The following is a 126,253-nucleotide window of genomic DNA, read 5'->3' as shown; positions in this document are numbered from 1 at the left end:
CGCTTCCGGCCCAACCACGGCGCGGGGCGAGCTGGAGAGCCTGCGGAGACCCGCGGGGCTTGGGACTGCGGCGGGCGTGGGGGACGGAACGTTGGCGGTTTTTAAAGGCGGTCGGAGCCCGACCCTTTTTTCCGTGAGAGGCGGCTACCGTGAAAAGCAGAGCCCCGCCCAGTTTCCCGAAATAGTCTCGTAAAATACGGACTTGATCTTTTTAAGCGTCCCCTTTTTAAAAGTCAACTCGTTTGTAAGCTGCCGAAGCACCGAGACCCAGTCCGGCTTGTTTTCAGACTCAGAATGTCGAACACAGTACTTGAGTGGAGTTGAATGATACTTGACAGAAACGTTCTCAAAAAAGAAATGAGGCATCTCAACTGCTTCCAAAGATCAGTGAGGAAGTTGACATCCTTAATTTAAGGGTTATGACTAACGACACAAAGGCAATGTAGAAAATTGAAATACCTATGTTACTAATACTGGAGAGTATAGGCTTCTTCAGTAGGTCTTTGCCCAATTACACGTTTTACTACCAACTCATGCTACTTGCAGACATATCCCCACACCAGATTTAACTATCAAAATGCACCATCTAGTAATGCTTTTTCTATACTAACATGACAGATGTTTTTTTTTCCTACTTCTAGCTCAGTTATTTGGGGAGAAGAGGCATTTGACTTTTCCCCCTAATGTTGATTTCATGTATTTCATTTCATTTTTAAATTATCTTCCTATTGATTCCCATCTTACATTGTAATGAAACTATATGACTGGGAAGTAACGGGTTCTAAGGTATTTGTTAAGATTTGTCCATTTTTATAAATATGCTGTGTGTCCTGAAACAGAATTTGTATTCTATAATAGCAGATAGGAGGTGCCATATAGGCTCATTGGCCACAACTTAATGTTCAAATATTTATATCTCACTTTGTTGTATTCTATTCATGAATGTATAAAAATCTTCATTTATGATTGTGGATTTGTACGTTTACTTTAAAAAAAAATTTTTTATGTTTTATTTATTTTTGAGACAGTGAGACAGAGCACGAGCAGGGGAGGGGCAGAGAGAGAGGGAGACAGAATCCGAAGCAGGCTCCAGGCTCTGAGCTGTTAGCACAGAGCCTGATGCAGGGCTCGAACTCACAAACCGCAACATCATGACCTGAGCTGAAGTCGGACACTTAACCCACTGAGCCAGCCAGACATCCCTGTACATTTACTTTAATAACTGTGATTTTTGTTTTTCCCCCAAAGAATCAGTTTGTCTTTACTGCGGTAAAACACACACAATATTGTCAAATGACAAAACTAGAACAATTTAGTAACGAGCTTGCTATCCTTTATCCTAGAGAAAATAATCCACCGATGGGGGGACTAGACTGCCTTACAAGCAGTGGAGCACAGATCCCCAGGGATCTGGGACAAGCGCGAGATTTACAGAGCATTGAAGAGGCGAAGAGGGAACACGTCCCGATTGACTAAGAGGTACGAGATTTCCTTATAAACATAACAGGTCCTGTTTTCCAGGCTAATGTAGGCTAGCTAAAGCTGAGTTGGAAGATTGTGATTGGTGTAGGCTAGGTTTCCTTGACAGGTGTTTCCATGAAGGGCACGCTGACCTTGATTTGTGACTTAGGCAGGGGCGGCCCACATTTTGTGTCTCCCTATATACAAATGACTTCACCAACATAAAATGTACCGTTTTAACTAATTTAAAATGTGCAATTCAGTACCATTTAGTGCAATCACGACGTTGTACAGCCATCACCACTAGTTCCAAAAAGGTTTCCGAAAATGTCATCAGCTCAAAAAGAAACCCTGTACCCTTCAAACAGTCATTCCTGATTTCCCTGCCCCAACTCTTGGCAATCACTAACCTGTTTTCTATCTCAATGGACTTGAATATTCTGATCCTTTCATATAAATGAAATTATACAGTATGGGACTTCTTGTGACTGGCCTCTATCACTTAGCATAATGTTTTCAAGGTTTATTTATGGTGCAGCTATTTCATTCCATTGTATGGCTGAATAATATCACATTATATGGCTAAACCACATTTTATTTCCTTCATTCATTGATGTACATGTGCATCGTTTCCACTTACCTTGCACTATTCCACATTTTGATTCTTGTGATAGCACTGCTATGAATATTCATATACAAAATTTTGAATTCTTTTCAATATGTACCTGGGAGTGGGTTGCTAGGTCTTAGGGTAATTATTTAATTTTAAGAAATTGCCATCTGTTTGCCACAGCAGCTGCACCATTTTGCATTCCCATCAGAAATGTACTAGGGTTCCAGTCTCTCCACATCCGCTTGTTTTTGTACATATTTTTTATTCTAACCATCCTAGTGGGTGCCAAGTGGATTTTAACTTGCACTTCCCTGATGACTAACTGTGCTAAGCATATTTTACTGTGCTTGTTGGTCATTTGTACATCTGGAGAAATGTCTAACTCAAATCCTTTACTCAATGTTTAATCAGGTTGTCTTTTATTGAGTTTTAAGAGTTTTTTGTATTTTTCCGACACTAGACATCAGATATGATTTGCAAATATTGTTTCCCATTCTGAGGGTTGTATTGACAGTGATCTTTGATGCACAAATCTATTCAGTTTTATCGAAGTCCAATTTATCTGTTTTATTTTGTTGTTTGTACTTTTATTGTCATATCTAAGAAACCATTGGCAAATCCAAGGCCATGAAGATTGCCATTGCCATTTAAACCAGATTAAGTCTTCCGATTCATAAAAATGGAATGTCTTGGGAGTTGGTTGGTTCAGTTGGTGGACCATGTGACTCTTGATCTCAGGGTTGTGAGTTCTGGCCCCATGTTGGGTGTAAAGATTACTTAAAAAACAAAAAATCTTTCAAAGAAATGGAATGTCTTTCCATATATTTAGATCTACTTTAATTTCTTTTCACCATATTTCGTGGGTTTTAGTGTACAAATCTTTTACTTCAGTTAAATTTATTCCTAGGTATTTTATTCTTTTGAATGCTATTGAAAATGGAATTGTTTTCTTTTAACTTTTTTAATATTTATTTATTTTTGAGAGACAGAGCATGAGTGGGGGGAGGGGCAGAAAGGGAGGGAGACACAGAATACCAAGCAGACTGTAGGCTCTGAACTGTCAGCACAGAGCAAGACTCAGAGCTCAAACCTACCAACCCTGAGATCATGACCTGAGCCAAAGTCAGACGCTTAACTGACTGAGCCACCCAGGCGCCCCTGGAATTGTTTTCTTAATTTCCTTTTCAAATTGTTCATTGCTAGTGTTTACAAATACAACTTATTTTTATGTGTTGATTTTGTATCCCGCAAATTTGCTGAGTATATTTAGCTCTATTTTTTTTGGGGGGGGGGGGATTCTTTAGGATTTTCTACATAGTAAAATTATTTCATCTGGGAAAGACTTTTACTTCTTCCTTTCCAATTTTCATGCCTTTTGTTTCTTTTTCTTTTCTTTATTTTAAGTAGGCTCCACCCCCAGCCTGAGGCTTAAACTCGTGACCCTGAGATCAAGAGACCATCCAGGTGCCCCTAATGCTTTTTCTTGCTTAACTGATCTGACAGAACTTCCAATACAACGTTGAATGGAACAGTGAAAGCAGAAATCCTTCTCCTATTCCTGATCTTAGAAGGAAAGCTTTCACCATTAAGTGTGATGTTAGTTGTGGGGTTTTCACAGATGCTCTTTATCATGCTAAGGGAGTTTCCTTATTCCTAGTTTGTTGAGCATTTCTCTCTTGAATAGTTGTTAAATTTAGTCTAGTGCTTTTTCTGTGTCAGTTGAGATGATTATGTCAAAATCTTCCTTCATTGTACTAATATAGTGGATTATACTGAGTGATTTTCTTTTTTTTTTTTAATTTTTTTTTAACATTTATTTATTTTTGAGACAGAGAGAAACAGAGCATGAACAGGGGAGGGGCAGAGAGAGAGGGAGACACAGAATCTGAAACAGGCTCCAGGCTCTGAGCTGTCAGCCCAGAGCCCGACGCGGGGCTCGAACTCACGGACCGTGAGATCATGACCTGAGCCAAAGTCGGACGCTTAACCGACCAAGCCACCCAGGCGCCCCTGAGTGATTTTCATATGTTGAATCATTCTCGGATTCCTGACATATATCTCACTTGATCATTGTGTGTAATCCTTTTAATATGTTCCAGGATTGGGGGCGCCTGGCTGGCTCATTTGGAAGAGCGTGGGACTCTTGATCTTGGGGTCATGAGTTTGAGCCCCATGTTAGGTATAGAGATAACTTAAACAAATAAATATTTTTAAATATACATATATATGCACACACATATATAAGCTCCAGGATTGTGTTTGCTATTATTCTGTCAAGGATGTTTGTATCTATACTAATAAAGAAAATTGGTCTGTAGTTGTCTTTAAATGGCTTTGATATCTGGATAATATTAGCCTCATAGATGCATCAGGAAGTGTTCCATCCTCTTTTGTTTTGAAAGAGTTGAAAAAAATTAGTGTTAAATCTTTAAATGTTTGGTAGAATTCACCAGTGAAGCCACCTGGTCCTGGGCTTTTCTTTGTTGGGACGTTTGGTTACTCCTTCAATCACTTATAAGTTTGTCCAGACTCTCTATTTCTTCTTGAGTCACCTTTGTATGTTTGTACACCTTCTTGAGTCACCTTTGTAAGGTGTATGTCACCTTAGTGTGTATGTTTCTAAGAAATTTGTTCATTTCACCAGACTATCTAAATTTTTTACGTACAGTTGTTCATAATATTCTCTTATGCAACTTGCATGCAACATTCCATTCATTTCCTACCTTTCCAAGAATCGTGGAAGCTTTCCAAGCTTTTATTCCCCAGGACATCTCATTCATTCCCTAGCTTTTTCTTCCCAGGCTTTTCAGTGTATCTATTTTTTGCCCCAACTTATATCCTTTTCCCCAGGTGTTAGCGGCTGGTTCATTTGCATTTAAATATTTTTTGAGCAACATTCTCCACATAGCTATTTCCCCAATCTGAGAGAGTTCTGACTTAGGGAAGGAAGGAAGGAAGGAAGGAAGGAAGGAAGGAAGGAAGGAAGGAAAAAAAAAAGGCCTTTAGGTTAGTCCTTCAAGGAGCCACCTAAGAGTCAATCACAATTTTTTTTTTTGGAAACAAAATCTGGTTTGCTTTCTCCGAAATCTGGAATTCACATTGGGAGTGTGGACTTCCATCTTCAAGACCTGGGAGTGGGGGATTAAGCAAGGGTAAGTTAAAATGATGCAAAACTTTCTTACTGGTTTCAGCCAACTTTTTTTTCTTTTCTAATTTTTTTCATGTTTATTTATTTTTGAGAGAGAGAGAGAGAGAGAGAGAGAGAGAAAGAGCACATGTGGGGGAGAGGCCCAGAGAGAGGGAGACAGAGAATCCGAAGCAGGCTCCAGGCTCCGAGCTGTCGGCACAGAGCCCGATACAGGGCTCAAACCCACAAACTGCTAAATCATGACCTGAGCTGAAACGAAGAGTCGGTTGTTTAACCGACTTAGCCACTCAGGCACCCCAACTTTTTCTTAAGTATTCACTTGGTTGGGGGAGCCTAGGTGGCTCAGTCAGTTAAGCTTCCAACTTTGACTCAGGTCATGATCTCACGCTTCATGTGTTCGAGCTGCACGTCAGGCTCTGCGCTGACGGCTCAGAATCTGGAGCCTGCTTCAGATTTTGTGTCTCCCCTCTCTCTGCCCCTCCCCCATTTGTGCTTTGTTTCTCTCTGTCTCTCAAAAATAAATAAACGTTGGGGCACCTAGGTGGCTCAGTTTGTTAAGTGTCCAACTCTTGATTTCAGCTCGGGTCATGATATCACTGTTGTGAGTTCAAGCCCCACATATGGCTTTGTACTGACAGTGTGGAGCCTGCCTGGGATCCTTTCTCTCTCCCTCTCTCTCTGCCCTTCCCCTGCTCTCTCTCTCTCTCTCTCTCCAAAATAAGTAAACTTTAAATAAATAAACAAATAAACATTAAAAAAAGTATTCACTTGGTTATTATAAACCTTTGACTATTTTCCAGAGTTCCATAAAGCTTATTCTGACAATTTTTGCCACGTTTTTTTGGTATTTCTGTGAAGGCACAGGACTTAGGAATTCTCTGCCCACCTCTTTCACTGATGTCACCATCATTTTTGTTTTGCCTACTTTAAGACCATATTGGGTACATACGTGCTAAAGATTAGCATATTTCCTGGAGAATTACCGCTCTTATCCTGACGTAGTAATCATTTTTATCCCCAATAATGCCCTTTGCGTTAATGTCTATTTTTAAAAACAGCTTGGTCAAGCAAATAAACAAAAATAAAAACAGCTTTGTTTATTCTGGTCTTTCACATAAAAGAAATCAAATAAGATGAAGTCATTTGTAACGGGTGCCTGTCACTCAGCATTGTGGTTTCAGGGTTCGTCCATGTCATAACATTCCTCTTTATTGCTGAATACTATTCTATTGTAAGGATGCCCCATTTTCTTTATCCATTTATCAGTTATGGACATTTAGGTTCTTTCCACATTTTGGCTATTATGAATAATAATGCTATGAATATCCATGTACAAGTCTTCGTGGAACATGTGTTCGTTGCCTTAAAATGTATTTTCCATCACACTAATTTAGGATAAGCCAACCTAGTTTTTGGTAATATTTGCTTCTTACATTTTCCCATCCCTTTACTTTCAATCTTTCTGTAATTAAATAGAATAGTTTGTAATTAAAATATAGCTTCATCTCATTCTTTTGCCCAATCTCATAACTTCTGTCATTTTACTGGAAAATTTAGTCTATTCACAATCGTAGTTACTATTATTTTTGGATTTGTATCTATCATATCATGAAACTTCCTGTTCTACATTTTGTCTTTCCTCCTTTCTTATCTTTTACATCGAGCTTTATTTCCTCCTAATCCCCACTAGTTTGGAACTTACATACATTTGTTTGTTTGTTTGTTTGTTTGCTTTAGTTGCTTTACGTTGTGAATAATCTAAAGGGAATGAATATTTCTTATCTATTCTCAGAAAATAAAAGAACCATAGAATATTTCAACTTCTGTCATCCCTCCCATTATACATTAAAAAAACAAACTTACTTTGGGCACCTGGGTGACTCAGTCAGTTGAGCATCCGACTCTTGATTTTGGCTCAGGTCATGATCCCAGGGTTGTGGGATAGAGTCTCATGTCTGCTCCACACTGAGTGTGGAGCCTGCTTGAGATTCTCTCTCTCTCTCTCTCTCTCTCTCTCTCTCTCAATGTCTCTGTCTCTTTCTCTCTCTCCTTCTGCCCCTCTCCCTCACTCTCTAAAATAAAATAAAATTAGGGGTGCCTAGTTGGCTCAGTCGGTTAAGCGATTGTATTGTTCATGAGTTCCAGGCCTGTATCCGGCTCTGCACGAACAGTGTGGAGGTTGCTTGGGATTCTCTCTCTCTTTCTCTCTCTCTCTCTCTCTCTCTGTGCCCTTCCCCTGCTTGCTCTGTCTCTCTCTCAAAATAAACATTAACATTTTTTTTAATTAAAAAAAAACTTTCGAAACATTCACAGATTGAAAAGAAATTGTAAAGATAGTACAGAGAGGTCCTATGTATGCTTCACCAAATTTCCCCAATGGTTAATCTTTCATAATTATAATACAGTATCAAAACCCAGAAATTGACACTTATGTGCACAGTCGTTTATCACATGTATTAATTCGTGTAACTACCACCACAATCAAGATACAGAGTATTCCATCACCACCAAGATCTCATTCATATCCCTTTTTAGTCATACGCATTACTTTCCCCCAACCATCTCTAACCCCCAGCAGCCACTAATCTGTTTTCCATTTCTACACTTTTGTCATTTTGACAAAGTTATGTAAAATCCTACCAGATATGACCTTTGGAGATTAGCTGTTTTTTGCCATTCAGATCAATCAGAGTTGTTGTGTACATCAGTAGTTCATTCCTTTTTATTGGCAAGCAGTATTCAATGGTATGGATGTACCATAATTTTGTTTGTTTCTACTTTTTGACTTGAATAAAATTTCTATAAATAATCATGTACAGATTTTTGTGTGGACATAAGCTTTCCTTTCTCTGGCATAAATGCCCAAGATTATAATTGCTCGGTCTGTTTTATTTGGATTTTAAAGAAACTACCTAACTTTCAAAGTGGCTATGATATTTTATATTCCAACCAGCCACATATGAGAGATCTGAGTTCTCTGCATCCTCTTTGGCACTTGGCATTGTCATTATTACTTTTAAGTTTATTTGTTTATTTATTTTGATAGAGAGTGCAGGAGTGGCAGAGAGAGAGAGAGAGAGAGAGAGAGAGAGAATCCTAAGCAGGCTCCGCACTGTCAGTGCAGAGCCCAATGTGGGTCTTGAACTCACAAACTGAGTTTATTACCTGAGCTGAAACCAAGAGTTGGATGCTTAACCGACAGACACACCCAGGCACCCTGGGCATTGTCATTTTTTATTTTAGCAGTTCTAATAGGTATATGGCAATAATCTTATTGTGGTTTTAATTTTCCATTTCCTTAATGGTTTAGTAAAATGTTGAATATATTTTCATGAGCCTATTTGACATCCATGCAGCCCCTTCAATAAAATATGTCTTTGTGAATTTTGCTTATTTTCTTCTTCTTCTTCTTCTTCTTCTTCTTCTTCTTCTTCTTCTTCTTCTTTTTTACTGTTGTGTTTTGAGAATTCTTTATATATTCTAGAAACTGGGCATGTGGATATGTGGTTTGGAGATATTTTCTCCCAGTCTTAGCTCATCTTTTTATCTTCTTAACAGGAGCTTCGAAAGAGCAAAAACGTTTTAAATTTTGATGAAGTCCAATTAAATTTTTTTCTTTTAAGGATTTTACTTTGGTGTCTTATTTAGAAACGCTTCAAGCCCTACGTCCCAAGATTTTCTCCTGTGTTTTTTTCTATAATTTTTAGTTTCAGATTTGACATTTTTTAAAATGTTTATTTATTTTTGAGACAGAGCATGAGTTGGGGAGGGGCAGAGAGAGAAGGAGACACAGAATCGGAAACAGGCTCCAGGCTCTGAGCTGTCAGCACAGAGCCTGACGCGGGGCTCGAACTCACGGACCGCGAGATCATGACCTGAGCCCACTGAGGCACTCAGGCGCCCCCATATTTGACATTTAAATCCATGATTCATTATACAGAGTTCACTTCTGTATAAGGTTCACTTTTCTGGCTAGTTGATATCCAACTGCTCCCGCACCATTTGTTAAAAGACCACCATCCCTCTATTGCATTACTTTTGTACCTTTGTCAAAATTCACTTGGCTGCTCTTGCGGGGGCTATTTCCGCTTTATTTTGTTCAGTTCATCTTGTGTCTATCTCTCTGCCAATACCACCTCGTTTCGATTTGTTACTATATAATAAGTCTCAAAATCTGGTAGATTTCTCCCAGTTTTTCAATATTGTTTAAGCTATTCTAGTTCCTTTGCCTTTCCATCCCCATTAAAAAAATTTTTTTAGTGTTTTATTTATTTTTGAGACAGAGAGAGACAGAGTGTGAGGATGGGGAGGGGCAGAGAGAGAGCAAGACACAGAATCCGAAGCAGGCTCCAGGCTCTGAGCTGTCAGCACAGAGCCCGTCGGGGGGCTGGAACTCACAGACCGCGAGATCATGACCTGAGCGGAAGTCAGCCGCTCAACCGACTGAGCCACCCAGGAGCCCCTCCGTATACATCTTAGAATAATCTTGTGTATAGCAACAACAATCTTGCTGAGTTTCTGATAGAAATTGCATTGAACTTTATCAATTTGGAGAGAATTAACATCGTCACTATGTTGAATCCCCTGATCCGTAACGTGATATAGATTCCCATTTATTTAGATCTGCTTTGAGGTCTTTCATCAGCCTACTGTAGTTTTCAGCCTCCAAATCCTGTACATGATTTGTTAAATTGACGCTGAAGTATTCCTTTTTTCTTCTGAGGAATTGGAAACATTGCTGGTGTATAAAGTACCATTTTATGATACTTTTGCATATACTTAATTTTTATCTCGTGTTTCAGCCCCCAAATTAGGATTGGTTTTCTGCAATCAGTTCAAAAGTTTATACTTTGTTCCCCATTGCTTGTAGCTCTCCTTTCCTCTTCATCCGTTTTCCTTCCTCTGAAAGAACATCTTTTAAAGGTTCTGTCACTAAGCTCTTCCTTCTAAACTTTCTACATATTTTAAGATGGTTTTCTTTTGCCCTTGCTCTTAAATGAGTTTACTTATGTAGAAAGTTCCAAACCGCCATTTTCTCTCCAACTTTGATACTATTCCATTATTCTGACCTCTAGCATTGTTTTTCTTAAGTGTACTGTATGTGGACAGTCTGAATAGGCTCTTCCTAATTGCCACGATGATCTTTCTCTATGGTGTTCAGTTGTGTTTCCACCATGAAATGCCTCATTAGGGATTTAGTTTAAACCTGTTGGTAACTCATTTTGCTTTCTAAAATTTTTCTTTAATGTTTATTTTTGAAAGAGAGGGACAGAGCGTTAGTGAGGGAGGAGCAGAGAGAGAGGGAGAATCTGAAGCAGGCTCCAGGCTCCGAGCTGTCAGTGCAAAGCCTGACACGGGGCTCGAACTCACTAACCGTGAGATCATGAGGTGAGCCAAAGGCAGAGGTGTAATCGACTGAGCCAACCAGGCGCCCCTAGCTGGGCTTTTTAATTCCACATTGGGTTGTTTCAAATATTTTATTGTCATAAATGCTTCTCACTTGATATATTTTTCACTCAAGTGGCTGTTTTTTGTTTCTATAAATTTTCTGGTACTGTCTTTACACTTGTTTATTCTGATTAACACTCTCAACACTCTCTATTCTATTTCTTAAAGTTCCTGAAGAGTCTAATGATCTTTTTCTCTTTTGTGCCACTTGTATTCATTTGTGGCAGGTAGACTGTTCCCTCCTATGGTTTGTACTTTGGGGAAGAAAGTTGAGCTCACTTTTGGCAGACAATTTATGCAGCCTACATTGAGGATGTCACTCTCCGTAAAGAATTTGTTTCTTCCAGGGGCGCCTGGGTGGCTCAGTCGGTTGAGCGTCTGACTTCAGCTCGGGTGATGATCTCACGGTTGGTGGGTTCGAACCCTGCGTCTGGCTCTGTGCTGACAGCTCAAAGCCTGGAGCCTGCTTCGGAGTCTGTGTGTCTCCCTCTCTCTCTGCTCCTCCCCCACTCACACTCTGTCTCTCTCTCTGCCTCTTGAAAATAAATGTTAAAAGAAAAAATTAAAAAAAAAATGTTTCTTCCAGGTGCTTGAGGGGCAGTCAATCCAAGGAGATGCTTGACGCATTAACTTATGAGCTTATGTTTCCAGGCCACATAAATAGTATTAATTCAAGATCCAAATATATATGAATACAAGCTTCCAGCTAAACAATTTCAGGGGAAGAGCTCCCTCCTCTCCCAGCCCAGAGCCCAGGCCAAAATAAGACAAGCTTCCCCCGTCCCTTCCTGAGGGGTCAGATTGTTTTTCCAGTCTACTTTGTGGTGAAGATTGTAGCTCTTAAAAGGGTCCTGGCTGTGTAATGGTGAGTTATTTTCTGAGCCCCAAAGTCAGGTGTACCTTGTGGGTTTTCCGTTTCCTTTTCAGTTCTCCCTGGGCACTGGAGATTGTAATTTCTTTATGGTAGGCTGGGGTTTACCATCATTTTGTTTTTTGTGTTCTTTGGCAATTCTAGGTGTTCTGAATTGTATGGAAGAAGTTGTTTTGTTTACAGCATTTTTTGAGGTAGGCTTTACACCCAGCGTAGAGCCTAACATGGGGCTTGAACTCACGACCGAGATCAAGACCTGAGCTGAGATCAAGAGTTGGACACTTAATCGAGCAAGACACCCAGGTGCCCGTTTACAGCGTTTAAATGAAATCATGGGGGCATACAGCAACGTAGCAGACCATGGAGTCAGGCACAGCATTCTGAATCCTGCTTGTTACACATAATAGCTCTGTAACTATAGGCAAACAGTTCATCTTTCTAGCTATCAGTTTCTCCTATAAAGATAAGGTTGATGTGAGGATTATATTAATAAAGGCTATAAAACACTATTATAGTGCCTAGACTATCTCAAGTACTTAACAAATTACATTTTCACCTAAAAAAATTTTTTTAATGTTTTTGAGAGAGAGAGAGCAAGCAGGGGAAGGACACAGAGAGGGAGACACAGAAACCGAAGCAGGCTCCAAGCTGTCAGCAGAGCCTGATACGGGGCTCGAACCCACGAACTGTGAAATCATGACCTGAGCTGAAGTAGGACACTTAACCAACTGAGCCACCCAGGCGCCCCTACATCTTCACTTTTTAATAATTTTTACAAAATAAAATGGTATGTTGTTAGGAGTGCAGATGTAGGTCATGTTTCTACTTTTACCTTTTTTTAAACTTGGGGCACCTGGGTGGCAGAGTGGGTTAAGCATTGGACTTCAGCTCAGTTCATGATCTCATGGTTTCGTGAGTTCGAGCCCTGCATCAGGCTCTGTGCTGATGGCTCAGAGCCTGGAGCTTGCTTCAGATTCTGTCTCTCCCTCTCTCTCTCAAAAAAAATTTTTTTTTAATTAAAAAAATAAAAGTAGCAATAAGACTGATTCCAACAGTAGACACATTTTCCAATTATTTATATATACATAAGGCACTGCTATTACCTGTCAATAGAGTAATAATACCACACTCTGACCACATCTGTGAACACAATAGTTTAAAAAGGATGACGAAATAAAGATTATCACATGAAATAAGGCACAGCTGTGAAGTCTCAAAGAGTTGAGGTTGCACACCATGTTTTGGTCCAGAACCCACTTACCCATCAGGGTTGTCCAAAAATAGAACAAGCTGCTTCACAAAAAGGGTACTGGTCGTTTTAAGTATTCAAAAGCAGAAAATGAAGGACCACTTAAGAGCCACAACAGAAAGGATTCCTTTATTGGGACATGCTAGAAGTTAATGGTGAAATAAAAGGAGAAAAAACTATTTGGATAACCGTCTCATGACACTAATTTAAAAATACCATGCATACTGCAAATAAGGAAGAGACTGGCAAACCCCAAACCGAACTTCTTAAGTAGGTTAAAAACACTGAAAACCAAACTTCAGAATTTTTTTTAGGTCATTAAAATTGAGAGATGCCTGGATGGTTTGGTCGATTAAAAACATTTGACTCTTAATTTCGGCTCAGCTCACAATCTCAGGTTGTGCGATTGAGCAAGGAACCTGCTTGAGATTTTCTCTCTCCTTTGCTCTCTGCCCCTCCATTTGCTCTCTCGACAAAAAACAAAAATCTTAAAAAAAAACTGAGTAACAAGAGAAGCTTTTCTCATGCCTAATTCCATTCCAGGCTAACCATACCATCATTAAAAATTCTCTTCTGAATATATGTTCTTATGATTACATTGTCATTTTCCCCCTTCAGTACAGACGGCCCCTTGAAGGTAAATCCAAATATTAAACACAGTATTTGAAAAAGGAGTCACAGAAAAGTCAGAATTAAATTTTATTTCACATTGGTAGAAACCATGAAAAAGATTTACATCGTCCCACATAACAGCACATTTCAACAGAATATTTCTTGCCATAAATTAGATCTTGTTGATTTATATAACTGAAACAACAATTTATATTCTTCAAGGTAAAGCAAAATGACTTAGTAAATGATTGTTTAAAAATTTTTAATCCAGACATAAACATATGGCTTCATTATTAACATTCTGTACAATCCATTACTAAATTATTTCCATTATCAATTAGCACCCATTTATAAAGATGCATCCCTAACACTGTTTTAGTCAGTTGGAATACAGCAGAAAAATTAACAACAGATCAGAAATATCAAGTGTACATTTTTGCTACATGTTAAACTGTGATAACTACACCATATGTATTGAGTTGTGATTCATTGTTGTCACCCATACATGTTTTCAAATCATTTTTACCAATAATCTGAAAAATTCAACTATGTAAAATCAAATAAAAAAAAAACATCTGACTAAAGTGAAGTCTTCAAATAAGTCCATTGGCAGATAAAAATAAAGCAAATTTTTCTAAAGGATTGTTCATTTCCTACAGTAGTTGGTTTCAAACATATGTACAAAACAAACTAAAACTATGCTACGAAGAGAATCATCTTAGAGCAAATCATCTTAGAAATTACAGTTTTTAAAATCTGTCTTAAATATTCGAGAACATACTAGAATATGACATAATTACCCTTCCATTAATTACAGAAAAATACAACCACAGAATTATTCCAATTATCTAGACTGAAGATTCTAATAACTATATCGGTCTAACTTTGGACTAAGTAAGGTATAGTTTAAGAAGTAAGTAGTGTAGGAAGTTTAAAGTGATGTCAGGTGTCTTTATGTAAGTGTAAATACATTTAAAATACCATCAAATCTGTGATCCAGAATGTCAAATTACAGCATGTATTGGCAGGAGAGGTCTACAGCAAGGAGCCAATATTTGGTCTTTTATGAAGGATAAAAAAGAAAACACCTTTCTGGAGAGGAAAAAAAAAACCTTAAATAGAAATGATATCAGGGAAAGCAAAGCCTGGTCCCCAAAATAAAAGGGCCATTAACTGGAGAGAGCAATATTACTCTTTACTGACACTTAGAAGCATTACTCCCGTTACTGGGAATAATGCAGTAACACCTCACTCTCATTATGTAGTGCAATCATTAAGTATGTAAGGAACACATATATAAAAATACAGATAATGCATGGTGTCTACATTTTGGAGTAAGTCCGCAGACTAAGTCACAAGATGCACAAATAATTCATATCCTAACTGTTCCTTTATACCTGAACAAATTCTCATTAAGCATACTGATAATTTTCAAATGATGTAATAAAAAATCTGGTTACAGTATTTTATTATTTTGCTGAATTACATTTGGGAAAAAGTCAGCTGCTTCACCTATTTTAATACTAGTATATTCTGAATCATACAAATACACGTATAGAAACTTAAAAGACCATTATTTCCCACAAGAAGATATTACGTAGTCTGTGTTATCGGTGCGTATTTGCAAAACATTTTAACACTGCAAACTTCCGAAGTTTCAAGATTGGGCACGGGAAAAGGTTTCTACACTACTACAACGATGCTGGTGTGTACTTCGACACAAGGCCTCTTAGTGACGTCAATCAATTGGAGGTAGAAGTTTATCAATGAATTGCTTGATATCCATCATTTCCTGTTTGGAATAAAGTGATTTAACAAGCTGTTACAAAATCAGAAATTAAATCCCCACTAAAATACCACCAAATAAATCTGCAGTGTGCCTAGGTAAGGCGAAACCACATTTTCACTTCTATTAAATGAAAAGTTGTAACAGAGAAATGAGGCTACGATAGAAAGTTCAGAACATTTCCCGTGACTATGATGATTATTGTACGTTCAAATGATAGTTCCCAACTATTTTGAGGTCCCATGAAAATGGTCTGCACTTTGCTCTACTTGAACAAAACACTGGGGCTGAGTGCGGACAAAGGGCCTTAGGAGTGACAACACCTATCCCGAGAAGTATCAGTAAGGATACAATTACTGTCAACTAAGCTTGGGTGGAAAAACCTAGCTTTTAGCCTTCCCTCATTAGAATGAAATGCTAAATCCATAGCATAAAATATTTTGTGCCTTTTATCTCTTCTCACTTTCTGCTCCTAATCATTCAGTCCAGTGTTCTCCAATGTGATTGCAAAGAATCATCAGCTTTTATTTTACTTTTTTTTTCCTTTGTATGTAAGCTCTATGCCTGACATGAGCCTTGAACTCACAACTCCAAGATCAAGAGTCACATGCTTGGGGCATTTGGCTGGCTAGTCAGTACAGCATGAGACTCTTAATCTTGTGGTTTTGAGTTCAAGCTCCTCACTGGGTGTAGAGATTACTTAAATAAAATCTTAGAAGAGTCACATGCTCTACCAACTGAACCAACCAGGTGCCCCAATAGAGCTTTTTTTTTTTTTAACGTTTATTTATTTTTGAGACAGAGAGAGACAGAGCATGAACGGGAGAGGGTCAGAGAGAGAGGGAGACACAGAATCTGAAACAGGCTCCAGGCTCTGATCTGTCGGCACAGAGCCCGACGCGGGGCTCGAACCCACGGACCACGAGATCATGACCTGAGCCGAAGTCGGACGCCCAACCGACTGAGCCACCCAGGCTCCCCTAGAGCTTTTATTTTAAAAACACATCTATACAAACACAGATACCTGAGTTTACCTGCTAACCCCCAATGTGCTGAATCAGAAATGCAGAGTTTGATTGGTGGCTCAGTCGGTCAGACATCCGACTTCAGCTCAGGTCATGATCTCATGGTCTGTGGGTTGGAGCCCCGTGCTGGGCTCTGTGCTGACAGCTCAGAGCCTGCCTAGAGCCTGCTTGGGATTTGGTGTCTTCCTCTCTCTCTGCCCCTCCCCAGTTTGCGCTCTCTCAAAAATAAATAAAGGTAAAAAAAAAAAAAAAAAAAAGAAATGCGGAGTTTGAAGTTCTGGTGTCTGCATTTCTATTAGGCTCCAGGGTATTTGTAATGTAAAGCCTACTTTGAAAAACACTGCTCTAAATGTGGATGGAACTGGAGAGTGTGATGCTAAGTGAAATAAGTCAGGCAGAGAAAGACAGATACCATGTTTTCACTCTTATGTGGATCCTGAGAAACTTAACAGAAGACCATGGGGGAGGGAAAGGGGAAAAAAGAGAGAGGGAGGGAGGCAAACCATAAGAGACCCTTAAAAACTGAGAATAAACTGAGAGTTGAAGGGGGGTGGAGGGAGGGGAAAGTAGGGGGTGGGCATTGAGGAGGGCACCTGTTGGGATGAGCACTGGGTGTTGTATGGAAACCAATTTGCCAATAAATTTCATATTAAAAAAAAAAAAAGAAAAAAGAAAGAAAACCACTGCTCTAGACCCTCAGTCCCTCCTGGATCCTGAGTGTCAGCCCACCTGCTTTCTGGATTCAAAACTTGCTGACAGTTTCAACTATGTTCTCAATAACACCCTAGAATCCTAGGCCCCCTTGTCTTTCTGGATAAATCATATTAATACCTCTTTTCTCTGCCCCTAAAGCAAATGATTCAGACCCACTCAGTGGTTGCAAAGCTAAGTTAAGTTGGACTACCTTAACGATTGGTAATCAGTTTTTATTCTAGACCTTTTCAAGCCTCCAAACCAATGCAGGCCTCCTTCACTCTTGCCAAGTGACCATATCTCCCACTTCACTGAAAAGACAAAGAAGATCTCAAGTGAGCTCTCAACTATTACCCACCTCAACAATCCTTGTTTATATTCATCCATCCTATTCTAGATTCTTAAGTGATGTTCTCCTCTTTGAAGGCAAGCACTACCCATTTTAGGGCTTTAAACTACATTATTATTTGATCTCCCTAAGATTCTCCCATTAGATTATTACCTTCACTTCATTTTCTCCCTCCTTCTTCCCCACCCATGGGAGTCTTTTTCTCCCATTGACTAAAGAGCCTTCCTACTCTTTCCCCCTTTCACAAAAACCTTTTTAATAAAGGTCCTTATCCCTATCTAGTTCACTCAATCCACTGCAGGCTCCATTTCCAAGCATCCAAGGTCCCAGATGGCTTACTATGGGATAGTTTCTTCCTGGCCTGTTTTTCCTTAATTGTTCTCTGAATCATGGGACACTCTTCCCTTCCACTCTGAAATTCTTTTTTTCCTTAAATAATTTAACCAATTAAAAAAAAAAGTTTGCACATGTATGTACGTATATATGTATGCAATCTCTACACCCAGCTTGGGGCTCAAACTCAAAACCAGTATCAAGAGTCGCAACACACTCTTCTGACTGAGCCAGCCAGGCACCCAACCGCTCTGAAACTCTCTCCTCTCGTACTCTCATTCAACACCTAACTCCTTTCTAATCCTACCCCCCTCAAACAAGTTCTACCCCTCAGCTTTTTTCCTGATATTCCCCCATGGTAATTCTTCAGTGATCAATAATATTGGCCATTATTCTAAATCTCTACTACAGGCCTGAGCTCCAGACAAGTATTTCCAACATCCCATTTTGCTATGATGGGGGTACATCAATCTCAGTACGTTCACTAAACTCAATCATTATTATCGTCTCCTCCGTTACCCTAAAACTCTTCCTTGTAACTACTTTATGAGGACACCCAGCTTTTCATAAGACTATGGCCCAACTGGTCAGCTTGCTTTCCCTACCCCACAGTCCTTTCTCTGTACACCTGCTATCCAAATCCTACCCATTCTTTCAAATCCAGCTCTTCCTTCATGATCTCTGTACTTCCCAAAACAAAAGGAATCTCAGCTTTTCTCAGTTTTCTAGAATGCTTTTAAAAACTTCTAATATAACACGTATCACATTCTGCTTTCTACACATTTGGATATATACCCTTCTCCCCTATTAAATTTTAATTAATTTAGCTTAAATTGCAATAAAAAGGACTGTTTTTTATTTGTCTTTGAATTATGCACAAAACTTGCATGTAATAGGAAAAACAGTGAATATCTGTTGAATCAAATTGAAGAAACTCTAAGTCCTCACCTATGATTCAATGTGAATTCATTAATTAACTCCTTTAAATACCCAAGGAATCAAATGCTACTTAAGTTAAAAACATCACACGGAGGGGCGCCTGGGTGGCGCAGTCGGTTAAGCGTCCGACTTCAGCCAGGTCACGATCTCGCGGTCCGTGAGTTCGAGCCCCGCATCGGGCTCTGGGCTGATGGCTCGGAGCCTGGAGCCTGTTTCCGGTTCTGTGTCTCCCTCTCTCTCTGCCCCTCCCCCGTTCATGCTCTGTCTCTCTCTGTCCCAAAAATAAATTAAAACGTTGAAAAAAAAAAATTAAAAAAAAAAAAAAAAAAAAACATCACACGGAAAAGTGGTAAATATGTCTCTGCTTCCAAACAGTTACCTGCTGACATGAGCTGTGCATCATGCCTTGGTAGGTTTTGAAGGTTACATTGGCTGGGTTTACTAACATTTTTAGCTTTTCAGAAGTAAGAGAAGCAATCATTAGGGGAACTAAAGGGTCGCAATCTCCATGGCACTGAAGAATAGCAATATCTCTATTAACGCCACTGATAGGACCCTGCAAAAAAAAAACAAAAAAACCAGTATCATTTATTCAAATGTATAGAGCATTATGCCAGGCATTTACAACTGCAGATAGATATGCACGTACATATGTTATTACTTACATCACAGGTTCTATTCGGCCATGGGAATAAAATTCCTTCCATCCCTATGCTCCCCACAACTCTTTATTTAAACTTTTACAGGACAGGGCAAGTGGGTGATGGGCACTGAGGAGGGCACCTGTTGGGACGAGCACTGGGTGTTGTATGGAAACCAATTTGACAATAAATTTCATATAAAAAATAAATTAAAAAAAATAAACTTTTACAGGACACATGATTATCCTGTCTTGTATTATTATTTTGCCAACGAACTGGTTCCTTGAAGCAGACTGTATCTTAATTATTCTTTATTATATTCAGTGTCTTGACAGGAGAGGTACACTTTAGCTGGATCTTATTTAATCGATTTAAATAAGACGGTTAATCAGCAGCACTTACTACGTGTAAGACACCAAACAAACGCTATATAATGATAAAGAAAAAAAATCCTAGATTTAAAGATGAATCTGAAAATAAATGTCCACACCTCCCATGTGTGTTATATACTGCTTTACACTATAGAGTACTTAGAAATTATATTCTATGGTAAAATTCTGCTAGCAATCAATAAGAATATTGAATATTTAAAAATGTTATTTCTATGTGTAAAAAATTCCCCTTTTGTAAGTATCTTAAAATGTATCAAACACTTCAAATAGAAGATTTGTGGGGCGCCTGGGTGGCGCAGTCGGTTAAGTGTCCGACTTCAGCCAGGTCACGATCTCGCGGTCCGTGGGTTCGAGCCCCGCGTCAGGCTCTGGGCTGATGGCTCAGAGCCTGGAGCCTGTTTCCAATTCTGTGTCTCCCTCTCTCTCTGCCCCTCCCCCGTTCATGCTCTGTCTCTCTCTGTCCCAAAAATAAAATAAACGTTGACAAATAGAAGATTTGTGACAAAAAGGACTTCTTTTTTACCCCATTCTATGCAATCTACAGTAAAGACAGTATCGTATACAGATCACAAAAGTCTAGGAAAATCCTTTTTAAAAAAGGATGATTGATGTAAACTACGGGCTTTAGGTAATAATATTGTGTGTCAGTGTAGGTTTGCTGATTATCAAAGACGCACCACCACGCTGCGGGGTGTTCACAAGCTGTGCACGTATAGGGACAGGGGACATGTGGGAACTCTGTGTGCTTTCTGCTCAGTTTTGCTGTGAACCTTAGCTGCTCTAAAAATATACAGTTTATTAATTAAAAAAAAAAAAATGACCCTCTCACAACATTATCTGCCTTAACTCAGTAATCTTATGCTGCAAGTTTCAATCAGGCTACCTGTGGAAATGAAGCCCGTAGTGGAAGCCAGCAACTGAGGGCAGTGACTCCTGCCAGTTTCTGCTGTGTGGTAAGAGCAGTGTATAAAGATAAAGCTCCTCCCTGGAAAGACAACAGAGAGAGTCAATGGAACACATGCTCTGCTAACAGCAACTTGATTTCTTGTTATTTATAATGTCCATTAAAGAAAAAATCAACCCGGGTGACTGATGTCAAGTCAGATCAGACAAGCTCCTAGAAACACAAACACCCCACTCCACCATGTCCTAAAGGATAAGATTCTCTACATTGAAGATCACTGTGAGAACACAGGGACCACCCAATCAGTTGAGAAAGAGTTAACAGTATATTTGCACTTACAGATGCCTTAGGAATATTCTAAACTTAGTTACTTATTTTCTCCTCTGAAAAGTCTTAGGTATAAAATCAAATCTAGTTGTAACTTGGTACTCTTTTCTAAAAAATTCAAGACAATAAGGACCCTGTAGCAGATGCCTTTAGAGTATCCACCCCAGCTTAAATACCCTGCACTCTGGGAACTGTATTCCCGTTAGTCACCTGGATGCCATGTCACTCTGACCATCCCCACGGGTCACCGGGGCCCATGAGAACATGAGATTCCAACTCATCCGAGACAGTCAAGTTCTTTTTCTCAAGATTTTGAAACTGGAACTCAGTGACTGTGAGTCTGTCTCTGTGCAGCTGGGATGGTGACACGTAAACTCAAGAACTGGCAAAGTTATAGGCTGCGACGGCAGAAAAAGCCAACTCTAGATGAACAGGCAAAGGAAGCAGATGGGCAGAGAAACAAGGAAGATGGAGAGAAAGTCATGACGGCTCTCCAAGTCTTAGATATTTCCTGAGGCCTTGCTTCATTCTCATCCTTGGTTTCCTTGATGTGACCCCACGGACTCATAACTTGCTCTTTCTGGCTTACGGTACTAGGAGTTGCTTTCTGTAATCAATGAATCCCAACCACATAGCCTCCTATGTTAGCTTCCTACTCAAATCAAGCATTCATTTCTATACCTATATTTATGGCACAATGTGTATTACAATAGACATTATCTTGAACTTCAATAAATACCAAATCAGTAACATCTTTTTTACCATATTGAATCAACAAACTGTCTACTAGATTTTAACTTCTAAATAATTCCGTAATTAATTCCATAATTCTAACATTGCCCAAATTCAGGTATTCAGTCTGCACACTAAGTTGTTGATTTAGAAGATTCACAGATTAGAAGCTACAGCAATGTGGGGATAGGTGAAATAAAGACATAAGGTCAATATGAGGTAACTACGTCTGCAGAAAAAGTATAGAAGGTAGGAGAAAAAGTATAGAAAGAAGAAGATACCAAAAATAAACATCACATACTTAAAGTCTAAAATCTATTTTACAAGATGAAAAGAAGAAAGATGACAGAGTGACGTCACCAAGATGGGACACAGGTCATTCCTAACTTTGCTCCCTCTTACAAGAACTAACATCTAATCATGGACAGGGCACCACTGAGAGAATCCTAGTACACGGAGGGGAGGCGGAGGCACCCCTGTCCCACAGAGACCAAGAAAGACCACACTGGAAGGGAAGAGAAGTGGTTACACGCTGACCAGTGCAGCGCCACCCAGAGAGTCTCCCCGGAGCCTCCAGTTCCTCCAGTGGGAAGAAAGAACGCAACGGGGACAACCAGCAGCCCCCAGCATTGTGGGTCACTTTGTGGGAGCCCCTACTTAGATCTTGTCTCAAGGGGATTGCAGGGGGAGTCTATGGGGCTCAACCACCGGGAATCTGTGACAGAAAGAGAGAAGAAATTCTCCTGTCTTCTAATGTATTGTTCCTATCAGTAGTCTCCTCCTAGGAGAGGGGAGTTATACCTGTGTTTAAATTAGAGTTTTGTTTAAAGGGGTACATAGCATCAACTTAGAAACCTAGCTATGTGTGTATTAGTATTTTAAGAAAATACATTCCAAGTTCCTATCAATTTGCCAAATAAATTTATTTTAAAGATATAATTTAGAAGGGAAAGGCAATAGCTGAAGAGAGAAAACTAGAAAAGCAAAAGAGAACACTCTTGTAATTAACTATATGTAATCCATTTGAACTTAATTCAGCATTAACAATAGTGTAACAGATTCTACAACATCTACTAAAAAAAAAAAAAAGACTCCTCCATAGAAAAGGATGGGAACCACAGATTTTCTAGATAAATATACCAATGACATATCACCCAAACTTTACCTTACCTGAGAAAATCCTCCCAAAATAATTCTGTTAGAAGGAATGCCATTCTTCATCTCTTGCTCTATCAAAGCTTTTACTAAAAACAACATAAAATTAAATCGCCAACACTGTAAAAGTTAAGCCTGATACCATTTTAAACAGGATAAATTAATTACAGAAAAGCACAAGGTATGTTAAAGGTGAATAATACGTGAAAAACTTGAAGCACTCTATTAAAATATAAAAGGAGGATGTATTTTCATTATAAAACTCATATTTGGCAGGTGTTGCTTAAATAGTTCAATTATTTCCTTTTTTTTTTTTTTTTTTTTTTAAGATTTTATTCTTAAGTAATCTCTACACCCAATGTGGGGCTTGAACTCAACCCTGAGATCAAGAGTCGCATACTCCGCTCTTTCAACTGAGCCAGTGAGACACCCCTGTCCAATTACTTATGTCATTTGTAAACAAAAGTTCTTTCTCTTACCAATCAATGGATATTCTTTTACCTGCGTCAATTCTGCCCAAATACATTCTATATTTCTCTCTCTTCAATGAATCATAGGAATTTGTACCTCAAGTTGCCATTTTAAATCCTAAGAAATGTAGATTACATGGTTTGTGATTTACAGTGTTTATAAAGTTCATTCTAGGGGTACCTGGGTTGCTCAGTCAGTTAAGCATCTGACTTCAGCTCAGGTCATGATCTCGTGGTGCATGAGTTTGAGCCCCACATCAGGCGGTCTGCTGTTGGCATGGAGCTTGCTTCAGATCCTCTGTCCCCCTCTCTCTCTGCCCCTCCCCTGCTCGCACTCTCTCTCAAAAATAAACATTTTTGGGGCGCCTGGATGGCTCAGTCGGTTAAGCGTCTGACTTGGGCTCAGGTCACGATCTCACTGTCCGTGAGTTCGAGCCCCGTGTCGGGCTCTGTGCTGACTGCTCAGAACCTGGAGCCTGTTTCAGATTCTGAGTCTCCCTCTCTCTCTGACCCTCCCCCGTTCATGCTCTGTCTCTCCCTGTCTCAAAAATAAATAAAACGTTTAAAAAAACAAACATTTTAAATAAATAAATAAATAAATAAATAAATAAATAAATAAATAAATAAATAAAATAAAATAAAACATTCATTCTACTAGGGGCACCTGGGTGGTTCAGTCAGTTAAGTGTCCTGGAGCCTGTTTCAGATTCTGAGTCTCCCTCTCTCTCTGACCCTCCCCTGCCCCGTTCATGCTCTGTCTCTCCCTGTCTCAAAAATAAATAAAACGTCTAAAAAAACAAACATTTTTAATAAATAAATAAATAAAATAAAATAAAATAAAATAAATAAATAAATAAATAAATAAATAAATAAATAAATAAAACGTTCATTCTACTAGGGGCATCTGGGTGGTTCAGTCAGTTAAGTGTCCACCTTTTGATTTCGGCTCAGGTCACGATCTCACGGTTCTCAGGTTTGAGCCCCGTGTTGGGCTCCGTGCTCTCAGGGGAGCCTGCTGGGGATTCTCTCTCTTTGCCCCTTCCCTGCTCGCTCTCTCTCTCAAAAGAAATAAACATTAAAAAAAAAAAGTTCATTTCTATTATTTTAAAACTCTAATTTTTCTTATAGCCACTAAATGATGTACGAAAAAAATCAAAGGGTTCTTTTGTTTTGCAGAACACTTTGACACAAATCATTAACTATAAAACTGCTGACTCCTCAAATTTTTCTTTATAATCAGTGCTATGTGTTTTTTTTTTAGTGTTTATTTTTGAGAGGTAGAAAGAGCACAAGCAGGAGAGGGGCAGAGAGAGAGAGGGAGGCACAGAATCCGAAGCAGGCTCCAGGCTCTGAGCCGCCAGCACAGAGCCCGACATGGGGCCTGAACTCATGAACCGCAAGATCATGACCTGAGCTGAAGTCAGATGCTTAACCCACTGAGCCACCCAGGTGCCCCGTCCTTTCATTTTTTACATATGTGAAAGAGTTTAATTTTTTTACAACAATGTGACATTTTATTTATTTTTTTAAGTTTATGTATTCATTTTGGGAGAGAGAGTGCGAGCAGGGGAGGGGCAGTGAGAGAGGAAAAGAGAAAATCCTAGGCAGGCTCCACACTGTCAGCACAGAGCCTGACATAGTGCCTGAACCCACGAAACATGAGATTATGACCTGAGCCAAGATCAAGAGTCGGGTGCTCAACTTCCTGAGCCACCCGGGTGCCCCAAGAGTTTCATTTTTTAAGATCAGAATTTCCAATTTCATACTTCCTTTCTATCAAAAAATAAAAATCTGCTTTTTCTAAAACACTGCAAAAAACAAACGCCTGAATGAAAAATTATTTTCTTTTTTATATAAAGTTTAGTTCTTAGACTGAGCATGAAAAGCAAGCAACACCCTGACTATGGCATGGACGAATGGGCTAGAAAATAGGAACAGGGGGTTAAGAAATAAAAGAAGTGCTGGGAAACCTAAGGGATTTATTTACAGTGGCATGGAGGAAGCAGAAGTGGCAGAAAAGGCCCAGTTGGGAGGAGAGAAGGCTTGTGGGGGCCTGGCGACTGGTAGCTGCTTGCCCACCGGCAAGCAGTGCTGGGACCACTTCCCCTGAATTTCGCAAAGCTTTACTCCTCAAGGTCACCCCACCTGCTAAGTCATACAAGAGTTACCTGTCGTTTTAAACAGCTAAGTGTTCAATCAGCGGCATCTATTATTATTACCACACGAAAATTAACCACTAACATAATTTGCATCACACATGATTATATCATTATATCCATCATTAATTCAAGTCTCCTTAATGAAGATAACTGGCCACAACGATTAAGTTGCCATTTTCTCTGTTAGCTGCTGTAAATAAAAGCAAAATTATGTATCCACAGATACTAAGTTTGATAAAGACCATTCTTCCCTATTCACCTCACCTTCGCTGCCTACAGTTAAGGGAGTCCATTTGGCAAACAACTTAGAGTGTGATCAGAAAGAAAGGAAATAGCATCACCTACTAAGTTCAGATAATTGTACACCGGATTTCATCAGTATCAATAAAACTACTGAAGCCACTAAAATAAGAATTCTTTTGTCTTCGTAAAATTTTTCTGTACTTACCATTTTCTGCTGCCTGTTTAATTCCAGGTTCATCCTCCTGTGATTCTGGTGAAAGCCCAATAATATCGAACCTGGAAAACAAGGCAAAATCTTAAAAGAGCTATTTGATTCTAAAAATATGTATTTATGGTAAGTACATTTCACTAAACTCATGGTAGTCTGGATTAAAAGGGCAAACCATGAACATGAAACTCAAATTAAAATGTCTACAGAGGCCAAAACAGAACTTAAATGTGTGAATATGACATTCTACACGTTCCTTTCACCAGCTAGATACAGATTCTAATGTTAAAAAATCACACTGCCACATAATTTTAGAGTAAGAACATCTAAGAAAATACCTAATCCAGTCCTACACCCAAGCAGGAACTGCGATGCACACTCCCCTAAAAAGTCTGCAATGAGTTCCAGCCACTCCCCTCCCCTTCTACTGCACCATAGGTCAGTCCAATGGGACAGAGCTACTTTACGCTGTCACTCTCTCATGCACCATCTCATAGCTATTTTTTTTTTTAATTTTTTTTTTTCAACGTTTATTTATTTTTGGGACAGAGAGAGACAGAGCATGAACGGGGGAGGGGCAGAGAGAGAGGGAGACACAGAATCGGAAACAGGCTCCAGGCTCTGAGCCATCAGCCCAGAGCCCGACGCGGGGCTCGAACTCACGGACCGCGAGATCGTGACCTGGCTGAAGTCGGACGCTTAACCGACTGCGCCACCCAGGCGCCCCCACCATCTCATAGCTATTAAGCAGAGGTATTATACTGATCTCTAGCCACATTCTTCAAAACGTTTTCATCATACATTGTAGGTACCTCAAACCAGAGCCCCAAAGGAAGCTTTCCTCTTCTCTGTCAGGCCCTTTCCATTTCCCTACTGAGTTATATCCTCTCATTGTGGTCTCTAGCTACGTTCGCTAGAAACTGTGGTTCTGGATGGGAGTTTTGCCAGAGAAGGAAGATGAAAGAACCAAAGGGCAAAATAGGCAGGAACCTGTGAAAACTGCCAAGAAATCTAGGGTAGACAGAAAGGAAGTGAAGGGGTGGGTAAGAAATGGGTGGCAACAAGTAGAGAGGACAAGAGGACAATAGACTGGAAGTAGCTTAGAGGAACGAAGAACTGACTCTACTTCCTGACTATAAAACATACAGGGAATGTGAAAATATCTTGAGAGTGCGGAAGAGGAAGTGGTCTCCTTAAAAACTTGTCAACTCTCCACAAAAACAAGAGGTTGGAAGGGTGTAAGGTTGTGGCTTAATCAGAGTTATGCCACATGGGGTCACTCAAACCAACAAAGGTTTATCAGGCAGTAGGAGATATTTTCTACACTATTTCTATCCACCTATTCTCTCCCATTCCTCTACCTCTTGGCACAGCTCCTCAAGTTTACCCCTGAATCTAAAATACAAAACTTAAATAATTAAAGGTTAAACGTAAAGTTAATTATGTAACTTTGCAACTTAAAAATAGCTAATTAAAAATTGCTATATGCAAAAGCACTTCTAATAAAAAACAAAAAAACTAAGTGTAAATAAAAAGGTCTTATTGAATAATTCTTACTTACCAGGAAGGCATAGCCATGTTCATATTCAATGTTACAGGCATAACTGGTCTACATAGGAAAGAAAAAAACCGCAAAGTGAGAGTAATATAACAAGGCATAAAACCTGATACATTCCATCACTGAAGGACAGAGAATTACTTCAGGCTTACACAAAATTGTATGCTACAATTTCAACACTGAGCTGTGTCACCGCATCCACATTGCATCATTTTCTCTACACATCCTCCAAATGTGTTCTGAAGACAGAGCAGCAGGTGTTCAGGACCACGCTTGGCAAATAAAAACATTTTCCTTTCTCAACACTCTTATTTAATACTTTCAAGCCACACATTTTCTTACAAAAATGTGTAACCAAGACAGTTGGAAATGCATAAAATATAAGACTCTGGCTAAGTCTAAGGAAACGAGCAATTTACCACACAGATATGGTACATCAATTCCCATATGCTCAGATTATATTTTTGCTTATTTTCTAAGTTTCAGCTATGTAGTTGCTTAAGAGACCTCTAAATAAATATGGGAAATAGACGTTTTGCCAGTGTCCACTACACTCAGTTCAAGTCTTTGATGAACAATCTGTTGGATAACCTGAATGTAGCTAGATAAAAAGGAAAGAGAAATAAATACACTATAACTACATCTCATCACTATCTTCCTGATTCATAAAACAAGTCTACCTTAGTTAGAGGTTACAAATCTTATCACAATTTCTTTGAGAACATGAATTTCCCTAGGTTGGGAAATGGCCTTAAATCAAATTCAATCTTGGGGCCAATCACAACACATGAGAACATTCTAATTAATCAAGAATTGTCTCTGGGGCGCCTGGGTGGCTCAGTCAGTTAAGCGTCTGACTTCGGCTCAGGTCATGATCTCACAGTTCATGAGTTCAAGCCCCGCATCGGGCTCTGTGCTGACAGCTCAGAGCCTGGAGCCTGTTTCAGATTCTGTGTCTCCCTCTCTCTCTGACCCTCCCCCGTTCATGCTCTTTCTCTGTCTCAAAAATAAACACTAAAAAAAAAAAAAAAAAGAATTGTCTCTTACATGAGTCAGAATAGAGGACACAGTAACCCTGGCCAGAGTATTTGGTAGTCTACAGAGGTAAGATGAACCACCTATTTAAGGATAAAAAGGGGACAGAATGTATTCTTACCTAATCAGATATGTTTCCTCCTTCCATTTCTTCTTTCACATTTATCAGCTCTACTGCTACCACCACTTCTGAGGATGAACTAACCTATTAGCATGAACTCGAATCACAGTTGTCTTCTCCATGGCTACTGTTTCTCGGCAACATTCTGACCTAAAATGTTGCCAATCTCAGCAATTTTCTGTTTCCTGAAAACTTTAGTTTCTTTTTGACATCCACAAGCATCTCCAGAATTTAAAACCAAACCTATGAGACTTCAAAACCTGTGTTTTTTTTCCCCATGGTGTATCACAATGCCTTTACCTGATAAACTTTAGGAGTGTTTCCAACATAGTAAAGACAAACTTGACAAGTAAATAAATCCCCTTGTGGATATCCTTAGATCTCAGATGTTTGTATATCTAAAGGAATTTTTCTGGTTCTCAGTTCAACTGACCTTCAACAGAACATTATTTTAAATTTCCCAACATAACAGGAAAAAAATTCTATGTAGCCAAGTCACCAGTTTAGTTTTAAAGAATTTACTAATCTTTACTTTTAAACCAAATATTTAAAAGGACGAAAACAAATTATATTTAAATGCTTTTCTAGAAAAGTAAAGGTATCACAATGATTCCTCTCCAGATTCTGACTCACAAATGTAAAGATTAAAATACTTACGCATGCGGGCAGATATATTTGATATGTGAACTTCTGATACCCGCGAAGGCTTCTGCCCATCCATGCCTGGAGGGAAATTATGTGAATAAAGCCATTAGATACTGTTTTAAATCCTAATAAATTAGTAACAGAATAGTACTTTAAAAAACTTGCAAGGATAAATGTAGCTCTTTATAATACCATAAAAGTATGGGCCGTCAATGCTATTAAAACGCCACAACAACCCAAAGGCTACTAAGCTTTGTCTACAAATAAAGATGAACTCTCCTGATTTCTGAAGAGCAGTGTGTTTTCTTTCACAGATTTCCACAGGGCTTTACTATTTACAAAATACAGGTATATTTATCTCTCTATAACCTCACAACAAAGTAGACAAGACAGATAATATAAATCATATTTTATATGATGGAAGAAACCTCAGAAGTAAATCAGTTGTCTAATATCTCTACATGCTTCTACTCTAATGAAAATAATAATTAACATTCTTTCCTTGTATTATACGTGTTCAAAATGGAATACGAGAAAAACTAAAAAAAATAAAACAGTAAATCACAATCCTTCTAGCTGCAAATAAGCAGTTATCTTTTGGTGCACTTCCTTCTGATTTTTTTCACGCATAACACCTAAGCAACAGATACAGATTTTACAAAAATGGGATCATACTATACATACATACATACAGTACCTACTTGTTTACACTTGACATCATAACTGATACTTCCTACATGTTACTTCTATTAAAGCATAAAGGAAAAGTAACCTAAGGGGCGCCTATTGGGCTCATTTGGTAGAGCACGGACTCTTGATCCCTAGGTCATGAGTTCAAGCCCCATGCTGGGCACAGAGCTTATTTTAAAAAAAAAAGAAATTAAAAAAAATTTTTAAAAAGTAACTTAGGACATTTTTTGTGTGAAATGGTCCAGATATAAATGTTAAATGCAGGGCACCTAGTTGGCTTAGGTGGTAGAGGATGCGACTCTTGTGTGATGAGTTCAAGCCCCGTGTTGGGTAAGGAGGCTACTTAAAATTAAAAAAACAATTTAAAATTAAATAAACAAATACAAAAATGTTGAATGCTTTTGTATTAACTATTCTTCTATTTTAATACACCTCTCCCAAAAGTGTTAAAGGCATATAGAAAAATCAGTAACAACTGTAGTAATATTTACACTTCTATAACAACACTAAGTCAGGCACTATTCTAGAGTTGCAGGAGTGCTTGCATGTGTAAATGTGTGTTTAATTTTTTTCAAATATTTACTTTTGAGAGAGAGAGTGTGAGCAGAGGAGGCACAGAGAGAAAGGGAGACACAGAATCCAAAGCAGGCTCTAGGCTCTGAGCTGTCAGCACAGAGCCTGATGTGGGGCTTGAACCCACAAACTGCGAGATCATGACCTGAGCCGAAGTTGGACACTTAACTGACTGAGCCACCCAGGCGCCCCTAAATGTGTGTTTATATGTGAGTTCATGTGTGTGTGTACATATATGAGACTTCACTCTGAAAACTACAAAAATGTTGAAAGAAATTAAAGATCTATGTAAATGGACATGTCATGTTCATGGACCAGAAAACTTAATATTCTTAAAGTGACAGTACACACAAACTGATCTACAGAGTCAATGCAATCTCTATCAGAATCATTGCTGGCTTTGCAGAAATTGACAAGCCAATTCCAAAATTCATTTGGACATGCAAGAGACCCAGAAGAGCCAAAACAATCTTAAAAACGAGTAAGGTTGGGGGCACCTGGATGGCTCATTCGGTTAAGTATCTGACTTCATCTCAGGTCATATCTCACGGTTCATGGGTTCATACCCTGCATCAGCCTCTGTGCTGACAGCTCAGAGCCTGGAGCCTGCTTCGAATTCTGTGTCTCCCTCTCTCTCTGCTCCTCCCCGACTCGTGCTCTGTCTCTCTCTCTCAAAAATAAATAAACATTAAAAAAAAATTTAATGAGTGAGGTTGGAGGCCTCACACTTCCCAATTTCAAAAGACTTAAACCTAAGAGATAAAACTATAAAACTCCCAGAAGAAAATACATGGAAATCTTGTAGCCTTAGATTGGGTAATGATTTCTTAGATGCCAAAAGCACAAGCAACAACAAAATTTTCAAAAAAAATCATCAAAATTAAAAACCATTATGCTTCAAAGAACATTACAAAGAAAGTGAAAAGACAACCTACAGAATGGGAGAAATATTTGCAAAACATACATTCAGTAAGGGTCTAGGATCCATAACATATAAAGAACTCTTAAAACCCACAAACAGAAAGACAACCTAAACATAAACAGGTAAAGGACCTGAAAAGACATTTTTCCAAAGATATACAAATGGCCAACATGGATAGGAAAAGATGCTCAGCATTATTAGTCATTAGGTACATGCAAATAAAACCACAATACCACTTCACACCCTCTAGGATGGCTATAATCAAAAGACAAGGGGTGCCTTGCTAGCTCAGTCGGCAGGGCATGCAAACTCTGATCTCAAGGTTGTAGTAAGTTTTGAGTCCCATGTTGGATGTACTTTAAAATCTTAAAAAAAAAAAAAAAAAAAAGACAGAAACAAGTGTTAATGAGGATGGGGAGAAATCAGAATTTTCATGTACTGCTGGTAACATGAAGTTACCATATGAACGAGCAATTCTACTCAAAGAAATATGATCAACAAGAAAAAGGAATGAAGTACTAACATATGCTACAACATGGATGAACCTTATAAACATTAGGTTAAGTAAAGGAAGCCGTTACAAAAGACCATGTTATATGATTCCATTTATACGAAATGTCCAATATAGGTGAATCTATAGGTATAGAAAATAGTGGTTACCTAGGGCTGAGAATATAGGGGGGCGGGTTTCAGGGTGATAACGAGTATAGGGTTTCTTTTTGGAATAAAAATGGCTGCACAGTTTTGTGAATATATTAAAGGGTGAACTGCAGAATTCAAGTGGGTGAATTGTGCGGTATATCTCAAACTGTTGCCAAAAGAAATACATGATGCGAGCCCAGTCATGAGAAAACATTAAAACTAAGTTGAGGGTCATTCTACAGAATATACAAAGGTAAGGCTCTGTATTTTAAAAATATAAAGGCTATGAAAATGAACCTGGACCACTTTCTTACACCATACACAAAAATAAACTCAAAATGGATGAAAGACCTCAGTGTAAGACAGGAAGCCATCAAAATCCTCAAGGAGAGGGGCGCCTGGGTGGCGCAGTCGGTTAAGCGTCCGACTTCAGCCAGGTCACGATCTCGCGGTCCGTGAGTTTGAGCCCCGCGTCGGGCTCTGGGCTGATGGCTCAGAGCCTGGAGCCTGTTTCCGATTCTGTGTCTCCCTCTCTCTCTGCCCCTCCCCCATTCATGCTCTGTCTCTCTCTGTCCCAAAAATAAATAAACGTTGAAAAACAAAAAAAAATTAAAAAAAAAAAAAATCCTCAAGGAGAAAGCAGGCAAAAACCTCTTTGATCTTGGTCGCAGCAACTTCTTACTCAACACATCTCCAGAGGCAAGGGAAACAAAAGCAAAAATGAACTATTGGGACCTTATCAAAATAAAAAGCTTCTGCACAGCGAAGGAAACAATCGGCAAAACTAAAAGGCAACCGATGGGAGAAGATATTTGCAAATGGCATATCAGATAAAGGGTTAGTATCCAAAATCTATAAAGAACTTGTCAAACTCAACACCCAAAAAACAAATAATCCAGTGAAGAAACAGGCAAAAGACATGAACAGACACTTCTCCAAAGAAGACATCCAGATGGCCAACCGACACATGAAAAAATGCTCAACATCACACATCATCAAGGAAATACAAATCGAAACCACAATGAGACACCACCTCACACCTGTCAGAATGGCTAACATTAACAACTCAGGCAACAACAGATGTTGGCGAGGATGCGGAGAAAGAGGATCTCTTTTGCATTGTTGGTGGCAATGCAAGCTAGTGCAGCCACTCTGGAAACCAGTATGGAGGTTCCTCAAACAACTAAACATACAACTACCCCATGACCCAGCAATTGCACTACTGGGTATTTATCCAAGGGATACAGGTATGCTGTTTCGAAGGGGCACATACACCCCCATGTTTATAGCAGCACTATCAACAACAGCTGAAGCATGGAAAGAGCCCAAATGTCCACCGATGAATGAATGGATAAAGAAGATGTGGTATATATGCACAATGGAGTATTACTTGGCAATCAAAAAGAATGAAATCTTGCCATTTGCAACTACGTGGATGGAACTGGAGGATATTATGCTAAGTGAAATTAGAGAAAGACAAAGATCATATGGCTTCACTCATATGAGGACTTTAAGACACAGAACAGATGAACACAAGGGAAAGGAAGCAAAAATAATATAAAAACAGGGAGGGGGGAAACATAAGAGACTCAAACATGGAGAACAAACAGAGGGTTTCTGGAGAGGTTGTGGGAGGGGAGATGGGCTAAATGGGTAAGGAGCATTAAGGAATCTACCCCTGAAATCACTGTTGTACTATATGCTAACTAACTTGGAGGTAAATTAAAAAAATTAAAAATATATATATACATCTATATATAAAGGAAATGAGAGATAGACTAATAAACTGTTTCATAACAGACATGATACCTAAAAGTAACACAAATTACTGGAAAGGATCTTAGACCAGGAAGGAAACACATAGTTGGGAAAGTTGGCAAAACCTGAATGGATTAGGGGATGCCTGGATGGCTTAGTTGGTTGTGCATCGGACTTGGGCTCAGGTCATGATCTCACGGTTCATGAGCTTAAGCCCTGCATCAGGCTCTGTGCTGACAGCTAAGAGCCTGGAGCCTGCTTCAGATTCTCTCTCTGTTTCTCCCCGCCCCTCCTGGGATTCTCTCTCTCTCTGTCCCTCAGTTGGGCCATGTATCTCTCTCTCCCTCAAAAAAGAAAAAAAAAAAAAAAAAGACTTCTGATTACTAGATAATGAGCATATACATATGGAGACAGAGAAAGAGCGTGAATGCATGCACAGTTGCACAATGTAGTAAAAGATTAACAATTGGGGAAGCTTGGCAACAAAGATATGGAATGATTAGCACAAGTGACCAAAGACAGAAAAAGATAAACTAGAATTCATCAGGATTAAAACTGTTGTGCTTTAATGTACACTATCAAGAAAGTGAAAAGATAACCCTTAGATTGGGGGATAATATTTGAAAATCACATATATGAGGTTTCCATTATCTAAAATATATTTTTATTTTTATTTTTTTAAGTTTATTTATTATTTTTAGTAATCTCTACATTCAATGTGTGGCTGGAACTCACGACCCTGAGATCAAGAATCACATGCTCTTCCAACTAAGCCAGCCAGGCTCTCCTAGAATATATTTTTATTTTTTAATTATTATTATTTTTAGTTTTGAGAGAGAGAGAGAGCACGAGTGTGGGGAAGGGGCAGAGAGAAAGGGGGAAAGAGGATTCCAAGCAGGCTCTGAGCTGACAGCAGTGAGCCCAATGGAGGGCTCGAACTCACAAACTGCAAGATCACGCCTGAGCCGAACTTGGACACTTAACTGACTGAGCTGCACAGGAGACCCTAGCATATATTTTTAAAGTCTTAAAAATCAATAAGAAAAAAGACAACTTGGTTTTAAAAATGGGCAGAGGGCTTGCACAGATATTTCTCTAATGAAGATATATAAATGGCCAAATAAGCACATGAAAAGATGATCAACTTCATCAGTCACTAGGAAATGCAATTAAAAACCCAAACACTTCACACTCGATAGGATGGCTATAATCCAAAAGAAAGAGAATAACAAATACTGGTGAGAATGTGGAAAAATCAGAACCTTCTTACACTGTTAGTAGAACAGGAAAATGGTACAGCCACTGTGGACAACAAACGGTCTGGGAGCTCCTCAAAGGGTTAAACAGTTACCACGGACTCAGCAACTGTTCAAGTGAACGGAAAACCTATATTCATGTAAAATCTTGCACATGGATGTTCTGAGTAGCACTAATCATAACAGCCAAGAGGACGAAACAATTCAAATGTTCATCAACTGATAAATTTAAAAACTATGGTATATTCATAAGATCAATACATGGCTATCACTCCATGGAATATTATTTGAGAATAAAAGGAATAAAGTACTGATACATGTCACAACATGAATGAACCTGAAAAACATGCTATGTGAAAGAATGCATACCAAAAAGGTCAAATATTGTCCAATTCCATTTATATGAGAAATCCAGAAGAGGTAAATCCATAGAAACCACAGGGAGATTAGTGGTTGCCAGGGAAGGGAATAAAGAATATCTGCTAAGGGGTGTGCCATTTCTTTGGGGGATGTTGAAAATATCCTGCAATTAACACCTTAGTGATGGTTCCACAACTTTGTAAATATACTAAAAACTATGGAATTGTACACTTTAAAAGAGTTGCTTTTATGATATGCAAATCATATTTCAATAAATAACATTAACAACTGAAAAAGTTTTTAAAAAGGGGCAGGCCAGAACTGAACTGTGGCCCACTGTTTGCCAACCACTCTTCTACACAAGAAATACTAAGAACTCTTATGAGAAAAAGAACAGAAATCTTGAGTTCTAGTCCAACTCTGCCTCTATGTAGAAGCGTGGATACAGACAGCTCAGACTAGTGGCTTTCAAAGTGTTCTCTCCTTGGGGCGCCTGGGTGGCGCAGTCGGTTGAGCGTCCGACTTCAGCCAGGTCACGATCTCGCGGTCCGTGAGTTCGAGCCCCGAGCCAGGCTCTGGGCTGATGGCTCGGAGCCTGGAGCCTGTTTCCGGTTCTGTGTCTCCCTCTCTCTCTCTGCCCCTCCCCCATTCATGCTCTGTCTCTCTGTCCCAAAAATAAATAAACGTTGAAAAAAAAAAATTAAAAAAAAAAAACAAAAAACAAAGTGTTCTCTCCAGATCAGTAATAATATCTGGGAACTTGTCAGAAATGCAAATTGCCAGGCCCCATCCCAGACCCAGTGAATCAGAAACTCTGGTGGTGGGGACCACATTGAGCCTTCCAGGTGATTTTTATGCATATTAAAGTATGAGAATCAATGCTTTTCCAGTCCTTAGTTTTCCCATCCATAATCTCCCCATCGCTTATAAAAAATCTTCTTTGAATGTTTATTTTTTTTTTAATTTTTTTTTTCTTTCCACGTTTTTATTTATTTTTGGGACAGAGAGAGACAGAGCATGAACGGGGGAGGGGCAGAGAGAGAGGGAGACACAGAATCGGAAACAGGCTCCAGGCTCCGAGCCATCAGCCCAGAGCCCGACCCGGGGCTCGAACTCACGGACCGCGAGATCGTGACCTGGCTGAAGTCGGACGCTTAACCGACTGCGCCACCCAGGCGCCCCTTGAATGTTTATTTTTATTATTTTTCTTAAAAAAATTTTTTTTTAATTTACCGTTTATTTATTTTGAGAGAGAGAGAGAGAAAGAGAGAGCACGAGAAGGGGAGGACCAGAGAGAGAGAGAGAGAGAGAGAGAGAGAGAGAGAGAGAGAGAGAGAATCTGAAGCAGGCTCCAGGCTCTGAGCTGTTAGCACAGAGCCAGACACAGGGCTCAAACTCATGAGCTGTGAGATCATGACGTGAGCCGAAGTCAGATGCTCAACCGACTGAGCCACCCAGGTACCCCTAAAGATCTTTGACTGTAACTGAATTATACAAAAGTATGGCCAACTTGTTTCCAGTCCTTTTGTTAATTTTCAAAGTCAGTGGAAACCTCAAGATTCAAGAAGTCGACACAAAGCTTCAGTTAAATGAACAATCTACTGTTCAGAAACCTAGATCAATCAGAATATATTTCACTTATTTGAAACAGAAAAAGAAAACAAAACATGCACACACACATATACATACAAAGGTTTTCTGAGTCCAAAAAAAATTTCCAGGCATATCCCAAGAAATATCACAAATTCACACTATTTTATTTCTCAATTGTGCTTTTAGAAAAGACTACAACAAAGTAACTAAAGTCTATTTCCATTATGCTCACTACTCCATAGTAATATGGTGTGGAACTAAAAACAAAGATTCCAGGTTTGTACAAGAAGCACTACTTATTACCATCCCTGTCCCAGTAGCACATCACAGTTACAGAATCTCTCCTACCTGTCCTAATGAGTCTTACCAACTATCTGGCTAAGAGCAAAATGATCCAAGGTGGGTCAGATTCATTTTTTTTTTTTTATGTCTACTTATTTTTGAGAGATACAGCATGAGTGGGGGATGGGGAGAGAGTAGGGAGACACAGACTCTGAAGCAGGCTCCAGGCTCTGAGCTGTCAGCACAGAGCCTGATGCGGGGCTTGAACCCACAAGATATGAGATCATGACCTGAGCCAAAGTCAGAGGCTCAACCAACTGAGCCACCCAAGTGCCCCAAGATTAGGTCAGATTTTTTTTTTTTTTTTTTTTTTAGTTTTTTTAAAATGTTTGTTTCTATTTGAGAGAGAGAGACAGAGACAGAGAGACAGAGCTCGAGCCAGGGAGGGGCAGAGAGAGAGAGGGAGTCAGAACCTGAAGCAGGCACCAGGCTCCAAGCTGTTAGCACAGAGCCCAACGCAGGGCTCGAACTCATGAGCCATGAGACCATGACCTGAACCAAAGTCAGACGCTTAACTGACTGAGCTACCAGGTGCCCCAAGATGGGGTCAGATTCTTAACTGAACACCAGAATTAGGGTTGATATAAAGTCAGAGCTGGGTGGTCCATTTTGATCAGAAAAATGTGTCAGCTGAGGAAATTGTGCAAATACACAGAAGGAAGCAAAAGTAAGAAACCACAAGGGGATGAAAAGCAGAGAGATGAAAGGCACTTTGGTGCATGCAGTTGACTGAATAGTACCCACCAAAATTCATGTTCACCTGGAACATCAGAACGTGACCTTATTTGGAAATAGGCTCTTTGCAGATGTAATCTGTTAAGGATCAAGATGGGATTTATTAGGATTAGGGTGGGCCCTAAATCTAGTAACTGGTGTCCTTATTAGAAATGAGAAAAAAAAATGAGGAAAGTACACAGATTAACAGCAAAATGGTCATGTGAGGAGGGAGGCAGAGACTGGAAGTAACTATCAAAAGCCAAGGAACTGTCACAACCTGGAAGAGGCACAGGGTTCTCCCCAACAGCTTTTGCAGGGAGCATTTGTAGTCCTTTTGACACCCTGACACTGGACTCCTAACTTCTTTAACTGTCAGAATAAATTTCTGTGGCTTTAAGCCATCTAGTTTGTAGTGTTTTACTATGGCAGCCCTAGGAAACTTAATATACTTGGTGACTAATTCCCATTATAGGTCTTGCCCCTTAATTCCTCATTCATTCATTTATCTATTCAACACTTAGTTCTTCTACATATCCAGTAGCATCCAAGCCCTGAGGATGCAGTATTAAGTTAAATAGAAAATACCTGTGTTCTCAGGTGACTTTTATGGTATGGTACGGTAAGTATTAAGTTAAATAGAAAAAACCTGTGTTCTCAGGTGACTTTTATTTCAATGAAATTAAAAAAATCTTTGCCTTCTTGGAGCTTATATGCTAATGAGCTATCTTGTATCCTTCCATAAATTTTGTATAAACTAGTTGAACAGTTTTCTAGTCCTTGTAACTAAATGATCCCCAAATCCCACTCTATAATTCTCTTAGTTCTTGATTACAAAAAGACCTGCAAATGAACGGTCACAAAATATACCCATGTTGCCAATTCAATATTATTTTTGATCTTACTTGATCTCTCAGTTAAGACTTAATCTACTTAGGGGCGCCTGGGTGGCGCAGTCGGTTAAGTGTCCGACTTCAGCCAGGTCACGATCTCGAGGTCGGTGAGTTCGAGCCCCGCGTCAGGCTCGGGGCTGATGGCTCGGAGCCTGGAGCCTGTTTCCGATTCTGTGTCTCCCTCTCTCTCTGCCCCTCCCCCGTTCATGCTCTGTCTCTCTCTGTCCCAAAAATAAATAAAAACATTGAAAAAAAAATTAAAAAAAAAAAGACAATCTACTTAAACATTTGTCTTTGAAACTTTATTTTTGTCTTTTTAATGTTTATTTATTTTGAGAGAGAGAGAGAGAGAGAGCACGTGCAAGCAGGGGAGGGGCAGAGAGAGGGAGGGAGAGAGAGAGAATCCCAAGTAGGCTCCGCACTACCAGTGCAGAGCCCGATGTAGGGTTTGATCTCCCGAATCATGAGATCCTGACCCGAGCCGAAATCGAGTCAGCTGCTTAATCGACTGAGCTTCTCAGGCGCCCCCGTTTTTTTTTTCTTTTGAAACTTTCTTTTCTAAGCTTTAAAATCTCCACAGCCTAGAAAATTCTCATGTAGATTGGTAATACAGACCAGTAACTCCTGGAACATAGGGAGGGAAATTTACATGAAGAGGGCCAAGTTTTCCACCTGGCCTTTTCTCCTTCCCTGGAACTGAGCTTTCAAGTGTCACATTCAGCTGTGTGGGGGCAAGGGGGCGGTCAGGTGTGGAGGTGGTTCCCATGTATGAAGCAAAGCTGTGGGCTGGGGCACCTGGAGGGGTGATGAGGCAATGCCAAAACGCACTACTGGCCAAAACTGCAGAACAGAAGCCAGGTTTCTTATGGAGTTACAAATACGGAAAGAGGGAAGGCTAGCACAATCCCAGTAGTGCTGACTGGAACTGGAGGAAATCAGTATAAAGCCCCAAATTTTAATATATGTAAATTTCAAAACTGATATAGATGTGTGTCCACACATGTATGTTATGTAGCTACACTTCCGGTTTTGTCTACGGAAAGGATCTAGAAGTAACGATTCCTTCAACAAGCACATCCGGCACTCAGATCTAGGTTCCTAAATAATACTCTACGAAAAGGAACCAGAGCTCTTGAAAAAAATGGCTGAGTCCCAGGACTGAAGTAGGAAAAATATAAGATGATCCTGGAACAGATCTTGCTGTATCAGAAAGCAGGGAAGTGCTCAAGGAATGATCGAGACATGTCCCGTAAGAGCAGCTTGAAGGGGCTCCCGCTAGCCAACTACAAGATGATTTGACGTCAAAAATATGATAGATTTAAGTTTGTAACCCTCAGAGTAAAACAGCAATCCAAGAGTCTGTCCTGATTTGACACTTTAAAATGAATAAATGAATATATGTATACATAATAAGTAAGGGAGAAGGGAGAGTTGCCAATGAATAAATCTAGAATGAAGGATTTTTTGAAAAGATCATCATTTGGAACTTTCACAATAATAGGTATGGACAAGAATCATTAATGGACACTAAATCCACAGGTGAAAATTTGGTGAGAAACATGTTTTCATAATATCGAAGCATCTCCCTGTGGGGAAATAGGTTCTACTTACATAAATGGGTTAGAAAAAAGCTTAGAGTGGAAAGCCGCCACCATGGGGGAGAAAGCACCCGAGGATAGCTAGCAGGACATTATAATGGGGTCGAGTAGCTTATTACATCACCTGCAGGAAACTACTGTCCATCTGACGCCAATATACTACTGTTCTTTGATTACAAACTCCACTTGCCCTCCAGACCCTTTGCTTCTTCCACACAAGTTAGTGATTACTGTCTATTTTCTCCACGTTCACGTGTGTAAGATCTTGTTTTCTTCACGTTCACCACGTGAGTAATATCTTATGAGCTCAATAAATCCGGAGACAAAACCCCTGTTCAGGGCTCTTGTCTCCTCCCGAACACTAGCCTTTCAATTCTGCATCTGCTCTCTTGCCGGACAAGAAAGAACTCCAGACTCATAGTCTGCTACATCTCCCCACAAAATATTTTTAAGTAAACACAGTTATTAATTTTACTGTGGAGAAATGGAGCAAACACTATCTTAACCAGGTGAAAAAATGTAGCATCACCAGTGAACAAAAACCAACACAGTATGTGTCTGATACAATCCATAGAGAGGAACACAGCAACACCTGTGTTATTTTTGTCAAAAAAGGCTTAAGTCAGAAGGAGACATTACATAAACCCAAACTGAGGACAGTCCACAAAGTCATTGGCCCGTATTCTCAAAAAGTGTCAAGTCACGGGGCGCCTGGGTGGCGCAGTCGGTTAAGCGTCCGACTTCAGCCAGGTCACGATCTCGCGGTCCGTGAGTTCGAGCCCCGCGTCGGGCTCTGGGCTGATGGCTCAGAGCCTGGAGCCTGTTTCGGATTCTGTGTCTCCCTCTCTCTCTGCCCCTCCCCCGTTCATGCTCTGTCTCTCTCTGTCCCACAAATAAATAAACGTTGAAAAAAAAAATTTAAAAAAAAAAAAAAAAGTGTCAAGTCACGAAAGACAAGGAAAGACTGCTCTAGACTGAAGGAGACTAAGGGCACATGATAACTAAACATAACATGTGATCCTGAATTGGATCCTGGGCCCGTAAGAGACATGATTGGGTCAAATCAAGAAAAATGTGATGACAAAAGCAAGATATTTGATGATCAATGTTAACTTCTTGATTGATGGTTAACTGTGGTGATGTGGGAATGTTCCTGTACTTACAAGATACACACTGAAATTTTACAGAGTAATGAGGCAATACTTCTTCAGTATGTCCCAATTGTTCCAGAGATGTTAACAACTGGGTAATCTGAGAGGAAGAGCATCAGGAGCTCTAGATACTACTTCTGTTAAACATTTATGTAAATTTACAGTTGTTTTCAAAGAGCTAAAAATTTTAAAACACAGTAACAATGATGAAATGCCGTTCCCTAAATTTATAGTCCGTACAAAAAAATGGGTAGGGGCAAATTAATAAACATAGAGTGACAGACTTAGAAAATCGTATCATATTAACAACTGAGTCAAGCAAGAACCATCAACGGATGCTAAAAACATTGGGTGAAAGCTTAACGTACAATTTGCAAAGTCTCAAGGTATCTCCCTACAAGTTGCTTTTTAAACTACAAAGGGACAATAACTGCAGTAGAGAAATCCGGAAAATGCCATCATGCTCAAGTGATCCAAGTAAACAACAAGGGGACAAATGCTATCATTTGCATGCTGACATGATGCAATGAACAGGACGTATCACCAGGTAAAGTTTGAATAACTCTTGTACTGGACAATGATATTAAGTGTTCAATTTCCCAAACGTGATGAACTGTTCTGGGGTTACATAAAAGACTCTCCTAAAAAAAAAAAAAATAATAATAATAATAAAAAAAAAAAGACTCTCCTTGTTCTTAGGAAATACATGCTAAAGGGTTTGGAAATAAAGAATCAGGATAACTGCAATTTACTCTCAGGGGGTTCAGCAAACATAGTAACCTATTCAATAGACAGAGATTAGTGAATCTGGGTAAAAGGTATTGAGCAATCTCTATTCTTGCAACTCTTCCACAAATTTGAAAATACTTCAAAATGCAACATTTTTTAAATTGCTATCAAAAATAAGTACTTCTGGGTTTTTGGATTTCAACTAATTTTCATTCTCCTCTCATATTTACAGTTTGAATTTGTTTACAATACTAATATAACATTTTCATAATCCTAACAGCTACTCTTATTTTAGAAGGAAATCTGTGATCTCACACCATACAGTATAGTCTAAAACGTATTTCTTTGAATACTAGTTTCACAGTTTATTATACATGTTATTAGCAACATTTTATCATAGGTGTTTCTTTACAGCAGAACTTTTCAGAGTTTTAAACATGCTAGTGCATATGCTAGAAAATTTTTCAAGAGGACAATATGCCACTTCATATTTCCTGGACAGTAAGACATAATCTAAATAAGAGACACCACTGAAAAAAACAGCTTTTTAAGGGGAAAAAAAAAATCACCACCACAATAAACACACGTGTAGTAAAATGAGCACCAATCTCAGAAACAAAAATGTGGGGGAAATTATATATTAGAATTGTCAAAATATAGAATTACATGGGTCTTCCAATCATATTTGGTCACCATTTTTTTCCTGAGGAATCTAAAAGACACAGACCTGGAGACCTATGTTACCAGACAGTATACCTTGGCTGGTTCTACAAAAGTCTTAACCAAAAAGGAAAAAAAAAAAAGAAAAAAAAAGGCAAAACCTGCCCAATTTTATAGCAACGAACAAAATCACTTAATCCCCATCATCCGCCAATTTAACCCATATTTTAAACATTAAATTTCCACTTGTCAGATTGATTGCTTCTCAATTTCACCATGTATTCATGGGACCAATTTAGAGTCAGCTTTTATCTCATGAAATATTTTTAGAATTGGAGACCTTTAATTTTTTACATAAACTTAATTCTTGGTCAAGATGCCTGGATGCTCTTGGTAATTTTAATCTCACATTTCATCATTTTCAGTCTTTAACTTCAGCTCATGGATGGAGTCTGGCTAAATTGGGGTCTACAGAGAATCTTCCTACACTGAAGCTTTCTTCTCTTGGACTGATTCTTTAGGCCTGGATCTCCTTAAAGAGAAAGTTACAGGGTAGCAAGTTCCTCCTTGACTTGTCAGGGATTGGTTGTAAAAGAGCTGGGAGACTCTCTTCAGTTAAATAATAGTTAAAAAAAAAAAAAAGTCTGTCATTTTCAGAAGACAACATGATTGCCAGAAAGAGTCCTGCAACCTGTTCCCCAGCTCCATACAAGGTATGTGTCATGCACCTCTACTTAGTAGACATAAAAGAATATTAGGAGTCACTTTTAACAATTCATCCAGCCCAACACCTCCTTGGAAAGAACATTTAATGGTTTTGGGCTACTTTATCCAAAATTTATCTATCTTCAGTTTTCCTCCAGTTCTGTAATTTTGCCCAAGTTTCAAATTGATAATCACTGGTTGGTTTATTGCTCCATACCCAATGTGGGGCTTGAACTCACCACTCTTGAGACCGAGAGGGAGCCACAGGCTCTACTGACTGAGCCAGACACGTGCCCCTGATAATCACTGCTTTACATTAAAAACAAAAACCTCTCAGGGCACCTCGCTGATGCAGTCGTCCAACTTCAGCTCAGGTCATGATCTCCCGGTTCATGAGCTCGAGCCCTGCGTCGGGCTCTGTGCTGACAGCTCAGAGCCTGGATGGAGCCTGCTTCGGATTCTGTGTCTCCCTCTCTCTCTGCCTCTCCCCCGCTCGCACTCTGTCTCTCTGTCTCAAAAATAAAAAACAGTAAAAAAAAAAAAAAAAAAAAACACCAAAAACCTTTCCAAAACACACACCTCTCAATACAGAAAAAGCCTAAGGGAAAGATAAATCATGTGACTAAAGTTAGCACAACAAAATTTGGCTCATCAGCCTCCAAATAAATCTTTGCGTGTTCTCCCCTGCACTTCAACTGATTTCTTCTTTTAAGGGACTATCTAAGCTCTCAATTAGAACACCGTAGACCTCACGTTGCTATTATGCGTCTTATCAAAACCAACTACTTCTCAGCCCGTCCTGCAATTTTAACTCCTGGAGAAAGTTCTCAATTGCACGCTGTCTCTACAAACATTCCGCCGATCTCTTGCATCCAATACCCCCAGCAACTCAGAGAAGAGTTTGCAATTTTAATATGTTCCAGAAACAGGAGACGAAACATGACAAATTTAAGATGATGAGAGAAAAATTCAAAAATGAAAAGGTTGTATCTTATTCCTGGGCTGTAAGAAGCAGGACTAACAGCAATCTTCTTTTTATACAATCCTCGAGGCCTTAAACAAACCTTTGATGGTGTAAGTAGGGTTGCATAACCCCATTTCATTACTCTTACTACCAGCGGTACCTACCCTGTATCTCCCAAGCCGTGAAGGAAAATCACCTAAAAGAGAAGAGGGAAAATTAATAAGCAATGCCTAAACAAACCCACAGAGAAGCGTTAGACACTGAGGCCTCGGTTACGGTGAATGATGCCGCAATCACAGAGCACTGCCTTCAGCAAGTCCATCAATCCCTACAGACCTCTTAAGTGACGAAAATCTTTAACTTCTCTCCCCGAGTTCCTAAGACAATAGAGGTGGCGTTTTAGCACTTAAAAGAGGTCCCGAGTAGACATTCCTAGATGCGAATGTCCGCCCATTTTGAGAAAAAGACTTTGTCTCTTTCCAGTCAAACCGTGCAAGCTTCGCAGACGGTGCCGAATTTTTCCATCGCAAAAAGGAACTTCCGGGCGGGGATAAAAAGTTTGAGATCCTCATACCCAAGTTTCCTAAAAAAAAAAAAAAAAAAAAAACCCAAAAAACAAAAAACAAAACAAAACCAAAAAACAGCACCTCTGGTTTTGGGAGACACGAAATCTTCAAACTTCTTTAATTTAGAACAAGAGTGCGAGGTAAGAAAATAAAGCATTCCCTCATCACAAATGAGACAGAAGCAGGTTAGAAAGCCACCTCGTGTTAAGGCGCTTGTCCGCTAACGCCACTGTCCCCAAGCTGGGACGGGGGGGGGCGGCGGGGAGGGTTCCGGGGGTCCGGCGGGCCGCACTCGCTCCGCAATGCGGAGGACTCGGGTTCGGGGGCCGTTGAGCGGGAGGGAGGCGAATCCTCCGGGCCGGCCGCGACCCCGGGACGCTCCGCACGCGCCCTCCGCCCGCGCCGAGCCGCTCTTCCCCACCCCCCCGACCCCCACGAGGGGCAGGGCGGAGCGCGCCCACCCACCGGTCGCCCACAGGCCTGCGACGCCGACCCCGCGCGAGAGGCGGCAGCCGGCGGCGGGCCGAGCGGGCCCCTCCGAACCCTGGCCGCCGCCACTCACCGCAGCGGTGGCTTTCCGGGCGGCGGGCACGATGGCGGGAAGCGGGGCGGACATGTTATTGCCGCACATACACCGGCTCGACTGACGGCGCGCGTCGGCGGCGGAACGGAGAGCGGGCGCCCGGCCCCGGCCCAAGGGCGTGCGAGCGGCGAGTCCCGGCCCGCCCCTCCGGGCGCGCGCTCAGGCGCGTGCGCGCCAACGAGGCGCCTGGCCGCCCTGCGCCGGCTCCGCGCGCGCCCGCGCTGCGAGACGCCGGTCGGCCCGCCCCTCCCCCGCCGCCCGCTCGGCCGGCGGGTCACAATGCCCGGCTTCTCCGTCCGCCCGATTGGCTGCGACCGAAGCGGACCTTCTGGTGCCCCGCGGCCCGCGAGCGCTCGGTGCGGGTGGCCACGCGGCGCTCCTTCCCGTGGGGCGTCCCGGGCACCCCGGGGAAGGCTCGGAGGCCCAGGCCAGCAGCGTGGTCCCCGGAGCCCAGCTTTATCCTCCGCTCCTGGGGCCCCGTAATGAAAATAATTATCCCCGAAGCCAGTCGTCGTACCCAGTCCCGGATATTCCTTTGTCTCCTGAAACCAGGGCTGTACTCAGTTCGTAAGAGTCAAGAAGGACTGGACTGCAGAGGCCGGTGGAGCTTTTGCCGTATTTCCATTCGGGGCTCTGCTAGTGTGCAGTTTGGGGGTCGACTCCCCTCCTCCTTTAAACTTCACCTGAAAAAGGAAAACACTCAATTGTGGATCCACAATTTGTGACTGACGAATATTAACACTGTACTGATTTAAGCACAAGATTGGTGGCCCCTTTTCTGCACGGTGGCTCAAATTATATCACTTTGTGTATCCGGGAGGCGACAAGAGGCAGAAACGCTTAAAACCAAAATGCCTTGACCTTCAGAAGTTAGCAATTCAGTGGAGAAACTTAAAGGATCTATACAATCTTTAGAGAGTAGCACCTAAGGTAGGGAAGGAAGCTGGTGAACAAAAGGGTTTCAAAAACCCACTCCACTTTAATTCACATGGTAACCAGAATGCTGAAGGGTTGGGGATCTTACTGGTGCTGTTTTTATGACTCGTATCTTGGATTGGAGTGCTGAGAATTCAAAAATGTTAAGTTGGTGCTCACTTCTTGAAAATGATAATGTGACACATTTCACATAGGAGTATACGTGTTTATGTCAGGCTTTTAAGTATTTGGTTGTGATCTAAATAGAGAAAAACTTTAGTTCTTACTGTGACCACGACATATTCCCTAGTATGTGACTTTTTCTATGATGTAATATGTATAGTTCCCCGGGGCACCAATCCGTTCTAACGATTAACTTCCAACAATGCGGAGTTGAACTGCTCAATTTCGTGTATTTCAGTCACCTGCCCCTCCCTCCCTATCCAAATGCTACTATTCCTGCAAGATTCTCCCGTCATACATCCTCTAAAGAACCTTAATGTTCTAATTAATTGATCTCTCTTTTCCTCCCGTAAGGGAATGAAAGAACTATAGTGGAAAAAAGACAAAATTATAGTTATTTTCAGAATTAACAGAAAATAGGGAAAACAATGAGTAGTTACAAGAAAATTTAGCAATATAGCTAATTACTAAATCAGTATACAAAAATGAGTGGTTTTTCCGTCTACAAACAATACCTGGTTAGAATATCTAATGGAAGACAAAATATTTGCAATAGAAGTTTAAAAAAATGTATTCAAGCAAAATTTAACAAGAATGTATCAGACCTATATCAGAAAAAGCATGAAGGCACCAGGGTACGAGAGCAAATAATTGGATAGGAAGATGCACTGTTATAAGGTTATTAATTTGCTCAGAGTTACTAACACAATGTACTTCCAATTAAAATCCCAATAGTTTATACTTTGATAACAATTATTTTTGAATATCCCAATCAAATTTTCTAATTTCATAAAATAATTCTAAAATTCATGCGCGTGGGAGAATAGACATGCAGGAAAATCCAGGAATATAAAAAAAGAAATATGGCAATTTGAGGTACCAACCCTACCATACATGTGACATTGAAGGGGGTCAGAATTCATGCCCCAAATTCTGCCATTTGGCAATATTGATCATTTTGCCTTAAGGCCACTGAGAAACAATAGATGGAGAAAGAAGCCATCTTGGGGTTTCCTTTAAGAACAGAAACTCTAAGGGGCGCCTGGGTGGCTCAGTCAAGCGTCCAACTGCGGCTGAGGTCATGATCTCACAGTTTGTGGGTTCAAGCCCCGCGTCGGACTCTGTGCTGACAGCTCAGAGCCTGGAGCCTGTTTCAGATCCTTTGTCTCCCTCTCTCTCTGCCCCTACCCTGTTCACACTCTGTCTCTGTCTCAAGAATAAATGAACATTAAGAAAAAAAGAACAGGACGGTCATAAATCTCCTCTCCTGGGGGGAGGTTTATGGCCACAAAGAAGACAGAGAAAGCTGGCACCAAAGTGCTATTTCACAGACAAACTTTGCTAAATAACTTTTATCTTTCATTAGTTCCCTCACAAATTTACCTTCCCATAATTTACAAACCCTAGAAGCTCAAAACCCTTTTTGTCTTATCATTTCTCCATAAATTTATTTCCCTTTCTTCAAATGGTACATAAGCCTCTATGTCTGACTACCTCTTTAGAGTAGTGTGTCATTTTTTTCTCCTTACGTAATCTCAAGGACCAACGTAGGGCTCAAAATCATGACCCCAAGATCAAGATCACGTGTTCCACAGACTGAGCCAGCAAGGTGCTCCAACTCTTTAGAGTTTTTGTGTCATTTCTGTGAGGTCCCCAACACAGGCATATGAAATGACCCTTCTTCTCCTATTAATCCGTTTTTTGTCAATTCAGCTTGCCAGGCTGCAGTTACTGAACCTAAGAGAGTAGAAGAAAAAGTGTTTTCCCTGCCCATCAATATCACCTAGAATTACATTGGCTACAAGAGTAAATTACCAATGTAAGAAAATACAAGTAGATCGGATCCTTTACTGAATTCCCTTAGTTGAGTCAATTTAGTTGTAAAATGGAATGAAAACTGCAAGAAAAAAAGAAACATAAGAGATATAGGGATATGTTAAGGGTGACATTTCAAATCAATAGAAAAATGAGTTTTTCGGTAAATGATAGCAGAATAACTGGCTACCTTTGAGAGAAAATTCAGATGGTTTCTCCATTATTCCTCCCACTAAATTGTAGGCAATATCCAGAAGAGAAAATCCAAATGACTAATACAAGGAAGTGCCCCACTTTTCAAATTATTAAAGAAAGACAAATTAAAACAATTTACTACTTTAGACCTGTGTTACTGGAAAGAACAGAACCATGTTAAATTGCACACACTGCTAAAGAAAAAATGGAATAAAGCTGCAGAACAGTTGGGAAAGATCTAGTGAAGTTGCAGATGTGCAATGTGAGAAAATCAGTAACATGAAACCTCACTAAAACAGAGTGGGGAGGTTTGGGCAGGGGGAGCTCTGCCCTACCATGCCTAGTCAGTTGCAGACCCAACAGGAAGAGATAGACTTGACCTTACTTGGGTTTCATTTTGCCGGTGGCTACTACTCTGCTACTTCAGCTTGAGCAAGAGCCACTTTCCTCCCTCCACCCCTCCACCCCCCAGGCAGCTCAACCAATGAGAAGGCACCAGATGTCAAATTCCCAATGTACTCAAATGGACTTTTAGTTTATAGCAACCTTCCCAACGTACCCCTTTTCTCCTTAAAAGAAAAAAAGAATAATATTACCTCTCCTTTGTTCCCCGGACTTACCTTTGGTTTTGCCACAGTGTCTTTGTCCCAGATTATAATTCGCTTTTATTCCTGAACAAACCCATCTTTTGCTGGTAAAATAACCAGCAGTTTTTACTTTTTAAGGTTACCAGCAACTATGACCTGACAACTCTGCTCTGGGGCATACCTTGGAAACCCTCACATATATGTGCACAGAGAGACTTATAGGAATGTTAAAAGCATTACTTTGTAAGGTGAAAAACCAAGAGTTACCTAAACACTCATTGACAGGAAATGGATGAATTCATGATTATATTCATATGATATTATACAAAGGTGACAATGCATGAATGGTGGATAAATACAGCAACATGAGCAGATTTCAAAAATAATGCTGAATTTTTTTAAATGTTTATTTATTTATTTGGGGGGGGCGGGGAGGGGCAGAGAGAGAGAGAAATCCCAAGCTCTGTCTGCACAGAGCCTGATGCGGGGCTCGATTCCAGGAACCATGAGATCACGACCTGAGCTGAAATCAAGAGTTGGGCGCTTAACCAACTGAGCCACCCAGGTGCCCCAAAAACAACACTGAATTTTTTGAAAACAAACAAAAAAAAAATGAAATTTTGTAAGAAGTTTAAAAGCACATTAAGATACCATATATTGTTTCTTTCAAGAGACCTGATCATTTTCTAGCACTTCTTTCGCTCAGCATCACTATTTAGAGATCCATCCGTATTGTATCAACTGTTCACTTTTTAAATTGCTAAGTAGCATCCCACGACACACCATTGTTTATCTGTTCACCTGCTGAGGAACATTTGAGTTGTTTCAAGTTTGGGGCTATTACAAAGAAGCTGCTATTACCAACCGTGTACAAGTTTTCTTGTGAACATATGCTCCCATTTTTCTAGGAGTGGGACTGCTCAATCATGTAGAAGGTGAAGCCTTAACTCTTTAAAAACCTGGTAAAATATTCTCTAAAATAGTTATTTTATATATCTGATCACATCTTTTGTCCATGTTTTAACTGGGTTGTCTCAATATTATGTTGTAAGAATTACACACTTAGGGACAAATACTGTATCAGAGACACGTTTTAAAAACACTTCTCCCAGGGGCGCCTGGATGGGTCAGTCAGTTAAGCATCTGACACTTGATTTTGGCTCAGGTCATGATTTCACGGTTCATGAAACTGGTTCACTGACAGTGTGGAGCCTCCTTGGGATTCTCTCTTTCCCTCTCTTTCTCTGCCCCTCCCTTGGTCTCTCTCTCTCAAAATAAATAAACATTAAAAAAATACTTTCTACCAATCTGTGGCTGAACTTCTCATTTTCTTATATGCCTTTTAAAGACTAAAATTTTTAGTTTTCATGAAGTCAAATTTATCAATTTTTCTTTTATAGTTTATGCCTTTTAGTTTAGTTTATGCTTTAAGAAATTTTTGCCTAACCCAACATGACTAACATTTTCTTGTATGTTTTCTTCCAGAAGATTTATACTTTTAGCTATTATATTTAGGAGATTTATTATGATCCATCTTGAACTATATTTTCATAAGGTATGAGAGAACGATTGAGATTTTTTTTGCATATGGCTGATTGTCCATTATCATCCATCGAAAAGATTATAATTTCCTCTTTGCTTTATTTTCCCCAGTATCTCCTCCATTTCATTTTAAATGATTTCTATTAAGTCTTTGTTTGTTGCTCTTTTTCTACAGTGTATAACTTGCTGGTAATTTTACCCATACCATTTTCTTCTCTGACATTATATTTTTCACCTCTAGACATTTATTTGTAGTTTTGTTTGTTTGTTGTCTTTTGGATTAGCAAAATTTTTAACTGTGGTGAAACACATAACCTAAAACTTACCATCTTAACCATTTATAAGTGTACAGTTTAGTAGGGTTGAGTATATTTACATTGCTGGGCAATAGATATTTTTTTAACATCTGTGTCTTCTTAAAATGCTCATCGGTCCTCTATCTTGAACATATGAACTATATTTATTCTGTTTAAACACTCTTGCCAATTGTTTCTATCATCTCTGTCATTTCTGGATCTACTTTAAAACATTTTTTTTAATGTTTATTTATTTTTGAGACAGAGAGAGAGCATGAGCGGAGGAGAGGGAGAGAGAGGGAGACCCAGAATCCGAAGCAGGATCCAGGCTCTGAGCTGTTGGCACAGAGCCCGATGCGGGGCTTGAATTCACGAGCTGTGAGATCATGACCTGAGCTGAAGTCAGACTCTCGACAGACTGAGCCACCCAGGCGCCCCTGGATCTACTTTGATTTTTTATTTCATTTCTTTCTTGCCTCTTTACCTATCTGGTAATTTTTTCTTTTACAATATGCTAAATATTGTGGATTTTATTTTCGTATTTTGTTAGTTGTTGGAGTTTCTGAATTTTTTTCTTAAAATATTTTCGGCCTTTGTTTGGGAATGCAGTTAAGTCACTTGTTAAGTTGGTCTATTTGAGGCTCGCATTTTTGCTTTGCGAGGCGGGTCCACTACAGCCTTTACTGAAGGGCTAATTTGGTCCCAGCCCTTATGCAGTAACATTTTGAGAATGTCCTTGTGTTAGGAATTTTTTTTTTTTTTTTTTTTTTTTTTTTTTTTGGCTAGTGGTAAGATAAAGTATTCCTAGCCCTGTGTGAACTCTGGTAAAGCTTCTGCTTGCATCTTTCTCATGGCCGTTCACTGGCCTTGAGTGGTTTCTTCACACACATGTGCTGACTGATACACACATTTGGAGCTTTTCCTGTGCAGCTTTCTCTTCTCTTGTACTTGATCCCATAAATGCTAGTAGGCTCTCCCGGTACAGACTCTGTCTCTTCACCTCTGGGAGACTAGAGGGCTCTGTTTGGGTACTTCCTCCCTGTATGTAGCCTGGAAATTCGCTCCACGCCATCAGTTGGAACAATAATATAACTCAAAATTTTTGTTTCATTTCTCTCAGAGAAGTGCCTGTTGTCTAATATCCACCAGCCATTATGCTGTATATTTTGTCTGGTTGCTTAGTTGTGTGTGGTGGGAGGATAAATCTTGTTCTTTTTAAATATTACTATTCAGTTCTTGCCCCATCATTGCCAGAAGCCAAAAATCTCAAAATATTATATGTTGATAATGGATATATAGAGACAGAGTAAAAGTACAAAGAAATGCATAGGAAGGATAAATTCTAAGTTCAGAATAGTGACTACTTCTGGGGAAGTTGGGAGAAATAGGAATATGGTTAGGTATAAAAAGAGACTTACAACTATAAAAATACTATTTTATTTCACAAGGTAGGTGGTGGGCACATAGGTGTTCAGCTTATTGTTAGTTATATTTAACATTGGTCTTGAAATATCTCGCCATAGAAAGATTTCAAATAGGACAAAGGGTTAAGTGGGGTTTTTTTTTTTTTTTTGACAAAGAAACCATAAAAATGCTAGAAGAAAGAACATATATGTCTTAGTGGCATTTATAACCTTGATTGAACATTTTACTCTTTCTGCAAATGTATGTGTAATATATAAGAAATAGTATTGAAATGAAATAATCTGCCATAAAAAAAAACACCGAGCCAGTCTTGCGCCCATTTATTTGATTTTTGCTCTATAATGCTGATGTGGAGAATATACATATTTCCAGACTGTTCTTGACTTCTAGAATAGTTTAAGGCAGTGAGACTGAAGCTGAGCAAATTGTAATCCTGAGTAGGGAGAATCAGGTAGTATTCTGTGGGCTCATTCTTCCAGCTCTGTATAATAGTAGGAAATCATTTCCTGAGTCTTAGGATTGGATACCAGCAAGACTTGGAAAGGCTCACCAAACCATCTTGTTTCTATTTTACATCTACCAGAGGGACCACACCTAGCAACACTATGGCACTGTATAGTTGTAGGAGAACTCTTGCTACTACGCGTCTATACCTTTCCCTTTTATAAACTTTCCTTTGTGAACATGAAGGACTCTGTAGGTGGTGGGTTTTTTTTTTTTCAAATATTTCTGATTCTCTGTCCTCCAGGACATGGTAGGATTGCACTTCCCAGATTTTGTTTTAAGTGAGGTCATGTCAGTAGGTCCGGTCAATAAATTGTAGGTAGAAGAGACATGTGTCACTTTCAGACTAGAGATTTCCATTCCTGGTGTGAGAGCCCCCCAGAATCCTCTTTCCATCTGTCATAGCAACCTGCAGGTTTCATGATATGGCTGCTTTCTCATCCTGGGTCCTAGGATTAGAAAGATAAGGAATAGAGTTCCCAGCTCATCTTCAGTGGGCTTATAATGTAATCAAGAAATAAACCTTTTCTTAGAAAATGCTAAAAAAATCTTTTGTGTCCTTTGGTTCAAATGTCCCTTCAGAGAGGCAATATTTGACCATTCAGTCTAAAAGACAACACAAATATCAGTTATTCCCTAACAAAATCCCCTGTCTCCATGGTACTCCTTATTCTGAGAAATAGTTTTATTTGTACTTATTTATTGTATTTCACCGCCCCCCCCCCCCGCAAAAGAAATAACCCAGAAAATTCCATAAGAAGACTTGCCTAGAGTGCTTGGGTGGTTCAGTTGGTTAAGCACCCAACTCTCGATTTTGCATCAGGTCATGATCTCATAGTCATGAGATCAAGCCTTGCGTCAGGCTTCACAGAGTGTGGAGCTTGCTCAGGGCTCTCTCTGCCCCTCCCCCACTTAAATACATAAACTTAAAAAAAAAAAAAAGACTTATTTTATTCACTGAATGAAATTGAATCAGATCAGCCTGATTCTCATAGGCCATGGTAAGAAGTTTGCATTTTACTCAGGAGCAATGTGAAGTCACTGAAGGGTAATGACATTCTGACTTTTTGGAAAATGGATTGGAAGGGCACAGGAGTGGAAGTGAAAATAGTCATCAGTAGACTGCAGCATTGTTCTAGGCAAGATGGTGGTGGTTTGAACCAGCATTATGTTTACAGGTAAAAGTGATAGGTGTTGTTGATGGATGAAATAGGGAAAGAGGGGCATTAAGAATGACTCTTAGGTCTTGGCTTTAATAACTAGGGAAACAGAGGTGCCATTTATTGACAAGGAGAATATAAGGGAAGAGGAATTTGGGGAAGATTGTGGTAGAGTGTTGGAAATCTAGAATCCCCTTTTGATGATGTTAAGACATCTTAGTCAAGATATCAATTAAGGAGCTGGATACATACAAGTTGAACTCCAATTTGGGATACAGATATAAATCTGAGAATCTATAAACCATTTAAGATCACCTTGAGAGAATATCTGAATAGAAAAAATAAATTTCAACATTTAGAGAGCAGATAGTTTAAGACAACTCGGTAAAAGTGAGTGAGATCAACCAGGATGGAAGAAGAAAACCAGAAATGTGGGCGGTCCAGAAACTACACAAAGTATTTCAAGGACAAAGTGATCAACTGCCTTGAATGATGCAAAGCACTCCTTTAAAAGAACAGAGAATTTCCATTTTTTTCAGCTTTATTGAGGTATAATATACAAAAATTGTACACATGTAATGTATACACTTTAATGAGTTCGGATGTAAGCTTAGACCTGTGATACTACCACCACGATCATGGTAATAAGAAAATCCATCACCAGGGTGCCTGGCTGGCTCGGTTGGAGGAGCATTGTGACTCTTGATCTTGCGGTTGTGAATTTGAGCCCCATGTTGGGTGTAGAGATTACTTGAATAAATAAGTAAACTTGAAAAGAATATCCATCACATCCAAACAATTTCCTTTGTCCCCTGGCTTTTTGTTTGTGGTAAGAATATTGAACATAAGATTTACCCTCTTAACAAGTGCGTAATACCACACTGTTAACAACAGAGTGTTGAATGTTGTAGATCTCCAGAACATACTCATCCTGCAAAACTGAGACTTTATACCCATCAAACAACTCTCCCATCTCAACTCCTATCAAACTCACTCCAATCTCCTGGCAACCACCAATCTATTTTCTGCTTATTTGACTATTTTAGATACATTATGGAGGAGGAATCATGCAGTATTTGTCCTTCTGTGACTGATTTATTTCACTTAACATAATGTCTTCCGAGTCCATCCATCTTGTCAAAAATGATAGCATTTCCTTAATTTTTAAGTTTGAATAATATCTAATTATATGTATAGCCCACATATTCTAAAAATTTTGAATATAATTGATACACAATGTTACATTAGTTTCAATATCCCACATTTTCTATATCCATTTGTCTTACATTGGATATTTGGGCAGTTTCCAGATCTTGGCTATTGTGAATAGTGCTGCAATAAACATAGGAGATATCTCTTCGAGATCCTGATTCCAATTCTTTTGGGTATATACCCAAAAGTGGAATTGCTGGATCATATGGCGGTTCTGTTTTTAATTCTTTGAAGAATCTGTATACTGTCTTCCAAAGTGCCTGCGCCATTTTACATTCCCATGAACAGCGTACAGGGTTCCAATTTCGTCACATCCCTACCGATACTTATTATCTTTTGTTTTGTTTTGTTTTGGCAGTAGTCATTCTAACATTTGTGAGGCAATACCTCATTGTGGTTTTGATTTGCATTTCTTATCAGAATTGGCAACATGGAGGTTATTCGTAGGAAAACATAGGATTAAAGAAGAGGAAACAGAGATAGCCTACATAGAACTCTTTTGAGGAGTTTTGCTAGGAGAGCAAGCAGAAAGATGGATACAGGTGAAGGCATGTGGAGGGATGATGGGATAAAGAAAAGTGGTATAGTTTTTTTTTAATCAATGCTAGTCATGTGTTTTTATACGCTCATGAGACCACCTGGCATGAGGAGAGATTGATGATGCTGATGTGGGAAAGATAGGGGATATTCAAAACAACAAAATCCTTAAGCAGGTAGGAGGCATGGAAGTCCAGATCACAGTTGGAAAAACTGACCATTAGCAGGAGGAAGCCACTTCCTTGTCTTTAACAGGATATAGAGAATACATGCAATGATGGGAAGGATTGTACATTTAATGGTGGGATGTGGGAAAATGCCTGAGCTCATGAGTTCTTTTTGTAAAGTAGAAAGGAAAATCATTGGCTGAGAAGGAAGATACAAAGTAGTCATTGTGGAGAGTGAAAAAGTAAGTATTCTGGGACACTGGAATAGGATGACCAATTTGGGGTCTGTGATCTTAAATTTAAATTTTTTTGTTTTTTTTTTATTAACGTTTATTTATTTTTGAGACAGAGAGAGACAGAGCATGAACGGGGGAAGGTCAGAGAGAGAGGAAGACACAGAATCCGAAACAGGCTCCAGGCTCTGAGCTGTCAGCACGGAGCCCGATGTGGGGCTCGAACTCACAGACTATGAGATCATGACCTGAGCCGAAGTTGGACGCTCAACCGACTGAGCCTCCCAGGCGCCCCTGTGATCTTGAATTTAAAGAAAGCTTGTTAGCCTGACAGCTAGTTCTTTATGGGCAGGAAAGAGAAACACTGAAAATTGCTCTAGAGAGAGAGAGCAGATACAGTAATTGTTGTAGCTTCTTATTTATATCCATGACAATGTTAAAAAAAAAATATATATATATATATATATATATATATATATATATATATATAAATATATAGCTAAAAGATGTTGTAAGTAGAAGGGGCCAAAAAGTGTGAGAGGTTAGATGAGTCAATGCCGCCTTCTTACACAGAGTGAGGAGTTTCTGTATGCTTTTGACAATTGACAATTCAAGAGATAGATATTTAAAGTACTCACATTATTTGAAAAACAGTTACCATAGAGAAAACTAAAATACTAGGAAATAGTTTAAATTATCTAAATCTTCATCTATCTTAAGACAAGTGAATATACAATGTCAAAAATTAATAAAACAATTAGTGGTAGAGATAGTTTAATTTATAAATATAGAGGTACTCACCTGATGAAATAAAAACGAAAGTTAAAAGTTGATTGCCTATGGAAAACTGTTTCTCATGAGACTCTTCTGTACTATTTGATTTTTCTCCAAACAAATGAATGCATTACTATACTTTAATAAAATTAAAACAAAAACTATTCAAGTATAAATGAAGACCTATAAGTCAGGGCCAACCTTTGATAAAACTAGGTAGGTTTTATCAGGGTGACATTTATTTCCATCCCCTTCCCATGCCCTCTTGGTATTGTTTTTTCCCAGTATCAAAGGGATTTACTGCTCTCCTGCACCTGGGTTCCTCCTCTTTTCACTAAGGAAACTCTCATCTCTAGTTGTTTTCCAATTCCCAACTTTGATAAACACAAAATAAGCCTGTTCTTGGTTGCACTCTAAAAATGACTTGTTCTTGGGTCACAGAAAAAGTCAGTAATAATCTAATAACTGAAATTCTTTTCCTCTTGTTCCCATCCCTGCCGAAATATTCTTTAATGTGTGATCTCATTTAGGAGGAGAGTTTATGTGCATGTTTTTGTTTTGTTGCTTTTTAATCTCAGAAACAGAGGGGTAAGTTGATTAGCCTCTTCCTAGTGTATTTTATTATGGTTCATGTAAACTGCCTTATATGATAAAATTATCCCTTTATTTTCACGTCCCCAACTCTCATTCTCTACCCACTTTGAGAATTTTCATTAAAAAAAAATTTTTTTTTTAATGTTTGTTTTTGAGAGAAAGAGAGAACGAGCAAGGGAGGAGCAGAGAGAGGGAGACACAGAATTTGAAGCAGGCTCCACACTCTGAGCTGTCAGCACAGAGTCTGACACGGGGCTGTAACTCACTAACTGCGAGATCGTGACCTGAGCTAAAGTCAGATGCTTAACCGACTAAGCTACCCCGCACCCTGAGAATTTTCATTTTAAATGAGTTCAAAGGAATTAATCTATGTTGATGGACCGTTAGGGTCCTTGGATAAGTGGCAAAAGATTATTTAGGAGTGTGTGAGAAAGAGGACTTCCCAAGGAATTTCAAATTATACCACCTTTACAGGATTCATTTCATTCTTTTTATATAATGGTGCAGTAGTCATTATTAACTGGGACTGGAATCAGGATGGACCTTAAGCAGTCACTGAAATGTTTTCTTTTTATGAAGACTTTTTTTTTTTAAGTTTATTTATTTATTTTGAGAGAGAGTCCGCAAGCAGGGGAGGAGCAAAGGGAGAGAGAGAGAATCCCAAGCAGGCTCCTCACTGCCAGCACAGGGGCCAACATGGGGCTTGAACTCATGAACCATGAGATCAGGACCTGAGCCAAAATCAAGAGTCGGAGGCTTGACTGACTGAGCCACCCACACCCCCCTGAAATATTTTATTACAAAGTCTTCTCAATGATTTAAACAGGGTATAGTGCAACACCTCAATCTTGTGGGTGTTTAATATATATTACTGCAATACCCCAATCATGTGGGTGCTAAATAAATATTATCATACAATAATGATGATGTAAACCTTACACAGGCTTAATATAAGGATTAATGACCTATTTATTACACAACCTTAATTTACATTTTCACAACACGATGATACTCATCACATTGAGAGTTTTATATGCTTCCTCAACATGTTGGATATGGGATAAACAAACATATAGCCTACAATTTACGACAATTATTTCCACTGTTATTAACTAATGTGCCCCAATAACATTATATCACCTACATGACTAAAAACATCTACTTCCAGGAAGTACAGCACACTGTTTTATATTTCCTGTATCTCATTTATTCAATAAAAATTATCATATGTTTAAAAATGTTATTAGTATTAACACTCACCCAGAAATTCACTACTTAATTCAAGCAACGATTTTCTAGGTAGAGAAAAAAAAAGTTGTGAATCTTTCTGCAGTATATTTTGCAATTTTCTTCCCAGAAGTATGAAATTTCTAACAAAAAGATGATGAAATATATCGAATTGAAACCCTTAAAGTCAGGAACTAGTTTCTATTGTTTTCTGTATTTTCTTTTGTACTTCCCAATAGAGTATTTTATATTGTTTTAGAGAGCTCATATTTGTATTTTTCTTCTATTTGTGCTGTTAGGTCTACAAGAGACCTACTTTTTTTTTTTTTTTTTACTTTTTAAAAAACACTCAATTTTGGGGCTCCTGACTGGCTCAGTTGGTGGAGCAAGCGATTCTTGATCTCCAGGGCGTGGATTTGAGCCCCACTGGGTGTAGGGATTACTTAAAAATAAAGACTTCAGGGGTGCCTGGGGGGCTCAGTCAGCTGACCATCAAACTCTTGATTTCATCTCAGGTCATCTCAGGGTTGAGTTGGAGCCCTGCAGTAGGCTCTATGCTGACAGTGTGCAGCCTGCTTGGGATTCTCTCTCTCCTCTCTCAGCCTCTCCTTCACCGGCTCGTGTGCTTGCTCACTCTCTCTCTCAAAAGAAGTAAATAAACATAAAAAAAAAAAAAAAGATCTTAAAAGGAAATCTTAAAAAAGAAATACAATCTTAAAAAAAAAAAAAAACCTCAATTTTGACAAATTTCCTGTTGTAGATTTCAAAAAAAAAAAAAAAAAAACCTGGGAGCAAGATCCTATTTGATTTCATCTTTGTATATTTCTCAGTAACAAGTTAGTGACGTGCTCATAAATATGCTTAAACAAATGGATGCATCTTCTTTCTTTTATATTTCATTCAAAATAACTTCAGAAAGGTTTTGTCAAACACAGAAGTAGTTCGCCTCCCCAAATTTCTCAACTTCACTATTGTATAATAGCAACCAGGAAGAACAACTCCACAGCAAGACAGTGAAATGTAAAAAGAATAAAACAAAAGGAGGGAACATGGTCTTTGACATTACATCCCTTCAAGGCAAAAATAGGGAAGTTGCTATTTTTTGAATGAAAACAACCTTATGTATTTTGTGCTGCAGATACTCAATTTTATATGATAAAAAATACTACTTTGTAAGGAGGTAGAAGTTTGAATCCCGGCTCTGCTTTTTATCGTGGGACCTTGGTCCAGCTACTCGACCTTGCCAAGCCTTACCTTTTTGGTCTGTAAAAAATAAAAACATCTCTACGACTGGTTGTTTAGATAAACCGAATAAGGCTGACTTAACACGTGCCTGACACATAACCAAGCGCTAACATCATTAAACAATAAGCGAAATTAGTTATCTCAGCAGCTCAGGCACAGCAATGTAGTGTAGATACACCGGGATGAGAACGCATAGTTTGAGTCTTACTCACAGGTCGGTACGAGCCAGGCATTTTAATAGCTGGACCCCGGGTATTATTTTTGTCTCTCACCGCGTGTAGCCAGGCGAAGCTCAAAGCTAAAGGCTTAGCGCTCCCGTTACTTTGGTCTGGGCTCCACGCGGAGCTCGGGGAAGACAATGTCTCCTTCTTAGAGGCCAAGACACAACAAAACGTGCCAGGCCAAACACGGACTCCCTAGATTCCCTAACGCATGGCGTTTTCAATGCGCGCTTTTCTAAAGCCGGGGAAAACGTCGTAGGCTCAGGGACGAGGTCAAGGCACGGTCTCCCAAACTACGCTCACACCCCCAGCGAACTAAAACCCAGAAAACGAGGTAGAGCAGCAGAGACTAAGTTGCAAAACTTCGGACTGTACCAGGGTTCTCTCCCGGACACCGGCGAGCCCAGCGGCCGAGAGCGCAGCAGTTCCTGCGGTACGACAGGGGCGGGACCGCGGCCGTAAAGCAGCGCCCGGAGACCACGTGGGCTCCGAGGCGACCCCGGGCGCCCTTGGAGGGCCTTGGCTGTGAGGGTCATGGCCGGTCACCTGCAGGGCGGTGGGACAGGGGCTCTGGACCTGCTCCGGGCCCTTCCACGTGTGAGCTTGGCAAACCTAAAGCCGAATCCAGGCTCCAGGAAACCGGTAAATGGCTGGTGGCGGTGCGAGGACGCGCAGGGGGAAGGGGCGATGGAAGCGGCCTGTCCCTCGCCATCGTTCTCCCGCACTCTTTGCGGAGGGTGTTGGGATAAACGTAGGGTTGCCGAGCCCTTGTTCTCAACTGCACGGAGAACCCAATTCGTAACACGGTCCCAATTCGTAATAAGGTTCATATGGTAAAGCGTGATTCTGTAATTACGGCGGAGGCGTGAAGTCGCAGGAGAGTTGGATTTAAGATGAGCTACTTTCCCGTTAACTTTATTTTCGTGGGAAAGATTTGAATTGATTACGGTAGTTGTCTTTTCTGCAAATCACTGAATACAGCTAGAAAAGCTGTCAGTTGACATACTGTCATTTATTTAACTTTAAAAGTATTTTGTTTCCACCCAGCGTGGGGTTGGAACTCACAACCCGGGACTGAGCGCCAACACACTATTATTTAAAGAATCGGTTCGTTTTCACGAAGTGACAGGAAGTTAATTTGGGAAAAAAATACTTTCTTTACAAATTAAGGTTTAAATAATACACATGGGTAACGATTATGTGTTTACAATTAATTACAAAATAAGTGTTCTTAAATACCGTGTAAACCTTGTTTGTTGTGGATGTTCGACTCTAGGATTTTTTTCATTTCCAGCCTATCCTAGAGTCCTTACCTCCATTCCGTCCTTGGAACTTTTCCTTTGAAACACAATTTGGACTTTGGTTACAAGAATTCACTACATTTACAGAGGCAAGGATGCTAACTTAAAAGCGGAGGTTAGAGCAGTTAGAACAGAGCTTGGCACATAGTGTTAGCTGTTAGTACTGGTTGATTGGATAAATGAATGGCGTTTCTTTTCCTTGTAGGAAAGACGGCGAAGAGGTCAGAGGAGAGGTCGAAAATGTGGCAGAGGCCATAAGGGAGAGCGGCAGAGAGGAACCCGGCCCAGACTGGGTTTTGAGGGAGGCCAGACTCCATTTTACATTCGAATCCCAAAATATGGGTTTAATGAAGGTCATAGGTAAGGTTGCTTTGCTTTTTAAAGTAAAAATCCCTAATTTTCACTGACAGTCACCAAAAAAAAAAAAAAAAACCAAAAAACAAAAACAATTGCTTGGTAGAAATTTAAATTCACTTTGAGGTAAACTTTTATTGCTGTTTCTCTGAATCATTTTTGGTAATGAAATTTGGCCTGGATTAGGAGGGGAAAAAAGCCCGGACTTGATGCTCAGACCTGGCAAAGGAGATGGTAATACCAGCTCTTGTGGTTGGTTAGAGGCTTAGCAATAATGTATGTAAAAACCTGAACAATTGTAGTCACCCAATAAATGACAACTCCTCTTGTTACTTTGAGCTCCGTTAATGCATAAGTCACATTTGACAAATTTGTTTAAATGAGTGAAGTAAATGCTTAGGCAAATTATTTTTAGTGAAATGAAGTTCTGGTTCTGTTTCATTGCCAAAAAGCAAGCGATATTATGTGATTTTGTTGCACTCAGGATGGTTTTATTTTTGTTAAATCATGTAAATCGAGGGAGGAAAATAGAGGACAAAGCTTTGAGTTGATCGGAAGAACTTACGGGAAGAGCCGTTTGAGTGTTCCAATTGTTACTTTGTTTTGTAGCTTCAGACGCCAGTATCAGCCTTTGAGTCTGAATAGATTGCAATATCTTATTGATTTGGGTCGAGTGGATCCTACTCAACCTATTGACTTAACTCAGCTTGTCAATGGGAGAGGTGTGACCATCCAGCCACTTAAAAGGGATTATGGTGTCCAGCTGGTGGAGGAGGTAAGTCTGGATGAGATTTGTTGGTGTCACATAGAAGGCTATTTCTGATTACCATATAATCAACACTCTGCCTTTTTAATTTTTATTTCTTTAATTAATTTAAAATTTTTTGAGAGAGCAAGTGGGCGAGGGGCAGAGAGAGAGGGAGAGGGAGAGAGACAGAGAGAGTGAGAGTGAGTGAGTGAGTGAGTGTGTGCAGAGCCTGGAGCAGGGCTCAAACTTACCCGGAGTGGGGCTTGAGGTCACCTGAAGCCGGGCTCGGACTCACGAACAGTGAGATCATGACCTGAGCTGAAGTCAGCCCAGGTGCCCCAATTTTTCTTTCTTTCTTTCTTTTTTTTTAAATGGTTATTTATTTTGAGAGAGAGAGGGCAGGAGAGGGGCAGAAAGAGGGGGAGATGGAATCCCAAGCAGGCCCCCCACTGTCAACGAAGAGGCCAATGCTGGGCTCTTGAACCCATGAACCTCGAGATCACGACCTGAGCTGAAATCAAGAGTTGGACACTTAACTGGCTGAGCCACCCAGGCACCCCCCCCCCAATTTTTATTTCTTTTTTTTTTTTTTTTTAATTTTTTTTTTTCAACGTTTATTTATTTTTTTTGGGACAGAGAGAGACAGAGCATGAACGGGGGAAGGGCAGAGAGAGAGGGAGACACAGAATCGGAAAGAGGCTCCAGGCTCTGAGCCATCAGCCCAGAGCCTGACGCGGGGCTCGAACTCACGGACCGCGAGATCGCGACCTGGCTGAAGTCGGACGCTTAACCGACTGCGCCACCCAGGCGCCCCAATTTTTATTTCTTTTGAGTTACCATATAACCATTACACTGTGTTATACTCAGTTGTAGTTTGAGGAAGTTGGCATGGCCTTTGTCCTTGGTTCTGGGGTGCTCTGCTGTGTATCGATACAGCTGGCTCTCTCCCTTTGATTCTCTGCTCAAAATGTCATATCTGGGAGATCTTTTCTGACATCCTTTTATAAAAGAATACTCACAACTCCTCCCTCCCCTCCCCTCATACTCTTGTCTGCTTTACCCTGTGCAAAGTATTTTTCTTTGAATGTATAAACACCTGACCTTTATTACCAAGTAATACATTTATTTTTTCATACTCTTCTTCACACTATAATGTAAATTCTATGTCTAAATGTAATGACAAGTACTTTAGTTCATTGCTATATTTTCAGTATTGGAAATACTGGCTCATAATAATTAGTTTTATGGAGACAAGGAATGAATCAAATCCAATTTTTTTTTTTTTAATTTCTCATTTTTTCAATATGTATTCATTTTTGAGGGGGGTGGTGAGGGGCAGAGAGAGGGAGACAGAGGATCTGAAGCAGGCTCGGTGCTAACAGCAGGGAGCCTGATGTGGGGCTTGAACTCACGAACTGTGAGATCATGACCTGAGCTGAAGTCAGATGCTCAGTCGACTGAGCCACCCAGGCACCCAGAATCAAATCTAATTCTAACTGCAGCAAAACCTTTTTCTATTTATAGAAATTGGCTAAGAGTTTCATAAGCAGTTAAATTTCTTCATTAATACTTCTGTTTCTTGTAGGTCAGTAATACAGCTATGTAAGTGACTCAGTGTCCACTAGAGGGAGGCATGTGTTTATGGAAAAATCTTTTAGGTTCCTTTGAAAAAATGAACCTTGTGGATAAAAGTTTTCCAAATAAAATGATTTGAAAATAAAATACAAAATACTCAGTTAAGCCTCAGTATTCTATTCTGGGTATATAAGGGAATACACATATAAATTAATATGGAAAAATCTGTGACCTTGTCAGCCAATAGACAGCACATTCCAACAGCTTTCAGGCATGTATCTATATTAACTAGGAAAATAATCCTGAAAACTACACCAGGGCAACAGTTGAGTAAGTACAGTTACAGTCATTTGTAGCTGTAAATTGGTTGACCTTTTCTGGATTTTAGATTTGCAATAAATAATGGTAATAATCCAGAGCACAAAATTACCAATTTCAGAATATATGTTTTCAAGGAATAACAAAAAAAGAAATTTAACTGATATAAAGACATTCCTAAAAATAGTACCTATAATACTGAAAACACCAGAATTAACTCTAATGCCCAAGAAAAGGAAATACTTGGGCAATTTGGAATAGTAATTAAAATTCACAAATAATATGGCAAAACCTTATTTATTTATTTATTTATTTATTTATTTACTTAAATTTATTTGTTTTTGAGAGAGAGACAGAATCTGAAGCAGGCTCCAGGCCCTGAGCTGTAAGCACAGAGCCTGACATGGGACTTGAACTCGTGAACTGTGAGATCATGACCTGAGCTGAAGTTGGACGCTTAACTGACTGAGCCACCCAGGTGCCCCAAGACCTTATTTTATTGAGTCAGAGGTGCCATTGATTAATAAAATGCAGACCAGTATCATAGATGGAAAAAACTGTAAGAATATGCATCTTATTTGGTGGAATATTTGTGTCTTACTTGGTGGAATGGGTGGAATCTTTTTTTTTTTAATTTTTTTTTTAAATGTTTATTTATTTTTGAGACAGAGAGAGACAGAGCATGAATGGGGGAGGGGCAGAGAGAGAGAGGGAGACACAGAATCGGAAGCAGGCTCCAGGCTCTGAGCCATCAGCCCAGAGCCCGACGTGGGGCTCGAACTCACGAACCGTGAGATCGTGACCTGAGCTGAAGTCGGACGCTCAACCGACCGAGCCACCCAGGCGCCCTGGAATCTATTTTTTTTAATGTTTATTTATTTTGAGAGAGAGGCAGAGCAAGTGTGATTGGGGAAGGGACACAGAGGGAGAGAGAGAATCCCAAACCGGTTCTTCACTGAGCAGGGCTCAATCCCACGAACGAGCCCTGGGATCCCATGATCCCATGTGAGATCATGACCTGAGCCAAAACCAAGAGTCAGACACTTAACTGACTGAACCACCCAGGCACCCCAAAGGAGTGTTTTTGAAGTACATTAAAGCTTCATAATTAATAAAAGGAACTTGATTGGGAGCCAGCCTGATTCAACCACACCAAAATAACAAAAAAAAAATTCTATTACCACAAAATAGTAATACTACCATCTTTTAATTCAGAATCTGTTTTGAAATTAGAGTAAAATGTAGTACAGCCTAATTAAAATGACCAAAACCAGAACTTTAGGAAGTTCAAGTCTACCTTTTTTAGTGTTGATTATTCTAGGGAAAAGTTCTTACTTTTTTTGTCCTTTTAGAGGCTGTGATAAAATCAGTAGTAAAAGCAGAGTGAATCTTTTGTCTAAGAGGCAGCTGATCCCTCCAAGATCAGATATTGTCAAAATTTTAAAAATTAATTAACTAATTAATTTTTTAGGTTTATTTATTTATTGAGAGAGAGATGGGGGCAGAGGGGCAGAGAGCATGAGAATCCCAAGCAGGCTCTGCGTTGTTAGCACAGAGCCCGATGTGGAGCTCGAACCCATGAACTGGGAGATCATGACCTGAGCCAAAATCAAGAGTCAGACATTTAGGGGCTCCTGGGTGGCTCAGTCGGTTGAGCGTCTGACCTCGGTTCGGGTCATGACCTCGTGGCTCGTGAGTTCGAGCCCCGCATCGGGCTCTGTGCTGACAGCTCAGAGCCTGGAGCCTGTTTCCGATTCTGTGTCTCCCTCTGTCTCTCTGCCCCTAACCCACTTGCATTCTGTCTCTGTCTCTCTCAAAAATAAATAAACATTAAAAAAAAAAAAAAAAAAGTCATTTAACTGACTGAGCCACCCAGGTGCTCCAGATTTTTTTTTTTTTAAGATTTTATTTTTAATCTACACACAACAGGGGGCTCAGATATAGCCCCAAGATGAAGAGTTGCATGCTCTACTGACTGAGCCAGCCAGGCACCTCTGTTGTCAGATTTTTATTTTTCCACTGGTTCCAGCCCACTCATCCCATCATTAAAAATTTCTTGGCCTCTTGCTAACTTAGGGATAAAGAAGAGAAATTTCTATCCATCTCAGTATGGTAGAATGTTGTGTGTAAGAACACAAATACAGGCGTCACCCTGAGCTGTGGCCCGCACTGCGATGCTGGGCACGTTCCTGGGCCTGTGCTACCACGAGCTGGCCACAACCTGGATTCCCACAGCAGGCATGTGGGGCACTGTGGGCACGGTAGGGCTGGTATGGGCCATGGGCTGCCAGCTGATTCTGGACTGGGTGCCCTATACTAATGGCAAGTTTAAGAAGGATGATTAGGTAAACTGACCCTTCTTGGATCCCTCTGATGTCTGCCGGTATTGTCTCCTTCCACGTTAGCTCCTGCTGTACCTGGAACAGCCCCCGCCCTCAGGAAAGGCCCCAGGGATATCTCCAGCATGACTTAGGACTCCATGTTTGTGAAAATGGCTTTCATGTTTGGATACACACAGCATTGAACCTTGCTCTGAAAAAGAACAAAACAAAACACATGCTGTGACTGGACTCCCTGGGTTAGAATCCTAGCTGTGTGATCTTGACAAGTTGCTTAACCTCTGTGTGCTTTGTGTCCCCATCTATGAAGTTGGTGTAGCAATCATTTTGTCATGGGGTTGTCGGGATTAAACAGTCCACTATTAATGAAATACTGGGGATGGATGCTTGTGTTGCTGTCTACTAAATATGTAGGATGAAAGCGTAGTCGTCCTTGCTTACGGAGAATGAAAGTTGGTAAAACAAGATAGCCTAAACAAACGTAAAAGAAATGAATGTTGTTTGGTAGGACCTGGAAGCAGAGGTATTTAGAGTTGGAATTACTGTAACATTGTAGGCATTTTGGAGGAGAAAGCACAGTGTAAAAAACTTGCCATAATTTTATACTCCACCGTTAACCGAGCTGCCTACAAACAGACTTTGCTTTGCCATGTCGCAGGGTGCTGACACCTTTAAGGCGAAAGTTAATATTGAAGTACAGTTGGCTTCAGAACTAGCCATCGCTGCAATCGAAAGAAATGGTGGTGTCGTCACTACGGCCTTCTATGATCCAAGAAGCCTGGGTAAGATGTCCTGCAGTCCCTTTTTTCTCCCTCTTCATCTCCTGCTGGCTGCCATGTGAGGATTTGAAAGGCCTCATGGCCCTCTGACTTGTGGTTCGGACACCTCAGTCTTCTGTTTTAGGGTTTCCTGTTCGTGGTGTGGCTTCTAGTATTCCGCAGTCACTATGTCATGAGCAGGTTTTTTGTTTTTAAACATGGGACTTATATATGATATTATATACCATGTTTAGAAATTCACTCATTTTTGGTAACCCAGAGGTAACTTTGATTTTCAAGATCCAAATTTTGGAAAGTGAAGTATTTCCATTTGCTTACTTAAGACAAGTCTTTTTAATAATAATAATAATAATAATAATAATAATAAAAAGTTCTTGGAAGTTCCCATCTTGGTAGTAGTTAAAAATTAATAATCAAAAGAAGGGCACCTGGGTGGCTCAGTCAGTTGAGTGTCTGGCTTCTGCTTGGGTCATGGTCTCACAGTTCGTGAGTTTGAGCCCCGCATTGGGTTCTCTGCTATCAGCACAAGAGCCTGCTTCGGATCCTCTCTTCCCCTCTCTTTCTGCCCCTCCCCCACTTGCCCTCTTTCTCTGTCTTTCAAAAATAAACATTAAGCACATTGATAATTAAAATCAAAAATAAACATTAAGCACATTAATAATTAAAATCATATACATATAGCCGCTATTTGTATCTTTTTTATTTAAAACCTTTTCAGACATTTTGTGCAAACCTGTTCCATTCTTTCTGCGTGGACAACCCATTCCCAAACGAATGCTTCCACCCGAGGCACTGGTACCGTATTATACAGATGCAAAGAATCGTGGTTACCTGGCGGATCCTGCCAAATTTCCTGAAGCAAGACTTGAACTTGCCAAGAAGTATGGCTATATTTTACCTGATATCACTAAAGATGAACTCTTCAAAATGCTTAGTACTCGAAAGGATCCAAGGCAGATTTTCTTTGGTCTTGCTCCTGGATGGGTGGTGAATATGGCAGATAAGAAAATCCTAAAACCTATAGATGAGAATCTCCTTAAGTATTACAGCTCATGAATTCCTTCCAAGAAAGCAGAGTTGTAAAAGAGTTCTGGAAGAAAAGAGACTGAAACATGTATATTTCTCATCATCTTTTCTCTGGTTGTAAATTTTCCATGTAGTCCCGTTTCCATTTTTATCTAAAATTAAAATAAAAATGCAGTAAGCAAGGCTGTATAGAGGAACTGAATCCGTGCGGGTTCTTTCTCAGTTAAAGAAACAAACCCCCTGGTTTTCTGCCAAAGGAAGATTATAACTCTTAGGGGAGCGTTCTTTTTTTCATGATCTTTTTGTCCAGGTCTGTGTTATCATTGTTGCAAATCAAAATGAAGGTGCAGCTGGAACGGGATTGATGGGTGGGCCTGTCAAGGCTAAGCAGTTGCTACTGGTTGCCCATCTTAATCAGGGGCCTCAGGAAGCTCTATCCAGTGTCAAGATGGAAAGCTTTCAACTCTGGATTATTAAGATTTGGGATAGGAGTTTAAGATTTAAGGCTAGTGAATAAGTAGTACAATATTTGCTAGCAAAATTGAAATAATTCCAAGCGAATTCATTTTCTCTAGTCATCTGAAAAGAGTAGACAATAATGATTAAGCCCTTAGCCTTTTTCTTGAACAAGGTAAGTGTTCTAACTGATATTTTACTTATTTCATGGATAGTGGAGACCTTTGTTTTTCATTCACTTTAAATGATTTTTGAAAAATTGTTCAGTAATTATGTAAGCCATAAAAACAGCTGGTATTGTGAAAATTAAACTCAGTTAATGTAAAAGTTTCAGCAATCTGTAAGCTTATTTAGCTTTCCAAAGTTACGTCGTATCTAAACCATACAGAAACGCGATTTGTCCCGCTGCAATTAAATCTAAATAATTCATGATAATTTTTCCACAGCAAGAATAAAATGATTCCTGGCTGTTCATTTTCTTAAAATAAAAAAATTAAAAACCTAAATGATGCAATATTTTGTTCACTTGTCTACCTTCTGTATTGCTGATCTGAGATTCAGTTTATAAGGTAATTTATGTACCAAGAGTATGTTATTTATTTATTTATTTATTTAAACTTGTTTTATTTTTTATTTTTTTAAATTTGCATCCAAATTAGTTAGCATATAGTGCCACATGATTTCAGGAGTACGTTCCTTAGTCCCCCTTACCCATTTAGCCCATCTCCCTTCCCACAACCCCTCCGGTAACCCTCCGTTTGTTCTCCATATTTATGAGTCTTTTCTGTTTTTGTCCCCCTCCCTGTTTTTATATTATTTTTGTTTCCTTTCCCTTATGTTCATCTGTTTTGTCTCTTAAATTCTTTTTGATTGCTGAGTAATACTCCATTGTGTGTGTGTGTGTATACACACCACATCTTCTTTCTCCATTCATCCATTGATGGACATTTGGGCTCTTTCCATACTTTGGGTATTGTCAGTAGCGCTGCTATAAACATGGGGGTGCGTGTGCCCCTTCGAAACAGCACACCTGTATCCCGTGGATAAATGCCTAGTAGTGCAATTGCTGCATCGTAGGGTAGTTGTATTTTTAGTTTTTTGAGGAACCTCCATACCGGTTTCCAGAATGGCTGCACCAGCTTGCATTCCCACCAACAATGCAAAAGAGATCCTCTTTCTCCGCATCCTCGCCAACATCTGTTGTTGCCCGAGTTGTTAATGTTAGCCATTCTGACAGGTGTGAGGTGGTGTCTCATTGTGGTTTCGATTTGTATTTCCCTGATGATGAGTGATGTTGAGCATTTTTTTCATGTGTCGGTTGGCCATCTGGATGTCTTCTTTGGAGAAGTGTCTTCATGTCTTTTGCCCATTTCTTCATTGGATTATTTGTTTTTTTGGGTGTTGAGTTTGACAAGTTCTTTATAGATTTTGGATACTAACCCTTTATCTGATATATCGTTTGCAAATGTCTCCTCCCATTCTGTCGGTTGCCTTTAGTTTTGCTGATTGTTTCCTTCGCTGTGCAGAAGCTTTTTATTTTGATGAGGTCCCAGTAGTTCATTTTTGCTTTTGTTTCCCTTGCCTCTGGAGACGTGTTGAGTAAGAAGTTGCTGCGGCCAAGATCAAAGAGGTTTTTGCCTGCTTTCTTCTTGAGGATTTTGATGGCTTCCTGTCTTAAATTGAGGTCTTTCATCCATCTTGAGTTTATTTTTGTGTATGGTGTAAGAAAGTGGTCCAGGTTCATTCTTTTGTATGTCGCTGTCCAGTTTTCCCAGCACCGCTTGCTGAAGAGACTGTCTTTATTCCGTTGGATATTCTTTCCTGCTTTGTCAAAGATGAGTTGGCCATACGTTTGTGGGTCCATTTCTGGGTTCTCTATTCTGTTCCATTGATCTGAGTGTCTGTTCTTGTGCCAGTATCATACCGTCTTGATGATTATAGCTTTGTAATACATCTTGAAGTCCGGGATTGTGATGCCTCCAGCTTTGGTTTTCTTTTTCAAGATTGCTTTGGCTATTCGGGGTCTTTTCTGGTTCCATACACATTTTAGGATTATTTGTTCTAGCTCTGTGAAGAAGGCTGGTGTTATTTTGATAGGGATTGCATTGAATATGTAGATTCTTTGGGGTAGTATTGACATTTTAACAATATTTGTTCTTCCAGTCCATGAGCATGGAATGTTTTTCCGTTTTTTTGTGTTTTCTTCAATTTCTTTCATAAGCTTTCTGTAGTTTTCAGTGTATAGATTATTCACCTCTTTGGTTAGATTTATTCCTAGGTATTTTCTGATTTTTTGTGTAACTGTAAATGGGATTGATTCTTGATTTCTCTTTCTGTTGCTTCATTGTTGGTGTATAGGAATGCAACCGATTTCTGTGCATTGATTTTATATCCTGCAACTTTGCTGAATTCATGAATCAATTCTAGCAGTTTTTTTGGTGGAATCTTTTGGGTTTTCCATATAGAGTATCATGTCATCTGAGAAGAGTGAAAGTTTGACCTCCTTCTGGCCAATTTGGATGCCTTTTATTTCTTTGTGTTGTCTGATTGCAGATGCTAAGACTTCCAATACTATGTTGAATAACAGTGGTGAGAGTGGACATCCCTGTCTTGTTCTTGACCTGAGGGGGAAAGCCCTCCATTTTTCCCCATTGAGGATGATATTAGAGTTGGGTCGTTCATATATGGTTTTTATGATCTCGAGGTATGCTCCTTCTATCCCTACTTTCTTGAGGGTTTTTATCAAGAAAGGATGCTGTATATTGTCAAATGCTTTCTCTGCATCTATTGAGAGGATCATATGGTTCTTGTCCTTTCTTTTATTGATGTGATGAATCATGTTAATTGTTTTGCGGATATTGAACCAGCCCTGCATCCCAGGTATAAATCCCGCTTGGTTGTGGTGAATAATTTTTTTAAAATGTATTGTTGGATCGGCTGGCTAATATCATGTTGAGGATTTTTGCATCCATGTTCATCAAGGAAATTGGTCTAAAGTTCTCCTTTTTAGTGGGGCCTCTGTCTGGTTTTGGAATCAAGGTAATGCTGGCTTCCTAGAAAGAGTTTGGCAGTTTTCCTTCCATTTCTATTTTTTGGAACAGTTTCAAGAGAATAGGTGTTAAGTCTTCCTTAAATGTTTGGTAGAATTCCCCTGGAAAGCCATCTGGTCCTGGACTCTTGTTTTTTGGCAGATTTTTGATTACTAATTCGATTTCCTTACTGGTTATGGGTCTGTTCAAATTTTCTATTTCTTCCTGTTTCAGTTTTGGTCTTGTATGTTTCTAGGAATTTGTACATTTCTTCCAGTTTGCCCATTTGATTGGCATATAATTGCTCATAATATTCTTTTATTGTTTTTAGTTCTGCTGTGTTGGTTGTGATCTCTCCTCTTTCATTCTTGATTTTATTTATTTGGGTCCTTTTTCTTTTTGATCAAATTGGCTAGTGGTTAATCAATTTTGTTAATTCTTTCAAAGAACCAGCTTCTGGTTTCATTAATCTGTTCCGGGTTTTTTTTTTTTTTTGGTTTCGATAGCATTAATTTCTGCTCTAATCTTTATTATTTCCTGTCTTCTGCTGGTTTTGGGTTTTATTTGCTGTTGTTTTTCCAGCTCCTTGAGACATAAGGTTAGGTTGTGTATCTGAGATCTTTCTTCCTTCTTTAGGAAGGCCTGGATTGCTATATACTTTGATGACCACCTTTGCTGTGTCCCAGAGGTTTTGGGTTGTGGTGTTATCCTTTTCATTGGCTTCCATATACTTTTTAATTTCCTCTTTAGCTGCTTGGTTAGCCCATTCATTCTTTAGTAGGATGTTCTTCAGTCTCCAAGTATTTGTTACCTTTCCAAATTTTTTTTTTGTGGGTGGTTTCGAGTTTCAGAGTTGTGGTCTGAAAATAGGCACAGGTATGATCTCTATCTTTTTGTACTTAGGGCTGATTTGTGTCCCAGTATATGTTCTATTCTGGAGAACGTTCCATGTACACTGGAGAGGAATGTATATTCTGCTGCTTGAGGATGAAATGTTCTGAATTTATCTCTTAAGGCCATCTGGTCCAGTGTGTCACTCAAAACCATTGTTTCCTTCTTGATTTTTTGATTAGATGATCTGTCTATTGCTGTGAGTGGGGTGCTGAAGTCTCCTACTATTATGGTATTACTATCGATGAGTTTCTTTATGTTTGTGATTAATTGATTTATATATTTGGGTTTTCCCACATTTGGCGCATAAATGTTTACAATTGTTAGGTCTTCTTGGTGGATAGACACCTTGATTATGATATAATGCCCTTCATCTCTTGATACAGTCTTTATTTTAAAATCTAAATTGTCTGATACAAGTATGGCTACTCTGGCTTCCTTTTGTTGACCATTAGCATGACAGATGGTTCTCCATCCCTTTACTTTCAATTTGAAGGTGTCTTTAGGTCTAAAGTGGGCCTCTTGTAAACAGCATATAGATGGATCTTGTTTTCTTATCCATTCTGTTACCCTATGTCTTTTGATTGGCACATTGAGTCCATTGACGTTTTGAGTGAGTACTGAAAGATAGGAATTTGTTGCCATTATGATGCTTGTAGAGTTGGAGTTTCTGGTGGTGTTCTCTGGTCCTTTCTAATCTTTGTTGCTTCTGGTATTTGTTTATTTATATATATGTATTTTCATCTTTTCTCCCCTCAGAGAGTCCCCCTTAAAATTTGTTGCCGGGCTGGTTTAGTGGTCACAAACTCTTTAATTTTTGTTTGTCTAGGAAACTATCTCTCCTTCTATTTTGAATGACAGCCTTGCTGGATCAGGAATTCTTGGCTGCATATTTTTCTGATTCAGCACACTGAATATATCCTGCCACTCCTTTCTGGCCTGCCAAGTTGCTGTGGATAGGTCTGCTGCAAAGCTGATCTGTCTTCCCTTGTAGGTTAGGGACTTTTTCTCCCTTTCTGCTTTCATGATTCTCTCCTTGCCTGAGTATTTTGTGAATTTGACTCTGATATGCCTTGTTGTTGGTCGGTTTTTGTTGAATCTAATGGGGGTCCTCTGTGCTTCCTGGATTTTGATGTCTGTGTCTTTCCCCAGGTTAGGAAAGTTTTCTGCTATGATTTGTTCACATAACCCTTTTACCCCTATTTCTCCCTCTTCCTCTTCTGGGACCCCTATGATTCTGATGTTGTTCCTTTTTAATGAGTCACTGATTTCTCTAATTCCTAAATCGTGGTCTTTAGCCTTAGTCTCCTTTTTTTTTTTTTCCCTGCTTCATTATTCTAAGTTTGTCCTCTATATGGCTGATTCTCTGTTCTTCCTCATCCATCGTTGCTGCCGCGGCATCCATCTGTGATTGCCGCTCAGTTATAGCATTTTTAATTTCATTCTTACTATTTTTACTTCTTTTATCTCTGCAGAAAGGGATTCTAATCTATTTTCCACTCCAGCTAGTATTCTTATTATCGTGATTCTAAATTCTAGTTCAGACATCTTGCTTGTATCTGTGTTGGTTAAGTCCCTGGCTGTCGTTTCTTCGTGCTCTTTCTTTTGGGGTGAATTCCTTCGTTTTGTTATTTTGAAGGGAGAAAAGAAATTAATGAGGTAGAAAAATTAAAATAAAATGAAAATTAAAAAAGTAGAACACACACATGCATACAAATCTAATAAATGATGCTAGATCCTAGGTGTGTTTTGGTCTGGGTGTTGAAAGTGGTTTGATAGATTAGAGAAAAAAAGGGGGGGGGGACATTGTTTGAGAATTTGAAAAAGTGAATACACTGAAGTAGACTAAAATGAAATGATGGGAGTAAAACAGAATTTGAAAAAATTTACACAAAAGTAAAAAAATATAGTAGAAAAAAATTAAAAATATTTTTAATAAAAATAACATTTTTTTCTCTTTATTCAAGAAAAAAAAGAAATGAAAAAGAAAAAAAAGGAATTTGAAAATTTGAGAAAGTGAATACACTGTAGTAGACTAAAATGGAAGTGAAATAGAATTTGAAAAAATTTACATAAAAGCAAAAAATATAGTAAAAAAATTAAAAAATATTTTTAATAGAAATTGAAAGTAAAAATGAAGTTTCTCTGCATTCAAGAAAAAGAAATGAAAAAGAAAAAGGAAATCGTTTGAAAATTTGAAAAGGTGAATACACTGAAGTAAAATAATGGAAGATAGAATTTGAAAAAAGTTACACAAATGTAAAAAACATATTAAAAAAATTAAAGAAAAATATTTTTAATAAAAACAAAAATGAATTTTTTTCTCTTTATTCAAGAAAAAGTCGTGTAAAAGAAAAAAAAAGAAAGAAAATTGAATAGATGGGCCTGCTGACAGATTGAAGTAGGACTGAAATTACTTCGTTTTCCGCTAGAAGTCAGTAGCGCTTCATAGTCCGTAAACTAAGCCGTCGGTGAGACTTGTGTTCTTGAAGAGCGCGGTGGGTCCAGTCGGGCGGGCTCGGTGTGACGCCTCCGTTCTCCACTAGATGGCGCCGCTGGCCTCCTGGGGTGGATGGTGGCGGCGCTCGTAAGTATGCGCGTGCGCGGGAGCGTGAAAATGGCGTCCTCCAGCTACCCTGTCTGTTCTCCCCGATCAGCGATTGCGCACCTGTCCTCTCTCTTCAGCTTCTGTCCACTCCCCGCTTCATTCTCCGTGACCAGGCCCCAGGCAGTACTTCTCTCCCAAGTTTTGTCTCAGATGCGGCTATTTTCCCCGGACCCTTCCTTCTGACGGACTGCGGCCTTGACCCGTTCGGCCCCTCTGCGGGAGGGGCTCACCGAGCAATGGCCGAATGAGCAATGGCCAAATGTCGGCTGCACCCAGGTACGCTTGCTAGACCCTGCTGTTGCCGGTGCCCCGAGACTGCGGCCAGGTGCCAGCCCGCCCCAGAAAAAGGTCGCGAGATGGTGTAGCAGCAGCGTCTCAGGGATTATGGAAAATCACAACACACGCCTGGCAGCGGGCTTCACCCTCGACAACCTTGTTTCAGCACCAGCAAATGTGGCCGCCTTCCGGGGTCTGCCGGGACCAGGTGGCCTCCACAGTCTCCACCTAATGTCCTTCCAGCAGTGGAACCGCTTCTCTCTGTGTGGCCCGAGCACCTCCCAGACCCCACTTTGTTCCTGGGGATTCGCCCTTCCCACCAGAGCACCGCCAGGTATGGAGCTGCAGAGTTGCAGCCTTTGCGCTACCCTTGTTTATAGTCTTAATGGAATTTAAACCCTCTCCTATCTCCTTTCTCCCTTTTTCGTTTAGTCCCTGCGGCTGTTTCCAATTTTCCACTTTCTCTCCAGCTGCTTTTGGGGAGGGGTGCTTGTCCCAAAATCCGCACCCCCCCCACCGCAGTCTCCATCCTCTCTCCGCCTTCAAAAGCACCTCCCTTCCCGTGGCTTCTCGCTCCCCAAGTTCGCCTCTCCACGCTGCGTACCTGCTGAATTCTGTGGTTCAGATTGCGCGGATTGTTGTGTTAATCCTCAGATCAGTTTTCTAGGTGTGTAGGATGGTTCAGTGTTGGTCTGGCTGGATTTCATGGGTGTGAGACACATAAAAAACATCCATGCTGTTCTGCCATCTTGGCTCCTCTCCCACCAAAAGATTTAAATGTTTATCCAGGATTACATAGTTTGGCTTGTTATTAAACCCTTAATAACCCAGAACTTACAGAAATCACTGTTAGGACCATCTTCTATGATAGTCACCTATGAATTTCAGAGGACAAAAATTTAAAAACATGGTTTGTATTTTTCAGAGACTTCAAGTGACAGTTGGGTTTTTGGGATTAGTTTTGGCCCCATTGATAGAAACTGCAAATCACGGTGGCTTCAAGGAAATAATGTTTATTTATTTATTTTTTTTCCCAGAAGTGCTGAGACCACTGCAGGGCTGATTGCTGGCTCTGTTCCAGTCTCAAAGCCCATGGCTTCTCCCTGCTTAGCTCTCCTATCCCGAGAATGAGATGTGCATCTTCATGATCCAAACGGGGAGCAGTAGAGCCAGCTTGTCCTAAGAAACATTCCTGGCAGTTGCCACACAAAGCTTACGCATAAATCCCATTGGCCAGAGCTTAGATACAGTTCTCTCCTGCAAGGGAGCCTGAAGTCTTTACCTTGGTAGCTTATGTTCTTAGCTAAAGAATTCCTTTAGGATGGGTGAATAAGAGTGGGATGCATTGGGCCACCAGCAGGGGGTTGACCCCTGTTTTGGTATTGACCAGACTTGAACTCCGAGGTTAACCGACTGTAATGGACAGCACAAACAGTGCAGAACTTCTAAGTTCTTTGTTTACTAGTACATTCACCATTCCGGAATGCTGAGTTCGGTAACTTACATTAAGTCAGAAAGTTGGTGAATTCATCAATCTGGGTGAGCAAATGTCTTCGGAGTGTTGACAGAGCACCAGGAAGCATCCAAGGAGTCCTCGTACTCTGTGCCTGCTTTTCCTGAACATTTTGGCAATAAAGCCATCTTACGCTTACCATGTTAGGTATCTAAACAGTTGTATTTGAATGTCATGTATGGAGGAAGTGAGATGATAGGTTGCAAAGAAAAATATCAAGGCACAAGGAAAATGGGTTTTTTTGACGATTACAGTGAGTCACTAAGGGTTGAGTAGAATACATTTTTTTTTTTTTAAATCACTGCTAGGAAAAGACCCCCTCAAAACTTTCTAACGTTATAAAAGTACTTCATACTTATTTTGAAATGATGTAATATTGAAATGTAAAAAGTAAAAGCCCATATTGTCTTACTGTTGCCTGTCCCTGACCTGGTTCCCAGAGAGAACTATAAACCACTGTTCGGTGCCTTTTTTTTTTTTTTTTTTTAATCAGAAAGGGATAGATTGTTGCACTGTTTTGACTTTGCTAATTACATCTAATGTATTTCTTTTCTTTTTTATTAAAAAAAAGTTTTAAAATTTATTTTTGAGAGGCAGAGCACTAGTGAGGGAGGGGCAGAGAGCGAGAGACAGAGAGAGAGAGAGAGAGAGAGAGAGAGAGAGAGAGGGAGAGAGAGAGAATCTGAAGCAGGCTCCAGGCTCTGAGTTGTCAGCGCGGAGCCCGACATGGGGCTTGAACCCACAAACCGTGAGATCATGACCTGAGCCAAAGTCGAACGCTTAACCGACTGAGCCACCCAGGCGCCCTTCATCTAATGTATTTCAAAGACACTTTTTTCTGAATACTTTCCATTACAGTATTTAACCTTTGTGCTTTTATTCTTAAACCATGTGAAATAGGAGTCATTGGAGGAGTCACTTTACCTTTCTTAACTGTGTGAAATGCGTGACACTTAATCTCTGTGTAATCCAAGAGTTGTGTAAAGTGACCTCTAAAGTCTCTTTCAGCTCTATTGCCATGATGATAAAGATGTTGCCTCGGGCTGAGGAAAGCTTCTTTGACCTCCATCTATTTGCATAGACTTCCTTAAATATAAACACATCCTGTTCTGCATCCGGACACGAAGTATGGAAACAAACCCAAAAGATACCATTTTTTTTTGTGTACCAGAGTGTGGGGACATTGCTGTAGGTAAGTTAGTGCCTCGACTTTTTTGTGCTGCTGGAGGTTTTTCTTTTGTGACTCAGTTCACAGTTGTCCTTTTGGAGGGGCTGGTATTGCCTCCACAGGAAAAGTGCATAATTGGAAATGAGGGAGAAGTTAGTCATGTAAAGATGGGTTACCCGGGGAAAAGCCCTCCAGTCTCAGAATGCACTTTTGAGGGCCCTTAGGATCTCCCCCACCCCCTCCATGCACAATGACTAAGTCACCCTGAGTTAAAGACGGAAAAGGAGACAAGACTTGCTTAATTGTGGCTCGCGTAGGTGGCCTACAGGTGAAGGGAAATCAGGATGGAATGATAGAAGGAAGACTGAAAACAGGAAACAGATGTCTGGTGATGTAATGCTTGGATAGTACTTACTCAGTGAACCTGGGCTTAGTCACAAACAGCTGTATCCTGGTCTTAGTGTTGTAATTGTGCAGATAATTCTCAGCCCAAACAGGCACGTTCCCCAAAGTGTCCATTCTGTTTATAAAACAGGCAGTTCTTTTTTTAAAAAAAAAATTTAATGTTTATTTATTTTTGAGGGAAAGAGAGAGAGCGTGAGCAGGGGAGGGACAGAGAGAGAGGGAGACACAGAATCTGAAGCAGGTTCTAAGCTCTGAGCTGTCAGCACAGAGCCTGATGCGGGGCTCCGACCCATAGACCTGGAGATCATGACCTGAGCTGAAGTCGGTCGCTCAACCGACTGAGTCGCCCAGGCGCCCCTATTTTCTTTTTTAAATGTTACTCTATTTATCGGACAATGGAGTGGCTCTGGAATAGTAAACAGAATGTCAGATACAGGGCAGAGTGACCCAACTTAGTGTCTGGGAATAAAGTGTGCTAATGTTCATACAGGTCCCTGAATGGCTGTGTCTCTAGACACTTTGCTGGAGAGACATACAATGGTGGGGGCAGAAGTCCCTGTCGGAGACCTGGACCGCAGTCCTGGCTCCTTCAGCAGCTTGAGCGCTGCGTTCTGCTGTCCTGGGTGTGAAGGGGGGATTCCCCCTCTTCCTGCTTGGGGACTCAGGAAGGTTATCTGTGGAGAGGCACCAGGCTCAGAGAGCCGGTTTGGGGGGCCACCAGCCGTGGTTTACTTGGACCCAGATCCCAGTAGCGGCCTTGTGATCACTGTTGAACCTCTCCATGCCTCAGTTTCCCATGGGGGATAGTGATAGATCCTAACACATGATTATGATGAGGATTGGAAGAAGTCACTACTTGTAGAAAATGTTAGCACGATGCCTGGCACATAAATGCCTGTGTTAGTGAATTAAGCCTCTTTTACCATCCGTCTGTGGTAGCCATTCTATAGATGTTGCTTTTCTCCTGAAAATTTTCATATATAATCAGTGTCTTTTTAATGAAAAGAGAAGCATGCTACACTTTCTTATTTGTATCAGGACCTGCTGAAAAAGTACGTTTTATTTATTTTTTAATTTTTCTTTTATTTTTTTTTAATTAAAAAAAATTTTTTTTTCAACATTTATTTATTTTTGGGACAGAGAGAGACAGAGCATGAACGGGGGAGGGGCAGAGAGAGAGGGAGACACAGAATCGGAAACAGGCTCCAGGCTCCGAGCCATCAGCCCAGAGCCTGACGCGGGGCTCGAACTCCCGGACCGCGAGATCGTGACCTGGCTGAAGTCGGACGCTCAACCGACTGCGCCACCCAGGCGCCCCAATTTTTTAATTTTTCTAATGTTTATTTATTTTTGAGAGCTAGAGAGAGAGAAAGACAGTGCAAGTGAGGAAGGTGCAGAGAGAGAGGGAGACACAGAATCGGAAACAGGTTCCAGTTTCTGAGCTGTCAGCACAGAGCCTGACATGGGGCTCGAACTCACGAACTGTGAGATCATGACCTGAGCCCAAGTCAGACGCTTAACCAACTGAGCCACCCAGGTACCCCAAATAAGTACATTTTAAAGAGAGAGCATGGTAGGAATTAGACCCAGAACCAGGAGGATTAAGTTGAATTTCAGTAACTTAGTCACTGATTTGCTCTGCCATTAATTTATAAAAGCCATTGGGGCACCTGGGTGGCTCAGTAGGTTGAGCATCTGACTTCAGCTCAGGTCATGATCTTGCAGTCAGTGAGTTCAAGCCCTGTGTTGGGCTCTGTGCTGACAGCTCAGAGCCTGGAGCCTGCTTCAGATTCTGTGTCTCCCTCTTTCTGTGCTCCTCCCTCACTCACGCTCTTTCTCTGTCTCTCAAAGATGAATAAATGTTAAAAAAAATTTTTTTTTTAATTTCTAAAAGCCATTTACCTATCTAGGAAATTGAGAAAAAATTTAAATGGCTATGTTGTCAGATCCTATAAATTCTCTCTCTCTATATATAGGACATCTGGAAACTACAAAAAGGGAAGAAAATAAAAGTTAATCACTTAAGATTTTGACTATGTAATGCTCTTTTTTTTGTTTTTCTGTATGTATTTTTTTTTTTTTTTGAGGTGGGGGGAGAGAGTGCAAGCAGGGGGAGGGGCAGAGAGAGAGAGAGAGAATTCTAAGCAGGCTCTGTGCTGTCAGTGCAAAGCCTGATGTGGGGCTCCATCCCACAAATCATGGGATCATGACTTGAGCTGAAATCAAGAGTTGGACACTTAACCGCCTAAGCCACCCAGGAGCCTCTGTTTTTTTGTAAGTAGATGTATTTTTTCATTTTCATGATGGTTTTCATTTTCACCAATTAAGGTTATTGTGTATATATTATAGGATAGATTTATAAAAATCAAAGTAGTTTAAATTTCCTTTATATGGGTATATATGTTTTAAGTACTGTGTAAAAAATTAAAAATTTTTTAAATGTTTATTTATTTTTGAGAGAGAGAGAGAGAGAGAGAGAGAGAGAGAGAGAGAGAGAGAGAGAAAGAGAAAGAGAGTGTGAGTAAGGAAGAGTCAGAGAGACAGAGACACAGAATCCGAAGCAGGTTCCAGGTTCTGAGCTGCAGCACAGAGCCCGACATGGGGCTCAGGCTCATGAGCCGTGAGATCGTGACCTGAGCTCAAGTCAGATGCTTAACCGACTGAGCCTTCCAGGCACCCCATATTGTGTAAAAGATTTAAATGGAAGTATCAGGGCTAAAATTCATTAATATGAGCAGCAAAACTTTATATTCTCTTTTATTTATTTATTTTTATTAAAAATTTTTTCTTAATGTTTATTTTTGAGAGAAAGGAACAGAATGTGAATGCGGGGTTGGGGCGGGGGGGACAGAGAGAGAGGGAGACACAGAATCTGAAGCAGGCTCCAGGCTCTGAGCTGTCAGCACAGACCTGGACGCAGGGCTTGAACTCATGAACCGTGAGATCCTGACCTGAGCTGAAGTCCACCTAACCGACTGAGCAACCCAGGTACCCCATTATCTATTTATTTTGAGAGAGAGAGAGTGCAAGCAGGGGAGGGGTAGAGGAAGAGAGGGAGACACAGAATCCAAAGCAGGCTCCAGGCTCCAAACTGTCAGCACAGAGCCTGACATGGGGGTCAAAGTCACAAACCGCAAGATCATGACCTGAGCTGAAGTCGGCGCTTAACTGATTGATCCACCCAGATGCCCCTATATTCTCTTTTAAAAGCCTTTAATTTTACTTTCAGTAATGAAAGTAATTATTTCAAAAAAGCAACATCATCAAACTTAAGATTAGTAGCATTAAAATTTGTAAGATACAAGAAACCAAAAGGTAACCTAATATTTCTTGATTTCTTCTGACCGTACAAAAATTATTCTGACAACTTGCTATGAACTTAGATCAAGAGCCAGAAATTCTCACAACTGCCCTCTGAGGTCAGTGTATTTTCCATCTTACGTGTGGGGAAACCGGAAGTACGTTTTCCGTTGGTGTGGAGCAGAATACGTATGCAAGGGCAAATACACTCCGATGTGTGCCCTTCAACAAGGTAATCGGGTTAGTATAAACTGTCCCGTGTGAATCCTAAGCTTTCAGTGTGTGCTTTGGTTGAAGAGCCTGGACGGTGTGCCCTGCTCCAAATCAATCGAAAAGTAGCCATGAGGGGCGCCTGGGTGGCGCAGTCGGTTAAGCGTCCGACTTCAGCCAGGTCACGATCTCGCGGTCCGTGAGTTCGAGCCCCGCGTCGGGCTCTGGGCTGATGGCTCAGAGCCTGGAACCTGTTTCCGATTCTGTGTCTCCCTCTCTCTCTGCCCCTCCCCCGTTCACGCTCTGTCTCTCTCTGTCCCAAAAATAAATAAACGTTGAAAAAAAAAAAAAAAAAAAAGAAAAGTAGCCATGATCTTGCTAATTCTCGTAAGTCCACATTTAAAGTAAAATCCCTTTGCAAGAAAGGAAGTCTTATTTCCTAAGTGAAGAGGTCAGTAGGAGCTGTTTATGTGTGGGGTCATGATCGTTGCATCTCTCGTGTTATAAGTTCACAGCCTTGTGTACATACGGTTTGCCTTTCTCCTCTTCCCTGAAACCCCCGTGTTTGTTGATCCTTTGGCAAACCCTTTCCACTGCAACCCCATTCCATGATTGCATCCTCTTCAAAGAGGCTCTGCTCCCTTGGCCTGGTGAAGGCTAAGCATTGATATCTCCTTTTTTATTTTTATTTAATTAAATATTATTATTTTTTAATTTATTTATTTTGAGAGAGAGACAGAGCAAGTGGGGCAGGGGCAGAGGGAGAGGGAGAGAGAGAATCCCAAGCAGGCTCTGCACTGTCTGTGTGCGATATCTCCTTTTTTTAAAGGGTCAGGTTCACTGAGGTGTGATTTGCATGTAGTAAAGGTGTTTGGGTGTAGAGTTGAATTGTAACAACTTCATACAGTCCTACCGCCGCCACCACCACAGTCAAGACCGTTCTGTCACCTCTACAGTTGCCTCTTGTTCTTTGGTAGTCCATCTGTTCGCCCAGATCCTAGCAATCAGTGATCTGATTTCTGTCCCTGTAGCCTTGCCTTTTCTAGAATTTCCTATAGATGGAATCATACAGTTTATAGCATTTTGAGTCTAGCTTCCCTCACTTAACACAATGCATTTGGAAGACTTAATCATGCTGACTGCTTCTACGGCTCATTTTCTCCTTTTTATTGCCAAATAGTGTTCCATTTTATGGACGTGCCACAGTTTGTTCATCTGTTTGCATTCGGGTTGTTTCCAGTTTTATTAATAAAGCCGCTATGATTATAGATGATTTGGGGTTTGTCCATGTCAACGTGTGTATACATAATTCACTCTTTTTTATCGTGGAGTATGTGTTCCGTCAAGCAGCTTATTTATTCAGCTACCTATTGATAGGCCTCTGCATTGTTTGTAGTGTTTATCTATTAGAAGGAAAGCTGCGATGAACAGTGGCGTGTGGGTCTTTGTATAGATATATGCTTTTTTTTCTTGTGGATAAATGTGAACATTGTGAACATCATGTAGAAACTGTTTTCTGAAGTGAGTGTGCCATTTGACATTCCCATCAGACGTGTAAGAGAATTCCAGATGCTTCTCATTCCTACCAGCACTTGGTGAATCATCTTTTTCAATTTCAGCTATTGTAATAGCTGTGAGGTGGTATCTCACTGTGGTTTCCCTACTGACTGTCGTGTGCTTGTGTACCATTCACATTTCTCGGATGAAATATCTTCCTATTTTTGTCCATTTTTTTAAAAGTTTATTTATTTTGTGAGAGAGAGAGAGCGCGCGCGCATGCAAGAGAGCAGGGGAGGGGCAGAGAGAGAGGGAGAGACAGAATCCCAAGCGGCTGTGGCTGTCTGCAGAGCCTGACTTGGAGCTCAAATTCAGCAGCCATGTGATCATGACCTGAGCTGAGATCAAGAGTTGGACGCTTAACTGACTGAGCCACTCAGGTGCTCCTATTTTTGTACATTTTTAAATTGGATTGTTTTCTTATGGTCTTTTGAGTGTTTTTTTATATACACTGCATACTAGTCCTTTATCAGGTATGTATTTTTAAATATTGTCTGTCGGGGACTTGTCTTCATTTTCTTAACAATGTCTTTTGAAGAAGAGCTTTTAAGTTTGATAGAGTGCAGTTTATCAATTTTTTTCTTTAATGGATCATGCTTTTGGTATTGTATCTAAGATACCTTTGCCTAACCCAAGGTTACAAAGATTTTTTTTTCCTATTTTTTTCCCAAAAGTTTTCTTAATTCTGGGTTTTACTTTTTAGTTCTATGATACTTATAAAGTTAATTTTGGTTTAGAGTGTGAGTTATGGGTCAAAGTTATTAAAGCTTTTTTTTTCGGCACATGGATTTTCTATTGTTCTAGCATCATTTGTTGAAAGATAATTTTTGCACCTTTGGCAAAAATCAGTTGATCAAGGATGCCTGGGTGGCTCAGTGGGTTGGGCATCCGACTTCAGCTCAGGTGATGATCTCACAGTCTGTGAGTTCGAGCCCCACGTTGGGCTCTGTGCTGACAGCTCAGAGCCTGGAGCCTGCTTCGGATTCTGTGTCTCCCTCTCTCTCTGCCCCTCCCCTGCTCATGCTCATGCTCTGTCTCCTTCAAAAATAAATAAACATTAAAAAAAATTTAAAAATCAGTTGGTCAAATGTGCATGAGTCTATTTCTGGACTCTTCTGTTTCATTGATCTATGTATCTATCATTCTATCAATATACATGGTCTTTATAACTAGACCCATCTTACAGTAAGTCTTTATTTTATTATTTTATTTATATGAAATTTATTGTCAAATCGGTTTCCATATAACACCCAATGCTCATCCCAACCAGTGCCCCTCCACAATGCCCATCACCCACTTTCCCCTCCCCTCCACCTCCCATCAACCCTCAGTTTGTTCTCAGTATTTAAGAGTCTCTTATGGTTTGCCTCCTTCCCTCTCTGTAACTTTTTCCCCCGTCCCCCTCCCCCCTGGTCTTCTGTTGAGTTTCTCAGGATCCATATAATAGTGAAAACATATGGTATCTGTCTTTCTCTGCCTGACTTATTTCATTTAGCATAACGCTCTCCAGTTCCATCCACGTTGCTACAAATGGCCAGATTTCATTCTTTCTCATTGCCAAGTAGTATTCCATTGTATATATAAACCACATCTTCTTTATCCATTCATCAATTGATGGACATTTAGGCTCCTTCCATAATTTGGCTATTGTTGAAAGTGATGCTATAAACACCGGGGTACAAGTGCTCCTATGCATCAGTACTCCTGTATCACTTGGGTAAATTCCTAGCAGTGCTATTGCTGGGTCATAGGGTAGATCTATTTTTAATTTTTTGATGAATCGCCACACTGTTTAGTCTTTATTTTTTTAAGTTTATTTATTTATTTTGAGAGAAAGAGAGTACGAGTGGGGGAAGAGGCAGAGAGAGAGGGAGAGAGAATCCCAAGCAGGCTCTGTACTGGCAGTGCAGGGCCCGATGTGGGGTTCGAATTCATGAAACATGAGATCATGACCTGAGCCCAAACCAAGAGTTGGCCGCTTAACCAACTGAGCCACCCAGGCACCCTTTACAGTAAGTCTTTAAATCAGGTAGTATAAGTCTTCTAACTTTTATCTTTCCAAAATTGTTTTGGGTAGTCTAACTTCTCTTATTTTCTTTTAAATTTTAGGATCAGCTTGTCAGTTTCTATTAAAAACAAACTGCTGGGATTTTTATTTGGTTTGTGTTGCATTCTATAGACAAGTTTGAGGAGATTTGACGTCTTCACACTATTGAGACTTCCAACTACATATATGGTACACCTCTCCTTTTACTTAGATCTTGATTATTTAGATCTTTTATTTAGATCTTTATATTTTTCAGCATAGAGATCTTGGACCTATTTTATTAGATTTATGTCATATATGGGGGTTTTTTTGGTGTTAATATAAATGATGACACTTTAAAATTTCAATTTCTAACTGTATATATTAAAAATAAATAGGGCGCCTGAGTGGTTCAGTCGGTTAAGTGTCTGACTTTGGCTCAGGTCATAATCTCACTGTTTGTGAGTTCGAGCCCCGGGTCAGGCTCTGGGCTGATGGCTCAGAGCCTGGAGCCTGTTTCCGATTCTGTGTCTCCCTCTCTCTCTGCCCCTCCCCCGTTCATGCTGTGTCTCTCTCTGTCCCAAAAATAAATAAACGTTGAAAAAAAAATAGTTTTAAAAAAATAAAAAAATAAAATAAACAAATAGGGGCGCCTGAGTGGCTCAGTCGGTTAAGTGTCTGACTTTGGCTCAGGTCATGATCTCACTGTTTGTGAGTTCGAGCCCCGGGTCAGGCTCTGGGCTGACAGCCTGGAGCCTGGATCCCGCTTTGGATTCTGTGTCTCCCTCCGTCTGCCCCTTCGCTGCTTGCACTCTGTCTCTCGCATTGTCTCAAAAATAAATAAACATTAAAAAATATTTTTAAATAAACATATTAACAAAATTGATTCTGTAAAATGTTGACCTTTTATTCTGCAACCAAGCTAAACTCAACTATTAGTTCTAGTAGCTTTTTGGTAGTTGTGTGTGTGGGGGCTGTTTTCTATGTAGACAATCATGTCATCTGCAGATAGTGACAACTTTATTTCTTCTTGTCTGGTTTGTATCCCATCCCTGCAACCCTGCTTTGTTTAAAAAAAAAAATTTTTTTTTTAACATTTATTCATTTTTGAAAGGCAGAGAGAGACAGAGCACGAATGGGGGAAGGGCAGAGAGAGAGGGAGACACAGAAACAGAAGCAGACTCCAGGCTCCGAGCTGTCAGCACAGAGCCCGACGCGGGGCTCGAACTCATGGACCGCAAGATCATGACCTGAGCTGAAGTCGGCCACTTAACTGACTGAGCCACCCAGGTGCCCCAACCCTACTTTGTTTTGTATTATTGCGCTAGCTAGGACCTCCAGTATGAAGATGTGATGACAAATGAAAGTGGTGAGAACACACATCCTAGCCTTGTTCCAGATCTTAGAGAGCATTTAGTCTTTTACTATTAAAGATGATGCAGGCTATATATTATTTGTACATAACCTTTTTGAATTTGAGGAAGCTTTTTTAAAATTGCTTTTTAATCCTTAGTTTGCTGAGAGTTTTTGTCATGAATATTAGTTGAATTTGTCAAATGCTTTTTCTACATTTATTGAGATGATCGTATATTTGTTTTCTTTAGTTTCTTGATATGATGAAGTACATTGATTTTCTAATGTTGAACTAACCGTGCAATCCCAAGATTTGTTAATATATTTTTTTTTAATTTTTTTTTTTCAACGTTTATTTATTTTTGGGACAGAGAGAGACAGAGCATGAACGGGGGAGGGGCAGAGAGAGAGGGAGACACAGAATCGGAAACAGGCTCCAGGCTCTGAGCCATCAGCCCAAAGCCTGATGCGGGGCTCGAACTCACGGACCGCGAGATCGTGACCTGGCTGAAGTCCTGGCTGAAGTCGGACGCTTAACCGACTGCGCCACCCAGGCGCCCCTTGTTAATATTTTATTAGGATTTTATTTCACCTTTGCCCATGAAGGATATCAATTTGTAATATTTTTTCTGGTACTATTTTTGTTTCCTGGTTTTGGTGTCAGGATAATGCTGTCTCTTAAAATGAATTGGGAAGAATAATCTTTTATTGTCTGGAAGACTGTGTAAAATTGATATTATTAAATATCTTAAAGAATTTGCCAGTGTAACCACCTGAGTCTGTAGTTATGTGATAAAGTTTTTAACTATAAAGTTTATTTATTTTGAAAGGGACTGAGTGGGGGAGGGGCAGAGAGAGAGAGAGAGAGAGAGAGAGACAGAATCCTGAGGAGGCTCTGCACTCAGAGGCTGATGTGGGGCTCGAACTCACAAACTGCGAGATTATGACCTGGGCCAAAATCAAGAGTTGGACGTTCAATTGACTGAGCCACCCAGGCACCCCAGATTTTTAACTATAAATTTTATTTCTTTAATAGATACAGGACTATTAAGGTTATTTATTTTTCTTTAAATAGACTTTGGTAATTTGTACATTTCAAGGATTTGGTCATTCATCTACATTGTCAAATTTATGGGTATGAAATTATTAATATACCTTTAATATTCTTTTTAGTTCTGTAGGATCTATAGAGATATCTCTCCCTAGTTCCTGATTGTAATTTGCATGTTCCTTCATTTTTTTTTTTTTTTTTGATTGGACTGATTAGAGGTTTATCAGTTTTCTTTTTTGTTTTATTTTGAGAAAGAGAGAGAGCAGGGAGGGGCAGAGAGAGGGAGAGACAGAATCCCAAGAAGGTTCTGTGCTGTCAGTGCAGTGCCTGACGCAGGGCTCAAACTCAGGAAACCATGAGATGATGACCTGATGTGAAATCAAGAGTCAGCTGCTTAACCGACTGAGCCACCCAGGTGCCCCAAGGTTTATCAGGTTTATTGATCATCTCAAAAAACGAGTTTTTAGTTTCATTGATTTTCTCTATTTTTTGTTTTTAATTTTCTTGATTTCTGCTTATTGTTATTATTTCCTTTCTTTGTCTATGTTAGATTTAATTTGCTCTTCTTTTTCTAGTACATTTTTATTTTTTTAAAAACAGCTTTATTGAGATAATTCACATATAATAGTGATTCTCAGCGTGTGATAGTTTTTGATATACTTACAAAGTTATTCAACCATCACCACAGTCTAATTAAAGGGCTTTCCCATAATCACGAAAAGAAGCCATGCTCATTAGCAGTCAGTATCTATTCTTTTCTCCTCTCCCCATCCCAAGGCAATTACCAATCTACTTCCTGTCTCTGTAGATTTGCCCATTCTGAAAATTTCACATCAGTATATGATAAAGATGTGATCTTTTGTGTCTCATTTCTTTCACTTGACATAATATTTTTTGAGGTCCATCCATGTTGCAGCATGTATCAGTGCTTCATTCTTTTTTATTGCAGAGTAATATTCCACCTTACGGATCTACAACACTTTGCTTATTCATTCAAATAACGATGGACATTTGAGCTGTTTTCACCTTTTGACTCTTGTGAATAATGCTGCTATGAACATTAGTGTGTGAGCATCTGCTTGAGTCCCTACTTTCAGTTTTTTGAGGGGTTTATACCTACAAGTGGAATCATTGGATCATATGATAATTCTTTGTTTAACTTTTTGAGGAACCACGAAACTCTTTCCCAAAATGGTTGTTTTTTACATGTAAAGAACCTCATATATGCAAGGCGCTGTGCAAAGAATTTTCAAATATTCATTTATTCTATTAAACATTCAAATGCTTGTTTATTGAGTACCTCCTCAGTACTGAACCCTGGGTATGCCATGATGAATAAAACATAATCTTTGTCGGGCATCTGGGTGGCTCAGGTGATTAAATGTCTGACTCTTGATTTCAGCTCAGGTCATGATCTGAAGGTTGTGAGATTGAGCCCATTGTAGGGCTTCATGCTGATCGTGGAGCCTGCCTAAGATTCTCTCTCTCCCTCCGGGCGCCTGGGTGGCTCAGTCAGTTGAGCATCTGACTTCAGCTCAGGTCATGATCTCATAGTTCGTGAGTTCGAGCCCAGTGTCAGACTCTGTGCTGACAGCTCAGAGCCTGGAGCCTGCTTCGGATTCTGTGTCTCCCTTTCTCTCTGCCCCTAACCCACTCGCTTTCTGTCATGGCTCTCTCAAAAATAAATAAATATTAAAAAATACATATATTCTCTCTCCCTCTTCTTCTGCCCCTCCCTTGCAGATAGAGGCTGTGCTTGTGTGCGCCCTCTCTCCAACAAAACAAAACAAAACAAAACAAAACAACCTAATCTTTGCCCTCCTGCACTTTACAGTCTAATTGGCAGAGATACTTATGCAAATGAATTGAACATTATAAAGGTAATAATTGCTGGATTGAGAATTATGTGTGATGATGACAGCATATCAAAAGGGAATTTGATCTCATCAGGGAGGTCATGGAAGGCTTCTGAAGTGACCAAATCCAAGTAGGTGTGAACTAAGGCAGAGAGAGCAATCCTTTCATGCACAGGGAGCAGTGGGCATTGCACTGCCACCAAGGAAGGAAGCATCGCATTTATAAAGCTCTCTAAGACCTTTTGAACTCTTGTTGGAGCAAAGAAGCAAAGGAAGGTCATAGGGAATAAGGTAAGGGTTGGACATTACAGAGAATAAATGTTCTTCTTTTCATCCTCACAGCAATTTTCTTCATTGAAGTGAATTCACATAACAAAATTAACGACTTTAAACAATTCAGTGCAATTTAGGACATGTACAATGTTGTGTGACTACTACCTCTGTCGAGTTCCAGAGCATTTTCATCATGCTAAAAGGAGACCTGTACCCGTTCAGCAGTCACTATCCATTCTCCCCTGTCCCTGACAACCACCAATCTGCTTTCTACCATTATGGAATGATCTATTCTGGATTTGTCACTTAAATGGAGTCATACAGTCTGTGGTCTTTTGTGTCTGGCTCCTTTCACTTAGCATGACGTTTCCAAAGTTCGTCCATGTCATAACATATATGAGAACCTCAGTCCTCTTTGTGGCTGAATAATATTCCATTGTGTGTATGTAGCACAATTTATTTATCCATTCATCTGTTGATGGCCATTTGGGCTATTTCCACCTTTTGGCTACCATGATCAGTGCTTCTCTGAACATTCACGTGCAAGGATTTGTTTGAGTATCTGTTTTCAATTCTCTTGGGTATATATACCAAGGAGTAGAATTACCGGGTCGTCTGGTAATTCTATATTTAACTTTCTGGGGAACTGCCAAACTTGTCCACATTAGCTGTACCACTTTATGTTCCCACCAGCCATTTACCAGGGTTCCAATTTTCCACATCTTTGCCAAGACTGACTGGTTTTTGTTTGTCTGTCTGTTTGTTTTTTCCTGTAGCCTTTCTCGTGAGTGTGACATAGTATCTCATTTTGGTTTTCATTTGCATTTCCCGAATACCTAGTGATATAATCATCACCTTCATTGGCTTATTTGCCACTTATGTACTTTCTTTGGAAGACTATCTGTTCATGTGCTTTGTCCATTTTTTAATTGGGTTATTTGTCTTTTAATTGTTGAGTTGTAATAGTTCTTTATATACTGAAGATACAAAACTTGATTAGATATATGATTTGCAAATGTTTTCTCTCATTCTGTGGGGTATCTTTTCAGCTTTTTGATAGTGTCCTTTCATGCAGAAAAGTTTTAAATTTTTCTAAAGTCCAAATCATCAATTTGTTGTTTCTTTTTTTTTAGTGCTTATTTTTGAGAGAGAGAGAGAGAGATTCACAGAGAGAGAGAGCACAAGCAGGGGAGGGGCAGAGAGAGACGGAGACACAGAATCCGAAGCAGGTTCCAGGCTCTGAGCTGTCAGCACAGAGCCTGACACGGGGCTCAAACTCACAAACTGTGAGATCATGACCTGAGCTGAAGTCAGACACTTAACTCACTGAGCCACCCAGGAGCCCCTCAATTTGTTGTTTCAATTGTTGTATCAATTATTGTTCATATTTTGGTGTCATATCCAGTGATTTCTTAATCCAAGATTGTGACGATTTACTCCTAGGTTTTCTTCTGTGGGCTTTATAGTTTTTGTTTTTATATTTAGGCATTTGATTTATTTTGGGCTAATATTTGTTTATTGACTCAAAACATAAAGGTGTCCTTTATGAATAGTTTGCCTTCTCTTTACAAATTGGATGCTTTCTTTTTTTTTTTTTAATTTTTTAATGTTTATTTATTTTTGAGACAGAGAGAGACAGAGCACGAGCAGGGTAAGGACAGAGAGAGGGAGACACCAAATCCAAAGCAGGCTCCAGGCTCTGAGCTGTCAGCACAGGGCCTGATGGGGCTCAAACTCATGGATTGCAAGATCATGACATGAGCTGAAGTCAGAGGCTTAACCGACTGAGCCACCCAGGCGCCCTTCTTTCCTCTTTTCTTTTTCCTTTCCTTTTCTTTTCTTTTCTTTCTTTCTTTCTTTCTTTCTTTCTTTTTTTCTTTCTTTTTTTCTTTCTTTTTTTTCTTTCCTTTCCTTTCCTTTCCTTTCCTTTCCTTTCCTTTCCTTTCCTCCCTCTTTTCTTTTCCCTTTTCTTTTCTTTCCCTAATTGTCCTTGGTACAACTTCCAAGACAACGTTGAACAGTAGTAGTGGATTCAGTCAGCCTTGTTCTTGATTTTGAGTAAAATCTATCTAGTCTATCACCTTTAACAATGATTGTGGGTTTTTTATACATGCGCTTTATCAGGGTAAGGAAATCCCCTCTATTCCTATTTTATTGAGTGTTTTATCATGAATGGGTGTTGGATTTATCATCTTTTATCATGAATGGGTGGTGGATTTTGCCAAATGCCTTTTCTGTGTCTTTGAGATGATCACGTGGTTTTTGTAGTTTATTCTATTAAGGTGGTGTATTGCTTTGATTGATTTTCAGATATACTAAACCTTGTGTATCTGGGATAAATTCCACTTGATCATGGTACATAATCATTTTTATATGTTGTTGAATTTGGTTTGCTAGTATTTTGTTGATTATTTTTGCATATATAATTATATTTGATGTTTTCTTTTAAAACTTTTTAATAAACTTAAAAAATGTTGATCTTATTTTTCAGAGAGAGAGCAAGTGGGGGAGGGGCAGAGAGAGAGGGAGACAGAAGATTGGAAGCAGGGTCTGCACTGTCAGCACAGAGCCTGATGGGCTTGAACCCACTAACCGTGAGATCATGACCTGAGCTGAAGGCAGACGCTTAACTGACTGAGCCACCCAGGCGCCCCAATATTTGATGTTTTCTTTTGATGTCTTGATGTCTTTTGATGTCTTGATCTGGTTTAGTTTTAGTTTGATGTCTTGATCTGGTTTAGTAATTAATACTGGGCAAGGGGCGCCTGGGTGGCGCAGTCGGTTAAGCGTCCGACTTCAGCCAGGTCACGATCTCGCACTCCGTGAGTTCGAGCCCCGCGTCAGGCTCTGGGCTGATGGCTCGGAGCCTGTTTCTGATTCTGTGTCTCCCTCTCTCTCTGCCCCTCCCCCATTCATGCTCTGTCTCTCTCTGTCCCAAAAATAAATAAACGTTGAAAAAAAAAATTAAAAAAAAAAATACTGGGCAAATAGAATGATTTGGAAGTGTTCTCTCCTGTTTTGTTTTTTGTTTTTTTGTTGGTTTTTAAGGAGTTTGTGAAGAGTTGATGTTAATTCTTCTTTAAATCTTTGGTAGAGGGGGAAGCTGGGTGGCCCAGTTGGCACAGTGACTGACAGTGCAGAGCCTGATTGGGATTCCCTCTCCCTCTTTCTCTGCCTCTCTCTCTCTCTCTCTCTCTCTCTCAAAAATAAATAAATAAACATTAAAAAAACTTTTTGATAGAATTCACTAGTGAAGTAATCTGATACTGTGCTTTCCTTTGTGGGAAGTTGTTAAATTAAATTCAATTCAATTCAATTAAATTCAATTAAATTATTAAGTTAAATTAATGAATTACTTTATTGGGAAGTTTTCAAAAATTGTCAATTCAATCTCTTGTTAGACATCTTTTCAAAATTTCTCTTCTTTTTGAATCCATTTTGGTAGTTTATGTCTTTCTAGCTGTTCATCCATTTCACCTAGAATACCTAATTAGTTGGCATGCTATTATTTACAGTGTTCTCTTATAATCCTTTTTATTTCCATAAGGTTGGTATTAGTGTCTCTTATTCATTTCTGATTTAGTAATTTGCTCTGCATGTGGCAAAAATACCTTTATTACTGGAAGTGTAAGAATATATATATTTTTAAAGTAATCTCTATGCCCAACATGGGGCTTGAACTCATGACCTGGAGATCGAGAGTCACATGCTTTACTGACTGAGCCAGCCAGGTACCCCATACTTTAAAATATTTTAAAATCAAGACATTTTTCAGTGTAAAATTTGTTTAAAATAAAATGATAGCAGTAGACATACTACGTGTCATGCCATAAAATTGCAGCCAGGTTGTTCAAGTGTAAGAATTCTATGCTTTTTCTTGTGTACTTCCTACACGTCTTAAAACTTTTTCTTAGCAGTGCCTTCTCCTATCAGTCAGAAGCTTATGGGTCTTTCTTTTCTCTGCCTCCAATATTCTGTCAACGTCAAGTCACCACTCAAAGATGATTTTATAACACAAGGCCATAGGTCTCAAGGACCAGAGATTTATAATGTAGGAGGTTGTTTATCTTGAGTGTAAAGAATGACTCTGGTCCAGGAAAGTTCTTGGGGTAGGTGGGTCTCTTTTTATTGCCTCTCCAGTATACGGGTGGGGACAATTCCTCAGGTAGGAGCTGCCCTGGAGATAGGTCATGATTACTGTTCATAGACCGAGAGGTTACTGAAGGGAGAGAGAGGTAGGAATTTATTTGCTCTGCCTTCCGCTAGGAGTCACATCTGATGAGAAATAATTAGGGCACAGCCCAGCTGCCATGCAGTGGTACTGGTGCTGAGCCTAGTTTCCCCCTGGAGTCACATTGCCTAGAACAAAACTAACTCCTGAGGGGATTGGGGTGGGGGAGTCATCCTAATGCACATTTACTGTTTCTCACTTGTGAATGTCATTTGTAGTATCTCTGTAATTTCATTGTATTGACTGAAGAATGAAAAGGGAGAATTCCAAAGCAAGCATTAGATGCTGCTGGATATTGTTTGAAGTTGGAGAAGAAGCTGGTGTCCATTCTCAGATGTTGAGATGAATGGATTGTCCATGCCTTTTCCTTCGTTTACCTAGCCATCTCTTGGCTTTGTGTATGTAGTAGCTGTTGAGAGTGAGATGTTGGCCTTCTACTTTGAAAAATAGTCGTGAAGGATCCACAGAAGTAAGGAACGATGACCTCTGAGGCTCTTTATAGCTCTAAATGGTTCTAAATTGTTCTTTCTTCAAGTGGAGACTGTCAACATCACACACACACACACACACACACACACACACACCCACCCACCCACCCACACACACCAAGACACCACACGGAGCAATTTAGCCGTCTAAGATTAGGCAAGGCTGCCACCTAGTGGCCAAATGTGAACATTTCTCAGGGAATTTCTACTTTTGATTTTGGTCTGACTTAATTTGAATCATTAATTATTCATTAATGTATATACTCAACAAATATAAAGTACTCACACACTAGATGCAAGGCTAAACACCGGAATACTAAAATCAGAAAGGCAAAGTCATTGCCCCGCAGGCACACACAGACCAGTAGAAGGGAACAGACAGCTAAATGAATGAATACTGAAATCACAGTGCAGTAAATGCTGTAAGTGACTTACTCCCAATACTCTGGTTCACCTTTAATTTTATAGGAGCTGGCACCTCAGTCTAGGCATGGCCAACCCAAGTTCTTCATTGCCTGGAGTTGGTGACCATAAAAAAGAATGGGGAGGAGGAGGGCAGGGAGCAAACTAAAGGTGACAACAGTGGCTGTTGATTTTCACTGAAGTCTCTTACTATAGAGCTATAGACGCTGACTTTCCCAAGTTTGGAAAACTGACGTTTACAGTCCCTGCTAGCATCTTAAGGATACAGAATAGATAAACTCTTGCTTTTTGAGGTGATACACTATGCACACGTATTTGAAATCCAGCTGCAAACAGTCTAAGGAAGAGAAGCCCGGAAGTTGTGCACTGTCAAGCTAGCATTAAATGTGGTAGCGAAGTGGCTTAAAGTGAGAGTTTTGAATGAAGCGGTCCTGGGTGTGTGTCCCAGAGCAGCTGCTTACCCAGGAGAACGATTAGAGCTCTAAGCCTCAGCAGCCTCCCCGGCCAAACAGCAGGAGCATTACTGCCTTCTTCAGTACGACTGGTGCTGAGAACGACAGAAGAGGTATGCAGATCGTTTAGCAAGTGCTGAGCAGAATGAAGGTCCAATAATCACGCGCGCTCATCATGTTTGTAAAGACATTCTGTGGATTGCTTCAGGGAAGACAGCGCCTAAAACACGGACTTCTTTCCTTACGTGGCAGAATCTCATAGTGAACCCTGCTTGCTGGGCCTCCCTGCAGCTTTGTGGCCAGAGGCCACGCGTTTTGTGCCCCCTGCGTTTTGCTCTCTCTCCTGGAGAATTTCTGTCTCTAGACAATTAGGCTGGGCACCTGGTACAATTTAGCCAGTGCCAGCTGCTGGGGAGACAAAATAGAACATGGGAATGTTACTTTTAGAACTGTTTTAACAGTAAGGCATGGGCAAAGGAGTAAGTAGACATGTTCCTAGATGCTGTAGTTACAAAAAAGGAAGGGTTGGTAATTAAAGGAATTTCATTTAGGGCAATTGGCTGTTCTGAAACTAGTAATTCAACAACGCCAGTTCATTTCAATGAACATAGAACCTTTTGTAGAAAAGGGGAAAATGAGTTTGACTTCTGAATTTTTAACATGTAAAAAGATCTTTACATATATTTACAACTTTCTGATTCTATTTACACGACTATCAAACTCATTGAAATACCATGAACCAGCACCATGGGCATCCCCTGGGAGCTTGTTAGCAATGCAGAATCTCAGTCCTCACCCCTCACTTTCTGAATAAGAATCTGCCAGATAATTTTAAGATCCCCAGATAATTTAATAAGATCCCCAGATAATTTTTGTACACATTAAAGTTTGAGAAGTTCGGATACAAGTTATGGCTCTCGCATGTTGCAGTAGCACATGCTGAACACTAGGGGGACCCATTTCTTCATATTTCCTATGCTTCTAAAGGGTGAACTAAGACCGCCACTTGTTTATGCAATCCCCACCTCCCCCCCACCCCACATCGGAATAACATTTTGCTCTGTTAACAAAGAGAAAACAAAGATGATACAAAACATGTTAAGTATGACATACACATTATATTTGATGAATGACTGTGGAGAGGACATAGTTTAAAACTTCTCTGTTAAAGTCTAAAACCTTTTAGAAAGACTAAAAACAATTATTGTTCTAAAAGTCCGGGCAAATCTTTGAAAATGATAAGACATTATTTGTACAATAATGTACAATTTTGTTGGGGCTACAATAAAAATGAGTAAGGTAAAATGAAAAACTTTTGCTTTAAATTGTGTGTGTGTGTGTGTGTGTGTGTGTGTGCGCGTGTGTGCATGTGGTATAATTTACGACAAGAAGTACGGTCATTAAATGTGAAAAAAACATAAAAACGAGGATGGCGTCATTTTATAATGACATAAATAAACGATGATGAACCTTTAACCCATCAAACTTCATCATCAAAGACATCTAGTCAAGGTCACTGGTAAAAATGAACTTCCTGGTTCTTTCCTTTAGAATAAACAAAGAAATCTATAAATTGAGACTTCAGGCTTACCAGCTCCAGAGAACTCTAAGGTGGGGCTAAGTGACCAAACAGAACTTGTGATGACTGCTTGCCCAGCAGTCCCGGCCACACAGTCTTCACACACCAAGAGCTGCCCAGTCTTTTTAGGGGGGCCGGAACACCCAAGTAGCTCTCCTTGAGGCACTTTTGTGTTCTGTGCTTCCAGATTGTAGGAACAGGCTTCCTGGAGGGAGGTTCCCAGCTTGTGTTGGGCCTTAGTGCCCTGGGAGAGTCAGGAGAATCTTGCCCTATCGCATCGAGTTTATCGGCTTGTGTCCTTCAGTAGGCATGGGTATTCATCTCTTAAGATGTGCATGACCTTGGATAGATGAAGCAGAGTGATAGAGGAATGAGAAGTTCAGAGAAGAAGTTCCTAAGTATGGAATCTCCATAACCTTATCAATGTGAAATAATCATCAAAGAATCCAGTGTTGGTGATAATGTGTGGAGCTAGGTTCTCTCTGTCACTGTTGTTGGGACCGTATGTTGGCCCAGCCTTTTAAGTGTGCAACTTGACAGTTATTTGCCAACATAAAAAATACTCATGCTTTTTCACTCAAAGCCATATTCTGAGCTAGAAATGGTGTTCTAACACTAGAAGCCTGACACAGAGGCCTTCAAATGCAGAGAGAAGGCCAGTGCCCAAAATTACTTTAGTTTTCCTGTGTGCCTGCCACCTAGATCTATGCTCTTTATTCTCATCATATAGATAAAACCAAAGAGAGCAGAAGTCTGGTCCCTGGAGCCAATGACCTGTCACATCAAGATTTCAAAATATTCTTCAGATATTTCCCTTAGAAACACCAAATTGTACCAAAGGCAAATACAGGGGAATGGGACTGATAGTTTTTAAGGGTTAGAATGTCCTATATTTCAAAAAATGAATTGTGGAATAAAGGCTTTTCCTGTTGGCCCATTAGCCAGCTGACCCCCCCACCCCCACCCCAGGTCTCTTCTTGCCTGCTCTCTGATTAAGCATATGGTCAGAATGGGGGAGAGGGTGCCCTGGTCTTTGTTCCACACCCTCCTTTGACAGCTGCCCCACAGCCAGAAGCTTCTCCATCCTCCCCCACTCTCACCACCCCCAGCAAGAGCTGGGTGAGAAAGTTGTATGGGGTGGCATGGACAGAAATAGAATTCAATGTTCCAAGTCTTCTTGGAACACAAAAGAAAACCAATGAGGCTGTTTTGGGTTCCCAAGTACACTACATACTAACGAGCTAAGTTTAAATAGAGATTAGAAAAAAAAAACAAACGTATTTAGACACTTGCACTGAACCATAGGGAAAGCCCCTCCCTCGCTGGAAGCAACCCTTTGAGCTGGTCTGAACCCCAGCTAAGTGGTCATACACACTGATTGTCCAGAGGAGAGCAGATCTCAGGCTATCTGGCCGAACGAAAGAAAACCTGTTTCACTTACCCCTCCCCTTCTGATAGTCGCCACCCCTGACAGATTTCTCCTGAAAGCTTGCAAGTGGGAGAGTAGTTTAGCTCATTTAACCTTGTCTTCCAGGTGCCCTGCTCAATCTACAAAACTGAGATAAAAAGGTGCACTTTTTGGGGCCCCTGGTGGCTCAGTCCAGTAAGCATCTGGCTCTTGATTTTGGCTCAGCTCATGATCTCACGGTTCATGAGATCGAGCCCTTGGGGTTGTTTTTCTCTGCCTCTTTCTCTCTCAAGACAAGTAAATAAACATTTTTTTAAAAAGGTACACCTTTATGACACACTCCCAATTTGCTGTATTTTTTATTTAAAAACACTTTTTTTTGTTTTAATGCTCGAGAGAGAGAAGCTTACGTTGGAGAGGAGCAGAGAGAGAGGGAAACAGAAGATCTGAAGCAGGCTTTGTGTTGACAACACAGAGCCCGATGCAGAGCTCGAACTCATGAACCACGAGATCATGGCCTGAGTCGAAGTCGGATGCTCAACTGACTGAGCCACCCAGGCGCCCCTGCTATAAGTATTTCTTAAGCGTAGAAAATGAGCTGATGCTCGTTGAGTGCTGACAGTGTCTGGGCCTAGGTGTAAGTTCTTAATGTAAATGAACACAGCCTCACACCCGTCTCCTGGGGGCCGACAGGAATGGCTGTCACTCGCGGCTTCTGGGGCATCTTGAGGGAGGTGGGTGTTCAGTTCGTGCCTGCTGGTGGTCATTATCCTTGCCTTACTGCACACGCTTAGTTGTCTTAGGTGGCATAAGAGATTACCCACAGATTCAGGAAACAAACTCCTGGAGGACCATTTGGCAAGGACTATGTCTGTGTTCTGAAAACCTCCAGACGCTTCTGCTAAGGGCAAGAAAGCAGCAGCCCCGAACCTTGGAGAAGGGGTGTCTGAGGCTTGCCGCAGGTCCCGGAGAAAAATGGTGGAGCTATCTTTGAAGACATCCTGCCCAGTGACCCCGATGGCCCAGAGATTAGCAGCCAACATGTGGACACATGTGGACAACAATGACCAGCCCAACAAGCCATTCAGGGGAGTTGGGCTCTGAACTGAGAAAGATCTACAAGTATCCTGGTTTATTTTTATTGTATTTTCCTTTTTATGTATGTATAAGAGTGACAGGATAAAAACCTGTGTCTAAGTAAATCTAATAAGGACTTTTCATGGAATATAACAAATTAGAAGTGATGAGAAAGCCCTGTGTGCTAGTTTAATTGGCAGTGTTTTCTCTTAGTGGCTCATAAAAGAGCAGTACATTCTACAATTGACAGCATTTTAGACTAGTTGAAATATGGCATCTTTTTTTAGTTGAATTTTACGGATGAGGAATCGAGGCACAGAGACGTTAAACAATTTGCTCCAGGTTGCATAGCTAGTTGGTGATAGGATGTGAACAGAAGAGCCTGCCTTCAGGGTGTGTACTCTGAACCCCCAGGGTATGTGCTCATTATCCACCTTGGTCTGGTTCTGTGCCGTGTTTTTGCCTGGCCTCCTCCGGCCTGGCTTGCCTTTGTGCCTGTCCGTTTTCTGAACCCAGTTCTTCAGCCTCCACAGGTACTCTGAACAATTCAGAGCGCGTCTTTTGGTTTGAATCAGCCACGGTCAGTTTCTTTTGCTGACAACTCCCGCCTTTAAAAGATACCAGCCATAGATTTCACCATAAAGTGACCGTGCCCTTGAGGGATCTTCAGTTTGTTGAGAATAAATGAGCCCTGCGGGGCATGGGAAGTAAGAACCTGAATGGGCTCCTTTGCTTTTCGTTTGTTCTTCACGTTCTGTGGTCCTGGTGATATCATTAGGCCCTCCATATGTCCCACTGAAACTTGCGATTTTCTGTACATTTCCTTCACATGTTCATTCATGCCATTTCCTTAATCAAGTGAGTGCTACTGGGCAGATGCAAAAATTTGTGCCGTCCCAATACCCGGACTTTCCGTTTTCTTCTGTAGTAATTTAGACACTTGTCAGTTTCTTGTTTATAATTTTTTGTTTAGCCTCTGCCTTTTCCATTATGCTAATTTCATGGGCTGTTTTATACCTGGTCCTGGGTAAGTGCTCAGAAACCATCTCAGAAACCTGAAACTTTAGAGCCCGAGGCCTCAGAGGCCCTCTGATGAGATACTGTTAGTGTATAAATGAGGAAGCCAGCGGAGGCCTGGGGAGACGATGCACCTGGTCCTCTGTTACGGGGGGAGGGGCCGTCTTCACGGGATCTAGATTACATCCCTCCTGGTTCCTCATCCAGTCCTCCAGGCCTGGGTCTCTGTCCGGGTCCCATTGTATGTATCCTTCCTGAATATTCTATAGAGGAGAAGTCATGCCAGTTTATTGTACCTAAACAAATGTGTTTGTAAATGTTAATTTTCACTGGTTCAGCCATGGGTTAGGAGATGGGCCAGGAGGAAGCTAAACGATGGATGAAAGTCAAGGCTGAAGCCAGGCATCCTGGGAAAGGACAAACAGCAGTAAGAAACGGAGGGGCAGCTCAGGAGTGGAGCCTCTGTGGAACCGGCAGTAGCCTGTGTTTCAGGACAAAGTGGCCACTGAGGGTGGCCTAAGTGGCTTCCGAGAAGTGGGGAGACTGGTGTGTGTCTCCACCCTGTTCCCCAAACTTTACAATATGAGCTTTGTTCCCTCCCCAGAGACAGTGGTGCCTGGGCCGGTTACTGCATGGAGGGATGGCTCGTGGATGCCTCTGAAGATCTCAGCTGCCCTTTGGGTACAGATGGAGTCGAGTCCTGTCACGCAAGGTTCCTTTTCCTAGACCATGTCCCCAGAATCATCATCTCCAGGCAGACGTGCCCCCTGCACACAATGTTGGGCTTGACCAGGATGCCCAGGCATGGCAGCAGGGGGGGCGGGAGCCTGGTCGCTCTCACCGTGGTCTAGAAGGCAGCCCCTGTCAAATCCTCACAGGGAGGCAGTGGACGTGATACCACAGGCAAACTCAGAAAAAGTGTGAGAGGCGTATGAAGTCCTGCCTGTGATTCCAATTCATACAGAAAGGGAAAAAAGAAAGAAATGGATGAAGCTCTTTGACTTGGAAACCTTTAGGAGAACGGGTTAATCCAGCCCCATGAAGATAAAGGGGTTGGACCAGGCTTTTTCTTTTCGACCCCTGGGGGGAGATAGGGCTTTGGCGATGCCCGGGACAGGGGTTGGAGGAGGTGTGTGAGGCTGGCTGCCTGCTCACCCTTTTCCAGAAAGCCCTGTGAGGCCCCGGCCCCCCCAGTGTCCTGCGTGCATGCCTACGAACACACCAACCTCCTCCAAGTATGAACGAGAAATATTAACCAATGGAAACGAGCGAGAGTGGGAAGTCAACCCTATAAACTAGGCGGAGGCAGCCAAGTGTGAGGGCCAGAGCCCTTGCTGAGAATACAGATTATTATAGAAGGTCCTTCAAAGGGTGGAGGCTCACCTTCAGCTTTTTTTTTTTTTAAGTTTTTAAATGTTTATTTTTGAGAGAGAGAGACAGCGTGAGCTGGGCAGGGGTGGAGAGAGAGGGAGACACAGAATCGAACAGTGGCTCCAGGCTCCGAGCTGTCAGCACAGAACCCAACGTGGGGCTCGAACTCACGAACCGCGATTTCATGACCTGAGCCGAAGTCGGACGCCCAACCGACTGAGCCACCCAGGCACCCCCCCCCCCTCCGCTCCGGCTTTTGATGGATTCATCCTCTACCAAGCTAACAAGCCAGTTTTTCTCATTTACAAGGGATAGTACTGACGGCTTCCAAGAATAAGATTTTGTGGGTGAGAGCCCACCATCCTACGCTAACTTAGGGAGTACGGCGCAGTATTTGAGAGATAGAGGAGAAAATGTCAAGGACGTTTGGCCAGCAGTGTCGCCTCCCGTTGGCGGTGCGTGTCTGGCCGCCCCCTTCCCTCGGACCACTCTCGCCCCGGATACGTAGAAGGTCAGACAGGTCTTAGGTATGCACCAGCTCTGCTGCTGACCAGAGAGCGGTTCTGGCTTTTGTCTTGAGTAGCTTTCATCTGAAGGGGTCTTTTGCAGCGGCTGCTGGAGAGGCAAAGCTTCCTGGAATATGGCACGGGTTGTCCCTGCTGCTCCCAGGCCTCCCGTGGGGCACGAGGCTGGTCAGCGGGCCAGGGAGGCGGCCTGCTCCTCCCCCCTCAAGATGCTAAGGGGCCTTCGAGTCACTTGACAGGCCTCCCCCCTCGAACTGGCTTGCCTGTTTGCTCTGTAAAACTCCTAAGTTCTCTTACAGTCCTCTCTCGGTGAGCTGCTTCTTCACTGGTTTTTATGATGAGGCCCGTACGCTAGGAACCTGTAGGCGAGTTCACTTTAACAACAGAGAATCCCTCACAAACGCTTCTGTTTCTTTCTCGACTTATTTGGTGTCAAGATGACAAGTGGCTCGTAGGTGTGGGGTCTGTGTAGGAAGTCTCCGACATGGCCACACTGAGAATGTTTATTGTAGAAAGGGAACTTTTGCCCTGTGAAGTCACCTCCTCCGAGTCACCAGTAGCTTTCTGATATTCTATCACAGGAAATTCCTGGTGGTCCACAAAAGCCGTCTTCGGAACGCAGCTGCAGAGAGAGAGAAAATAATTGCCGAACTTGACAGTAGGGTCTGGGGACCCGTGTTCAACGGTGGCCCGGCACCTGGGCTCTGTGAAGTGCACACTGGAGGATCTCGGAACAATGTCGAAATAATCCAAGGAAAAAAGGTCAACTGACCTCTCATTGTGATGCATTTAATGCAGAGAAAAAGGTACTAGATAGAGGATGTCTTTTGTATCCCGACGAGGTGGTAGGGGGATTCTATTTAGGTTTGCTTTCTTTGACACTGTAGTAACTGCCCCCCACCCTTACCTAAGAGTTGATGTCAATGATCAGAACCTTAGCTTGAAAATTTGGGTGAAACAGTGACATGTTTGAAGCATCAGATTTTGAACGAAAAACGATTTTACATCAGTGATTTTGACTCAGAATGTTAACATGCCCCAAACAGCTATATGTCCGTCAACCTCAATTCCCTGCATGACACAGGCCAAATGCCTTAATTCTCTGGGCTTAAGAGAGTGTCATGAGTCTTGGGGCGCCTGGGTGGCTCAGTCGGTTAAGCATCCAACTTTGGCTCAGGTCACGATCTCATGGCTTGTGAGTTCGAGCCCTGCGTTGGGCTGTGTGCTGACAGCTTGTAGCTGGAGGCTGCTTCGGAGTCTGTCTGCCCCTCCCCTGCTCACGCTCTGTCTCTCTCTGTCTCTCAAAAATAAATAAACATTAACAAAATTAAAACAAAAAAAGAGAGTGTCATGAGTCTGTAAGTGCTCTTCCAGAGTCAGGATCCTGTGATATAAGCCTTTCCACATCCCTTCCTGGGGGAGGAGAAGGCAGTGTCCCTGTGCTGACTGGCTGCGGAAGCCGAACCATGTTTCTGTGGGTCCTGCCCAGGATTTGAGAAGATTCCAGTGCAAGTGTTATTTTCCTGGAACATCTGTGGCTCCAGCTGTGGTACAAGAATTAGAACGGGCAACAGGAGCCTGAAAGAACAGTGCAGATTGAATTAGAGACTGACTTCCCTAAAATAATTATGACCCTTCATTTGAGGTTGATTCTGAGCTCTTTCCAGACCTCTTCCATGGCCATTTTTTCTGGAGCCCCATGGAACAGTTGTCGGGCTTTGCATTAAATCTCTCATGTTCTCTACCAATATGTTTTGAGTGACTTCCGTGTGCCAAGTAGCTTGCTTGAGTTGGTCCAATTTGATGTTCTCACCCTGCTGCTGTAGGATTGGCCTGGAATCCTTACAGGTCTCCATTCTTCTCTCTGCGGTAAGATAGAAGGCCAAGCAGTGCCATAAACTCATAGGAACCCTGGCATTGATGAAACTGGGAAGGAGCGATTGAATAGTCTTTGTGGCCTTCAGCTGGCAGCCGGCATTTTCTAGCCACACAACTGTCGGCAGCTACACACCTCCCACAGGCCACAACAATTCATGGAAATTAATAAATGCATTTATTGGGAGAGGTCATGGGTGAAACAGGAAAATCAGTCCCCCAGCTTCCCAGACAAATACTTTGGGATCGAGTTTCAATAGAGACCAGCAGTCTCCTTCACAGCACTGTGTATTTATAGCAAACAGAAGTGGTTCAAGTTCTTAGGTAGTTCGGCAAGGTTAAGTGTGGTTCTTGTATTTGTTTAGTTAACAAATGTGTTTGGAGGAGGCTTATCCCACAAAATACCGCGTACCAGGAATTCTGGAATGTGAGGAGACTGAATTAATGAGCCTGATTGCCCTCCCCTCAGACCGTGGTCACACAGAAACGGAACCAGTTTTTTTGCTTAAAATTGCCATGTAGTTCAATGGGGTAAAAATAATCTTTTCCACAAGTGATGCTGGAAGAGGTGGATATCCACACGCAAAAGAATGAAATCAAATCCCTTCCTCATATCATATACAAAATTAATTCGAAACAGATCACAGACCTGAGTGTAAGAGTTAAAATGATGACATTTTCCAAAGAAAGCATGAATAAATTTTTGTGATCTTGAATTAGTTGTGTAGCCATGACACCAAAAAGCGTAAGGAACCGAAGAAAAAATACATTTGACTATATCAAAACTTAAACTTTTTGTGCTGCAAATGATATATCAGGAAAGTGAAAAGACAACTCACAGGATGGGAGAAAATTACTCAGAGATCACATGTCTGATAAGAAACGGGTATCCAAAATATATAAAGAATTCTTAGAAGTCAACAACAAAAGGACAGGTAACCCAATTAAATGGGCAAAGGATTTGGAAAGAGATTTCTCCAAAGGAGATATGCAACTGGCCAAAAGGCACGTGACAATATGCCCAACATCGTTAACCATTAGGAAGATGCAAATTGAAACCACAGAGAAATACCACTTCAAACCCAGAAGGATGACTATAATCAAAAAGACAACAATACCAAATGTTAGCAAAGATATGGGAAAACTGGAACCCTGGTATACTGCTGGTGGGTATGTGACCTGGTGCAGTGCAGGTGGTGTGGAAATTAAATCAGTTTGGTGGTTCCTCAAAACGTTAAACACAAGAGTTGTCATATGAGCCAACAATTCCACTCCTAAGTATGTGCCCAAGAAAATTCAAAGCATATAAACCAGAACATAAGTGTTCATAGCGGCATTATTCGTAATAGCCCAAACATGAAAGCGACCCAGATGTCCACTAATTCATGAATGGACAAACAAAATGTGGTGTGTCCAAATACAGTATCCAATGGGATGTTTTTGGGCTATAAAACAGAACAACATGTTGATGCACGCCACCCCATGGATGAACCGTGAAAACATTGTGTCAGATGAAAGAAGTCAGGCACAAAAGACCACTATGATTCCGTTTACGTGGAATGCTCGGAATAGACAAATCTAGAGGATGGAAAGTACATTAGTGGTTTCCTAGGGCTGGGGGTTGTGGGGGCAGTTGGAGGAATGACTGCTAACGGGTTTCAATATTTGGGGTGATGTGATTACCCTAAGTTCAGATCACGGTGATAGTTGTCCGGCTCTGAGAGTACACTGAAAATCATTGATTTGTATACTTCACATGGGCGAATTTTAGGATATGTGTGTTATATCTCAATAGGTCTTTAAAAGAACTGACATGTAGGTGGGCACGTGATATTATGATGTGCCTGTGCTCTCTGGGCCTGCAGCACCCCGTGCTCCCCTTTTCTCCCTCCACCACATCCTGGTCCCAGGCAGCCCAAGGAAGACCTTTTCCAGCTGGGCTGCGAGAAGAGAGAGGCTGTTTCCTTACTTGTCTGAGTCCCATAAATAGAAAAGACCAAAAGAAATGCCTCAGGCTGAGACGCCTGGGTGGCTCAGTTGGTTAAGCTTCCAGCTCGATTTGGGCTCAGGTCATGATCTCATCGGCTCATGAGATTGAGCCCTGCGTCTGGCTCCCGGCTTTGTGCTGATAGCACACAGCCTGCGTGGGATTCTCTCTCTCTCCTCTCTCTCTGCCCTTCCCCCCGCACCGCACATGCCCATGCACTTTCTCTCTCTCTCAAAATAAATGATAAATAAACTTAAAAAGAAAGAAAGAAAGAAAGAAAGCCTTCAGGCTGTTTGTGGTTACCAAGAAAAGAGAAATGTGTTCTATCACAATGAAAAAACTTGTATATATACTACAATGCCTTTCTCTCTGGAGCTTTAAACATGGTTTTTAGTTCCTCATGGAATCTACTTAAAGTTCAAGTATTTATGTAGTACAGATTGACACTATATATGACCCTCTGTCTAGTTCTTTTCCTATTACGTATTCACAATGCTCCTATTATACTGATAGGCGTCGGTAGTTTTGCTATTCCATTTTTCTATTTCAGAGTCTTACTTAGTCCCCGCTTCCCTTACAGTGTGGTTTATTATGGAATATTTTCTCGATAACCATAACTGGTGGTGGTGGCTCTAAAATGCACCTCTTAGGCTTTCTTCTTGCAGAGAGCGTGTTTGGATACGACTTTGCGTGACGCACTCTGATATCCATCCATGCCTACGTTCACACGGAAGACACGCCGCCACGGCTGTTTTCGGCCCATGGCTGAGCACACCATGGATTCCCTTCCTGGGGTGCCTCTGACAGGTGACTGTGTCTCTAGGACTCCCTGTCAGCCTTGCTGAAACTTCTCCAGGACGACACTTCAGCCTTCCACCCTTCAGCCACGCCGCCTTCCTCCCCTCACAAAGTGGGAGACCACATCCTGGGGGACATTTGCCCTTGACGGCTCCAGGCAGCCGGGCAGGTAGGCTAAATGGGACCCTTGACCCTGGTCAGGGCTCACTGCCGTTGATCCTTTTTAAGGTTGTGCTGTTGTTGTTCCAGTTCGGTCAGCAACCCCTGCCAGAGCATTGTGGCCTGTGAAACTGATGCATGCCCAGTGTTTGGCTTTCTGGACCATTTGCATCTGGACAATGGCGAGCCTTTTATTGCCAAAGGTGCTCAACGGTGTGCTGCTAGTCAAGCATTTGATGGACCTTCTGTATTTTCTACTACTCACAGGCATCCTGTGTTGCTGAGCATTGAAACAGCCTCCCCGAAATTTGACAGGAGAAAGAATTGACAGAAAAAGGTTCTGACTCTACTCTCTCCCCCTTTCCTGGTCCACACCCCTTAGTGAGACAGTTTGGTGGCTGAATTTGGCAGAGTCCCCGGGTAGGAGTTGTCTTCTCCTCGGCTGCTTCCTGGGTAATGATCAGGACAAAAGAAGTGGGGGGCGATCATCAAGAACCGTGGAGGGTTTATCCTACTTGCAAACTGGAGACTTAGCCTGCTACCATTTTAGTGATGCTGGCAGAGGGCATGAGACTCGTGGGTCCCAGAGACGGAGGGCTTTGCTGCTCAGGGTCGTCAGGGTTCTTGGGTCCGATTCCACAGAGTAATGTGATGAGGGGCATGTGAACCCTACACATGCAATGGGTTGCATACGTGAAAAGAACCCCAAGTTCAAGGAGCCCAAATCTTTAGTAATGGGCAATGAGACTGCCTGATATTTGCCCTAGAGAGAAACATGATTATACTGGAAAGTTAACACAGCTGTTCTTTGCGCCGGAGGGAGACATTATCTTCATTCTCCAAGGCTGTATGCTAGACAGACATTCCGGGAAAAAGAGTCCAGAACAAAGAGAGCCAGTGCCTTTGCTCACGGTGTTCAGAGAGACCCCCTGGGGAATTGTCTCCCAATAGTTATATAGACCTATTTGAAAGGGGTTCCTGGGTGGCTCAGTCAGTTATGCATCTGACTCTTGTTTTTGGCTCAGGTTATGATCTCATGGTTGTGGGACTGAGCCCCGCGTCGGGCTCTGTGCTGGGATTCTCTCTCCCCTCTTGTCTCTGCCCCTCACCTGCTCACACATGTACTGTCTCTCAAAATAAATAAATAAACTTAAAAATTTTTTTGGTTACTTTCCTTATGATAATTGAGCATTATGTTCCTTTCTTTCACCTATTGGCAGTTCGAGGCTGGCCTGGTGGTATGCTTTCTGGGGGCAGCCGAGCCAAAAGGAAGACCTTATACAGACATAATACTCTCTTTCAGCCACTTGAATTCTCTTGTTGGCTTAGCATGGCCCTAGATGATAAAGATAATGATCACATGACTGAGTATACGCCACTTACCAATTCTTTCTACAGTGGCCCACACAAGCCAAGGTTGGGGGGGGGGGTAACTGTTGTTATGGACTGAATCGTGTCCCCCTACCTCCCAGTTCATATGGTGAAGCCCTAACCCTCGATGTGACTGTATTTTTAGCTACGGCCTTTACAGAAGTAATTAATGTTAAATGAGGCCATAAGGTGAGCCCTAATCCATTAGCCCTGGTGTCCGTATAAGAAGAGGAAGTGACACCAGGGGTCTGTCTCTGCACAAGTGCAGAGGAAAGGCCACGTAGAGACACATTGAAATGGCAGCTGTTTGGAAGTTGGAAAGAGAGGCCTCACTGGAAAACACTCTTGGCACCTTGAGCTTGGACTTCTCAGCTTCCAGAACTGGGAGAAAATAAATGGCTGTTGTATAAGCCACGCAGTCTGTGGTATTGTGTTACGGGAGCCCTGGCAGACTAACACAAATGCTCTTATACGTTCTATAAAAGTGTCCTTGTCCCTTGTGTACTTGACCCTTCCAAAGAATGGTCTTGGTGTGAATAGTGAAATATTTGAACACCAGGTGAAGTTACAGGTACTAGAATGAACCACACCAATTTTGTGGTGATAGAGGGAGAGCAAGAATCCTGGCTCCTGGGAAGGGGACGCCTTAGACCTCCTGAGGGGGAGTGAGGGACAGTGGAGCCTCTCAGAGGAACATGTCCTGGTGCACCTTCTTTGTCCTGTTGCAAGTTACTTAAATTTAAGACTGCTGGGTCTGCCACCAGACGACTCTGACCATGATTGATCATCCTTTGCCTTAACCTTACTGAGAAATTTGTTGGGAGCAACAGAGGAGGACCTTGTCATGCAAAACCCTTGTTGGCACCACTGGGTACCTTCCCCACTCCCCATTCCTGTAGTCATTGTTCCATCATTCCGTGGGGTGAATGAATACTGCTCTTCTGGTGTCATGTACAAACAGGATAGGTTTCGTCCTAAAAATAAGGACTGGACTCAATTATTTAAACTGAACTGAGACCCAGATGAGCTGCCCAGGACCACGTCCTTGACATCGCCAGACTTTTCACATACGCCCCAACGATGTAGGGCTCATTTGAATGGCCCCAACAATTGCACACTCTCAGTATTGTACGTCTAGCCTGAAGTCAGGTGTTAATCTGCCTTTCTCATGATAACATGGGGACTTCACCTCTAAAGGTGGCCATAGGAGACTTTGCAATATTTAAGGAAATACCATCAGGAGATCATGTAGCCCTCACACAACTGTGAAGATCTCTCCCAAAACAGCTATACCTTGGTTCTCAAGGGAGTGTCCTGGAGGGATAATTGGCTTGTTATTTATTTATATGTACCCCACCACCAGTTCTTCCTGTGACGGAAAATGTCCAATTAGAGGAGGTGGCATGGAATCTGCCCCTGATTTTAGCTGGAGTGAATACTGATATGACCTTGTCCTTGAAAGCCAGCCTAAATATATTGGCCAAGATTGTTACCATGGATAGAATTACCCTAGACTTCCTCCTTCTGTACGTGGATTCATGTATTGGGCCAAGTTAAAAGATCAATGTGGTAAGTTAAAGAGAAAGCCACTTGGATTTCTATCCAAGTGATGGTCTATGGGATTCGTTCAGCCTCATTGGATCCAGGACCCTGAGGGGCATGGTTGAGGTCGGCACTGGCCACGTCCTGCTGCCTAGAGTCCTAAAGGCATTAGCCTTAACTAAATGCCACATGAGAAACATTGAATGGGTTTGGACCCAGCCTCTGTTGGTCAGATAAATTGTAGAGGATGACTGAGTGGCATACTTTTGGGAAAACTGACCAGAAACCAAGATGGTGTAGAAATGAGGGGTGAATATATGGGGAAACAGTTCTCCATGGATCTCTTGAGTTCCTGCAGACCTTGCCTGCAGAAGTATTGACTGCTCTATGTCTTTTCAAGAATACTTTCATAGTAAATATCCTTGGATGATAGAGGCAGTGTCTCCCTGTGGGGCAAAGGGCAGGCAGCCTACTGCTCAGTATAAAAGATACCCTAAGCTCAGGGTTCTCTTCTGTATTATAACTGAACTTGCTGTGTGTGCAGGTACCCGTCTGGGCTCATTTGCATCCACCCCATGGTACTTGGGGGCAAGAACTCATGACAATATGCTGATGCTCATACCGTTTGCTATGTAGGGAGCAATATATATATATATATATATATATATATATATATATATTTATTTATTTATTTATTTTTGTCTGTGACCTAGGAGTTGTGTGTCTTTTGCCAGCATCCATGGAATACTAGCAGACTAACTTACCAGCTTCTAAGTAGAGTAAACTCTCAGACACCTCAGAGTTCTTTTTTTTTTAATTTAATTTTTAAATTTTATTTAAATCCAAGTTAGTTAAAATATAGTATAATAATGATTTCAGGAGTAGAATTTAGTGATTCATCACTTAACATATGACACCCAGAGCTCATCCCAACAAGTGCCCTCCTTAATGCCCATCACCCATTTAGCCCATCCCCTCACCCACCTCCCCTCCAGCAACCCTCAGTTTCAACTCTGCATTTAAGAGTCTCTTATGGTTTTCCTGTCTCTCTCTTTTTATCTTATTTTTCCTTCCCTTCCACTATGTTCATCTGTTTTGTTTCTTAAATTCCACATATGAGTGAAGTCATATGATGTTTCTCTTTCTCTGACTGACTTATTTCACTTAGCATAATACCCTCCAGTTCTATCCACGTTGTTGCAAATGGCAAGATTTCATTTTTTTTGATCACCGAGTAATATTCCATTGTACATATATTTACCATGTCTTCTTTATCCATTCATCAGCCAATGAACATTTGAGACCCCTAGCAGTTCTTATGTAAGTAGTATGAGTAGTAAATGACCATTAAATATTTCATAAGTTGTGGATTGGAGAGAGGGAAGGAATGAATTAGTGCACATAAAAGGACTTTCTTCTCTCACAATTAAAAAAAAAAACAAAATTAAAATTAAAAAATTAAGATTAAATTAAATTAAAATTAAATTAAACAAACAAACCCTGAGTTTTTAACACATTTTTCCTTAAACTTTCCAAAGTAGCAGAAGGTTTTCTTCAGCCAACACAACCTAGTCACATGTGTTTTTCTTTTTTCCTTATTATTGCCTCTCTCCATCTTTCTATGTTTCATCTTATTTTTCATCTCCTTTATTTCCCACCACATGAATAGGCTCAATGATGATTGGTGATTGTTAAGATTTTATATGGGGGCTAGAATACCATTAATAAAGGACTAAGGCACGTGGGTGTTCATTTTATTTTATTGTGGTAAAATATACATAACATAAAATTTACCATTTCAACCACCTTAGAGTATACAATTCAGTGACACATTCATCATGTTGTGCAACGATTACCACTATACAGTTCCAGAACTTTCTCATCATGCCAAATAGAAACTCTGTACCCATTAAACAATAATTCCCCATTCTCATCTCCCTCCAGCCCCTGGTAACCACTATTCCACTTTCTTTTGCTATGAATTTGACTATTCTAAGTACCTCATGTAAGTGGACTCACATAACATTTGTCCTTTTGTGTCTGGCTTGTTCTGTGTTGTCAAGGTTCATCCATGATGTAGCACGTGTCAGAATGTCCTTCCTTTTTAAGGTTGAATAATATTTCCTTCTATGTATATGACACATTTAGAAACATCTTTGTCAGTTGACGGGCAGTTGGGTTGTTTCCGCTGTTTGACTGTTATCGATAATACTACTAAGGGGCGCCTGGCTGGCTCAGTTGGTAGAGCATGCAATTCTTCAACGTTTATTTATTTTTGGGACAGAGAGAGACAGAGCACGAACGGGGGAGGGGCAGAGAGAGAGGGAGACACAGAATCGGAAACAGGCTCCAGGCTCCGAGCCATCAGCCCAGAGCCCGACGCGGGGCTCGAACTCACGGACCGCGAGATCGTGACCTGGCTGAAGTCGGACGCTTAACCGACTGCGCCACCCAGGCGCCCCGAGCATGCAATTCTTGATCTCGGGGTTGTAAGCTTGAGCCTCAAGTTGGGTGTAGAGATTACTTAAAAATAAAGTCTTAAAAAAATAATCTTAAAAACATCAGGGTACAAGTATCTTTTGAGTCCCTGCCTTCAGTTCTTTTGAGTAGATACCTAGAAGTGGAATTGTTGGACCATACAGTAATTCTATGTTTAATTTTTTGAGAAACTGCCAAACTGTTTACCGTGATAGCTGCACTGCTTTGTATTGCCACCAGGAATGCACAAAAGTTCCAATCTCTCAACATCCTTGCCAACACTTTTTATTTTTTGCTTTTGTCTTGTTTTGCTTTAATAACAGCCATTCTAATGGGTGTGAAGTGGTATCTCACTGTGGTTTTGAATTGCATTTCTCCTGCGACTAATGATGAACATCTTTTCGTGAGCTTATTGACCCCCCTTGTATATCCTTTTGATGCCCTCTTTAAAAAAGGTTTTATTTTATTTTAAAAATAATCTCTACACCCAACATGGGGCTTAAATTTACAGCCCCAAGACCAAGAGTTACATGCTATACCAACTGGGCCAGCCAGGTGCTCCTTGTTGCCCATTTTTGAACTTGGGTTGTTTGGTTTCTGGGTTGTTGGATTAGGAATTCTTTATACATTCTGGATCCTCTCACTGTGGGTTTGATTTGCATTTCCTTAGTAACTAGTAGAGTTTATCATCATCTTCCTGGGCTTATTTGTCACTGACATATATTTTTTGGAGAAATGACTAATTAAGACTTTTGCTCATTTTAGAATTTCCAGCACCATTTGTTGAATAAAATGCCTTTTCTCATTGAGTGGTCTTGACACCGTTGTTGAAGATCATTTGACCATATGTACGAAAGTTTATTTCAGGGTTATTTTATTCTATTTGTCTATACATCTGTCCTTATGCCAGCACAACATTGTTTTGAACACTCTATATTTATATTTGTAGTAAGTTTTGAAATCAGGAAATGTGAACCCTCCAATATCGTTCTTTTTTTAAGAACACATAAATTGAGATTCCACATAAATATTAGGATGGATTTTTCTATTTATGCAAAACACAACATTATCTTTTTAAAATGTTTATTTTTTGAGAGAGATATATATAGAGAGAGCAAGCATGAGTGGGGGAGGGGCAGAGAGACAGGGAGGGGAGTGGAGGGGGACAGAGGATCTGAAGCCAGCTTTGCACTGACAGCAACGAGCCCCATGTGGGGCTCAAACTCATGAACTGTGAGATCATGACCTGAGCTAAAGTCGGGCACTCAACCGACTGAACTATCCAGGTGCCCCACAAGACACAATTTTGATAGACACAATTTTGATAGAGATTTCATTGATTCTGTAGATCTAATTGGGTAACATTGTCTTTTTAACAATGCTAAGTCTTCCAATCCATGAACTCAGAATGTCTTTTCATTTATTTATGTCTTCTTTAATTTCTTTCAGTAATGTTTTGTGGTTTTCAGTGTACAAGTCTTCCTGGTTAAATCTATGCCTAAGTATTTTACTCCTTTTGATGCTACTGTAAATGGAAATTTTTTTCTAAATTTCCTTTTCAAATTGTTCGCTGCTAGCATATAGAAATGCAACTGGTTTTTACGTATTGATTTTGTATCCTGCAACACTGCTGAATTCATTTATTAGCTCTAACAGGTTTTGTGTGTGCGCACGAATGTGTGTGTGTGTGTGTGTGTGTCTGTGTGTGTGTAATCTATAGAGTTTTCTACATATAAGATCATGTCATCTGCAAACAGTGATAATTTTACTTCTTCCTTTCCAATTTGGATTCATTTTATTTCTTTTTCTTGCTTAATTGCTTTGCCTAGAACTTTAAATACTATGTTGAATAGAAATGGTAAAAGCAGGCAACCTTGTTTAGTTAATGATCTAAAGGAAAAAGTTTTCATATTGTCTTTCCCCCCTTGAATGGTCTTAGCACTCTTATTGAAAATCAATTGACCATATAAGCAAGAGTTTTTTCCAGTATTATATTAGCTGTGTCTTTTTCTTTTCTTTTCTTTTTTCCTTTCCTTTCCTTTCCTTTCCTTTCCTTTCCTTTCCTTTCCTTTCCTTTCCTTTCCTTTCCTTTCCTTTCCTTTCCTTTCCTTTCCTTTCCTTTCCTTTCCTTTTAAATTTTAGAGAGAGAAAGAGAGAGCATGAGTGGGGGAGTGAGGTAGAAGGAGAGATAGAGAATCTTAAGTAGGCTCTACATTCAGTGCAGAGCTTGATGCAGGGCTCGTTTCCATGACCCCGGTATCATGTCCTGAGCTGAAATCAAGAATTGGACATTCAACTGTTTGGGCCACCCAGGGCCCCCCTAGCTCTGTGTCCTTTAAAAAAATATATGGCCTTTATCATATTGAGAAAGTTTCCTTATATTCCTAGTATACTGAGTGTTTTTATCATGAAAGGTTTTTGAATTTTTGAATTTTTATATGTGTCAATTGAATAGATTATGTGGCTCCCCCCCTCCATTCTGTTAATGTAGTGCGTTACATTGTTACGTTGCATTACATTGTTTTTCAGATGTTGAACCATTCTTTCTATTCTTATGGGAATAGGTTTCACTTGGTCATGGTGTAATATACCACTAAATTTGGTTTGCTGATATTTTGTTGATGATTTTGGCATCAGTATTCATAAGGGATATTGGTTTGAAGTTTTCATTGTTTGTGGTTTCTTTGGCTTTAGTGTGAGAGTAATACTGGCCTTATGGAATGACTTAAGAAGTATTTCCTTCTCTTTAAGTTTTTGGAAGAGTTTGACAAGGATTGATGTTAATTCTTTTTAAAGTGTTTGATAGAATTCACCAGCGAAGTCATTCTCAGCTTTTATTGTTGGGAGGTTTTTGATTACTGATTCTGTTTGCTTACTAGTTATAGGTCTGTTCAGATTTTCTGTTTCTTCAAGGGTTAATTTTGGTAGTTTTTGTGTGTCCATTTCATCAAGGTTATATAATTTTTTTTTTGGACACACAACTGTTTAGCATAGTTTTGCAAAGCTGAAACTCTCTATCCACTGAACAATAATCCTCATCCTTATCTTCCCCAGCTCCTGGCACCCACCATTTTTTCTGTCTTTACGGTTTTGATTAATGTAAATGCCTCATATAAATAGAATCATGTGGGATTGGGTTTTTGGGACTCACTTATTCACTTAGTATAATGTCATCAAGGTTCACTCGTGCTGTAGCATATACCAGAATTTTCTTGCTACGTTAAGGCTGAATAATATTCCATTGTATCTACATAGCACATTTTGTTTATCCATTCATCCATTGATGGACACTTGAGTTGCTTCCACCTTCTGGCTATAGCATAATGTTTTGAGTCACCATAATCTAACTTTGAGAACTATCTCTCTGCACTTGGGAGTTTTTGATCTTGGGTAATTTAATTTCCTTAAGTCTCATCTGTATAAGAGCATAATGATGGAACCTCCCCTGTAAAGTTATTGAATTAAATGATAAACTGTTTTTAAAACACTAAATAGGGGGCATCAATAAACGTTCATTACCTTCAGCAGGGTGGTACAGGAGAAAGAGTTGTCTTTAGAATCAAAGAGTCCTGTGTTTAAATCTCAGATGTTTTGCTATCTAGTTATATGGCTTAGGCAAGTTGAGCTTCTGTTTCCTTATTTTAAAAATCAGAATAATAACATTCATTCTTTCATACAATAAATACTTATTGATACCTATTTAGTGCCAGGCATTGTTCTTTAAGATAGAATAGAAGTGAACAAACAGAAATATAAATCTATGCCCTCATGGAGCTTGCATTCTGTGGTGTGAGAACTGAAACAAATAATTCTCAATTCGTGTGTTAAACAATGCTAGGAAATGGTGCTTTTTATCAAGACTAATAGTTCGTTTACCAAGTCCTATGAGACCCCCACTTTGCTTTTTCCAGTAGGGCCATCTGGTCCTCATTTGGTCCAAGCCAATTGTCATAAATTGCCCACTTTTAGCCAATTCGCCACCTTGCAAGATCATATTTGACATCACCTAGCCCAGGCCCTAAACCCTCATAAATACTCTGCTCTAACTTTTCTTTTTTCTTTTATTTTAGAGAAAGGGAGAGAGAGTGCATGAGTGAGAGAGAGAAGGAGAGAGAGAGAGACAGACAGAGACAGAATCTCAAGCAGCCTCCACACTCAGCACAGAGTCTGATGTGACTCTGTGTATACACACACACACACACACACACACACACACACACACACACACCTTGTACACAATTCGCAGTAAATATCAGGTCATTAGGTTCCATCCCTTTGGCAAACTAATTGGAATTCAGGAAATAGAAACTGGCGCTGTAATTAAGTTCTGTTCATCACCTTTAGGTAGCCAGAGGGTGAGAGAGTGGTATTACACAGAGCCTATCTACTATTTTTCTGAATTTTAGTGGCTGCACACTCAATTGCACAATGTTAGATCTTCAAGCAGACATTGGCCAGGAGTCCAGGGTCCCATAGATATCCATACCTCCAGTAGGAAACTTTCTAAGGCTGCCGAACAGGAGGGAAAAGTGCCGAGTCATGGGTTTGTTTCCTTCTGAGTCTGTGTGGTTCTTATCATGTTCAGGAAACATTAGCACACCCAGCTATTAATAATGGTGATGAAATGAATTTTCTGACTAGATCTGGGGTGGGGGTAAGGGTCACCTGCCCGGCTAAACTACACTTCTATCTGTTCAGGAAGGAAGGGACCTATCTGAAGGCACACTGTGAAGATAGGAGTGTCCATTCTGAGAACCCTCCGCTTCACGCAATAGGGCAACCTGAGCCTCCTAGAGGTCACGGTTGGGCGGGAGATATGGATGTTGTCATTGGCAGATTTTCTCAGCCATTTCCAAAATCCCTTAGTAGGCAAAGAGTCCAGATAAAGACACAGCATGTAAGGCCTTACAAAGAGTGGGATGAGAGTCCTTGCCATACTGCAGGAGGAAGTATTTGTTTCAATTAATAGAAGACTGTACTTACACCCTTAAAATGGATGAAATATTTCCCCTGGGAGACGTGCTCTAATTCGTTATTCGCTTCCCCCCCTTTTTTGTTAAAGCATGAGATTTCACAGATGAAAGCCCATTCTTTCCTGCACCCCTTCTCCTGCTCTCCCTATGTCCCCTCAATGGGCTTAACCAGTTCTGGTAAGCAGGAATGGTGTCAGATCATCATTTCTGTTTGCTGCCTAGAACCTTCCAGAATTCATGGTTATCAGAGTGAATCACAAGAGAGACTCTGACTCTATTTTTTCTCACAGAAGGCGAAGGACAGTTGTGGCCATGCCCCTCAGTGAATAGGCCATCTTATGCAATCACCTGCGTTGCTGGGTGCAGAAGCTCATTCTTCTACCCACAAACTGACTGGAAAACTTACCTCAGGTGATGGAATATATGCTATGCTCCCATTGCCCAACAAATCAAGACCTGACAGAAGGGAAAGTTCAGCTCAACTATTTTTGTTTCCTTCCCTTTATCGAATTCATACCCGAGAAGTTTTCACAACAGATTTTAATTTCCAACACTTAAATCAGGTTGATGATTAACTCAAGGAACCGGGGGAGAATTCCCGTCACAATGTGTTACCACAAATAGAGTTGTCGAGCTTGCTAAAGCAATACCCTTGCAAAAGTCAGCCAACAGCTGCCACTGCCGCGCTCACTGGGGTAGCCACTGGCCACACATGGCTCTTTAAACTTAACCCACCATGAGTTTATACTAAAAACCCCCTTGCTCAGTCACACTAGTCACATTTCATGTGCTCAGTAGCTACATGTGGTTTGTAGCTACTGTATCGGGCAGACAGGTACAGAACATTTCTATTGTTCTGGAAAGTTCTCTGGGACCGCGCTGGCCTACAGGTTCAGTTTTATCATCTGAGAGGGGGTAGCAGCTCAGGTCCCAGAGGAGATAGCGCACGGAAACGCTGTTCCTTGTGAAGTGCAACACAAACTGTGCCATTGACCCTGACTTGTAGTTCGGATGGACGCAGAGTGGAGTCCAGATTTCCTAAAGCAAAGTGTTGTGAAATAATCCGACTCCCTAGCGTATGTGTCTGAGAGTTTCGCAAGTCTGCCCTGTTTCTCCCTTTATAATCAGCGGTGCCGGCATTCACCCTTCCTGGGCGGAAAGAGACATAAGCCCTGTCCACTCTGACCCCTGGTTTCCCAGATGCTCCTCAGTCGGCAGCTCCCTCCCCCTGCACAAGCTCTAGGACTTCGGTACCCCTACCCTCAGCCCCGTGTTCTGAAGCAGCAGGATGCCTGCGGGAGAGCAGAGAACTATCGTTCCCCCAACTCCGCGTTCACGCAGAGACCCTAGAAGCCTGTGCTTCCAAGGGCTCGAGAATTTATGCGGCAGAGAAGGAGAGGAGCATATACTTGAAACGGGACTAGGCTGGCTCTCACCTCTGTCACTGCTTAACTCTGTGACTTTGACAAGCAGGTGACCTTCCTTGAAGCAGGGTTTTTGTTTTTGATTTCTTTAATCTGTGTGAATGGGGACAAGGCACTCACCTTGCAGAATTGTGGCAAGAGTGCCCGGGCACACCGTGCTTGGCACATAATGGAGGCTATGAATAGCGATGGATGTACTTACCCAAGACCCGACCTCAGTGCTGGTCGGGGGGGGGGGGGGGGGGGGGTGAGGAATGGTGCTTTTTCTGTCTCTTGCAAAGCAATGGAAGGATCTCAGGTATTTCATTGTCCACATCTAGATCTGTCTAAACATCAGTGGGATGGGCCTAAACGGCTTCAAGTAAAAGCGCCAGCGACAATACGCATGTTGTACTAAATCCTGTTGGTTGTTCGCCCAACAGCCATCCCTCCCCCACACTTTCCCCCTTGATAGCAGAATCCAGACTTTGTTTCCATGTATGGTCTCCAGGGCTCCCTCTTCAGGTCCAGAGTGTTGAAGCTTTCACCAAGAGGATTGGTTCAGGCTTTCAGGTTAATATTTGTTTCACCAGTGACTGGTATAAGAAAGGTCATGTGACATCATTCTGATAAGTGGGACATAGGGGAAAGTGTGGGGGGCAGATCTAAGAAAGACTTTTCTGCCCTTAAAAATGAAAGAAAAACAAATGGAAACATTGGACTCTGTTCTTTCCATATTTCTAAAGGAACATGGAAGTGAAATACAGCCCCTGCAATTATAGACTGCTTCTAACAGACCTTCTACCATGAAAAATTAAAATAGAGGGTTGATAGCGAGGGAAAGCCTGGGATTATTAATACTGCGATAGATTCTACTTTTTCCTATTCTACATGTGGTGTATCATCCTTCTAGAAACTCTGACTTAGAAATTTGAGGGGCGCCTGGGTGGCTCAGTCGGTTGAGTGTCGGACTTCAGCTCAGGTCATGATCTCGCAGTTGATGAGTTCAAGCCCCCCTGTTGGGCTCTGTGCTGACAACTTGGAGCCTGGAACCTGCCTCGGATTCTATGTCTCCCTCTCTCTCTGCCCCTCCCACACTCATGCTCTGTCTTTCTCTGTCTCAAAAATAAAGATAAACATTAAAAAAATTAAAAAAAAAAAGAAATTTGATATGGCCAGAGCACCTGGGTGGCTCAGTGGATTAAAGTGTCTCACTCTTGGGGCGCTTAGGTGGCTCAGTTTGTTAAGCGTCCAACTTTGGCTCGGGTCATGATCTGGAGGTCTGTGGGTTTGAGCCCTGCGTCGGGCTCTGTGCTGACAGCTCGGAGCCTAGACCTGCTTCGGATTCTGTGTCTTCCTCTCTCTCTGCCCCTCCCTACTCATGCTCTGTCTTTCTCTGTCTCAAAAATAAAGATAAACATAAAAAAAAATTTTTTTTAAATAAAAAAAAAAAAGAAATTTGACATGGCCAGAGCACCTGGGTGGCTCAGTGGATTAAAGTGTCTCACTCTTGGGGCGCCACTGGGTGGCTCAGTCGGTTAAGCGTCCAACTTTGGCTCGGATCATAATCTCGAGGTCTGTGGGTTCGAGCCCTGCGTCGGGCTCTGTGCTGACAGCTCGGAGCCTAGAGCTGCTTCCGATTCTGTGGTCTCCCTCTCTCTCTGCCCCTCCCTACTCATGCTCTGTCTTTCTCTGTCTCAAAAATAAAGATAAACATTAAAAAACATATTTTTTTAAATAAAAAGAAAAGAAATTTGATATTGCCAGGGCGCCTGGGTGACTCAGTGGATTAAAGTGTCTGACTCTTGTTTCAGCTCAGGTCATGATCTCATGGTTTGTGAGATCAAGCCCTGCACTGGGCTCTATGCTGACAGCAGGAAGCCTGCTTGGGATTCTTTCTTTCTCTGCGCTTGCTTGCACGCTCTCTCTCAAATAAATAAACTTTAGAAAAAAAGAAAGAAATTTGATATTGTCTTTGACTCTTTCCTCCTCATTTATCCCTTGTATCTGGAGAGTTGCCAAGCTCCGGTCATATCATCCAGGGTAAACAGGTTTTAGGGAAACACTGGCCTATACTGTCCAAGCAAATGAGATTGGTCTGCGACAGAAAGGCCACGTAATTTTTTTCTAATGGGAGCTGCGTCTTTTCAGGAGAGAAGCCTACCAGGGAAGCTAGATTGAGATCAAAAGGGCTCCGGATAGATGGATGGGAACAGAAGATGAAGGTGTCACTGCAGTGGCCGGAAGTCCTCGGTGCCCTACATGGGGCGGCTCCGCTCTTCCCCTGCAGGAGACTCACTGTCTGTCCTTTCCCTACGGCCCCCCCGCCAGCTGTCCTCTTGGCCCTTTTCATTATGGCAATAACAATGTAAAGATGTTAAGAGCCCTCAGTAGACTCTAGGCTTTCTTCTTGATTAGTCAGCATTTCTAATGACCTGAAAGGGTATTCTCGCTCTTCCGAAAATGCTCAACATCATGAAAGGCCGTGTTTCCTCCCAGCCTCCATGGTGGGATCTCCTCCTGACTCACACGCCCGTCCAGCAGTCTTCCCAGAGGGCTACGGGGCAGGCATGCACCTGTTAGCTGAGCTTCCTAGTGGAGCGGCCCCCAGAGGAGAAATATTGCAGCAGGGGATGAGGGACTTTCTGCTGGTGAAGGGGAGGGTTTGCACACACGTGAGGTCTGAAAAGCTGTCATTCCACCCCGGGCTCTTGTGTCCTCCTTCCCAGCTGTGCAACTTTCTGTGTTACTGCTTTTGCCTGAGCAGAGATTTCTCGGCATGAAATCTCAGTGGGATGCTATAAGTGATTCCATCTTTGTACCAAAAAAACTTTGGCTCTTTCATTCAGATGAGAGAAGAAAGAAATGAGTGAGAGGAAAAAATATGTACTGAGGAGGGGAATAGAAAAGTCAGGAAAGAGAGCTTGCTGATGAAACAGTGGAAAATGAAGACAAAGGAAGTAATTGGTTAGAAGCTTAAAAAACAGGGAAGAAATAACACTGTTAGCCAAAAAATTCAAATAAAGATGGTTCACGAAATAGGGGTGGGGGGGCACAACAACCAGGGAGGAACCAAAGTGAAGAAAATAAAGGAATAAAGGAAGATTGATGAATGTCAACTTGACTACTTTTACTAGAATAATTTTTTTCCTAGTGCATTTCAAGGGTGACTTATTGCCTAATAACTAGTAAAAACTTCCGATATTACCAATATTGCCAAATAGCTTTCCTGCTCTTATAAATGGCAGTTGCCTCCTATGTTGTTCCTGACCCTTCTCATAGAACCTAGAATTTTAGAAATGAAAAGGGGCGTGGAGAATTTCTCATGTTTGATCATGTTAGAGGAAAGGAAACCGTCGTCTGAAGAAGGGACTTGCCTGGAGTTGTGTAGCTGGTACCATAGGAAAGCCAGGACTTGACCTTCCTTGAAGGGGGTCTGAGCTGGTTGGGTACCCACTGAGGCCTCTTTTCTTCTAGGGCTCCCAGTTCCTGTCCCCCTACCTGTTAAAATTTATTTCGCCTGTGGCTCAGTCTGATTGAGTCTGATGAATTCAAATTGGTACTAACAAACTACGAAACAAGTAACATTCTAACATGAATATCAATTAGTATTTAAAAATTGCTAAATAGGGTAATATGTTACAATGTCATAGCTAATATTTATAGAAATGTTACTCTCTGTTAGGTATTGCCGTCAATATTTTACATGTATTAACTCACTTTATCCTTAAGTGAGTAACAATATAACATGTTAATGCTGGAATTATTGACAACTTAGCTAACACTTATGGAAATTTTACAGCGTGCCAGGTATTGTGCTATTCTGGGTTGAATTGTGTCCCCGCAAATTTATCTTGAGGTAACCCACAACACTTCAGAATGTGACCTTACTTGGAAATAAGGTCATTGCTGATATGATTAGTAAAGATGAGGTCGTTAGGTTAGATCTTAATTAGGTGTCTTTACAGAAGGGGGAAATTTGGACACAGAGGCGGACAGAAATATGGTGAAAGTGATGTAAAGACACACGGGGAAGGCGACCTTCTACACGACAAGGAGAGAGGACTGGAACAGGTCCTTCCCTCTTGGCTCTCAGAAGGAACTGACCCTGCCCACACCTTGACTATAGGCTTCTGGCCTCCAGAACTGTGATAGGATATGATGAATTTCTCTCGTTTAATCTACCCAGTGTGTGATACTTGGTTACAGCAGCCCAGGCAAACTAATACATGCCCTAAGTGTTTTGCAAATATTAATTCATGTAATCCTTACCATTAAACCCAGGAGATATGGAAAATGGAGAGAAAAAAGTTAAATACCACTAGAAGGAAGAAGTCCACCTAATCCAGAATGTGGAACATTCCACAAGATGAATGATAGGGCTATTCCGACAAAACAATGTTGTGGTTTAGAGAGAGAGAGAACTGTTGTAGAATACAAGGGACTTAATGGGGGCACCTGGGTGGCTCAGTTGGTTGAGTGTCCAACTTCGGCTCAGGTCATGATCTCATGGTTCGTGGGTTCAAGCCCCACATTGGGCTCTGTGCTGACAGCTCAGAGCCTGGAGCCTGCTTTGGATTCTGTGTCTCCCTCCCTCTCTGCCCCTCCCCTGCTCGCATTCTGTCTCTCTCTGTCTCTCTCTGTCTCTCTGTCTCTCTCTCAAAAATAAATAAAAATGGGACGCCTGGGTGGCTCAGTCGGTTGAGCCTCCGACCTCGGCTCAGGTCATGATCTCACAGCTTGTGAGTTTGAGCCCCGCGTCGGGCTCTGTGCTGACCGCTCAGAGCCTGGAGCCTGCTTCAGATTCTGCGTCTCCCTCTCTCTCTGCCCCTCCCCCGCTCATGCTTCGTCTCACTCTGTTTCTCAAAAATAAATAAATGTAAAAAAAAATTTAAAAAAAATGTTAAAAAAAAAGAATACAAGTGGCTTAAGGTATTTAATAACCACATTCAACATTTGGACCTCATTGGCCTTCTTTTTTTTTTTTTTTTAATTTTTTTTTTTCAACGTTTATTTATTTTTGGGACAGAGAGAGACAGAGCATGAACGGGGGAGGGGCAGAGAGAGAGGGAGACACAGAACCGGAAGCAGGCTCCAGGCTCCGAGCCATCATCAGCCCAGAGCCCGACGCGGGGCTCGAACTCCCGGACCGCGAGATCGTGACCTGGCTGAAGTCGGACGCTCAACCGACTGCGCCACCCAGGCGCCCCTTGACCTTATTGGCCTTCTGAGTGAGTCAACCAGCTGTGCAAATATATATTTGAGACAATCGAGGAAATTGGCTATGGACGAGGTATTAGACAACAAAGAATTCTTGTTAATTTTGCTAGGTGTGACAGTGGCACGGCAGCGATCTTAGAAAATGCATACCCCAGTTAGTGAGAGATGGGTGAAAATGGCATGAGGTCTGGGGTTTGGTGTAAAGGAATTCAGGAACAAATGTTTGGGGCAGGTGATGTATACGTGGCAGTGCATTCTACCATTCCCTCTACTGTAAAACATATGTTTGAAAATATCCATAATAAAAAGAAAAAAAATCTATATTTCCTCCTATTGCTTTTTTACAAATGAAGAAATTGAGGCCAGGAGAAGTTTAGTAAACGCCTTGGAGGAGCGGAGCTGTGACCAGTCAGTCTGGTTACAGAGTGTGATTCCAAACACGGATGTAATAATATTAGTGTTTAATGAGAACGTGATGATCCTTTCCTATTCGTTCTATTCCGGGCCTCTGAGATTGGCATCCCCGGCTGGGTGCATCCTCATCGGGTACGTGGGTACAAGTCATCCCCGCTACAGAGGTGGAAGCGAAAGTCAGAGGTGATTTGTGTAAGGTCACATATTCACTAGAGAATGTCGAAACCAAGAGTGAAATCCAGATTTCTTGACTTCTCATCAAATGCAAACACCAGCTCCCATGGCCGAAACCCTTCACATTTCAGAGGAAAGACGTAGGGCTGGGACCTCTGCACAGGGTTCCCCACGGACAGTCTCCTCTTGCTCGGCTCACACACGGCCTCGGATGTCCAAAACAACGCAG

General features: G+C 41.0%; 3 protein-coding genes across 3 annotated transcripts; 2 read left to right on the top strand and 1 right to left on the bottom strand.

Annotated features, from left to right (window-relative positions):
- Positions 1-13,471: 13,471 nt before the first annotated feature.
- Positions 13,472-45,936, bottom strand: LYPLA1 (lysophospholipase 1). The gene is made up of 9 exons (XM_030303712.2): positions 45,796-45,936; positions 44,832-44,863; positions 29,130-29,195; positions 27,320-27,367; positions 25,756-25,826; positions 22,694-22,767; positions 20,444-20,545; positions 18,907-19,083; positions 13,472-15,194 (listed from the first exon to the last, which is right to left on the bottom strand). Exons 1-9 carry the CDS (start codon positions 45,862-45,864, stop codon positions 15,141-15,143), a joined length of 693 nt encoding a protein of 230 aa, XP_030159572.1. The 5' UTR covers positions 45,865-45,936; the 3' UTR covers positions 13,472-15,140.
- Positions 45,937-61,112: 15,176 nt separating this feature from the next.
- On the top strand, positions 61,113-70,050 carry MRPL15 (mitochondrial ribosomal protein L15). Its single transcript, XM_030303710.2, has 5 exons — positions 61,113-61,290; positions 62,155-62,309; positions 62,913-63,078; positions 67,942-68,065; positions 68,781-70,050. The coding sequence occupies exons 1-5, from the start codon at positions 61,183-61,185 to the stop codon at positions 69,116-69,118; spliced, it is 891 nt and encodes a 296-aa protein (XP_030159570.1). The 5' UTR covers positions 61,113-61,182; the 3' UTR covers positions 69,119-70,050.
- LOC115505926 (cytochrome b-c1 complex subunit 10-like) lies at positions 66,928-67,935 on the top strand. The gene has a single exon (XM_032591922.1). The coding sequence runs from the start codon at positions 67,119-67,121 to the stop codon at positions 67,287-67,289; it is 171 nt and encodes a 56-aa protein (XP_032447813.1). The 5' UTR covers positions 66,928-67,118; the 3' UTR covers positions 67,290-67,935.
- Positions 70,051-126,253: the final 56,203 nt, after the last annotated feature.

The sequence above is a fragment of the Lynx canadensis genome, chromosome F2 (genome assembly GCF_007474595.2).
Source record: "Lynx canadensis isolate LIC74 chromosome F2, mLynCan4.pri.v2, whole genome shotgun sequence".
NCBI classification, from domain to species: domain Eukaryota; kingdom Metazoa; phylum Chordata; class Mammalia; order Carnivora; family Felidae; genus Lynx; species Lynx canadensis.
The sequence above is the reverse complement of the archived record's forward strand: the minus strand, read 5'-3'. Positions and strand labels throughout refer to the sequence as shown.

Coding starts and splice junctions, on each gene's coding strand:
- LYPLA1 (XM_030303712.2), bottom strand. CDS start 45,864: ATGTGCGGCAATAACATGTCCGCCCCGCTTCCCGCCATCGTGCCCGCC. Junction 29,196..44,831: donor CACGGCTTGGGAGATACAGG/GTAGGTACCGCT, acceptor ATTTCCCTCCAG/GCATGGATGGGCAGAAGCCT. Junction 15,195..18,906: donor TGCACAGCTCATGTCAGCAG/GTAACTGTTTGG, acceptor TATTCCAAACAG/GAAATGATGGATATCAAGCA.
- MRPL15 (XM_030303710.2), top strand. CDS start 61,183: ATGGCCGGTCACCTGCAGGGCGGTGGGACAGGGGCTCTGGACCTGCTC. Junction 61,291..62,154: donor ATCCAGGCTCCAGGAAACCG/GTAAATGGCTGG, acceptor TTTTCCTTGTAG/GAAAGACGGCGAAGAGGTCA. Junction 62,310..62,912: donor GGGTTTAATGAAGGTCATAG/GTAAGGTTGCTT, acceptor TTTGTTTTGTAG/CTTCAGACGCCAGTATCAGC.
- LOC115505926 (XM_032591922.1), top strand. CDS start 67,119: ATGCTGGGCACGTTCCTGGGCCTGTGCTACCACGAGCTGGCCACAACC.